This window comes from Lygodium microphyllum, chromosome 8 (assembly GCF_053477565.2).
Source record: "Lygodium microphyllum isolate KBCC chromosome 8, Lygodium_microphyllum_v1.1.10, whole genome shotgun sequence".
NCBI lineage: Eukaryota > Viridiplantae > Streptophyta > Polypodiopsida > Schizaeales > Lygodiaceae > Lygodium > Lygodium microphyllum.
Window position 1 is genome coordinate 68,765,642 of NC_141142.1, and position 144,179 is coordinate 68,909,820.

At 42.1% G+C, this 144,179-nt stretch overlaps 2 protein-coding genes across 2 annotated transcripts in view; both read right to left on the reverse strand.

Moving 5' to 3' along the window:
* LOC148032423 (uncharacterized) overlaps nt 1-506 on the reverse strand; it is a 2,983-nt gene extending 2,477 nt beyond the window's left edge. Inside the window, exon 1 of the mRNA XM_087683080.1 lies at nt 214-506. Coding sequence (XP_087539206.1) covers nt 214-296 — 83 coding nt within the window. The 5' untranslated portion in view covers nt 297-506. The remainder of the gene's footprint in view (nt 1-213) is intronic.
* A 33,399-nt stretch (nt 507-33,905) lies between these two features.
* LOC148032424 (uncharacterized) lies at nt 33,906-80,278 on the reverse strand. The gene is made up of 13 exons (XM_087683081.1): nt 79,958-80,278; nt 67,143-67,312; nt 66,346-66,462; nt 65,555-65,647; nt 65,297-65,376; nt 62,790-62,903; nt 36,597-36,670; nt 36,193-36,269; nt 36,024-36,107; nt 35,860-35,952; nt 35,672-35,779; nt 35,515-35,589; nt 33,906-35,436 (listed from the first exon to the last, which is right to left on the reverse strand). Exons 1-13 carry the CDS (start codon nt 80,220-80,222, stop codon nt 34,930-34,932), a joined length of 1,857 nt encoding a protein of 618 aa, XP_087539207.1. The 5' UTR covers nt 80,223-80,278; the 3' UTR covers nt 33,906-34,929.
* Between the last annotated feature and the right edge of the window lie 63,901 nt (nt 80,279-144,179).

Below are 144,179 nucleotides of genomic sequence, written 5' to 3' on the forward strand. Positions count from 1 at the left end.
GAAGTCTCTCCATGAGATGCGTTCGACATCAGAAGGAAGGAAAGGACCGGGAAAACAAAACACGGTTGAAAGGGAGGAAGAAACTCCTAACAGCCAAAGGGAACACTGGACTGTAGGGGAACCAGAGCACAGACGAGGGGTATAGAAAGCAGGAAAAACTTCTAATAGCCAAACAGAAAACTGGAAATGGGAAATGCCGATAAGAGGACTTGCCATTTTGACTTGTCGAAGCTCTGGACACAGCCTAGCAAGGAGGCGAAGCAGAGGAGGCCGCCTGTAGGTTGGCCAGCTGCCATTACGTGCGGTCAGTGCGGCCTGTTGCTGCGCCTGTTGATCCAATGTGGCAGCATTTCCGCCATAGCCAGCACAACGCAGGCAGCGTCAAGAGGATCCCCTCTCTCTCTCTCGCTCGCTGGCTTCTCCGTTTACAAAACCGCTCTTCAAAGCCGGCCCTCCCCCTGGCTTTGTAAAAGTTTGAACATTGTATTTTTTAAATGTGGCCGTTTTACTACTCTTGTCTTTTGTCCTTGTTCATTGAAGAAAGGCATATCCTTCAAAGGTATCCATCCAAAGTTCAAACCATGCACAAGAGAATTCAAAAGGCTTCCTGTCTTCCTTTTTCTTGCGCAATAAACAATTATTAACATAAGCATCATAACGAAGTGATGCATAGGGTGAATATCCCAACATACTCAATGGGAAGCCTTCTTCAACATCCCATGGATAACTTTGTAGTATGTTGTATGTACCCAGTGCACTTCTTCCTTTCTTCTTTGCTTCCCTTGATGTCAAGGTTTCCATGGAGCATGTCCACGTACTCACTCCCACAATAAACCGTATTTATATCTATGTCTGTATATGGCACTCCTTCCTTGCTTCCCTTGATGTTGAGGTTCCTATGCAACATGTCCACATGCTCACTCGGATAACAAATTGTATTATATCTATATCTATATTATGATGGTTGAAGGATCTAACCACATCCTTGCACCAATCTTACATGGCAAACACACACTATTTCCAAATCGAAGCACCACGATGTCATGCGTTTTTCAGAAAACTGAAAACCCCTAGAAAAACATTAGCTTGGTTGGATTTTTGTTAGCTTAGTTGTTTGCGTGATTGTTTGTTTTATTAATTTGTAGTTTGATTTTTTTGTGTTTGTCTAGCTGATGAATTGTTTTTTGTCATTTTATTTGGATATTTTTATTGTTGAAACTTAATAGCTTTGGTCGAGTTTGGAGTTTTTTGGATTGGTTGGAGCTAGAGTTTACTAGTAGCTGCCAAACATCTTGGAAATGTATATTTTCTTGCCTAGACTCTTACACTTCACATGGATTTTGGATTCACAAGCACGTCACATTGCACTTGTCTAATACACTGCACTTGAGGGTTGTCTCTTGATTTTATTAATTATTTCTATGCCATAGGTTGGGTTTATGCATGTTTTACACCATCATTGAGCACTAGCATAGCATGAGGCCCGTTACAACTATATGTGGTAAATCTTAGTTACACGCGTACTTAAGAGAGTGCCTTCCATTGAGCACACTTTGTTTCTCGCACACACGAAAGTTTGAGATATTCATCACTGAGTTAGGAACTGTTGGATGACTAGGAAAGATGGTTGGGTGAGTTTGAGGGTCATGATGACGGATGCCTTTAATTGTTGTGAGAGGGGTTGTTTTCTTGGTCAACATTTTGAGGAGCATTATTTTCTTGAGTGGTTATGAGATTTTGGGTAACTGGAGCGGAGTAGAATTTTTCTTCTTAAGTGATGAGAGGTGAGGTTAAGGATTTAATCTAATCAAAGAATTGTGTTTGTATATTGCATGACACACGGGCACATGCAGATAGGCTAGGCACTCTATTTTCCAATGCATCTATCTTTTAGTGTTGAGCATTTCTTGTTTTATTGCATGTCATGGATCCAATTTTACATTTCTTCTCAAATCATGTTTGATTGAGCATAGCGTATATTCTTCAAATCATGTTCTCTAGGACACATTGCATTGAGTCAAAGCATTTATATCCAAAGAAAACAAAAGGTTTTTGAAGGTTCAAGGGTGAGGAAGTTTCATTTTAATTGGAAACTAGCATGGGAAAAGGGTATCAATAAAGGGAACTGGAGTTTCGATAATAATGTTGGATGATAAAGAGAGTGGAAGGTAAGATACTACATAGTGAAGTTATGGGGTCCTTGATGACTCTAATTTGAGCATTTTGGTCTACATGCTATTCAACTATGGTATAGGCAAAAGAAAACTTCAAGAATTCTATAGAGACATTTAGTTTACATGATTGATATAAGGACAACTATTATGTATCAAAGAAATGTTTGTTGTAGATAAGAAAATTAAACAATTTTGAAGAACCCTTGGATATTATTAGCAAGAAAAACTTACTAAGACTTGGTGGATGTCCCACATTGATTATCATTGGGCCAAAAAGATGTCAATGGAGATAGCATAAATAATCAAGAAGACCGCAATTTAGTTGTCTAGTTGAAAAGAATATCACCTTATAGAGCTCCATCCCCAACTAGCTCTTGAAATTCAACAATTTGACTTCGGAATGTTCACGAATGGGTGCGGTGTGATGGATGTGGAAAGGTACCTATTGTGAGTTGTTGCTATAAAACACAAGTGGAGAATGATTAAGATTTGTGTGCAAACTACTTCTCTAAAATGGGGTAATTAGGAGGCAACTTGGATCATGAAGGCTCTATTGATTAGTGTCACTAATATCAAACCATCATTATGAAGATCACTCTCATCATCATCGGTTCCAACAACTTATGATGTCCAAGTTGGAGTCATATACTACAAATTAGAAGGAGAGACAATAACTGATCTATTTATGGAGGTGATATTGTTCACGGTGCACCCAGTTGGACAGACAAATGAGTTGATGTTGGTCTCTTGAAATAGCGAAGGACTCTTCCAAACAACTCTACTGTCAATTTTCAATCTGCATATTCTTGAGCATATTATGAAGAAGGTGGCTAGTCTTGTTCTGAAGAAGCTAGCTACCTCTATGCTTAAAAGGAAGAAGAAGCTAGCGGTATTTACACTGAAGTTTAATCACAAATGCTTGCTTATTTCTTCTTCTTCCACACACACTATACAATGTACACAAAGTATAGATAAGATACAACATAAAGAAGTCAAACAGTGCATAACAGACTACACTAATCGACTAGCACTATATCTTTGCCAGCTGTAGGTAGGTGTAACAAACTAAATATAATAAGTGATAAGTCAGTGACCATGTGAGTATCATAATGACCATCAACGTGCTAAATATAGACGTGCGGACCCATCTAGCCAGGCGGTCCATCATCAATGTCTGCACGTGTTGAGCTTGCCATCTCAACACTCCCCCTCAAGCTTAACTCTATCTCTGCAACTCCAAGTAAGCTTTGGAACTTTCAAAGCTTCTTTGCACCCAGTGCCTTTGTGAAAATGTCAGCTATCTGATCTTGTGTGCTGACATATACCAAGTCAATCTCTCCTCCAAGTACCTTCTCTCTCACAAAGTGGTAGTGCACCTCAATGTGTTTTGTCCTAGCACGGAACACTGAATTCCTAGCTAACCATATGCTGCTCATGTTGTCACAATGAATGACAACTGGACCATCTCCCTACACATCCAAATCACCTAATAACTTTTGTAGCCGTACCACTTCACATGCTGCCATAACATCACCTCTATACTCAGCCTCCGTACTCGATAAAGCAATTATAGGTTGCTTTTTGCTGCTCCATGTAACTGCTGCACTACAAAGGGAAAACATGAATCCACTAGTAGATCTTTTGTTTGACATGCTACCAGCCGAATCTACATCTGTGTATCCAAAGACTTGTACATCCTTACCTCCCTCATAAAGAAGTCCATAATGTAAAGTCGACTTCACATATCTCAATATATGTCTAAGTGCATCCAAATGACGCTTTCTAGGCATCTGCATAAACTGACTGACAAGGCCAACAACATAGCTCAAGTCTGGCCTTGTGATAGTCATAGTAGGGTCTTCTTGAACATAGTAGGGCCTTGTGATAGTCATAGTAGGGTCTTCTTGAACATAGTAGGGTCTTCTTGAACAAGACTTGTTCAACAACATAGCTCAACTCCCTACTATCCTCTTGAACATAGTAGGGTCTTCTATCTCATCCCCAACGTCGACAGTCAACTTCACATTTTGCTCCAATGGTACTGAAAGAGGCTTACATGATGTCATACCATATTTGGATAACATATCCAAGCCATACTACCTTTGGGATAGCCATATACCATCATCACATCTGATCACCTTAATACCAAGAAAGTATCTCAGCTCACCCGAATCCTTCATCTCAAACTTCTTCTTCAAGAAGTCCTTAACTTCAGCAATCCCATTATCACTATCACCTGCAATAATCAAGTCATCCACATAAATGACTATGATGACCAAACATGCATCTTCCCTTCTTACATAAAGTGAGTGATCAGTATTGGAAATACAAAATCCAATATTGACAAGATACTCTCCAATCTTGTCAAACCACACTCTAGGTGCTTGCTTCAACCCATAGAGCACCTTCTTTAACCTGCACACATATGTGGGATGCTCTAAATCCTCATTACCTGTTGGATGCTCCATATACACTTCTTCTTGCAATTCACCATGCAAGAAGGCATTCTTAACATCCAATTGGCTCAAACTCCAACCTGTGGCTGCTGCCAAGGCAATCACACACTTAACAGTTGCCATCCTAGCAACTGGACTGAATGTCTCTTCATAATCTATGCCACATGTTTGAGCATAGCCTTTTACAACCAGCCTAGCCTTATACCTGCTAACTGAACCATCTGGATTATGCTTGACTTTGTAAACCCACTTACAACTAATAGCTTTCTTACCTTTAAGCAAGGGTATCAAATCCCAAGTCTTATTGGCTTCTAATGCAGCCATCTCCTCATCCATTGCCGCATCCCAATGAGCATGACCAACATCATCCCCAAAACAAGTGGGCTCAACATTCTCAACTAGTTTCACCATATACGCATAATGGTGAGCTGCATAACCTTCAAAGCCAAATCTTTTAATAGGGTATCTGACCCTACTAGACCTGCATACCGCTGGATCACTCAATGAAGCCTTTATATTACTATGAGCTCTCTGTACACTTGGTGTTTGTTCTAACTGAAGGAATACCAAGCTCATCATCCAAACTCTCAGAACCACTAGAATCTCCATAAAATCCCAAATGACTAGTAGATGCATCATTACCATCCAATACTTTCTTCTTTCCTTTGTCTTTGGCTGCAACACTTATAGATACACCTAAAGATGTGGGGCTCCTCCTTAGTCTCCCAGACTAAGGGCTCACTGTAGGTGTAGTACCAGATGATGTTTCTAGTCCACTAAGACTCTGTGATTCTTGCTTCTCTTTTTGCACATAGCTATCATGATCATTATCATCATCTAATACATCATTAGCAGGTGCATACCAAATGTTCATCTCATAAAAAATAACATCCCTGCTCACTTTGAACTCACCTGTGACAAGGTTATAACAACGATACCCTTTCTGCTCTGAAGAGTATCCAATAAAAATACATTTTTCAGCCTTTGGATCAAGCTTCTTCCGTAGCTCATCTAGCATATGAACATATGCAACACATCCAAATACCTTCAAGTGTGATGCGTCAAGCTTCTTACTAGTAAAACATTCTTTAGGAGTCATCCCATGAACTGCAGCTATGGGGGTTCTATTAATAATATAGACAACAGTATGGACAGCTTCAGATCAAAAAAGTTTTGGCATATTCTTTTCAGCCATTAATGCCCATGCAACTTCTGCAATATGTCTATTTTTTCTTTCTACAACCCCATTTTGCTATGGGGTATACCTGCAAGTAAATTGCCTTTTTATGCCATGAGTCCTCAAGAAGCCACTAAACTCGTTAGAAAGGTACTCTTCTCCTCCATCTGATCTCAAGCACTTCACTTTCAAGCCTGTTTTTGTTTCAACAATTGCCTTGAAACATTTGAAGTGCTCAAATATATCACTCTTTTCCTTCATAAAATATACCCATAGCTTCCTTGAACAGTCATCAATAAATGTGACAAAGTATTTGCTACCACCAAGAGATACATTCTATGTATGCCCCCAAACATCTGTATGCACTACATCAAGTATATTTCTACTCACTTTTTTGTCATGCGAGAAGGGTTGTCTCACTTACCAAATTGGCATGCTTCACAGACTTTATGAAATTATGCAACTCTAAAAGAAGGCAAACCTGTAACCAATCGTTTGGACTTCATTAATTTCAGCCTTTGCATGTCCAATACGTTTATGCCATATTTCAATGTCTGCAAAATCACTCCTTTTCCTTTAGCATACATAACAACATCCATTGCAGGAATTCCAATATCTAATGTGAACATGCGGCCAACTCTACTTCCTTTTGCAACCAACCTACAATTATCATTAAAATCTTCTACAAAACAACCTTTTGCATTGAATCGAACCTGCAACCCTTACTCTACCATTTGGCCAACAGACACTAGATTCTTTGTGATTGATGGCACATGTAATACATCTGTCAGAATCTTTGTCTGGCCATCATACAAGGACAAGGGAACCTTTTCAATGTGTGAAATTGGGTGGTATGAATCATCACCCATTTGCGCATAACCTGGAGTAATTCATGTATCTCTCCAAACCATTCAACATGACTGGTTATATGATTAGATGCACCTGAATCGACATACCATACATCATCATGTGTCCCCTTTCTTGTAACTACATTCATCCTATGCTGCATAACAAATAGATGCTCATTTTTGTCTTCATTCTATCGTGAAGACGATGCATAGTTTTCTTGTTGCAATTTACCACTACGAATATCATCCTTCTTAGCATAACAATGGGCTGCAATATGACCTATCTTGCCACAATAATAGAAAACAATAGCAGAATTTCCAGATCCTCTATTTTGCCATCCACCTCTTCCTCTAGAGCTCCCCCTGCCTCTAAAGTTTCCTTGGCCTCCTGAAAACTACATTTCACCAAATTGCTGATTGAACTTGTCTTGCTGGTTATTGCCAGCACGTCCCATATCATGGCTTCTCGAAGAGAATCTACCACGTCCCCTTCCTGAACTTGAGTAAAATGCTTGGACCTGTTCACCATTTTTTTTCAGATGAGTTGCCCTCCATATTGATCTCTTCGGTAATCATGAGAGAGATCAGCTCATCAAAATCTGAAAATGGCTTCTGTACGTCTACTAAAGTAACAAATGATTTCCATGCCTTCTTATTATTAAGGCCACTCAAAGTGGATGAAACCAAATCATCATCATCAGGCATTGCATCAATTGCTGCTAAAGCATTTGCAATGCTTCTCACCTTTAAAACATACTCATTGATAGACATTTTCTCTTTCTTCAAGGTATTCAACTCTTGCTTGAGTTGAATCTTCCTTGCCTTTGTATTTATTGAAAACATGTTCTTAAAAATTGTCCAAGCTGCATGTGAAGTTTTTGCATTCTTGATATATCCCAACATCGTATTATCAATGATTGCAGATAGCCAATACATCACCTTTTTGTCTTTTGCATTCCATTATTTCCATGCTTTTAATTCATTTGTAGTCGGGGAGGGATACCCATCTCTGGCTCCTTTTCTTCACTTGAAACAAACTCATAAAGGCCCTTTCCAATGAGAAAGTTCGTCACACGGAACTTCCATGAAGGGTAATTATTCTTGTCGAGCTTCTCAATAATGGGATTTCCACTGTTCTCTGCCATTAGCACAAAAAAGGATACAACATGGCAAGCTAGTCTTCTGTAGCCTTTCACAACAAGTGCACAGCAATACACCAAGCAACCTTTTTCACTGATTGCTCAATAGTACATGTAATCTCTAACCTGTTTGCAGATGAACCTTATGTTTTCTTCATGGCAAACACCTCAAAAATTACAGATTCAAAATCTGTAACTTGTACACCCACTTTCAGTCAATACAACTGAAATAAGAGTGTATCCTGAAATTGTTGTCCGCAACTTTGTGGCTCTAAAATGGGGCCTAAAACGGTCTCTGATGTCAACAAGAACTGTAGGAAATCCCTAAAGTGTCAATTTGTAGAATATACAGTGTTCTGCTCGCACACCAAATCTCATAGCAATCTGAGATTTTCATTCTACCCTACTTCCGATGCCTCCACATGCACTATCCAAGAGAGAGAGAGTGGAAGAATGGGAGAGCTTCTTACCCATTGCTTGCTTGCTCAAACCTTGCTTCTTCTCATTCACTTTAGCCTTCAAAATCAGCCTCTCTCAGTGGTGTGGCTCTGATACCATGTCACGAATCGTGTGGTGGGGGGACTTGCTCGAGCTGCCGCGCCAAACACACACTATATATACAAGAGGAAGCTCACTCAAGAACACAAGAAGAGGGATGGAGGCCAAAACGTTTTCTTGCTTATTTCTTCTTCTTCTTCCACATACTATACGATGTACACAAAGTATAGATATGATACAACATAAAAGAAAGTGGCCTACTAAGTCAAACAGTGCATAACAGACTACACTAATCGACTGGCGCTATATCTTTGCCAGCTGTAGGTAGGTGTAACAAACTAAATATAATAAGTGATAAGTCAGTGGCCATATGAGTATTATAATTACCACCAATGTGCTAAGTGTAGACATGCGGACCCATCTAGCCAAGCGGTCCATCATCAATGTCCGCATGTGTTGAGCTTGCCATCTCAACAATTAAGCATAACCTTCACAAGCTAAAATCGGCACACAAAACATATGTGAAAATGAGTATAACATCTTAGGTCTTTGTAATTAGAGCTTATGGCCTCGGCTCTCTCTTCAGCTACTCAAAAGGTCTACCACTCAAAATGCAAGGTTGACATGAAGGTTATGATTTCCATTTTGAGAAGTAACATTGCAGTTGAACATGAGAAAGAACATGGATTGCATCCTCAACGGTGTTTCATTGTTCTAAGGTGGGCAAGAGTGATTAATTACTTTTGACAAAGAGAGCACATAAGATGGTAAAAGAATGAAAAGCTTTAAACAAAAGATTTATATTTAATCTTTTAAGGCTATTCAATTTCAAACGATTTACAGCTTTTAAGCTTTATGCAAAGCATGAAACTTTTAAAGCTTTCTCTTTTCAAAAGCACACCACAATGTGTGTTATGTGAGGAGAAAAACTATATAAAGGGGTGATGAGAAGACTAAGGGACCCTACCCTTCTCTTGCTATTCAAAATTGTTCTCTTGTGAGTGAAGAGAGAGGAGGGTCCCATACTAGTGTATGGGCATTTGTGTATAGTGGTCAAACCTTGCAACAATTTGGATGCTGAGAAGTCAAAGTTTTGTGTTTCAAACCCCAAAGAGGTATGAAGTGATTGTTATTCCGGACTCAAGTTTAAATGTTTTGATGTTGTCAAAGCTCTTCCTTGAGGTTGATTTTAGGAGTACTTGAGGCTACAAGAGGCATATTTTGCCCCTTTGTTTCATGTCTTGGTTGTGTAGTGTTTGTGAGACATTGAAAATTTTCATTTAGTATTGAACATTGACAAAGTCAATTCCCTAACCAGCACTCCTTTTATCATCTCGTTGTTGGGTTGTGAGAGAGGCTTGACTTCGATCATTACTTGCTAAACAATGAGTACAAAATTTTGCAAATAAAGAATTATGGGCATCCTACTTGAAAACACTAAGAAGAGACTTCTATTTTGAGAGTTTTCAACTAAATAGGTAGGGAAAAAGAGGAGAGAGAAACAAAGATGACTAGCTAAGTAGGTAAGGGAGTGGTGTGCACTTTAATTTTGGGCTATGCTCAATGAAGGCATAGCTTCTCTCTTGCTCTCACTCCCCTATCTCAAATTGAACATGAATCGAAAACTCTCCTCTTTTTGCTTTCTCACACCAATCCTTGCTAAGACTAAGCAAAACTAGGCATAGTTGTAACAATTCCTCTTCTTATACTGTTGAAGGTCTCTCTTCTCTTATTTTTCCCTTTTCACACTATTGTTCTATGATCCTTGGAGCACAGTAATTGCCTATTGTGATCATATCACAAACACAAAATGAACTTCACTAGGTCTAGTTAACAACCAACATTAATGTATCAATTAAACCAAGAAAACCAATAACACACACATGAAGGATGGTACAATTGTCAAGAGCATCTAGTTTTTGGTGAGCCGCACTTGAGAAAAGAGATAGCCTGAAACCACTTTAGCCCTCTTTCTTTTTTAAAACTTGCGAGATCTCTTTAATTATAGCCACAAAAACACTCTAAGTCCTCACCTATAGGAGTAAATAAAGGTATCTTCAGATCTATCCAAAAATAACCTCATACAAGTAGGCTTTTTGGGTAAAGGCACTTGTAAAGAGGTAAAATCACTTGTCTTTTACTTCAACCTTGTTAATCACAACTATAAATCACTTATTTATCTACCCACACATATTGCAATGGCCTAAATATCTATTTATAACAATTTATAGCAATTCAGGCCTACTTCTTATTGTTGGTTTTCATGCTTTTTGCCTTCTAAACTCTTACTATTTGCTTTAGTGTTTTTCTTGAATTCACTTTCTTATGTGCCTAGCTAAAACTTGTTTTGATCGTAACTTTCTCATAAGAACTCAGAATAGGGTCACATCTAGGTACTCAAATCGAAGCAAACAGACATAATTGAGAAGCCTTTTAGGGTAGAATTGTGAAAATCCCTTTAAAATAACAAAAATGCCATTTTTTGTGAATGTGTCACTTTTTGATATTCTTCAGCTTGGAGGACTTGTATCACTCAAAATAAGTCATGATACACTAGTAATGGTCTCTAAAACTTAATTTTGGTCACTTACATCTCCAACATATGAATTGGTAAACCATAAATCATTGAATAGCTCACCTCATAGGCATAAACTGAAATCCCATAACATTGAAGAACCTATTTGTTTTTACATTTTCACACTTAGAAACATGTAGTGTCTCGAGAGCATATTGTGTTCTTCATAATATTCTTGTATAGAATGCACATGAGGAGCATCAAGAAGAGGAGTTTGATCCTCGTCTCAATGATGGTGATATTGTATGCAATATTACCAAGTTTGAGCATATCGAGGGTCACACACTTTGTTAAGTAGTGTTTGAGGAATGGTCTCACTATATCCTAATACATACCTAATTAGTATTTTCTTTGGGATTCTCAGTGACATAGCTATAAGTCAAATCACTCTCAATATTTATAGTTTACTTGATCATTTTATATTACATACAAGTGAAATTTGAGTTGACTACTTCGATCAATTATATGTACACCTACCTTTTACAAAGCTTTGCCTATTACATTTATTGTTTTACTTTGCGACATTTCAGTATGTATTTGATGCATGAAATCATTCACAAACACTCATACAAATCATGCAATCACTGAATTGTTAACTTACGATATGCATTGTTTTGCTTGCACCTTTAGTATTCAACTATTGAGTGGACTTGCATTTGCAAAAATTCATGTTCAAGTATATATCGATTAGTATGTTAAAGTAGGCATAAGAGCAAACCAATATCAAATAAACTAGTGCATTGTGAAAACTCCAACAACACAAACAACATGATAACAAAAAGGAACCATAGGCATTTCAAGGGACATTGACTCCTACATCCTACAAATTTAAGCTCCAGGAGGATGCGAGACCTTAAAAATTGCATCTTTTATTAGTATGAATCAAAATCCTCTACTCCTCTTGAGTATCTACTACATTAGTCTTGTAGCGAGCAAGGAGCTATGTTATTAGTATTTAGACCTTCAGACATTCTCCTCTAGCTCCATGTGGCATAACTCCCCTTGCTTGAACGCCTTCACAAAGAAACCTGCACCACACTCTAGGGATGCTCCCAACCCCTTTCGGTGCCCATGATGTCTTCATTTCTTCATCTTGTAGCCTTATATGACATGTACAATTGTAGACCCTAGCACTCCATCCTCATTGTTGATTTCAATAGCCTTTGATAGAGTGGAGTTACTATTGATGTATTAGCCTCCTCATCTACACCCTTCAATAGGGGTGAAGCAATAACCTTGTCCCCAACTTCGAATAGTATATCATCATCCTTTGCCAAGGAGACCACATCCAGATCCTTAAAATCCTCCCATGTGATTTCATCATTTAATTTGCTAACCTTGGGTGTCCCTTGAAGCAAGTGTGACATCCTAGGAAAGTACTCCCATCTAAATGGCTTAGCACTAGCAAGGTTATTTTTTGTTTCTACTTCATAAAAGATTCCTTTATGGACTCCCACTTGTACTTGCATTGGTTATTCAAAAATCTTGGTCCCAAACATGATTCAAATCATGGGGATGTCATTGTCCTTGAAGTTTCCTTTGTTCAAAGGCATCCACTTATATTCATAAAAATCAAAGAGAGCACTAATTTGTGAAAGAGATCTTCCAACCAACTGGTTGCTCACTTGATGATGCCTACACCATGGGTAAAGATGGAGTAGAAGATGGCATTCTTTAAGGTTCAATAACTCTTGCTAAGATGGTAGCCCCTATAGCCCCACATGAAGGAAGAGAGAGGATAGCACACACTGACTATTGATTCCAAGAGATGGTGCTACTACAACAAAGGACAGAGATGGTGCTACTACAACAAAGGACAGAGGTGGCTCCAAGTGCACTTCATGCATCAAAGGCTAAAAACAAGAAAATAGAGGAAATAATTGGATTGTGAAAGATTGATTGTTTTCTATAAATTCCTCCTAAATTATCAAGGTAGAGAACTAGACTTAAGGCCATTGTTTTTCACCACAAGTGAAGAACCAATAGGTGATAAAGAGGATAGAGGTGGTGACAAATGCAAAGGTGCAAAAGCACTTGGATGAAACTGTAAAGGATTTTGGCATTCCATTGTTGTAAACCCTAGTATGTTCAGTGGAACTTTAGAAATACATTCAATAAGAAGGATAAGAGTACTTCATTCTTCTTAGCCCATGGCTTATTAATGAGAAATGATTAAATGACAAAAAAGAAGGTGCTTGTGATGGTCCATAGATTTATGTGTAGTCATAATGACCCATAAAACCTAGCATGAGAGAAATGTTTTGACTGTTAGTCTCCCTTTTTATGTTACTTCTTAACCAACCCATCGAAGGGAAATTATGAGGAAGTTATTCTAATGGCATAACATTTGAGCTACAAGTACCAAAGTATAACATTAAATATCTTTTAACTATCAAAGAATCTTAGATTTTGATCATATATACATAGTGTAGTTTAACATTGACTATTTAGACTCTTACACATGTTATTTGGAGGGAAAGAAAAATAAAATCAAAGTCATGGAGAAGCTAGAAATAATGTTTATGACCTCAATCCTATGGCATTTTAGAATATCTTCCATTTAAGAATATCCTTGAGAGCAACACATAACTCTCAAATGTGAAGAACTTATAGTAAGAAGCTACCTTGGCTTCACATTATTGTCCTCCAATCTTTCAATGTGAAATCACTAGAATGCTATTACAATGATATAATATCTAAGCCATATGTATCAACATATTACAATTGCGCATTGTGTATCTAACATGTGGGGCTTTCTTATGACACTTAGAAGAATGTGAGAATATCAAATGATATTTCATGAACCTTGTTTGGTATTATGTGGCCAACATCTCTATGGTGCTAGGATACAAGAACTTCATATGAACTCAATCTTTTAGCTATCGAAGAATCTTAGATTTTGATTCTCTATACATGTTGTAGCTTAGCTTTGAAAAGGTAGTACTACTATTCCATTTGTTGATGTAAAAGTAAAAATAATATCATGCATCAAAGTATAATGACTATGGCATTATGCATCTAACATGTGAGGCTTTCTTACAACTTTTATAAAAGAACATGAGATCGTGAAATGATATTGTACACCATGTTTATGAATCTTACATTATATGGCAAGCATTGTCATGATGTTAGGATACACGAACTTCATAAGAGTTTAGATTATGCAAACATGCAACATTATGTGGCAAGGATTTTCATGATGTTAGGATACACAAACTTCATAGGAACTCAATCTTTTAACTATAAAAAAATATTAGATTTAGATTATGCAATCTACATGTTTCTATTATCATCTACTCACTTTGATCATTGTGCATGTGAGGTTTCTATTATCATGTACTCAATTTGATCGTCATATTGTTCTACAAGTGCTACTACAATCTCAAACAGAGGTAATGTACACCATCTTCATCATTTATGCTTCTAATGTACATCAATTTGATTAATTCATGTTCATGTAACATTCATTAATTCATGCAATGAACATCACTTATTTATTAGTTCACATTCGTGTAGTGTACAGATCACCAAGTTTATATTATCAAATTCTATGATTCTTTGATAGCTAAATGTTTATGTTCTTATGAGCTTCTTACCATAGTTGTAACATTTTGAAATCATATACAACATAGAGAAAAGACAAGAGAACATGCATTGCTAGAGTTTCCCAAAAACCAACTTGCAAAGATAGTAAGTGAGCATGAAGATGCTTCCTTACTAGGGAATTGCAACCACCTTTTTCCATTGTTTAGGAGCCTTTTGAACACTGGAAGCCTTTTTAACCTTCAACCTAGTTGTAGACATGCATTGGAGTATCATGTGACCTCCACTTATATTTTGAAAATTTAAACAAAGGGTTCTAGCTTATTGTACATATGTGGATATGTACACATGCCCATGGAAATATATTTTAAGATGTCCAATTTTCACATAGTCTAAGATGCTTTCAGAACTTCTTCTCATTGTATCATGTTTGATTATGATGATAATTGAGAATATTACCTTGAGAAGACAATAATGTGAAGGCAAGGAAGGTTGTTCCTATGAGTTATCCACACTTTGGAGTTAGATGTTGCTCTTAAGGATATTCTTAAATGGAATATTTAAAAATGCCTTTGGATGGAGGAAGTAAATATCATTTTTGGCTAAGTGTGGCTTACTCCAACTAATTAAGGGAGGTATAGGAGTTATCTTAATGATGCACAAATACATGAGGTGATGATTTGACAATGATAGTGAGAAAATGATTATGAACTTATTCAAGTGGAAAAGATTTTGGCACATTACTTAATGATGATGAGAAACTAATTTTTATTTATATGATCATATTAATAAAAAATATAATTTATATGTTTAATATCCTTGAATAATATATATAATAACCTAATCATCATATAATGCTAATATTTCATACTTTCATACAAAAGATATATTTCCCTATGTAAGTTGCATCCCATAGTTCTAAAACTTGTACCAAAGAAAATTTTAAAATAAAATAATTTGAGCTTCCAACACTATAGCGTTCAATAATACCAAGAAACCTATATTTACATAATTTTTAAAAAATATTTATGATTATCTTAATAAAATAGTTAAATAATTATAATTAAATTATTAGTTTTAAAAAAGTGAGTTTGCATGCATCATGCATCAATGTGTTTAGGGTTAGGAACAAATATACATTAGATAGGGACAAAGAAGCTCTAGATTAATAGTCAACTTTTTTTAAAAAAAACCTAATTTTCAAAACAACATTAGAAATTAGTAATACCTTAGTGCTAGCTTACATGCGTCTTGCACCAATGTGTTTAGGGTTAGGAACAAATATACATTAGACACAGACAAATAAAATTTAGACTTTAGCAACACTTTGGTGCTAGTTTTTCCATCTTGTGCTAGCATGTTTAGGATAAGGATCAAACAAACATTATGGTAGGAACACCTTGGTACTAGGTTGCATGCACTCTCTATCAATGTATTTAGAATTACAAAAAATGATGTCTTGAGGTGATAGGAAACATTGGTGCAATGCACTAATTGCATCTTGTACCATGTCTAGAAGAAAGGGAGTTTTCCTATAAACTCATAGCAATCGTTAGCTTTGTGTAGCATGTGTGTAAAAATGCCAATAGTGGTTGTATAACATGTCTATGTTGCATACCAATGTCTTCGTGTCATAGTAGCCATAGTGTAGCATGCTTATGTCAAACACTAGTGTGCGCTCCAATGTCTTTGTGTCATACTAACCATAGTGTAGTATGCTTATGTCAAACACTAGTGTGCATACCAATGTCTTTATGCCATACTAGCCGTAGTGTAGTATGCTTATGTCAAACACTAGTGTGCGCTCAAGCTAGAAATATCCTAGGATTCATTGCTTAGCATATAGCATAAATGTATGAACAATTTGCTTATGAGATCAAGAAGGATTAAAATAACTAGACGTTATGTCCAGATTTTAGGTCTCTATGGTACATGTTGGTGAAAAGCAGAGAGAGAGAGAGAGAGAGAGTCACAAAAAAGAGCGTAAAGCTTTCAATAACAATATTATCTAGAGAATGACTAAGATGTATAAAGAAGATTTTGTAGGCCACTTCAAGAGTGTTGATGTGTATAAGACCTTCATACAGTATCTGCCCAACTAAGGATACCATAAATGTGATATCACATCAACTATGCTAGAATGACCCATGGTCCAACCTCAAAGGTAATCATCTTTGTGGTTTGTTAGGAAATATCACAAAGGAGAAAACATCACAAATATTCAATCTTCTATTCCAACTATAAAGGAGAAGTTGTAGCTATCGCGAAGCTATGGGGAACCTGTAAAGAGAGTGGCTCTATCTAGGTCCCACTAGCTACAAAATAGCTTTCAAAACCCATAAGTCAAAGAAGTCCTGCTAGCTTGCATGGATTATTTATTTATTAGGGACACCTACAAAAAGGAGGATATAGTGCCATGCAAATAAAGCATTGGCATGGAAAGAGTAGACAAACAACCACATTTTCAACTAAAGTAGTAGGACTCAACCCACAAGCAACACAATCAGCCTTACATAACCAGTGAGATTTTGTATCCAAATTGAATCAATCATACTATCATTTTTCACTTAGTGATGGTGGCTTGGGTATGGCTCAAGAAGTGAGAATTGTGAAGGAGGGATTTCTAGAAGAACCATTAGAAGAATATGTTGTGTTAGAGAGCATATATGTAAATTTTCATCATCCAAGTGTCATTCATTGCTCCAGAATTTCTATGCATAGTCATTAGGGACCTTTGGTGCTTATATTTCATCATTGGTATGGCTCACATTTGCAACATTGGTTAGATGTTGGGTCATTTCAAGATAGATGCAAATACCATGCTCATGAAACACTTTGTTAGCCTGGACCAAGGATGATCATTGGTATATATGAATCGAAGAGAACACTGTTTTCTTGGTGGTTGGCTTTGGAACATGATGAATGTGTTGGGTTAAAAAGAGTTACTTCCTTATAATTTTTGCATAACAAACATCATACTCGTCCACATATGAAATGAGATGCAATTACAATATTCATAGCCATGTGGCACTAGATTCCATTGCATACATTGTAAGCTTCTATTACTAGGCTAATCCACATGCAATTAGTAGTGGTAGTTTTTTATAGAGTAATTAGATGGAATCATCAAAATAATGAGCCTCACAAGCATCTAAGCATTGAGAGATTTATCAATCACATAACACAATAGCTCATGTAGTTCATCTCAATGAATATAGTGGCCTTTGCGTTGGACAATGATCTATAAATAATTCTCATTAATACAAATAGTACAATTTAATATTTTTAATATTTAATAATAGTTTGTATGGATCATGGTAATCATGATTAATGAGTATTAATATTAATTGTGGTTTAAGTTTCATTTCAATCATAATTTTAGTGTTCAGAACCATAAATTTTCGATTGTATGCAAGTTAACATATTAAAGCTAGATGAGGCACAAATTTTAAAGCCCTAGAAAATGGAACATGTTAGTATTACACTTCTAAATGGAGCTTTACAACATGCAAGGGATTTGTCATCCCACATCATCTCACCCAAGAATGATTTGTGGTGAATAGGTGTAGTATAAGTACCAAATGAGAGTAACGAAACTTTGAAATGGCTCTTTAATCACATAGACACCCCACTCATTATTAAATCACAAGAGAAAGGAGAGCAGCTTGAGGTAGAAGGCATTGGATCATTCAAAGAGAAATGACATCTAATTTGCTAACTTGAAGGCCTTAAAATGGGTGTTTAGACTATCAATTGGAGAAAAGACTACACATCCATACTTGTATTATATGGATGGAATAAATTCCTTATGTTGGTCTAACACAAGGAGCTTAGGAGATGCACCATCAAGAGACAAAGTGAATAGTAGAGTTATAACCCTAAAGAATGTAGGAAATCAAACACAGAAAGGTGCATTGCAAAGATTGCAAGATCCAAATTGGGATGTAATTATGCAAATTCCCTTGAAAGGAGTATATATTTATACATTACATGCAATGATTAGAATTCTTGATAAACTCTTAAGTTTTCACTTGGATTATGTACACTCTACCAAGTGTGCATCCCTTTTAGACACTTATAATAAGAAATGTAAATGACTTATTTCAAGAATGGGCTTTCATGGGGTCATGTACAACTTCAAAAGGAGAAAAAAATCAAAGTTTTTCTGACAAGATCTTCCCTTATCATCTATCTAGATCACTATCTGATATGCTAAATGTGGTGCTGGTAATGTAGTTTTGGATGAATTTCATAGAAGTGGTTAGGTGAGTAGGCCAACTAAAAAACTTGATGTAAGGTTCAAGACACAATTTCTCCACTAGTTCCTTGGCCATGTTGTTCCTATCAATGACTTCTCCAAAAATAATTTAGCAACAAAAAATTCAAGGTTGACACCCCACATCGATGGTTGTAGATCATGGTCTTTGCATTCCTTGAATGTGAAAAAAGTTTTGTCATTGTTCTTAGGATCATTGATGAGAATGGGTGCTTGATAGCCTTTACCTACACAATCCATCTGCACAATCAAAAAATTAAATCATGAGAATTTTCATAGTGAAGGGAATTAACAACATAGAGGTTACCCAAATATTTTACCCTTTATTAACATGGTCCATACAAATTTTACCCTTCATTACCATGATCCCTATTAGTTTCTCCCTACAAAAAAATTTGCAATGCTTCCTACATTGTGTGGGAGTTAGTGTGGGGTTTACAATAATAATAAAATTTTTGCAAGCTTTGGAAAAAAATATTTATCATGGTTATACAGAGAAAATGGTGAGTTTAGTTATGTAATTCATTTGGGTTTAGTTTTTAGGAATTCACTAGCAATCATAAAATTATGAGTGGTATTGAAATTCAACCATAGAGTCCAAGTCAAAATTTTTGAGTACCTAGCATGCAAAGATATGTAACAATATTAATTTGATAAACAAGTTAGGTCTATCAAGGCAACTAACAATGTGTAACTCTTCCTCTAATAGGAATTTGTCTAATAGAGGATGATGTTCTAGTTTTGGAAGGTAGGCCGAGTTCCATAAAACAATGATAGTTCGAAGAGAAATGTCATTGTAGTAAGTTGAGTCATGTTGAAGTGTTTTGATGGCCCATCGCTCTTCAACATTTCTCATGAGTCGATTGCCATTTTTAGCAATGTCAACTTAGTATTCGTACAATTTCTTTAGGAATTGGCTTTGGATTATTCTGCTTGAGCCTAGCTACCTTTGATTGATCTTGAATTCTTGTAACAAGATCTCAATTATGTATTAGCTTTAGCACTATAGTGCCTTTTCTTATAGCATTGTCAAATAAGATCTTGTTAGATTGACATGGTTTTATCAAATATATAGTCATGGTAGTCATGGTCTTCCCATGTGGTATTCAACTAGGAGATAATCTCAAGCATTTGGTCATTTGCAATTCCCAAATCAATCATTTCATAAGCTCTAGTGAGTATCTTGAATGTTGTATCTAACTGAGCAAAGCAATTAGTGGTGGTGGCAAATTAGTTGTCTCAACTAACTCCCATTTGAGCGACTGATCATTTGTTAGTATTGGGCTTCAAACTAGCTAGTGGATACGGCTTTTGTGTACTTGTTTGACATTGATTGCTACTTGAGCTATTTTCTTCCTCAAGAGGAAAATGTTATCATAACTCAATACAATGCCATTATTGTTCAAAATATGGACATTTAGCAAGTTGATTGGAAGGGAAAATCAACTAGCTTTGTTGATGGAGAAGGAGGCTCTCAATGCTTCTCTCAAGTTAATTCTCTACTCTCTATTGAGAAGATAGTACAAGCCAATAATGCAAATTTTGGAATCAAAGAAGAAACATCGTGGACTAATAGTGGACCAAGTTTCCACATGACTTCTTATGCTAAATCTCTAAATTGGATTCTACTCACAATGGTAACATTTATACTTTATGTAGTACTCCTAAAGCTATTGTAGGAAAAGGAGACATACCTATCCATCTCAATACAAGGTTGAAAAAGACACTTGGAGATGTTCTCTTGGTACCCCCCTCAACTAAGAACCTGCTCTCAAATGGAGCTATGACTGAAAAAGGATTCAAAGTGGAATTTGAAGGCCAACAATGCCTCATTAAAGACACAAAGAATCACTACAAAGTAGTGGCCAAAGGAAAGAAGCATGGGAAACTCTTCAAACTTGATGGATTACCTTCAACATTTGCAACCATATAAGATGAAAGAACAACCCCTCTTTCTCCTACTAAACCATGGCATAAAAGGTATAAACACTTGAACTTCAGAAGCATATGTATATTGAAGTCTCAAGGTATGGTTTTGGGCATGTCATCACTACAAAGGATTAGCAAAGTTTGTGAAGCAAGTTGCATTGGGAAGCAATCAAGAACTAGATTCTCAAGAAGCACAAATAGATCAAACACAAGAAGGCTATGTTGTAGCAAGTAAAGAGCATTTGGTATGCAAGCTAAAAAAGAGCTTGTATGGATTGAAGCAAGCTCCAAGAGCTTGGTATGAAAGAATCGATGATCATCCCAAACGTAAAGGATTTCAAAAGAGTAATGATAGCCATACTATTTATTATAAGATTAAAGAAAATGATATTGTACTTAGTTTACTTTATGTAGATGATCTATGTAACAATGGTAATATGATGTGAAACTATGTGCCAAAGGTCATACATTTGACCTATGAGTGCACTTTTGATGGTACACAAGACATGGGATTGGGTGGTTGGTGTGCAAATCGGATGCCGTATGTGTACGTAGCGAGCGCTGGAAGGTCCCCAAGAACAAAGAACTCTACTTTTTGCTCAAAATCCAAGAGAATAGACTTGCAGGACATGAAGCAAGAAGACCAATTGGGTATAATCTCCCCCCATGCCTTATGTGAGCGCTCCACAGAGCATGTATTTAATATATTATTCATCTCTAAGCTCAAAAATAGCCCAAATTTACAACTAGCATGCTTTAGCTTTTGTGTTTTCTTTTGTCCAAATAAAGAATAAAGCGATTGGGCACCCTAAGAGTCAGGTTGTGCCCAAATACAATGACCAATAATGAATATTTAAATTGTGCGCCCATGCGTATACAAAATAATAAATATATGTCAATTGCTTCAATAAATAAGCACATCAAAATAAATATTGGCGCCACGCCTAAGACACGCGCCTATGAAAAATGATAATTTCTTCTAAATAACTTGAATACACGCTATCGCCTAGTGCTTCCCAATGCCACCGTCGCCTACTCTACACATCAATTGAAGCATTCACAATTGTTAGAAAATAATAAAATTAAACCGACAAAAGTAAATACCTAACAGTCTTCAGCTACAAAATAAATAAATAGGTTGGAACTCTGTCCTAACCTTAATTTAGTATGAGTGCGCACTCTAAACTCATAAACGTCCATTACTTTAAATATGTATTTTGCAGAATCACCCGCTATGAAATCACCCACTTGCACATTAAATTAGCGTGACGCCCGAAAAGGACATACGTCCCCATCGACTTTTCGCACAAGGAATCCACCTTGTGTACGATCCCCGGCAAATAAATATAATTTTACGGAATCCACTGCAAAACCTCACAGAATCCACCATGGAATATGCCTCTTGGCATCAGTGGTGGAAAGTCTCCTTCAATCAAGGAGCAGATTTCTAGTTACTATGTTTGTTGCAAGCATTTTTGCAAAGTCAATCATTAACTTTTGGAGGAGTAAAAATATGGAAATTTCATATTGTGTACTACAATTTGATTGTTGGGGTCTTCTAGATCTAATATGTAGATCATTCTATACAGCCATGAAGTTGATTGGTTACCTACTCCCAAGAATTTGGAATGCACCTACCTACCTAACTATTACTTCCTCTACATAGTTTTTATTAGTAGTATTGTTGCAATACTGCTAGTTACAATCTTGTCTCTTTTTCTCTTTCTTGTCCAAATTTCACAAGGAAGAGAAATTCTTAAGGAATATCTAGGGAAATCTAAGAGGTAGGGTGGACAAAATGTTTAAGTCTAATCCAAGTAGTTCTTTAAAGGATGAGGTCTCCAATGGATTAATTGTAAGTAGAAGTTGATGTGATTGGGTCCTTCTTATTGAAGTGCATTTTCCACCTTGCTTTCGTGATCAATTTGTTGGCATTAAGATGAGTAAGGTAAAGAGGAAAAGATTGCAAGTGGTTTAGAGATATGTCTACCTAGAGGTGAGTCAAGACTCCCTAGCTAAGTCCTATCCTTGATGGGCCCTGAGTGAATGTGGGAAAAGTTAGAAAAAGGGGACCATGAGGTTAGAGATGAAGCCAGATAACCAAGGCTACTAGATGTATCTAACTTGAGAACCCCTAGATGTGATCCCATACTTATGAGTGAACATTTCTTTTCTTTACAATTAAATAAAGTGCTATACTATTAGGCTTTCAACCTCACATGGATTGAAAAGGAAATGTCAAAGATAGAAAGGTCAATGTAAGAAAGTAGACGTGGCTCTTAAAAGTGGTTTGTGCACTCTAGTTTGTACAATGAAGATTGAACCAAGACAATTGAAGTACAAGCCTTAATGTTGATGAAGGTGTTACTTATGAAGAACTTTGATGTTGATGATCACTTGAGTTGTTGATAAAGCAAATTGTAGCTTCTCTTGGGGAAGTCAATGTCCATTGAAGTAACAGTTAAGGTATATCTTCTTGACGAAGTTGGGGCCTCATCATTGATGGTTTTGACATCTCTTTGATGACCCTTGAGGCTTTATGGTGATCTGTCACCTTCGATATATGTGTTCCCTCCTTAGAAACTCATTTGTACACAATTACAATGGTTATTTATTTATATATATGTAAAGGTGTGGAATTATTGTACATTATCATTTCACTTTGGAACAAGTCATTCATAAAGTTTGAAGTGTATTCACATACAAAAATGTGTCCAATAGTATTTTTCTCACAACACGCAACTCTTTCTTCATGGTGAGGAGTTTGTCAAGAAAATAGTGATGTAGGAGTTGTTCAAGTAGCTTGAAGTTGTGTACAATTGTGAGCACTCATAATAAAGTTTGAGCTACATAGATTGGATCATTCATGGAATCCCATATAACTCATATCTGATTAGTAGTTGCCATTAGTGTGTTTCCCAATTTAGAACTTGTTTGAATGGTGTACCATTTCATTTCAAATGCAATTTGTCCTTCTACTCACCTTTCCAATTCTAGAATCTTCTTTAGGCTATTCTAGGAGTGCTTACTATAGGAAGAGGAAATTAGGCAAAGCTTCTCAACTAAATTTTTGGGAATGCACTCTATAACTATTGGGTTATATGTGTAGATTCTTGCACTTGTAAACCAAAATTCTAATATTGGGCTGAGTGTATACTCGATCATGTCAACATTTCAAGTTCTTTGCAAAACTCACTATGGAACCATTTGCCTTTTGGGCTTGCTCTTTTGCCATTTCCTTAAGAGGTTAGACAATTAGTTTTTGTTTTAAAGCAATTGAAGGGTTTTCTCAAATGAAATTTTATAGTCCCTATTGATTGTGCCTTTAAATTTGGAGTTCTCTTCTACCTTACTTGTGGAATTAAGGTCTTATTCATTTGCTAAATTGATTGATCAAATGATTGTTATGATAGTGTGGGTTCCATTTTGGATTTGGAAGTAGTATCTATAGACTCTTTTGATTTGGCACCGCTGGGCAATCAACCATAACTCCTACTCAAGTCTCTGGTTTAATTGAAAGTAGTCTTGAGTGTAGAGGCCTTGAATGTGATTATGATAGCACTTTTAGATGGTGGTCATCGATCCTTTGGTTTTTCCTTTTCTTTCCCTTTAAGGCCTATTTTCTTGGCTTGAGCAATGACATGGGATTATTACTATTGCTATTGTATTTCTTATTTCTATTTTGTTTTTGGGTATGATGATTCCTTGCATTTGGCAAACTTTGGACCTTGGCATAGACTAACAAACTACCTTGTCTCTTCACTAGATGGTCGTATCATTTCCTTTCTAGATTTTCTCTTTGAGATTAACATCATGGAATGTAGTTGGTTTGTTCCCTCCTTTTGAATTGTTGGTTTCTCAGAAACCATGGATTTCTCTTATGATTGCCAATTGCATCATGTTGTTGCACTTCTACAATTGTAGGCCCTATTGTCCTTTTTTCATAAATGAGGATTGATTTGTCTTGTTTTGGCTTCTTAGTTGGCTCACATTGTGGCATTTGTTTACAATTGAGTTTAGTTCTCTTGTTCCTCTCTATGGGTGGAGCTTTGGCCATGACTAGTGAAAATGCTTGTGCAAGTGGCTTGGGCAACCATGTCCATTGATTTTCCATGTAATATCCTTCAGCCTATAGTAAGGATTTAGGAAACCATTATGGCTTCAAGTTAATTCTTCATTGTTGATACCTACAATAGTAAGCTCTTGGTCTCCTATTTCTACCTTGTGGAGCTATCTAAGGTCTAGTCGTGATGCCCTTGAACAATTGCATTGTGCTTAGCACCATTGGCTCTCCTTTCCTCTTTTCCAAGAGAAGTGATACTAATTGGCTTCTATTTCTTCACTTGAGTTTTGAGCAATTCATTAATTACTTCTTGCCACCCTTGTTAGGATTCAAGGATAACTCCAAGGATACTTTCTTGCATTTTCCTTGAGAATAAGCTAGATTGCTTATATCGAAAGTTGTAACAAGGACCTACCATTCTAAGTGTTAGAAGATAGGCATAGGAACCCACTGTAAGCAAGGGTGTATGAGGGAAGATGGGTGTGAATAGCCTTAGGGATAGGGGAAACCCTACTAGCTTGGTAGAGGCTATATAAAGAGCCTATGGGTCACTATCATGTGTGGGAGAGTGTACCCAAGTTGTACTTGTAAGCAACTTAGTAAACAAGATATAGTTCTTGTACTTTGAGCTCTCTTCTCCCTCTTGTGCACACATTCCAATGCTACAACTCTACTTCTCCACATGGTATCAGAGCCTCCTCTGATCCCTTCAGCTTCCTCAAACCTTAGCTCCACTAAGTGCACAAAAAGAACTCCATCTTTCATCCATCTTCTTCACCTCCATAGCCTGTTTTTTGAACCCCCTGACCTTGGTGGACTTGCTATATGCAAAGGAGGACATTTCAGCCCTTGCCATCTTCTACAAACCTTCTCTCCACCTCAGGGCGCAGCTGCATGGCACTTCAAAATGCGACATTGGGCAGCAATGAGCACAGCATTGGGTTCTATGTTAGAACGGCGCAATTCTAGACATGCGGGTACTTCGTACAGTAGCGCGGGCTGTGGGTGGCGCAATGATGGCAACCACCATAGGGCTTTTATAGCCCCCTTAGCAAGCCATCTCCCCGTAAGAGGGCTCTAGGAAATTTGACCTCTATTGGTTGCTAGAAGCCAAACCTTAACTGACAGTTTTCTAACAGCCCTAGCCAGGAAGCTTCAAGCTTCTTCAACTTTCAAATTTCTCAATATGTGGTCATGAACAGTGATTTTAATCACTGAGTTAACTCCTTCTGAGTCAGTTACTAATCTGGGAACCTAATCTCAGAGGTTAATGCACTTGAAAAGTCGTCATCAAGCTTATCAAGACTGACATTTACCATCTCTAGCAACATGAGCTACAGATGAGTGCTTGTAAGCACTAAGGCACATTGCTTAATCATCATTACTACTAATACTTACACAATCTGAATGTTTTCATCAGGAAATTAAAACAACTAAGTACCTTGCTTCAAGTTGTAAGGCTATGTGTACGATTATAAACACATAGACCATCATACACTAGAATTGTATTGCATATCTTGAAGTGATTTTTCCTTAAGTACATTGGTCAATGAAATTAGAGGGATGAGTATCATTATACTCTCCTCGGAATCATCAGCCACAAGCATTGAAATCATAGACCACCCTTGTCCAACACAAGGGTCATCCACTGAGCCATACCACAAGGAGGAGCCCGAAGTCCAGTTTAGATTCATATCATTGAAGCCTAAAAAGACCATTAAGCCTCGGAAGAAGATTTCTCATAAGAAAGGACCACCAAAGTCATATTTTGAAATATTACATATGTATGATTTTTAGCATTTCTCCTCATTACAACTTTGATATCAAGTGTTTGATTTACTTCTGCATTTAGTGGCAAGCTTATAAGGGACTAGACACTGCCCTTGTTCTAGCAAGTGGTAAGACCTTCCCAATGGCCACAACATATGCTGATGTCCATCCTCAAATTTGAAAATTTGATGGCAAAGATTTCCACCCATGGCAGGTACTTATCAAGTACAAGAGGATGGAGAGAGGGTATTGGCCTCTCATTCAAGGCATTAGAGCTATAAACTCTACAAATCTGGTTGATATAGAGGATGACCAATGTGCCCAGGCAATCATCATGTTACACTTAGATGAGTCATTAATTCATCATGTTGATCACTAATATTGCTAAAGAAAAATGGGATGAGCTTGAAAAGCTCTATGGAGCCACTGGTAAAAATACTAAAATCTTCCTTAAAATTGAATTCTTTAGCTTGGAATATAGATCAAGAGAAGACTTGGGAAAATTCAACTCTCACATGAAGGGACTTATGGCATAGCTTGCCTCAGTACAAGCTTCAATACATGAAGAAGATGCTATTGCTATTCTCCTAAAAGCTGTAAAAAAGGTATTTCCTACCCTTGTTACCACTCTTACCAACATTCCAGATCCTACATTGGCAAGTACCATCCAATCCTATTTGGATGAAGAAAAGAGGAACCACAAAGAAGACAGCACCAGTCAGGGCATCTTCAACTTCCCGTGATCAAGTATTGGTACATACAGTTCTCACTAGATGTTCTTTCTGTAAGAAAAAAGGACATCTTGTAAACAATTGTTGGAAGAAGTATCCCAAGAAAATGAAATGTAACAAATGCAAGAAAACATGGCATATCACTAGTAAATGCCCCAACACTCCTGATGTACCCAAAGAAGTGGTGGCCAATTATGCCTCCGATCCATTTGAAGATCGACTTTTTTGAGTCTTTAAACCATCTACCTAAAAACACTCTTGTAGCCTGATTTATAAAGGCATCCCAGTTGTTTAAGCGCGGGGGGGGGGGGGGGGGGGGGGGGGGGGAATCTTACATGCTTTCTAATCCAATGCCACCCTGGCATTGAGGGGGGGTGTTAGAAAATAGGCATAGGAACCCACTGTAAGCAAGGGTGTATGAGGGCAGATGGGTGTGAATAGCCTTAGGGACAGGGGAAACCCCTAACCCTAGCTTGGCAGAGGCTATATAAACAGCTTATGGGTCACTATCATGTGTGGGAGAGTGTACCCAAGTTGTACTTGTAAGCAACTTAGTAAACAAGATATTGTTCTTGTACTTTGAGCTCTCTTCTCCCTCTTGTGCACACATTCCAATGCTGCAACTCTGCTTCTCCACACTAAGGGCCAAGATCAATCCTTCCAAAATACTAAGACCCCTAGGGTCAATCACAATGTATCCTCCTATCAATGCCCCTTCTACACCTTGTTGAAGAACCATACAAAGAGGAGTATGTTACTTAAGATGAAGAGATGAATGCAGTCCTCATTCACTACCATTGATTCAAGTCATGTCGCTAGGATACAAAATATGAAGAGGCACAAACCACCCAAGGGAAATGGGTGTGTTGGTATTGCAATCAACTTGGGCATGATCCAAAATTTTTTGAAAAGGAAAGAATATCTATCAAAAGAGAATGTTGACCCAAGATATAATGAGCGTGGTATTACTTATATGTATCGAGGCTATCCAAAACATCAGACACCTAGTAGCACCCCACTTGGGTCTGTAATGTGCCTACCTGATTTGAATGTGGATAGTACAAACTTTTAGTAGCCCATCGAGTAGTAATCAACATTATTATTGTCCAGAACTTGTGAGAATGACTGGACATTCGTACTCTTGCTACTTGAGTCTACCCCAGATGGATTGACCTCGAGAACCTAACTTTTAATGCTAAAAGACTCCTATTAGCCATCTAGTGTCGGCTCTAAGGCGATAGCTTCGATAGTATCCCTCAAACTAAAGCATAACATTGCCATAGTTAGTTCAAAGAGAGTGAGAAATGAAGGGGAAGGGATGCACATCAACCTCTCTACCCGTAGGGTAAAGTCTTTGCTCCGACCCCCTAAAATGGTATTGGTTAGGTTCTATTGATGACACACTAGGACAAACAATGTTTGGCTCTTCCTAGACTACCTAAACAAATGCTTCAATTGTGATCGAAACCTCTCAATGAACCTCACGTGAGACCACCCTACCTTTCACAAGCCTTGTCACGGGAATCTAGCCACCTACTTCCCTCTAGGGTATTCTTTATTTAGTTTACTAATTATTCCTAGCATGATTTAATTTGACACATGGCAACTAGCATCCTTAATTAACCTCTTAATATGATGTTCCTTTATGTAAATTAAGCAGGGATAAGAAAACAATATTTCCAAAAAGGAATGTATATTTTAATAATTATTCCAATCTATGTCTAGACTCCATTTGAAGGCCAAAAATAAAACTACCAAGTCCATCCACAACTAGCTTTCAAGAGATTCTCTTAGGCTCGCAAGGGGTAGGCCTGTCCTAGAGAACCCAAAGACTTACAACCATAGCCCCTCCGGCCCCTTCGTGCCTCCTAGCCTATGATGGTCCCTAAGAAGAGACCTCTGATATTTGATGCCGATCCTAGCAATCTAGAGAAGAGAAATATGGCTCCCTTGGTTTAGAGCCCATGCAACTATCATTGGGCGAGGCATAGTGCATTAATTGTGGTTTTATCTTGTATTTAAGTCATTTTTCTTATTAGAAAGACCACATATATTTGTCTAGATAGTTATTTTATTGCAACTAGCAAAAATTATGTTGTACATACATGCTTGATAGGTCCAAAGATTACAAACATATGTTCCAAAGTTATGGCAATGAATTTTGATTCTTTTTGTTGAGTTAGTCCCACCTACGAATAACGGTGTCTTGTTTTTTGTTATCAAGGTTTATTAATTCTATTTGAGGTTCAACCCTAAGCCTTTGGTCCTAAGAAGAGCCTATTAATATTGTTTCTTAAATATTTTTGTCTTAACTAGATCTTTGTAATTTATCATTATTAATGAGGCAGTTTCATGATTCCCTTCTAAACATAAAAATAATTGAAATATTTAAGTCTAAGCATGTGGATGAAGGTGCCATCACCTGAGGTTAATTTCATTCAAATTTTCCTCCTAAGCATCCAAGGTTTGTTTTCCTACTCGATGCCCTAGGTATCCACAAGGATCTTGGACCATCTATCGAGCTAATTGTTTGACCATAAATATAAATATATAAATATTCTTTTAAGAAACGAGATTATTACAAAAAGGGTAACTTGAAATTGGGATTGCGAGACAAAGGCATCATTGGCGTGTGCTATCTCACGTCCAGTTCCCGAACTTCTACGTTTAGCAATGCTGCAAGTTGTTAACATTCGACATTTGGCTCCACTTTTGATCAGTTCCTACCTCAAATCTTCCTCCATGAGATGACGCAATAGGGAGTCCTCCAAGGGACACATTGATCTTCCTCGTGTCGTATTGTAGACATTATGACATACCCCACCAACGTTTTAATGCCAGAATTTCCCGAACTTCATCTATTTTTCTAATAAGAAAAATAGAATGTCGAATGCCAGAATCAGGTGAAATCTGAAAACAACTTGCAGCATTGCTAGATGACTAAAATGAGCCACATAAGCCATGGCCCATAGTATAGACTTGGTGTGGCCCATAACACATGGCATCATATCATTGGTTAGAGTTTACTACGACTATCCATGTGGCAAGGCACCCTAGTGGTGTATAAATACAAGTGGCAAGACCTTTGTACACTTGTTTACCCGATCTTGCACCTTGATTATCCTATGCTTTTAGAGCTATTTTCGAGTCTTCTTTCTCATTTTTCGTAATGTTTCCTTTCACCTGTTATTTAAAAGACAATACCAAGTGAGGAGAGTCGTTCCTCAATCACGCAAGTTTGTTTTCGCATTGTATTGACATTGCACGCTACAAAGTTAGGATGCATTTTTTGGTGTGGTCAAGTTTCTCTCTTTGCACTATATCATGGACCCTCAATATCTTATGCAAAAGATTTCAAGGCTCTCTAGTGGGCACACTAAAGAGGAAAAGAAGAAGGTTGTCTTCAGAGTCAAGGGGTTCACTTTGTGCTGCCTTCTCTCTCGAAATTCCCTATACTTCTTCTCCATGCTCAACAGACAACATGTGTGAGAATGCCCAAGAAATCTCCAAGCAAAGGTAAGTCACCATGGAGGATTCTTAAATGATCTCAAATCATAGAGGTTTCTCCCTCAAAAAGGCTCCTAGACTTTCTTCTTCAAAAAGGAATGGAGTTATCTTACTATGCAATTGAAAATGATATTTTCAACCTTGATTGGGATATTGACCATGTGGCGAACTCTTGCAAAAAGTTTTGTGTGGATGACTTTGCTGAGTTTGAAAGTCTAGCATTGTATGTGGTTGAAAAGGATACAAGGAAATATGTTCATCTACGTTTTGGAACCTCACCTTTAGAGAATTCATTTTTCATAAGGAAGTGTGGAGCTCATTCTCTTGACACATTTATAAATGTGTTTTTTTCTACTCATTTTAGGAAATGCAAGCTTAGGTCAAAAGCAGCTACATTCATTGTATATACTCTTGTTAAATAACCTATTAAATTTGATGAACAACAATTGGAGGCAACAAAATCTTCTAGCTTCTGCCTTTTGGATAAGGTGGCAAATGAGAAGGATGCAGAGGAATGTTTAGACCCTCAACAAGAAGCATATATTGGTCACAAATTAGATGTCACCCAATTCAAAGTTGAGACCATTATTAAAGAAAGCCATGCAAATGTAGATATTGTGTCAAACTCCCCTTCTTTATATATTATTTAGTTCTCTTCTAACTTTTCCTATTAAGGATAAGGAATACATACTACTATCAGACATCCAAAGGCTCTTTAACCTCAAGGAGAATTATTGTTTAACAATCATTGCAAAGGCTTTTGATGTTGCAAATGGCATAGTTGATGTTGAAAATGAATCTAACGAAGAGTTACTTAAACTAGAAACTAAAATTGCATATGACAAATTTATTGATACAGGGGATGCCATTTCTCTTTGTTTCAACAAGGCAAAGATGGTACTTGACCCCTACCATTGCTGTAGTCCAATACCCTATTCATGATGCAAATATTGACTCTATCTTTTGTCCTTTTTGAATCTCTACTTCATCTAACTTCAAGACAAACTTCAAAATACCATGGCATTTCTCTATTGTGAGTTTATACATATTGACCATTGCAATTTACCCTCTTCTTAGATCAACCCATATATTGTTAAATGCATTGTATTTAATAATAGATTTTTATTTTTACTTTTTGTACGGCATAGACATTTCAATATGAATATATTCTCTAAAAGTATTGTGAAATATTATGATTCATATTAGTCCTTACAACCGATACTGCAAGGATCCAAGGCAACCCAAATGCACTTATTCTATTACATTTAAGATTTTTAAACCATGATCTAGAGATAGCACGATAACCTTTTCGACTAATACCCATAGTATCATATGTCTCTACAATTTTATTTGATTTTACTATATCATGTAAGTCTTTTATAAATTCTTTGAGAGTTGGATCTCTCAAATCCACATTTTGAGGTAACTTAAGAACCCTTAAAATATCTTTATTATTCATAATCTCTTTTAAAAGATTGATTCTTTTCTCACTCTCGAATATTAATGGTCGATATATTAAAGACATATTTCTTTGTAAGATTTAGTCGTTTTTTCTTTACTCTCTTACACAAGCTAGTTATATTTTTTAATTGTCTCTTTCTCACTTTGAATCCTATTGGAGTTTCCTTCAAGCGTGTTAGCTTGTCTTGTAATGACTTAGTAATATTTTTCAAAATGTCAATCTTATCCGTTAGCTCGAAAATACTTACTGCTGCAATTAATAATGTTTTTTTTATTTCATACATTTTAGCCATGTATGTGCAAGATGCAGAGCACAACCTTGCGCAATAGCCAAGCATCACATTGTAATCTTCTCCAATATATCTTATGTAGTCATGCATATTGAAAAAATAAAAATGTTTACCTATAAAAAAATCATTGGGATAAATATTTCTATCCATCCACAAATCTATTTCTTTCCTTGTATTTGCAATCTATTAGCCTCCATCTCATACATCAATACTCCATGATGCATACTTCTCCAAGATATATAAATCGAATCTAGTTGAAAAGTAAGTTTATACTTACATGTGCTTGCATATGTGTTATTAGAAGAGGTATTGCTTATCATTTTAACAAATCAACTACAAATGACTCACAATGATAAATTAAAAAACGCAAAGAAAAAATGATGTTAAAAAAAAAACACGAGAACAAATGAACATGATTTTAGTACAAATATCTCGAAAATACAAAATCTCTCAAGTTTTAAAACAAAAATGACAAAAAAAGTAACCTTGACATAAATTAAAATATCAGAGTAATTAATAACTAACCCCTTCAATAAACCAAATACTCTTATGAATCACATCTGAGCAACCAAATTTGACAATTTCATTCTATCAAAATCTCAACTAATTAGCAACTTAATCATTTTTTTACAAGTGCCTTTTTTGAAGCATTTTTTATCCTAATGCATATATTCACACTAGCATGTGATTGTTATCCATTCATTTTCAACAAAAAAAAAAAGATCACATGTACCTCAATGCCTTCGATCATGTTTAAATGGATATATCTCTTATTTCTTTTCTCACATGTGATTCATAAAAACACAATCAAAGCCATTAAAATGTATGTATGTTGTGCACAGACCCTCAATATCTATAAAAGAAATATTGCTTGTAATTAGAGGACTTTATTGCCAACATAAAAATACACCTCCCTTTACATTGTCTTGTAATTGATAGCCTTTCTTACCTTGAACAAAGGTGCAAGAAGTCTAGCCCACTTCTACAATGAAGTGTTTACTGCACTAGATTACAAAACAAGGCATTTATTCAGTATTACCATTGTCCATAATTAGGACTAGTCATAGCATATAGTCTCACTTCTACAATGGAGTGCTTCTTACACTAGATTACAACATAAGGTACTTATTGAGCACTTCCATCATCCATATTTGGGACCAGTGATACCAAGTAGTTGCATGTCACAAGGGATGTGTGAAGCTGGACTTCTGATCCTACTCACGATTACTCATCATTTGCAGTCACAAACTGCGTAACAGTAACAGTAATAAGCATTGTAGAAATGGCATCTAATGCACGCTGACTACATTCTATGTCATCCTAAAAATAACAAGGCAACCATGGAAAACCACATTGCACACATTCTAGTGACACGCGAAACAACAATTCCAATTGGAATGGAGAGCCTGTTCATTTCGTTTCATTGACCATAGCTCTGGCAACTTCTAACATTAATTATATGCACAAACATAAAAATGTGGCCGGGAAATGCATTGGTTGCAACCAAGTCCTTTGGTACAGTCAAGGACCACATACATAGCAAACAGCACTGTGCAAACACAGAGGTATATATCCATGCTTATTAGAGCAGTCAGTCCCCACCACCACTTTGGGACAACCCTTACAGAGCTTCAGGGTGATACAAAATAGGACACAGTAAGGCGACGAACAAGCGTAGCAGCCTGAAGATAATAAACCCAATCTGATCAATAGCATGGTTCGAAGACGGACTCATGCTGCATTAAACCTAGCGCAGACTGGCAGTGAGGAAGGTAGTTGGTCTACCATAGCCGAAATAAGACTCCGTTAAAATCATAAGGGTCAAAAATGCTGATATGTCTTCGCACAGGTGAATTTGGAAACGCAGTGATGGATTGGACCCAATTTTAAGGGGAAAGAAGTACAATGTGTTGCCTCTTGTCTCCGGCCAACTAGAACTCAAATCGCATAAAACAAGACCCTTCACATACACAAGAAGCAAAACAAATAAAACATGTAGCTCATAAGACATGTAGCTAATACAGCACTTGAGATTTGAGTGTCTTTGTACTTGCAAGCCTGGGAGGATAGGCTATGTAGACCATAGCATATGACAGATAGAAAAGCTGAATTTCTTGTAAAACTGGAAGAAGCTAAAGCTGTCATTGCGCTCTGGTTGCATATGCACTCTGTTGAAAGACAATGCTCTCCATTAGATGCAGATGGAAATCCTACTGAGGCTGCAATGCTTACACCATTCAGTATGATCTGTAAGAAGACCACATGCTGCGAAGTGTTCTTCCCCTTCCGAATAGAGAACACAAGATTTGTCATGCTGGAGAGATTTTCTTGACCGGCTTTAAGTTTGGAACATCTTCCCCTCCAAATCCAACAAAGAAGCTCAACATACTCAAGTATTTTCTCAACCAGCTTCAAGGCACAAATTGTATTTAGCTTCAGGAAGAATACACCTGTACTTTGAGGCAGCTACCATCATGCCCCCTCAAAATGACTCACCTCTTTTTCTCCCTTGATACCTTCTTCTTTCTCTTCTTGACTGTCTTCGGAACTTTCGATTTTCTAGCTTCCCTTCTCTCTTCCTTTACCTTTTTCTTATGTGCCTTGCGATCATTCTTTATCTGTTGCGGATCTGATTTTTGGATTTCAGTATTCTTTTCTGCCATATTACTCACATCAGAATCACCGCTGCTTAAACTGTCACAGTCACTGTTGGTTTCATCATCAATGGCATTTATCACATTGTCTCCCATACAAGAGTCGCCATCGTTTTTGCTCTGTGTCTGATTTTCAGATGATAACAGCAACCTGGCATTCATACTGTCATCTGGCTCAGGCTTTTCACTTTCTAGAAGAGTTGGCACCAGTCGAACGCCTGACAAATCATCCTTAAGTCCAATTATTGTCTGATAGTAAATGCCTTCAGTGTCTTTTCCATTTGCTATGCGCTGCATGTCTCTTTCATAATCCTTGACTTGGTCCAGGGTCCTTGGTATGAAAGACTGCAAAAATATAAAAACGGTTGTGTACACTTTGATAACAGAAGTACAAGAAAAGATGGAGAAATTTTCATAAAGTACCTGCACGAATACAGCTTCTGCCACCTTGTCCTCGGTTGCTGATGCTTCATCTCGTGAAAGGACCTTTATTTGCATCTGTGATAAATTCAAGGCTCGGTCACAAATCAACGAACTTGATGCAAGCTGACAGGAGTGAAGATCATTAGCAAAAAGGTACCTTGTCAAGATAACTGTCGACATCCATGTCTGATATAGACGGGTCTACAATAAAATCAAATAATTCGCGAACCATCATCACTGGCACACCATTTTTCTTGAAAAAATCCTGTAGCAACCGCAAGAAATAAATGTTAGTGTACACCATAAGACCTCCCAAAGCTTGAGCAAGCAGAATACTATACTGACCGTCACATGCAAGCAATCCTCCCTCAGAAAATCTAGAGCTCGAGGATGATCCAGATCAACCGATTGTGACACATCAATAATGTACAAATGATCCTGCAATAACCAAAATCATTCTTACCAGACTGTTTTAAGTCCAAGAATTATCATGAGAGATTCTTGCAAACCTCAAAATATAGAATGTTGTATTCACTCAAATCTCCATGAACAAGTTTGCACTTTTGAAACATTGTTCGCATAGTCACAACCATCTGCAAAAGAAGAATCAAATAATTTTCAAAATACAGAAGTCGTACATGGTATTAAGGACTGTTGACTGAAGAGTTTTCAAGATACCTCTAAATAGCACTCCCTCAATTTTGACTCTGGGAGAGCAGCATCTTTGAGACGTGGAGCAGGCCAACCGTTATTGCCTGATCAATAGCAGAAAGCAACCATGAATATTGGGACTTAGCCATGATACAAACAAAATTTTGCATCTAATTTAGGTGATATACACCTTCAATCCTTTTGCTGTGGGCAGCCAAGTGATGCTGTTTATAGCTAGGAGATGGTAATGTAAGTAAACTCCCCCGGCCCCCCAACCAAAAAAAAAAAAAAGAAAGAAAGAAAAGATCCGTACTTCTCATGACTTCAGATAAAACCTCTACGGGAATAAACTTCAACCATACACATATTTTGCAGCCCCTATAACAGACCTTCCACCAAAGAGAGGTTGTGTGGCTCCTCAATCCACTTACCTATAAATGACATCACAAGGACATGCATTCGCAGCAACAATGGTACTGGACAAGATATGCCTGCACTTCTCAACCTGAAGCCAAAAGAAAACGACTAAAGATTCATTAATAAATTAGATATACATGAATGTATACAATCTCTATAAAAGTTGAATCAGCAGTGCAGCTTAGAAATAAAGCATGACACCTTAAAATATTTAAGCTTTAAAACATTAGCATGTGCATGCACACGTACCACTTTTTATGATGGCAAAAACCATTGTTGCATAAGACTAATTAAACTGGCGCAGGGCTCAATTTTGAGGCCAAGAAAAATAAATTACATGAGAGCCAATACACCATAGCAGAAGGTAACACAAATGCAAGCACAAGAGAGAGAATAGATGAGGATAAAAATCCTAATTATATCAAACCAAAGATTCAACTGAGATCTGATTACTCTATCCACCCATGCATGCCTATGATCTTCCACGGTGATCTACACAAAATGGCTACAGGATTTTAAGTACAAAAGGTGTGAGTGATCAATAGTTCTATTGGAGGATGGTGTGAAGATATGTTAGGGTTTGCACTAAGAAAACACAAAATGTATGAGCGTGACTAAAACCAAAGAACGTAGACAAAAACACCAAAACAGAAAAATAGGAAAGAAATAGAATCCGATGAATGAAGAAAAGCTGAATATGCACGAGTGAAGAAGATGATATTGATGTGATGCTCAAGGAGCGGAGATGTCAGAAAAGGTTATCTTTCTCAAATGACAATAAAGATGCTCGGCACCAGTCACATCACATGCTCCCCCCGCTCCGTTGGATCGCGCCCACCCCCCAGATTGTTCACACCCCCTCACTCCATCTGATCGCTCCCTCCCGCCCCGTTTGATTGCTCCCTCCCGCCCCGTCTGATCGCCCTCCAAATCGCTGGCTGTCTCCCCCATCTGTCCGCCCCGCCTGACCACTTCCCCCCCCAGGCCTGGCCATTTCCTCCCCACCTGCCCACCCAAACGTGACTGTCTCCCCCCCCCCCCCCCGGGGGCCCCGCCTGGCCGTTTCACCCCCACCTATCTGCCCTGGATAGACTGTCCCCCCCGCCCCGACAGCCCGCTGCCCCCCCCCCCCCCCGCGCGCTGCCTCCGTAACCTCAAATCTGTCCATGGTGTGTCAAAACAGCAACGGTCTCCCCCCCCCCCCCCACTTTGGTCGGCTCTTCGGCACTGTCCTTCCCGCGTCTTTCGCGGATGCAGTGACAGCAGTAGGAGTCCCAAAGGTACGAGTGGCAGTGAAAGAGGTCAAGAATATCCCACAGTTCCTAGAAATTGAGGCAGGAGGGCACTCCTTTAGGCAGCAGGTCATTGTGACTGGGCAACCAGGGCAATGCCTGCGTTGCCACGACTTTGGGCATCAGGCAGCAGTTTGTACGTGTTTCGGAGCCAAGGCGGCTCCGCCGACGGGCCTACAGGTGGATGCTGACAGCTTCACATGGGTCCAAAGACGACAAAGAGGGCAACGGCAGGGGGGTGGGGGGGGCGCAACCAACTCCTCAGACCCAACCTCGTCAGCAAGGAGCGGGGGGGGGAGCCACACCCCCTCGACAAAACACTCCACAACCCACCCCCTGCCCGTCCCGCCTGGCAAGACCGCAGCCCCCCACATCCACCACCCGCACCACAAACTACCTCGCCTGAGTTTCCACAACCCCCACACCCCCCCCCCCCCCCACATCCCATTTCCCCCCCTACTAACCCTGGCCCACAGCCCCCCCCTTCCAGGGCCACCAGTCCCCCACACCCACTGTCCATCCCACCATCCCTCAATCCTCTTCCCCTCCACCACCGCCCCTACCGAGCACACACCCCCCCCCCATCCGCACCCAGTTCAAGTGGTCCCCCCCACACCCCATCCTCCCACACGAGTTGATGAGCCACACACACCCGCTTCCTCCTCGCACCAGCAGTCCTCCCCCTCCCATACAGCCACCAGCTCATCCGCCCCTACCGCCCGTCACACCTTCCCGAGACGGGGACAGTTGTTGCCACAGGAGTTCTTCCGCAGTGGCCCATGGTCCTACCTGAGAGTTGCGGAGCGCGGAGAATTCCCACTACCTCTAGAGGTGGGGATCTTCGTGGTTTGTAAGTCAAGGAGGGTCAACGTCCATCTACTAGCACCACCGGATGGACCAAACTATGCCTTTTTTCTTCAGTTCTCTCACTCAGGGGAGTGGACGACTACACAAATAGAGGAGGAGTTGAAGAGTCAGGTGGCGGATCAAATCTCCCAATGGGAGATGAAGGATTAGCACTGTTTGCACAGCAGTGGCTTGGGTGCATGACGGACATCTAGTGGGCTGGTACCGAGGTCCCACACTTGAGCATTATCTTTCGAGCCCCTCCACAGAGGAGAGCTCCGAGGGACATGATCAAGGGGCCCCTGGCACAAGCGGCCCGTTTCTACCAGTGTACCGAGTCACGACTCTCAGCATGCCTGATAGATGCATTGATAGTACCACCTGGAGCATCTATCATCCCTATGGTCCGGCCGAGAGCCACCATGGGGGACTGGAGCTCGCCATCCAGACCGGCGGCAAAGCGTACTTGCATGCCTCACAGTTTCTCCTCCTCATTAGCAGCCTCCAGACTGAACAGATGCCTATTCGGTCAATCACAAGTTTCCTCATGAGCTTACACCTAGCATCCTGGAATGTGAATAGCCTCCACTACAGTGGGGAACGTGGTTCCAAGAAGTTGATTGTTCGGCAGGCGCTACAACTTGCCTTGGTCGGACGGATCGACATCTTACTTCAGGAGCACAAGCTCACCCCCACCCAGGCCCAATGGGTAGGGAAGGTCCTTCTGAGCAGCTCGCACACTTACTAGGAGCACACCATAGGTGCCCACGGCAGGAGTGGAGACGTTTGCACCTCTACTGGCTCGAGTCTCACCGCATGTGTACGAGACTACGAGACGATAGTGGCAGGGAGGGTTCTATGGGTTAGATTGGATATTGGGGACTCGTGCTTGGAGTCCTCAATGTCTATGCCCCTACGGAGGTTAGGGCACGCAGCAGGTTCTGGGTAGAGATCGCGGATGGACTCCCAGAGGTGAACTCCTGGATCGTTAGAGGAGACTTCAACAATCTGGAGGCTTTGGAGGACCAACAGGGCAGAGGCAGAAACTACTAGGGCATGGCTAGGAAGGAGCAGGAGGCATGGGAGGTCTTTTTGCTAGCAGTTGGAGCACACGATGCCCGGAGAGACCCTACCTTCCACAAGAGGGAGAGGTTGGACTTCACCTGGAGATATAGGCGGCTAGGTGAAGTCCTTGGACAGGTTTTATGTGGGAGAGTGGAAAGGCTCTTGTGGAGGCCAAATTGAGCAATTGGTAGGCACCACGTTGTCCGATCATTGTCCGGTTCTCCTGACACTTGACCCCCCAACATCCGCCCTAGACACATGATCTTGTCGGATCCCTGACTCGATCTATAGGAGGGAGAAGGTGACGAGACAGAGAGCAGATTTGGACCAGAGAGTGAGGCAAGAGGGACCGGATAGTAGAGGAGGTTGCAGAGGTCCTATTAGAGTCGAGCAAAATCTGCCAAGAGGTAGCCATACAGGCCATGCAGCAGAGCTGGAAGGAGGAGAGAGCTCTCTTTATCATCGATGATGTCATAAAAAATGCTAAAAAGCAAGAATCCTCTCTTTATCCCCCTCCCCCCCTTACTATATAAATAGGGATACAGCGTCACATCAAGGATGCACAACGACCCATGTAGAAGCTGTTAGAGATCACAGCCTGATCAGGGGCAGCAGGGCAGGTACGGTGGCAGCAGTGCAGTCGGACTGCACAGTCGGACTGCCACGTGGCAGTCCGACCAGTGCAGTCAGTCGGCTGCATTTAATGCAGCCGACAGGCTATTTTCTGGCGCCCTGTTTTGTCCAGATTTTGGCCATAAATACCCGACATCCCCAGCAGTCTCCCACACTTCTCTGCTCGCAGATTACAGACCGGTGACACGCGCAGATTCCGTCTCTGTTCGCAGATTTCAGACAGGAGACAGTGCAGACTGCAGTGGACTTCGAGGTGAACAGCAGGTTGCATCGTTGAGGTGGAGACACGCAGTCCAACGCACTGCGCCCGTGTATATATCTGCATATCTTTGTATTCAGCACACTTTATACAGCAGATCTTCATCTTCCACTGTCTCTTTCTCTCTCTTCTCTCTCTACGTTCTCTCTCTCTCAGTCCTACGCTTCCGCACCGCTGCACTCTGACTTGGTATCAGAGCAGTGTTAGAGGGCTGACTGAGCGCAGAATCAACCTGAAGAGGAGTTTCCATCGCGACACAAATTTGCGTTTTTTGCGTTTGAGGGCAGACAAGAGGGCTGCGCCTTGAAACAAGGCTGAAGCAAGGGTGGGCGCACAGGAAAGGAGTCCAGGTGGTGGATTTGCTGCTGTTTACTGCTGTTTGACGCGGAGGAAGTTTGAGTTTTCAGCCTACAAGTGCAGGTTTTGCTTTTTCATCGCCTCCGGCGGGTGAAGAAGGTTCAGGACGCGGAAAAGCCTTAGCAGGCTGAGTTTTCCCAGTCAGAGGGGGCTGCTTTTGCGTTTGTGAAGGCATTACAGGTGAAGATGTCTACAGAGATTGACTTGGAGTTCCAGTCGATTATGGACCGGAAGGTGCCTGTCTTACCGGCTCTTCCTGCAGATCAGAAGCTCGACGGCGACAACTACCGCATTTGGCGCATCATGATGTTGGCCATCCTTGAGTCCTATGATTTGGCGGAGTTGATACAGGAGGAGATCGACCGGCCCTCGGTAAGAGATGAGTCCAAACTCTCTTCCGATGCTCGTGCGGAGTTGGCCAAGGCTCAGTCTCATTGGGACAAACTGAATGCCAGGATTCGTTCCTTTCTCTTTCTATCATGTACTACAGCCGTGATCGCTCACATCGAGCACTTGACGGTGGCTCGGGAGATATGGCTGGAGCTTGATCATATGTACAATCGGATGACCCTTATGAAGCGGGTTTCTTTGGAGGTACAGATGCGGACCTTGTCCGTAAACAAGTCTTCTTCGCTGCGGGAGCACATTAACAAGCTAAGGCAGCTTCAGATGCAGGTTCAGAATGCGGGGAAGCCGATTTCCTCCGAAGACATGGCGATCACACTTTTGTCCCAGTTGCCGCCACGATTCGGTACATTTTACTCTGCCCTTATTGCTTCGGGGCGAGAGTCTACTCTTCGGTGGGAAGAGTTGGTTCCTATGGTCTTGGACCAAGAGGAACAGTTAAAGGGACAGAATGCTTCCAAGTCGAAGGCGCTGACAAGTCAAGCCTCTCAGAAGAAGGGGAAGGACCAAAAGAAGAAGAAGGGGGATAACAAGTCCAAGAAGGACAAGGAGAAGGACAAGGACAAAGACTCCACATGCCATATTTGTGGAAAGACTGGCCATTGGAAGAAGGATTGCCCTGACAAAGACAAGAAGGACACCAAGGATTCTAGAGCGGTGGCTGCACCCTCATCAGCTGCATTTCTTCATCTAGCTGTCATTGAGGACGCTTCACCGAATGCTTCTGATGCTGCGATGACGGCTCCCCAGGCTCGAGAGTGGATCGTTGATAGTGGTGCCTCATGGCACATGACTCCTTCCTCAGATGGTGTTGCCCAATTGCGACCCTCGCGTGGGCAGATTCTCATTGGAGACAGCTCTTCAGTATCTATTGCAGGTCGGGGTAAGATGCAGCTTATTCCCGATGGACGAGGTGGTACCCATACCTCAGAGGTTTTGCATGTACCAGGCTTAGGGTACCATCTCCTGTCAGTTCATAAGATTTGCTCCCTTGGCCTTTTGGTGGAGTTTGACACTACTACGGTGCGAGTCCTTGATCGTGGATCGAGGAAGGTTCTATCATCCGGGTATGAGGAGAACGGCATTTATAAACTGAAGTCTTCCACCACCCTCTCTACTCTTCTTCTTACCTCTCAGTCACACTCAGAGTTATGGCATGCTCGGTTTGGTCACCTAAACTATGATTATCTTCGAAGGGCGTCACGTGGACAGCTTGTTCGAGGGTTGCCGGATATAGTGGTGAGCCAGCAGCCATGTGTCTCCTGCATTCGGGGGAAGCAGCATAGGAATGCCATTTCCCACACAACTTCGCTGCGGTCTACTTCACCGATGGAGCTTGTATCTACGGATCTATGTGGCCCTATGAGGAATGAGTCCTTGCATGGGAGCTCTACTTCATGCTGATCGTGGATGACTACAACAGGATGACATGGGCCTACTTTTTGGCATTAAAGTCAAAAGCTTTCTCACACTTCAAGGATTGGCTTCTCTTTGAGGAGAACCGATCGGGCCGGAAATTGAAGACCTTGCGATCCGACAAGGGCGGTGAATTTGTTTCTAATGAGTTTGCTCGGTTTTGTGCAAATAAAGGAATTCACCAGGAGTTTGCCAATACCAACACTTCTCAAGAAAATGGCATTCTTGAACGGAAGAACCGCAGTGTGATCGAGATGGCGCGCACCATGAAGGAGCACTGACAGACCCCTCAGGTTCTGTGGGCCGAGGCTGTGGCTACTGCAGTCCACATCCTTAATCGATCCCCTACTTCGGCCGTGGAAGGGATGACCCCGTTTGAGGCTTATTTTGGGACGAAGCCAGATGTTTCTTACTTCCGGGTCTTTGGGTGTGATGCCTATGTTCACATTCCCAAAGCTCACCGTGATAAATTTGAAGCAGCTTCCCGAAGACAGGTATTTGTTGGCTACAGCTCCCAGTCCCAAGGCTACCGACTGTATGATCCCGTCAAGCGAGATGTGTACACTGGCCGCGATGTGCGGTTTGTGGAGGTTCCGGCTATATCAACGAGTGAGGAGCATCCCGTTCTTGGAGATCCAGGGGAGAGTTGGGCTCCTTCTACAATTCCATTGGAGCCCGTGCCTTTTGATTATGATTCTGTTTCTGACACAGAGTCTACTGCACCACCGGTCACCTCAGAGGAGTTACCACCGGTGGATATTCCAGAGTCTTCTGCTGATGGAGAGAGACGAGGGGAGATTCGGCCTCCTCCTCGCTGGGCCCGTGACACACTCCGTGATTCAGGGATCGAGGGGGTTCCTGAGGAGTGGGGACCGCAGGATGGTCCGCGGCGGTCACGGCAGCACCAGGCACATTCTACGGAGCTTGTTTGCTCTAACTATTGTTTGATGACCCGTGTTATGCAAGATCGAGAGCCCACCTCCGTGAAGGAGGCTTAACAGTCCGCACCATGGAAGAAAGCTATGGAAGCCGAGTTGGAGGCTATTGAGAGGAATGGCACTTGGTCACTTGTGCCCCGCCCCCCGAATAAGAAGGTGATTGGCGTCAAGTGGGTCTTCAAGACCAAATACCTTAGCGACGGTTCTTTGGATAAGCACAAGGCTCGCCTTGTTGCTAAAGGTTTTGCACAGCGCCCAGGGATTGACTGTCATGACACTTTTGCCCCCACAGCTCGTATGGCGACCATTAGAGCTGTTCTTGCTTTGGCTGGCCATAGGAGATGGCCTGTTTACCAGTTGGATGTGAAGTCGGCCTTCCTCAATGGTGATTTGAAGGAGGAGATCTATGTTGAGCAGCCTCCTGGCTTTGGATCTTCAGATGGGAAAGTCTACAGGTTGAAGAAGGCCTTGTATGGCCTCAAGCAGGCTCCGCGTGCATGGAACGAGAAGATTGATTCGTTCCTCCAGTCTCAGTTGGGATATCAGCGTTCCAAGGCCGATCCGTAGCTTTATGTTCACACTTCCGAGGATGGTTGTGTGCTTTTTGTCTTATATGTTGATGATTTGATTGTCACAGGTGATGATGCACAGCAGGTCCAAGAGACGAAGTCAACTTTACATCGGACGTTCGAGATGACGGACTTGGGTCTACTCCATTTCTTTTTGGGCCATGAGATTTATCAGTCTCAAAGGGGGATCTTCATCTCTCAACAGAGATATGTACAGGAGCTCTTGGTGTCTTTTGAGATGGAGGATTGTCGGGCCCTTTCTACTCCTATGGATCCGAACTGGAAGGCCACTTCCCATTCAGCTTCTCCTTTGGCGGATGCTTCCCGCTATCGTCAGTTGATTGGGTCCTTGATTTGGCTTCTCAACACTAGGGTTGATCTATGTTTTGCTGTTGGGCTCTTGGCAGGGTTCATGAGTGAACCTAAGACGGTGCATTGGCAGGCTGCTCAGAGGATACTTCGGTATTTGAGGGGGACGTCTGATTTAGGGATTCATTACCCCGCAGGGACAGATGGTTCAGATCTTGTACTTGTAGGTTGGAGCGACTCGGATTGGGCCGGTGATGTGGACCACAGGCGGTCTACTACAGGTTACTGTTTTACCTTGGGTGCAAGTGTTATCTCATGGAGTAGCAAGAAGCAGCCCACGGTAGCCCTTTCGTCTACTGAGGCGGAGTATCGGGCCGCGTCTTCCACTACATGTGAGGCTGTGTGGCTTCGGAGATTATTGGAGGAGCTTGGGTGCCCCCAGATTTGTCCTACTTTGCTGCAATGTGACAATGAGAGTTGCATTGCCTTGGCACGGAACCCTGTTTTTCATGCCCGGACGAAGCACATAGAGATCCAGTACCACTTCATCAGACAAAAGCTTCTGGATGAGACCATCACTGTGGAGTACTGCAAGACGGAGGACAATCTTGCGGATTTGTTTACGAAGGCACTTCCCCAGGCTCTACTTCGGAGACATTCCAGATCCCTCAGGCTTCTGCCCTGCCCAGGCTCTGAGAGGGGGTGTTAGAGATCACAGCCTGATCAGGGGCAGCAGGGCAGGTACGGTGGCAGCAGTGCAGTCGGACAGGTGTGCAGTCGGACTGCCACGTGGCAGTCCGACCAGTGCAGTCAGTCGGCTGCATTTAATACAGCCGACAGGCTATTTTCTGGCGCCCTGTTTTGTCCAGATTTTGGCCATAAACAGCCGACATCCCCAGCAATCTCCCACACTTCTCTGCTCGCAGATTACAGACCGGTGACACGCGCAGATTCCGTCTCTGTTCGCAGATTTCAGACAGGAGACAGTGCAGACTGCAGCGGACTTCGAGGTGAACAGCAGGTTGCATCGTCGAGGTGGAGACACGCAGTCCAGCGCACTGCGCCCGTGTATATATCTGCATATCTTTGTATTCAGCACACTTTATACAGCAGATCTTCATCTTCCACTGTCTCTTTCTCTCTCTTCTCTCTTTGCGTTCTCTCTCTCTCAGTCCTACGCTTCCGCACCACTGCACTCTGACAGAAGCCTCTCTCCTGTTGACACAACAAAGCTCTATTGAAATCAGTCTCTCTCTCTCTCTCTCTCTCTCTCTCTCTCTCTCTCTCTCTCTCTCTCTCTCTCCACACCTACACAGAAGCATTGCTCGAATCCCTCAAGCTTCTTCCATGGCTCCCAAGAGACGTCGAGATATTGAGCAAGGTCACGCTCAGAGAGCTCCCCAACGCGAGGAAGTACTGCTAAAGCACAAGACCTTGCAGCCACGCAAAGATTATTACAGGAGACATTAGGGGATCCCACCTTCCACGCTCAGGAGGTGCACGCGCGAGCAGCCATTGCTGGCCTAGAGGACAGGCGCTCGGAGTTTTCTTTCCAAACCTCAACAGCCTTCTGGGCGTAGAGGGGAGACATGATGTGCAGGGAGTTTTTCCAAGTGTACCAGCCTCACACTGCAGGAGAGCAAATACGCAGCCTTCAAGATCATTATGGGAGGACTTGTTTCAACCCAGACGAGGTGATGGAGATTGCCACCGACTATTACACGCGCCTTTTCCAACAAGAGACAACTTCAACTAGAGGACAAAGATGTAGACAGTAGGTATGGGATCACATCCCGTCCCTCGTCACAGAGGAGATGGGATGCTCCCTCCTAGCCCCCTTCACAAAGAAGGAACTAGAGAAGGCTTTCCATACACAGGATGGGCAAAAATGCTCGGGGGAGGATGGGACTCTCTAAGGCCTTTTTCACTACCTACTAGGAAGTGGTGAAGGACCCCCTACTAATGGCCTTCCAGGAGATTTTCACTTTAGGACAGATGCTAGGAAGTCTCTCAGCAAGCCTTATCAGTCTTCTCTCCAAAGGGGGAGACCGGTTGGAGCTTTCCCAGTGGAGACCGATCACCTTATTGTCAGTGGCCTATAAGGCACTAGCAAAGATGATTGGTAGGCGACTACGCCCCGTGCTTCCAGATATCATCCATGACACACAGACAGGCTTTGTCTAGATAGGAGCATCCTAGACAATGTATTTACCTTCTTTGAGACGACAAAATGGGCTCAGCACAGTGGACAGAGACTAGCCGTACTATTCTTGGATTTTGAGAAAGCTTATGACAAGGTGGACTAGGATTTCCTAGAGGGCACCATGGTGAGGTTGGGATTCCCTCAGGTTTGGATTTGTAGGGTCTCTGCCCTTTACAGATTGGCCACCAGTAGGGTTCTCATAGGCCGAAGGCGAGGGGAGGAGTTTCGACTGGAGAGATCGGTTCGACAGGGCTGCCCCCGAGCCCCATACATGTTTCTTCTCTTCGCAGAGGCGATGTCTCACTTCCTCAGGTCACATGTGAGCGGATTACGCGGCCTCCAACTTCCAGTGAGAGAGGAGACTGAGTTGTTAGACTCAGAGTATGCAGATGATACAGCCCTCTACATAGAGGACGATGAGTTGATGCTGGAGAGAGTGAGGCTGGCTCTTAACGTGTTCTATTCTGCAGCGGGAGCGAAAATCAACTGGTAAAAGTCGGTTGGTTTCCTCACAGACCCCAACTCTAGCACGGAGTGGAGCGTCCACCTGGGATTTAGATGGGTGAGCAGAGGGCAAACCATCCGGTACATAGGATTCCAGGTGGGACTCAACATCACTCCTGCCCAACAGTTTCTTCTTGTCCTTGATTCTATTCGAAGAAAACTAACCTACTGGAGCACGGCTTGCCTCTCACTAGTCGGACGAGCCCTAGTGGTTAACTAGGTCCTCCTAGCGACGGCATGGTACAACGCCTTGTATTGGAGCTTCTCCTCATCTTGCGTAGTGCAGTTTTGCCGCCTAGTGCGGAATCTCCTTTGGTAAGGGTCTGATGGTTCCACGGATTCCAAGGCCAAGGTGGCATGGATAACCATCATACGATATAGGTCAGAGGGAGGGCTTGGGATCATAGACCCAAAGTATCAAAGTATGGCCCTCTTGGGCAAGCTAGTTATCTACGATCTCACACCAATTGGGCAAACCAGGTAGGTCTTATTGCAAGAGGGCCTTCAAGACTGTAGACCGAGGCTTGGCGGTGAGTGGAGGCCGTCCCTGATATGGATCTTCATGTTAGCCCACATACCCCCCCCCCCCCCAGATCACCTTTCCTTCGCAGCTTACTCCGTGTGTGGCAAGGTCTCCGTAAGGCCCTAATCCAGAGCATCCCAAGCTGCCAAGAGGAGATAGACCGTCAGTCGATGATCTGGAACCCCCAAGTCAAAGATCGGAAAGGGACACAGATAGGTGAGTGCCCCCACATCCACTGGGATGGGTGGGAGGCCAGCCCGGCTCGTATCGTTAGGACATGGCACAGGAGGTGTACAAAATGGTGGACGAGGAGTTGTTGCAGCAAGTATCATGCTGCTAAAGAAGAGTGGAGTTGAGGAGAAGAGAGATAGACCGTCAGTCGGTCTATCTCTCCTCTGGAGTGGCTTGCTCCCCCGATACGAGAGCTGATAGAGCCCGAGGAGATAGACCGTCAGTCGATGATCTGGAACCCCCAAGTCAAAGATCGGAAAGGGACACAGATAGGTGAGTGCCCCCACATCCACTAGGATGGGTGGGAGGCCAGCCCGGCTCGTACCGTTAGGACATGGCACAGGAGACGAGGAGTTGTTGCAACGAGTATCAGACTGCTAAAGAAGAGTGGAGTTGAGGAGAAGAGAGATAGACGCAACAATACCTCTGGAGTGGCTTGCTCCCCCGATACGAGAGCTGATAGAACCCGAGGAGATATGGGTAGCTAGGTTTTCACCAGCAGGCATCCCCCTTCTTCAGGTAGCAAGTAAAGTGGGCGGCGCCCCCCAGGAGACTTTCTTTGCCATTCAGGAGGGGGGACGTTTGACCCTTGACAGAGGGCAGCAGGATGAGGGGATTGCAGCCCTTTCGTGGAGGAGGATTCGCATGGTGAACCTTTCAAGAAAAGACATGGCGACTGTACCCCTATGTTTTCTGGAAGGAGCTCAGGGAGTGACGCCTTTGGATCTGGGAGGGCAGACCACTTGATGAGCTGGAGTGGGATCTAGGAGAGTGGCTATGGCTGGCCTCTGCGGTCGCCAAGAAGCCACCCAAGTTCCTAGAGTACACTGTCAGGATTGGCAAGCATGTACTGATGCAGGAGGATATGGACTGGGCATCGTCACATAGCACGCACTGGACGGAGCATAGCATCACAGAGCCCTTCCGATGGACCTTCTGGCGCCGCTTATGGGATAGCTGGAGGCCGAGGAGGGTGTCGTATTTCTTATGGCTGGTGGCACATGGAGGCTTGGTGGTGGGAAGTTGGCTTGCCCAGATGCAGGAGGGAGGTTGTAAGCGTTGTACACAACAGCCTATGGAAACCCCAAAGCACTGCCTTTGGTCATGTGAGGAGGCGTAGCTCGTGTGGAGAGGAGCATGCCGAATCCTTCACCGTATAGCACTCAACCTTGGATGTATCTCATGGGGAGCTTTCTATTGGCAGGCAGTCAGCCAGGGCCGTCACCTTCTGTATGAGGCCAGGATACAGGACACAATATTCATTATCGAGGCAGGGTCGTGTGCAGTGGTCGGTTTGGAGGCTCTACCCATCCACCAGGTACTAGAGCCCACAAGAGACCGCTTGGAGATATGGGAGATCATAGGGAGTCTTACTAGATGGCATATCTAGAAGGCCCAGTGTCAAGAGGCTTTCGGCGGAGATAGTCTTTCAGCACATGCAATCTTAGCAAAGCTCTGGACCTCCATCATCCACTCCCTCCGTGGCCAATGGGATTAGGTGCAAGGCGAGTCCAAGGCTCATCAGGAGCTCCGAGGTCACTTCATGCGCACTTGGGGCGGCCAAGGTCTGTTTTTCGTGATGCACGCAGACAGCCCCAATTGGAGATACACCCCCCTCCCCCCCCAATGGTTTCTTGCCCCCATCCCCCCCAGACCTCCTTAAGAGGCTTGTATACATGATGTATTGATGACTTTGCATCAACTCCAGCTAGTCTGTTAAGCATGAGCACTCCGTTGTAATCAGTTTTTTTCAGTAATATAATCAGCCACATTTTACTTGGAGAAAAGGAGCAGAGATGGCCAACAACCATTGACTCTCATTGGAGCAAGCTAAGGGAGAGTGCCCAAAAGCATTGTCCTCCTCATACATATCCAAAGTGCAGCAATACCACCAAATCTGATGAAGATGTTGCCGACTAGAGCTAAGGGTGATGTCAGGGAGCAAACAAGGTCAGAATGCCAATCAATTTGGAGTATATGAGTGAAAATACAACTGTCCTTGACCAAAATGCAGGGCTGGATGGAATCACCTCACTCTAGAGTCTAGAAAGGTAGCAGCTAGGAAGAATGACCAAAAAGGCACATCACGATGGAATCACAAGGCTGGAAGCAGGTCGCATCTGCTGCAAAACGGGTCAATTGGCTGTGTGAAACAAGCCTTCTTTCTCAAATAGAGTGGTAGATAACCTGATTCGATATTGATTACAACAAGCAAATACATTTGAAACAGATACTTTCCCACATTAATCTTCAACAACCAATGTAACCAGCCTTCCTCCTCAAATATGGTGGTAAATAATCTGATTAAGCATTAATTACAGCAATTAACAAATTCACAAAACTGAAATGCACACTTTACCATACAATCTTGGACATTGGACACCCTATTGGCCCCAAAATTGACACCCCTTGCAGTATTTCTTTATCTTAAATTGCAAATGGAAGGAGTACAACTGAGATCCTCTGATCTCCTCCACTAATCCAAGTGCCTCTTGTTGTCAAAATTGGCCAACAAGCCTCCAAACCAATTTGCCACTTGGTTTGCTTGGGGATTGGCCTTCACTCTACTCCTTGAAAAACAAATTCCGCCCCAAATCTGATATTGGCTTACTGGCGTCTTGAATCTCCCTGAAATTCCTCGATTTCAGCTATTGGAATTCAAGTCCTAAGACCTCAATTTTGAGCACGCATCCCAAGGCGATAGTCAAAACCCCTAGTTTTTGCTGTAAATTAGGGTTTAGAATAAAGATTGACTAAAATCTCTTCCTCTAATGGCTCAAGCTATAGGAAAATGCTGAGATAACTTGAGATATGACTGAGGAATGAGAGAGAATGTTGTAGAGAGAAATTTCAAAGTTTCATCGCGAAAAACGTTGAAAAACTACTGCTACCCTACACAAACAACCATGGAAGCTATCACCTACAGCTTAGGACCACCACAAAGCTCTTGGAGGGTTGCAAACTGCTCTCAGGTGCTGTATGACTGATCCTTGGTAGCCACAAATCATATCAGCACCCTCTCCTTGCTCTCTAACAGCCTCCTCCTCTCTCACAATGGCTGGAATAAACTCCACCATCCCCCTTAAAACGTTTTTTTCACTTGCATGGGCAAGTTTTGCCAAGTGGCAACCTTCTAGTCCCATTATTCGGCATTATCCAGCTTATTAATTCTGAAAATTAATTTAATAATTATTCTAGTGCTCAAAAATTAATTTCACCAACCAATAATTAAATTGGCTAAGCCCATTTGTCTTCCAAGTATCCTTGAGCAATTATTGATCCTTAGAAATTAATTAATGAATGTCCGGTCTATGATGTCACCACTAACAATAGTGACCAATAAATTAGTCTAGGCCCAAATCTGACACTAGGTACCACCTAGTACTTGTCAGACATAACTTTTTACAACTTTTACCTTTGACACGCACTGCATCCTCAGGGTCCTTGGCCTGTTACCATAAAATAACTACTATGTGCATCACATGTGCTGAACAACCTTGCACATTTAATTAATAACTTAATCAAATGTTATCAGCAAGATTAAAGCATCTCAAAATTTCACATCTCCATGACAGGCGACCCCAATTAACACCAAAATTGACACCACTTGCAATATTTCTTCAACTTATATTGCTTGAATTCATAGTAAACTAAGATATAGACAGATCTATCTACAAATTCCAATACATTTGGCTTTCTTCGATGGCCAACTACATCAAGCACACAATTTGGACACAAATTGCATCTAGTACACTTGAATACATATAAGATTCAATGTGGATGTCCAATCTTCACCAAATGTGTTGTAAATACTTCATTTTCAACAGCTGCTCTGATATTTGGGCTTCTATTTAATGGGCACACACTTTGAGGTAGTCAAGAAACCCTAAGTTCTACTGTAAAATAGGGCCTTGAAAATAAATGCATTGTTGTCCACCCTCAATCTGCTAGGAATGGCTAAGAATGGCTAAGGCTTTATTAGAGAAAGGGACAAATGGCTAAAGAGAGAGAAAATTCTACAATTCACCTTCAAATAGTGACCACAACAAAATTCCCAAATTTGCCCCTTGATTTGAAGCATATAGGGGCACTAATTGAGTCATCTACACTTGCATCCAAGTCACCTTGGATGTAGATGGGAAATCCTTCTTGGATCTATTGTATTTTCTCAAATATCCAACAAATCCCCTTGTTGCATGGCTGAGATTTGATGCCACACTTCTTGCGATAACTAAGAAATCTTGATTTCTGCAGAAATTCAAAGCTATACCAGCAAATTAGAGCTGAGAAATATCTGATTTGCTGAGGAGAAAAGATTAGTAACAAATTAGAGAAAAGCCTGCATGACTGGAATGGGGCCGCTCCACCTAGGGGAGTCTTAGCTCCATGAAGTGCAGAGCCAAATCCCCCACAAGTAAGAAAGGGAGAAAATTAAGCAAAGAAATGATAAAAGAAAGAGAGATGAGGATGAGACAAGTTCATCCTCATCTCAAGACTTCAAGTCATGCTTATCCTCTTTGAATTGCTTAAAAGTATAAAATTCCATCTTCTTTTCCATATTGTAATAAGGAGAACAATACCTCTATTTTTGCATTGTTTGGAAAAATACAATTGGTTTTGTTGGTTGATCAAACAACATCCTAAATGCTTTTACATTCAACTGATTATTGGATTGTCACTTCACATGAAAGAAACTCTGAAAGAAAAAAGAGGAGTAAAAATAAGGTGTGGAAGAGCATGACTAAGTAACAGAAGGCTGCAGTCCATGCTGCCATAAAAGAATCAAGAAGAGAAGGGACGTAATGGCTACAAGCTACACTCAAGAAAGAGAAGAAAGATTATGATACAACCCCCCAATTATCTATGAAGAGGAGATGCACCTATCGCTCAAAAGGGAGAAAACATGTTAACTCGAATTATTTTGTTAGGGATTTTTTTTATAGAGATGGGGACCAAATAAAGAGAACCGTTGGTTTCCTTATAGACACTTGTCCAAAAAGGGATGCTCCATTAAAAGAAAAAAAATCAAGGCATTTGGTGAATGAATGTATTATTTATTTTCTTTTGGGGCTTTGAAAGATCAAGCATTTGCCTTATTTCCGAGGTAAATAGGTTGGGGTAAGGGCCGGAGGTTTAAGGGACTCATATTTAATGTCTTTCCATTGCACATACTAGTTGCCCTTAGATCTGCCCCAAATAGCCTAGAATGGGAGAAAATGAGCCCAACATGGAAGATACACTTGCATGCAGTCCAAATCTAATCCAACCTTCACATTTGGCAAAATTTCCATTTTCACTAAGATCTCCATGTGCAAAAACGAACTTCTTTGAGCTAAAAGTGTTGAAACTTTTCACGAACCTTAATTTAGGACCATAACAGCCAAAAATGCTAGAAACGTTTAGAAATGAAACGTTAGAAACATGTTTCGTAAGCTTCTTTCAAGAGGGGGTAAAACAAGAAATGCGGGTTTTTTAATATATGAATTTTTTAATAGTTTTAACTAGGGAAAGAGGCTTTAAACCTCTATGGAGCTCTCTCTTAAACAAAGAAAGGCCAACTTCAGTGATAATACATGAGAGTCAATTGAGAATAATATGTTACATATCCATGATCTATTATTGACTTATGTCAAAGTTAGTCTTTAGACAAGCTATAATATGGTTCAGACCTCAAACATTATGATTCATACATATCACACAAAGAAAATTGAAACAAACATGTATATAGCTCATGTACAATATTAGACTGAGTCAAGTTGCAACACCATGATTCTCATTCCAAAAAAAACTAACAAAATGTCAGAATCCAAAATAAATCATAATATATCATAAATAACTCGTAAATGAGACTAAAGTCGTATAATAATCAACTCTCAAGACAAGAATAGAATCTAGATACTAGATTGGCAAAGTCCAATAGCTAAACAAAATCTCATAAAAGTAAGTTTGTCATCCAAAATCTTGAGTCGAGTCATTACTCATCATCATGATCATGTTTAACATTGCCTAACAGTTTTTATCAAAAAACCCATGTTTTTGGGTCCCCACTCCACAAAAAACAACACAAAAAAAACAAAAAAAAACCATGTTTTTATTGTCAGAAACATTTTGTAAGTTTCACGCTCAAAGAAACATGTTTCTTCTCTGCTATGTTTAGGACATTAAATCATTTAAATCTCTAACCCCCATGACAATAAAAGTCATTTTCAAATGGAAATTCAATGTCCTTGACCAAAATTTGACACCAAGCACCCACTAGCATACTTATCCACAACAACTTGTACCAATGTCCTCCACTACCCAAAGCTAAGATTATCTATCACGAAACACACATTTAGCTTAATCACATTGTATCTCACATGTGCGTAACTTCAGTGTCCAACGAGCATTAAGATAAAAATTCATGTCCTGGTGACATTGTGGATGAGGTCGTGCCAACAGCAAGACAAGTCACCTGAGGTAGACAACTAATGAAGATGTAGGAAACCAAGTCATGGCAGCTGAAAAAAGGTGAATCCTCCGTACAACAGCAAATTGATAGATGATGTGGATAATGATAATGCAGCAACTATGGAACTAGGGATAAAGACGGATGGAGAGCGGTGTGCACACCTAGTCCCATTTATTAAACAGTTAAAGCTAGAACATGTCTAATGTATCGCACAACTATGTTGTACAAAATGGCTAAAATGCCTTTTTGGGACTGTTTTAATTAAGAAAAATAAGGTAATTTAGAGGCAAGTTTTGGTAGCTCAACATGTGGCATTGCATATCTATATGTAGTGGTGTATGTCAGCCAATCAAAGATGTGTGTGCAGTTAAACTGGGTCCACATAGTCCAACTAACTTGCCCACCTATATGCCTGCATATCATATGGAATATTCTACACACTTGTTTGGTTGACAACTCACACTCCAAATACTTGCCAAGAGGGTAGTAAACCCACAATCCATCTTGTCCAAAGGGCCCAATCAATGTTCAATGCAAGAAAGGCACAATTCAACAAAGAGCGATGGAGCTGCCCAAAGAATCAAAACTGCATTTGGAAGTAATCACTCCAAAATCAGACTTAGGAGAGGTACCTAACGAAAGCTTGAGCAGCAAAGCAAATGACAAATAGTCTCATAACAAGCTGAGCATGAGGACTAGAGGGAAGTAATTGTCCTACTCAGAGAGCACCAACTAGAGAACACCACAAAGAAACCTTGCATCTTGGTTTTCAGCCCGTATTTCCTATTGATCTACTTGCGTTTTGCCTGGGCAGCTGATGTTTTGTCATCTACAACTGATGATTTACTGATTTTGCAGTCATTTTCAACTTTTTTTTCACAAATCTGACAATCTGTGTTTTCATTCAAGTTTGTATTTCCAGCCTGATCTAGACATACTCAGAGGATGAATCACACATGTCAGTTGTCATGCTTCTGTCATACGCTCTCCACATTTGTTCCTCTCTATGCTTTGAACTATCTTGCTTAAAAAATTGAACATGTGGTATTGGGCTGTGTCTCTGCAAGTGCCTCTCCCCCTCAAGCCCCTTGCCTTCTTTCATCTTCTCTGCACAATACCTAAATGGCACCTTCAGGTTGCTCTACTGATGGCAAGCTTAAGGGACCTAACTATCTTACTTGGAGTGTTGCCATGGTAACTTGGTTTGTGCAGAAACTTCTGGGATATGTCGTTTCAGAAGCTACCTCACATCCCCAGATGTCCTCACCTATTCCAAATGGCACAAAGACAACTATGAGGAAGTAGTCCTTACTTAGGATATAGACAACTCCTGAGCAAACTCTGCTCTTCTTGATGCATCTCTAAAAAAGTTATTCTCACAATTACCTCTTGCAGAACATATCATCAGAAGTGTGGGAGAAGTTATAGCTTATGCATGAGGCTCCATCAACCATGCGAGCCATGACCCCCTATGATCATCTTCAGACTATCAAGTTCCAAGCAACCGATACGATTCAATCATTCCTTCTTCGAGTGACACAAATATAAGATCAGCTTTGACGTATGCAATCTGCGCTTCCAGAAGCACAACTTGTGGGGGCTGTCCTCTACAAGCTACTTCTAGAGTTTCATGGTGTGGCTAATGCTTTACAATCCCAGACATCAAAAACACCTATTATATTTGTTCATGTGACCTCCATGCTACCTGAGCAAGAGGCTTCTTTGCATACAGGGAAGGCTACCATCTCGATATGGCAGCAAGCAAGATGCTTTTGCAGCTTAAAAGAGAGGTGACAAGTAGAAAAAGACAAAAGCTCAGTGTTACCATTGTGGCGAGAAGAGCCATTTCCAAAAGGATTGCAAGGAACCAATAGCCCAGCAAAAGGAGGAGACGAAGAAGAAGAAGGTTAGGACTCCTCCAATGAGCCAGCATTGTTGGGGGTAAAGGCGCCTCTGCCTAGCCGCCCGTGTATTACTACACTGACAGTACCTGCCACTACACACTCCAAGTGACGGGCGCCCATCACCATCACTTTATTCTTTATTCTTTTAGTGACATTTTGAATAAAGGAAGGCCCAGTCACACATTGTGACTGTTGGAGTTCCCACATTTTGTCTCTCTCTCTTTCTTGCTCTTGCTCTTGCTCTCCCGCCATAGCTCTTCTAAGCAACCTTCGATCCTTCTCACCTTTCAAATGGTATCAAAGCATGGTTGCTCGAGCATTCTGACTTGGTTCGTGACTCCTTCAACTTCCTATCGATTACCTACACTCATTGGGTCTCCTTTCCGACAGCCATAGCCGACTCTCTCCCGAGCTCCCGTCACTCCCTGGCTTCCCGACCACCTACCCCGCCCATTTGGGCACCCTCAGGACATTCCTTCAGAGGTACAAGTTTTGTGAAGCAAGGTAGACATGTCCTCTTGCTTCTTGTGATGCCTACTCTCTACTGATGACTTTACCCTTCAAGAGGGAGCTCCTGGGGGTCCTTAACTACTCCCCCAATCTTGCCTTGACCTTGCCTAGCCCTTCCACAAGCCCCAGATCAGTTTGGGCAAACTTGAAGACCTGCAAAAAATTCGTTTTTTACTTCAGCCCTCCCTTGGCACTCATTGGCAGCTTGAAAACACTTCATTTGGCAGTTGGAAACACCCTCTTAATGCACAACATTGGTGGTTATCATTGGCATTGATTTGTGGACTGATTTACCTTAGTCCAAGACTATTTTCCACAGTCCACAGGCAGCCACAAACAGTGTTACATCAGCATTTTATGTTTATGCTTGGTTGGCATTGACATTGGTTGCTCAGTTGGTCCCGAATGCGCCTCGAATGCTAGGGGAATGTATGCCTATGATGTGAGATACTTTTGGGGCTGAATTTACTTAGTCATTGACTATTTTACACAGTCCACAAGCAGCCCAAAACAGGGCAACCCTCTTGTCATTACACTTTATGCTCATGCTGCATAGTCATTTGATGCCCGATTGGTGCCTATACATATGGGAAAGTATGCCTATGGTTTGTCTATGGTTTTGAGCTGGATTGAGCCACTGTTTGCTCAGTTTTGGACGTTTATTTGCTGCTGGAATATTCAAGGCTGAAGCTTATTTGCTTATGTTTGGATATGCCTATTGCATTCGGGCTATGTCTTGGATGTATACATTGATGTAGTGACTCTTGGGGATCGACATAGAGCTTGGATTTGCTCTCGAATCATTGGTTGAGCTTGAGCTTGCTTCGCATAGCATTTGGATCTTCATCTCTAATGTACTTATGGCATGTACTTTGCTTATGTCTAACCAGTCTTGACATGCTTGGCCTATGCCATGCCCGTTACATTGTTTCAAGTTGGATGCTACTAAGCCTTGCTTTGGCTTGACATTTGATTGCTCGGAGCTTACTTTGGCTATTTCTCGGCTTGCTAAAGTTACAATTTGGATGTACTTGATGTCTATGGATGCTATGTATGGATACTACACGGCCTACATGCTCATGAGGTCTTATTGATGCTTGATCTTGGACCTTCTGGCATTGGTGCTATCATATGCCCTTGTAGAGCTTCTTTGCTTGATATTTACGGCTTTTGTGCCAGTGGGAGCGTCTTGACACGCTTGATAGACATTGAGTAAGCGATTTCTGCTACTTGAGCATTCAGATACTTGAGACTGGGATCTTCACTTGGATGTTGCATGATTGATATGCCGTGATCCTCACAGATATACTTGGGCTGATTTGGGCCTTGCACTCCCTGAGCATACACCTCTTTGTGTCAAATCTTGCCAGTGTTGTGTACACTTTGCCCTATTACACAGGGGGTGTATCGGCTTACTAACGGATTCATTTGACATGCTTGGGTGTTTGCTCGATGTTCGTATGACTGTCACATGTTGATTTATGCCTGCTTGATGCTAGTTATGCTTTGACAGTTAGTAGTTGACTTGGTGCATTCATTTTGCCTACAGTTTGCTCTCATTATACCTAGCTGTAATTTATTACAGCAAGCACTTATGCATGGACTGACGTGGAATTTTCATGCTTTATTATCCTGATTTTTTGTACTTTTGATGATACTTGGTAGACAGCATCATTAGCTATCAGTTCATGGTCATTTTGCCTTGGTTTTGGTGGTATTTTAGGCTGTTTACAGCAAAAAACAGCAAGCAGTTTTGAACTGTCCGCACCATTTTGGACTGCAGTATGGCATCTTCTTCCATTGACAGTGCTATCTTTAACATCACTAAGTTTGATGGTACGAATTATGCCTATTGGAAAAGCCAAGTTTAACAGGTATTGGTGCAGAAATCGCAAATAAAGCCACTAAGGATGCATGGTGAGCAGCCTGAAACTATGACCGACGTCAAATGGGATGAGCTTGATGAGTTATACAAGTCCACCCTCATCTTGTCTCTCACTGAACAGGTGCATTACGATGTGGTTGAAGAAGCACAGAGTGCTTGGTAGCTTTGGGATAAAATTAAGAACCTCTATGACAAGAAAAGTCTTACAAGTCAAATGTATTGGCTAAAGCAGCTTATGGACCTGCGTATGAAGGAGAATATGACAATGTCTGCTCATTTGAGCCAATTCCATGCTATTCTCAAAAACTTGACTTCGCAAGGCATTACCTTTAATGATGAGGTTACTTCATTGTTTTTGCTTGGGACTCTAAGTGAGTCATAGGATGTATTCCGCACTGCCTTATGTGATCTTGCTACTATTTTGAACTTGCCTGATGTAAAGAGTGCTCTTCTGCAGGAAGAGATCAACCATAAGAACTTGGATCTCTCTCGTGTGTCGCATGCTTTGACTGTTAGAGACGGAGATAGTAATGAAAAGAATGATTGTGGGTATGGACATGGCAGAGACTCGCTGAAGTCTAGGTCTAAGTCACGTGGTAAGTCACGCAGCAAGTCTCATGGAAGAAATGCTAATGTGACATGTCATCATTGCGGCAAGAAGGGTCACATACGCCCATAGTGTCATGAGTTGCGCAATGAGAAGCGTAAAGAGAAGGGAAAAGACAAAGTACAAGAAAAGTCCTTTGATCGCAGCATTATGCCTGTGAAATCCAGTGTAAAAATCGAGGAGATAAATGTCATGCAGACTGATAACTCCAATGGGGAGTACATACTTACAGCTAATTCTTATGATGCTACGCCGTTGACCGAGGTTCACTCTATGTATGCGCAGTGCTGGCTTTTGGATTCTGGTGCTTCATTTCATGTTACACCATACCATGAATAGTGTCACTCCTACCGCACAGTCTCTGGTTCAGTTCGCTTGGGTGATGACAGATCACTTGCTATTGTTACCATTGGGGATGTACGACTACAGTTTTCTACTGATAGTACTTTTCTATTACAGGATGTACGTCATGTACCTGCGCTTACACGCAATCTTATGTTTGCAGGGGCAGCTTAATAATGCTGGATTTCATGTTTCATTTGGGGATTCTACCTGGAAGATCACCCGTGGCAGACTTGTGCTTGCTAGAGGTGCCAAGGCTGGCAACCTCTATCCTCTTGTAGTTGATGGGTCGTCTGTTGACCATGTTTTGTCAGTCAGTTCCACCCACATGTATCTCTTTGGCATGCCCGTTTGGGCCATATGTCTTTGAAGGGGGCAAGCTTCGATCCTTTTCACCTTTCAATCATCATCTTTAGGTTCGAACTCTAACTCAAATCCTCCAACAAAGACAAAGGCCAAGGCTACGAAGGCATCCTCTCCTACAATGAAGGCAAAGGCCACTAAGGCCTCCTCTTCCACCTTCTAGCCATAGTAGCGTTGGTATCCATCAACTATCTATAACGATAGGTCCAACAACCAAATCCGCAAAAGACACCTAACCAAACATACTCAACCGTAGATATGAAAGCTACCCTGTACTTAATTTCACACCTAGAAGTGGCTACAGTAGGTTGGTTCTTGCTCAACCACAATAGGCATGATTTACCAAGCACGAAGCAAAAACCATATCGTAACAACCAGCCTAATTAGAACTTGAAAAAGCATATAAATCTTAGCAAGATAATACATCTTGAGATAAAACAGCCCAAGGTGCCAAGTACCATTCAAATAGCAAAAGGTACGCTTCATTACCTACCAATATTTGGCACTTAGGCTATATATGAACACCCTTACAAATGGCAACTTGGTGGATGTAGATCATCCATTCCACTCCAACTAGGCCCACTTTATGATTTGCTTTGATTTTCCTAGTAGCCTTGTGGCAACATATGTAGTTTTCTACTTCTCTTTGGTAGTGTCTAGGTGGCCAAAAGGCCCTTTGTATATATTACTATTCTTTAATTCAAAATCCTTTAAGCGAGAGAGAGAGAGAGAGAGAGAGAGCATAGAAAAAAATTGACTTCCAGCATATTCTTGGTAAGGGAGTGCAACTTATGTAAGTGGAGGATTAGGAGAGTAATACTACTATAAGTGCACAACAGTATCATATCATCTCAAATGACTGAGATGTCTTACCATATAGATGATGAGATTTTACTTAAAAATTGAAATGTGAATTCACATGTGAGAACATATACACACATGCACACACAAACCCCACACTTTTTGAGTGTTCAAACACACAAGGAGAGGAATATCCAACAAGCTTTTCAAACAAGGCCGCAAAACTGAAGAAACCTTGAATTACTGTTGTGGAGAAGAATCAAAAAACTTGGAATCCTCTAAACTTCCAGCTTACCAAGAGTTTTTAACGTTGTGCTAAAGCTAGGGAATGGAGATGGAAACCCCTTGACTGAATGTGTGATAAAATTTGGGTAGGTGTGGTTAAAGAGTCCTTGTTGTCACCATAGTCCTGTTGTGGGTCCTTGCAAGATCGCAAATCTTGTATAACAGCCTTACCCTTCTTGTCCATCTTGGACTCTTTGCTTCTTTGCACAGTCAACGAGTTGACTTTGTTACCCTTTGTAAGACACTGGTCTCCAAAAAATGCAACTCAGAAGAGAAGATAATTCAAAGCAGGAAAGCCTGCCCAACAACAGACCCTCACTATGCTCCAGCCTGCATGCAATCTTGCACACTCCTGCACTCCATATCCTGGAAATACACCTAATGACCTGTCCACGACAGGAACACCTTCAATAGTCTTGAACCATGGAAACTCCAAAGCTTCTAGTCAAAAAGTATGATTTCATCACCATCTCACACTAATATATTTGGAGGCCCATTAAGAATGACAATACGACAACAACAAAGATTGACAATGAAGATGAGATGAGGTTTCCTTAAATATGTTGCCAGAACAATCTGACAACTCCTGCTGAATAATGGTATTTCCATGCTTTATGCTTCCTGTATGTGTTTTGTGGTGTAACATCCTTGATTGCATTACCTCTTGTACGTTATCTTAATCAAACCATTGGTTCCAATTAAAAAATGTGTACTGCTATAATGAAGAGACAGTGGTTTCACAAAGAAGAAAAAGTGTGCACACGTGCACACTCAGTGCTCACCCACAGATAACATCAGCTAAAGAAATCCTGTCTTTCAGGAAAACTTACACTACACTTAAAAGCACCTCCCCCACTCCAGAAGTAACTGATTATGCTTTTTAATGTCTCATAATGGTCATACAAAATGTTGGTATGCTGCTGTCATGCAACAGCAGATCTATGGTTTAATGGTGAGTGGCCAGTAAGAACCACCAGTTGTGTGATGAACATGGCATCATCATACAATTGTCGTGCCTTTTCATAGCTACAGTACCCTTTCGTTGGCATTGCGATTCCCACAACTGCCCAGTCAGAGAATCCACAGCATAAAAGATAACAAACTTGAAATCACACCGACAGAGACTGAAACTGTATTTATAATAATTGAATTTGCTCATTACAACCTTGACTCTCCACTCTTTAGTGAACTGTGACTTGCCTCTTTAACTGAATTGCAATTCCATCCAATGGTTTCTTACAACACCTAGCCCACAATTGTGCAGCGAAAGTATTGTGCGAAATGCACATGAGCCAGTTAATCAAGGGCAAAAAACATTGGATTTTTGAAACCACCAGCCCCACCCCATGAATAGCCAGTAATCAGAATGATGAAGGGCTCCCTTGTAAAGCAAAAGTAGGCCATAACAACAAATAGAAAAGGTAAAGCAGAAGTTAATTCCTTCTCCACAAGAAATTAGAATGACAGGGCTGATAATTGCTACAAATGTGATGAACATGAGAAAACTACCTTGCCAGATTTCGCATCTCCTTTTCTGCCCACGTTTTAACCATCTTCCGAGGATTGTGTTTACAATACCCATGCCGAAAACGATAATCACCTTGGACGTATCTTTCACGATCCCTGGTCCAAAAGCAAAGACAAAACAAAACACAACAAAATATAGAGTTAACATCTGATATGTTTCCAGAAAAGTGCCAAGAAGTAGAACATTATGACAGCTAATCATGTACAAGATGCCACCAAACAGGCATGTAAAAAGCTGCTTTTATTTTCCAGGCAATGTAGCTAAATTTCTTGGGACACAGGAAGTGAGTGTGTTTGTCCTCTGCACCTGTAAATGAAACGTCGTGCAGAAAGTACATACATACTTAAAAAGTAATCTGGAAGCACAACTCTAACATCAAACTGATTGCTGCTGCTACTTTAATGAATTAAAGACTGACTGTCACACAAGTGAATTAGGTTCCAAGATTGAGACAGACTCATAAACACAATCTTGTGTGTTGACAATGAGAATTTATCCCTCATTGTTGATTGTGCCATAGTATCTATCCCGATAAGTACGGATCTAATGCATCTCTATTGACATCTTCTTCTACATCAGAAAGTTGGAGGCTGTAAAGCCTGTGTCAGAATACCGATGCCATGCCGCATGGTATTTCAGCATGTGTTATATAAAGCTGACTATGCATATGGCAGATATTTGAAGGTGGAGTTGTACTGGCCTTGTGTTTGAGACCACATAAACCAGTTTTCCAAACAAAATTCACAATTTAAGACAGATGGTTGATTTACTGAAAGACAAGCTTGGTTTATGGAAGGATTCGTTCAATTAATCTTAAGGCCAGAGGAACACACTTGCCCTTTTGCAAGTCTCGCAATGGCCTGGTATAATAGATACTACCAACACTTCAAAGCCTCAACCATTCAGTCAGCAGGACAGCAGAGCAAGGGCATGCATGTGATGACTCAACAACAAGGACCCAAGCAGCTCCATCCACCAAGGCTGATACTGAATTAACCAGCATGGGACTTTGCAGCTCATACAGCTCCCATTAATTAGGTTATATCAGTCAGTTAGAACTGGAAAAGTGTCTCCCTGGTTGGGGATGAACTCTAGTCCAAGGAACACCATTCCCAATCCTAATGGCATGGGAATGGTTTACTAACACCAAAAGGAAAAGGAAGCAAAGGAAGAAACCCACTGCAGACAAAGATTAAATGAAAGCATTCCTTGTGTCACACAAGTCGCACACTCAGTTAGATCATTGAGTTCACCCCCTGCATTAGTCATTCATTCCCTATTCTTAATTTGTGTATTTTGAGTTCATGTGTAGCCATGTTCGTACACTATGTTTTCTCCACAAACCCTAGTGTATCCTCTTAATTTGTATTAGAAAAGGAAAGATAATCAAGCTTCAGCACCTCTCACCACTAAGGGCCTTGTGGGGCAGGCCAATAATGGATCATAGTATGTCTCTGATGTCTACAAATGAAGTGGGCTTCCTCAGAAATGTCTATGATGATAAGAAATTATGGCTTGGATCCTCATGTGGTGTTTGGGGATCCCTTGTCAGCACAAGTAGATGGAGATGGAGATGGGCAAATGGTGACAGATGCAACAAGGGCAGACCCAAGACAATGCACCCATGTTAGCCTGGTCATTCAGATAGCCTACCGCCCATGCTAATCCAACAAAACCAACAACCAACCAGAAGTAGCAGCCTTCTAGTCAGATGGTAAAATTGCTTGCAGCTTTTCATTTGGTTTGTGAAGATGGCCATGATGCAAGAATAGAAGTCAGCTTGGAGATCTTACTTAAGATAAGCCTTTGCATTTTGGCAATCAGCTGTATGTTCTCCAAAAAAGGCAAACTTTAATAAGAACCTAAAAAACCAGCATAAAATTCCAAGCAAATATGCTGAACAAAAGAGTGAAATCTCACAAAGCTGTGCTTGCCTACTTGAAGAGCTGGGGCCAATTCAACTTTGTATCCACATATTAAGCTAAATTTTACATAACAAACTAAAACTTCAATTGCTGGGAGCAAAAGTTTGCCAAAAAAATGAACAATATAAAAGCCAGTATCCTTGAAGAGTATCAGTATCAGAAACTCTGTGATAGTTAAGATAAGGTCAAAGGCAACTGTAATTGAAGAGGCAATAGTGAATTAAAAATCAACTCCAATCGGGCCATGTGAGATGGAATGCCCTACAGAAAAATGAATCGCGTGGCTATGTAAGAATGAAACACCCATATACGAGTTACTGATCATATTTCAATGAATGTCATAACAGACGTAACATTTAATGCTCACAGATAACATGTTGCAATACTTTGCATTTTTTAACTTTCCTTAGACTGCAACAAATAGTTTCAGAACTTCAGACATTCTGTATCTTGACCTAAAATCGGTCAATTATTAACTAGAGGAAACTAGATTGAATAAGAATACTAGAAGATCAGTAAACTGCATGAATTTTCACTGTGCAAAAGAAGTTGACTCAGCTCACTTGAAAACTAGGATAGAAGTTTTGTAGATCTTAATGGCCAGCTCTTCATCAGTGTTTGTAGTTGCATGATAGACATTTGCCTGCAGCAAAAGATTGACAGTGAGTCGTGACACATGGTGCCCCTAAATTACTATTGATCAGAAAACCACTTAGCTAGCTAGTTGCATTTATTGAGATACCACAGGAGTTTGTATGATTAGACTGTGCTCATCAGCATAAAATAACTCTCTTTTCTTGTCTAAGGAGAAAGGCACTTGCCTCTTTGCCTGTCGAAATGCACCCGTTAATATCTTTGAAAACACCCCGATTCAGCATCTTGAAAAGTATCATCCTTGTCCTTGGATCAATTGCCTGCAAATCAGGCAAACAAACTACTATAGTTTTACTGTCAAACAAAATGATAAGCTGACAAAGAAGCATTGACATTCCATTTCTTAATTAGCTGTTCTTGTAATCTAATCTGTGGCAACAATCCTTCCACACATCTAGGTGGTTGATCTTGAATAGCATTTATAGCAACATATCATTATCCATCCTTGAACACTACAATCTAGAGACATCTACTAAAAATAATTTGACATACATTAGCACCTAAACACGCATTTTCCATCACCATGTTCAATATCCAGATATAAGCACAGGAACACCATGGAAATCAAGATGTCTCTATCCACAGCACGATGGACCACAACATTATAGTTGTGATCCAGTCCTGATCACTAGGCCTACCACTTTTAAGGACTGCATGTAACACCACAATCATGCATCCTATCAAACTGTCTAGTCTGCCTCACATGAAGTATCAAGAAATTCAACTAAAACAGAAACTCCCCCTGAACCCAATATACCCCAATCTAATCACACCAAAACACAAACATGAAACACAAAATACAAACTGATTCAGACACACTAAAACAATGTCAATCAAAACAGAAACTCATTCCGCACATACTAAAGCATTAAAAATGTTGACAGAGACTTTGTAATAGGAGGTATATTTGTATTCCACATAAACCAGTTGCGTTAACTTCAGATTTAGTCGCTCATACCTGCTCAACAGTTGCTCGATCTGCCTTCTCTGTTACTCGATTCTTATTCTCTGATATTCGTCGCACACTTTCACGGATGGCTGTACTAACAGAATTTGACATGCCCGCTGAATGGTCCTGACAAAGGCCAATTTTCATTCTACATCTCAGTTTAAATAACAAAACATGATGAACGTTTCAAGCAGAAAGTTGGATTTTTAGGTGCATATGATTTTGCCACACAACAAACACCAAAAGTGCAGCAGGAAAAAAAAGACAGAACTGTACCACCCCCACAAGCACAAAAGTTTACTCATTACTTGTAATAATGTGCAACAATATACCACTTATCTCTATCTGAGAGATAACTATGCACTCACGTATGGACATAAAAATATGCCATTTTTTGATCATGCAATTAGTCAATGCACCAGCCAACATAGTAGTTGACCATAGCTTTAGATGCAAGTTGTAACCCTTTGTGTATAAAGGTCACTACTTGAATTTTCAAACAGCAATAGCAAGTCCCACAATTCATTTTGATTATGACAGAAACAGCAACTGCGGGTCCCACACTTCATTTTGATTATGACAGATGGAACTCCCCATGCTAATAAGATTTGTCAATACCCAATTCATAGTGCTAAAAAGAGAAAAGGTTCCAACAAATGCAGGTCATTGAATAAACACACAAAATCCTGCATCCAGGACATAGTCCAATTTAAAGCCATCTCTATGCACCATGCAATCATCTGAGCTAAAGTAACACAAACATGCACTTTCAAAAGTTAATGCATATTCATGACTGCATTGATGACCTGTAGAGGGGCCACATTAATGTGGCCAAAGAATCTCTGACTTTGATTAATGCGTGTTTGCATTGAACTTTGAGAAGTAAGTGGGATGCCATGAGCATTAGGACGATTCTGCAGAGAAAAGGATGGTCGATAAGCAGTTGACACCTGACTTGCTCCTCTTGACTGGAAATCTGCAAGGACAAAAGTAGATTGAAATGGATGTGGAGAGAGATTAAATAAGAATTTTTTGAAGTTGACCTTGGGAATCTTACTTACATTTCTTGTTTCATGTTCCTTAGAATGCTTACTTGAACCAGATAATTCTTCTTAACTCTTACTTCCAAAACAGAGAAGAAACGTTCATGATTTTTTTTAAATGATGATTTTCAGAATGTAGTCCAAAGAATAGAGTTCTCACAATGAAAGAGGCTCACAAAGCCTAAGCAAGAAACAACTCTCATCACTGAAATGAAAGAGCTGAAATGGATGAAGCAAGCAAGTAATCCAAGACTAGGCAATGAGATATGGACACATATATACTAATACTCTAAATCACAGCCCATAAGCTGCTAACCTTATTGGAGTATTCTGCAAACACAGGTGATGGCCTTTAAGAGAACACACTAACAAGAGAGATCGCTTGTTAAGCACATAAAATTTAAGGCCTAAATTAACTACATTTTTCTAGGCTAATTTAACTCAAAAACAGCCCCAAAAAGAAAGTTAGAAAAAACAGACATTTGAGATTGTTTGGTAGGACAAATGGCTAAAAAAGTCCTATTAAAGGAGGCCGTGGGCTAGTCACTCCCCAATCCCACACTCCAAAACCTGCTGTATTTCAGTCTCAGCCAATATGAGCAACATCTTGTCATCATCCCCATTGTCCTCGTCGTGATTCATCACAAAGAGACAACTACTGTCCATGTTGTTGCTGATCCAATGCTGCTGTTTTGGACACCCTGCTGCTGGTCAAGGCCTAAAAGACCTGTGTTTTGCTGGACTACTACCTCTGGCTAATTTCCACATTCACATGTTGCTGGTGTGAGAGTGCACAACAGAAGAACACAAACACAGAGAGAAGGGACGAGAAAAACTGCAATGAAAGAAGAGAATGGAAGAGAAAAATCTGCACTGAATGCCAAAAGAATGTTGAATACAATGAGGACTGATCAGTCCCTGCATGCAGCCCAAAGCACCAACAAGGGCATCAGATCAGGCTGATGACAAATGGCAGCAGCGGAAGACAGAGAGGAGAGTCCCGAAAGTGGAGTGTGCTGAACCTACAAAGATGAATGATGACCGGCCAATGACTGATGGCTATATATAGCCAAATATAGCAAAAAAACTGGATGATTGCTGATCAAACATGCAGTCAAACTGGTCAACTGCACAACTAACGATAAAATAATAATGCAGCTGCCTCCATAAAATGCTGATCGCCTCATTTGAGGTGTGAATACACCCCCTCCAGCCACTGAAAAAGAAATGCAGGCTGGAAATAAACCTCAGCTACTGTGAACACTTAAAAGACTGACTAAAAAAGAAATGCATTGTAATGCAAGCTCTAGAAAGAGCTGCCTCCTCCATCAAAACACATGACATGACTGACTGGCTGAATGCTCCTAATGTCCTCGTCTGACTCAAACTGTGAGCCTGCAAGTCACAAATGACTGCTTACAGCTGATTCATTGCTCCTACAGGTTGTTACATGTGCATTTTTCATCCTGGAGGACTGTTGCAGTCATCACTACCCTTCACAAGCTGCCATTTCATCTTCATGCATGGTCTCAGCTGTGTTTGGTTGTTCACACATTACACAACTGAGTGGTGTTGAGCTAAAACATGCATTACATGTTGAGTAGCCTCTTAAACAGCCCCAAAACACACCTAATTAATGAAAAACCCTAAAAAGGGGAGCGGTCCGAGAGAGTTTTAGTGGCCTGCCAAAAACCCTAATTTTTGGGGCACCCTTCTACATCTATAAATAGACAGGCTGCCCCCATTCAGCCGATTATCCTTGTTTGCAAGTTACACCAGCCCACAAACCCTACTGCTGTTGGCGCCCAGTTTCCAACCTGCAGCCCGCCTCCATCTACTGTCCAGCCATCATCGACTGCAGCCACATTATCTTCAGCCTGTCCATTGCTGTAGGCGACAGCTCTCAACTGCTGGCGACTGCTCCAAACTGTCCCAGACTACTATTCTAGGGAACAAATCTGAAACCGGCTTGAAAAGAGACAAAAATAGCCAAGAAAGGGCTCAAAAACATTGGCACAACGTAGGGAATTAATAGCTGCTAATAAATGCTTTATTTGTGAACAGGAGGGTCACATTGCAAGGACTGTCCCAATAGGCAACAAGCTGGAAAATCAAAAAATCAGGGAGATCCTAAGGGAAAGAAGCCCAAAACATCAATGAGATTGGTATGCGATGTTGTTAATGATTAGCCCAATCATGATACTACTAAGTTGTACAAAGCATGGGGCAAAATTAAGAATCAGCATGCATTGATATTCTTTGATAATGATGCACAAGGCAACTTCATCTCTGTAGACATAGTACCCTGTCTAGGCACCAGAGAGGATGAGATGGGACCCATAGGGGAAGTTGGGATGGCATGTAAAGGCCATGCAAAGCCGGTCACACTGCTCATTGGAAAGCTTTGGTTGCATATACATGGATATGTGGACAACAAAGAGTTATTCATTGCTCAACTTGAGGATTGTAATGAGTTGCCTAGTATACCATGGTGTCATCATATGCATGCAATGATTGATTCATGTGCAAAAGAAATCATCATTTAGTATAAGGGAAAGACACTCACACTTGATGTAAAGTTAACACGGAAATAAAGTTAACAAGGAAATTTGTCCTTGTTAAAGCAGCTGCTATTTCTAAAATAATTAAAAATAATATTTCAACATACCTAGCTTCTACCAAGGATAAGGATGATAGTGAGAATGTTGGGAATATGTCTACGTTAGAGAAAGATAACATGTCATTTTGAAAATAAATGCTCACTGCTTCTCTTAATCACTTCTAGGACAGCTACCACCTAAAGGACTTGAAGATCATGGCATAGATCTTATTCCTAGGAGTAATCTGCCTAATAAGCCACCCTACAAAGTCAATGCAGCCCAGCCCAGCAAGAGGAGATTATGAGTCAGGTGAATGAGCTATTAGAAAAAGGGCTGATTCAGCCCAACTCATATCCTTTTTATTCTCCAGTGCTTTTGGTGGAAAAAAAGGATGGTTCGTGGCGTATGTGCATTGACTATCGTGCTTTGAATAAGATCACGATATAGAACCGACTCCCAATCCCTCAGATTAATGACATTATGGATAGATTGCAAAGGGCAACCATATTTAGCCGTATAGATTTGAAAAATGGATATCATCAAATACGTATTAGATCAGAGAATGTGCCTAAGATAGCTTTCAGGACATCTTTTTGGTTGTATGAGTTTCTTGTCATGCCTTTTGGACTTACAAATGCTTCTGCCCCCCTTTTAATCGGATGATAGATCACATCTTTAGACCACATGGGGCATTTGTGGGTACTTTCTTTGATGACATGATTGTCTATTCAAAGAATGAGGCAAAGCATAGAAGCACTATTGGGTGTGAAGCCCCTTTGGATGTAAACTCCCATTTATCCCACGTATATAAACTTACGGGTGTGAACACATTCTTTACTTGTACCCTAACAGATAAATACATTTTTATTCTTTGTGTACTGTGCAACACACTGGTACACTCTTACTAGATGCTCTCAGCTCTCTGCTCTACCTCTGCTCATTCCAAGCTCTCATTCTATCAATCACTCCAACTCAACAAACTGGTATCAGAGCCATTACGGTCCAAGGAGGCAGCTGACAAACAGGTGCAACAACGCTGACAATCACAAGCACTAGTTGCAAGCGGCAATGCAGGCCCAAACGAGAGGCGCTGGCGGCATGCGAGCAATGCAAGCCCAAGCGAGAGGTATTGGCGACAGCGCAAGGCCGACACACTGTCGACAGGACCAGTGCCAAGCAGCTAACAAGCTACGAAGCTGGGGCAGACTAACGCATGCCAGGTGGCAGACCAAACTTGGCAGACCAGACACAACCACTCGACAAGCGACTGGTCAGACAAGCGGGCTCCAAGTCAGCCCAATAGTCACAGGCGGACTGCTCGCGACGTGACACAAGCGCCGTGGGGCTCCAGGTCAACATGACAGTTGCAGGCGAACTGCTCACGACAAGCGACATGCGCCTAGTTTCATCAGACGAACACGTCAATGGTCCCCCTTTTTTATTTAATCAGAAATTTTCAGTTTGTTCTATTTCTTCTCTTCCAGGTGTTCATGCGAGCAAGGACAGAACACAAATATGTGTAAATCTGTTCCTCGAAATTTGGGGGCTTTTCCCAGATTTGGCACCGGACACATGTTTCAGTGAATCCTGATCCATAAATTGGGGATTTTCAAATGCAAGTGAAATTTTTGCTTGATTGACCCAATTTCTTGGAAATTTGTGCAGATGCCTGTCAAAATCGGACGTCCGATTCCAGAAATCGGACATGACCAAAATCGGACCACTGGGCCGATCGGACTCCTAGACCCTAAAATTTGGGGCTTTGCACAATTCGTGAAATTTCTCCAACATTTGCCCGCACTTGATGCTCGGGAAGATGTACTGATGCAATCGGTTCGGATTTGTCCGTAAAATTTTGGGGGTTCTACCGAAATTTGAGAATTTTGGCAAAAATTATATCTGAAATGTACATTGGAAACATTGTTGATGCAATCTTGGTGCTATAAGCAGTGAGATTCATTCCCCGCTTGTGAAATATTGAAGAAATTGCAGAGAATATTGGTTTCTTTTGTGTATCAGAAGTACTTGGTCACACACACAACAGTACATATGTTGGGCAGCTTCCATTGAGTTGAGTGTCAATTGTTGCATTACGCACGGTTGTTCGATCAATTTCATATGAACTCTTCCTCAGAGGGGACTCTTGTTGCTCATTCTCAGAAGGGGTAACAAGGGAAGGGCAAACAAAATCCAACCTCCACTCAAAATCAAAAACAAAATCCATCCGAGGAATCACAAGGAAACTCCCAGTCACAGCTCAAACAAGGGTTGTAGAATGTACCTAAAAAGAATAGATATTGTCAACATTGTCAAAAGGCTGGTCATTTTGATGACGATTGTCGCTCAAAGGCCAGAGGCACAGCACCCAAATCTAAGTCTCAGACCCCCGCCCCTCAATCGGGCAACCCCCAAGAGGGGAGGCAAGGTGCTGGCAAAGGGCAATTTAAAGATCAGACTCATATTGCCACCGCTCAGCCATCTCAGTCACGATAACATTCTCAATTACCGCTCAGCCATCTCAGTCGCGATAACATTCTCAACTCCAGAGGGATTGTCTGACTGGTCTGTAAAGGCCCACATCGTCTCCATAGAGACATCAGATACGAGTCTCGTCCACATCTGTGAGTTGCCTCCCAAGACGAGGTCACCGCAGGAACCAATCGTCACAATTGAGCACTTTAGCTCCTGTTTGGATTGTGGACAGTGGAGCTACACATCATATGACTCCTATAGCAAACATTTTCTGTTTCCAAGCCCCTGCAGCCGGACGGATTCGTGTAGGAAACAACTCCTCGGTCAAGATTTAGGCTCAAGGCAGCGTTAGTTTTGCCACTGACAAGGTCCCGATCTTGCTTCACTGGACAATGTATACCATGTCCCCCAGCTTGGGATGAACTTGTTATCTGTTCAGCAACTTTCCCAGTTGGGACGAGCAATTTTCTTTACAGCGACCACAATCAAGATCCTTGACTCTCAGATTGGTTTAATTATTGCTCACGGTGAGACACAGCCTAATGGCCTTTACCACAAGACACTTTCTAGCCGAGGGCTCCGTGTTCCATAGCTTCCAGGCATTCGTCACATCTCACAAGCCTACGAACAATGAGCATCTTTGGCACTGCGTCTTTGGGACTTTCACTTAGGGCAGATTGGTTATGACTCTCTGTATGAGTTATCCCGCCATCAACTGCTTGAGGGCCTTCCCCGCCTAAAACTAGCTCGCGATGTCTATAAAGCTTGTCAACTCAAAAAGCAGCACCATACCCCATTCCCTTAGCAGTCCACACATCGTGCGGAGCAACCTCTTAGATTGATTCATGTTGATCTTTGTGGGCCGATATCCACTGCACTGCCGCCTTGAATGGCGCGCTATACTTTTTTATAGTGGATGATCATTCTCAATACATGTGGATATACTTCCTCAAGCATAAGTCCGATGTTTTTCTGCTTAGGTGTTGCTAGTTCATAACCAGATTGGTCGTCATATTGGTTGCATGAGGAGTGATAGTGGTGGCGAGTTTATCTCCCACGAGTTTTCTAAGTTTCTACTAAAGCATGGCATCTCTCGCCAACTCACCTCTACTAACTCCCCCTCTCAGAATGGAGTCGTAGAGCGTAGGAACCGAACAGTCATGGAAATGGCACACTCTATGCTATTTGCGGCAGAGCTTTCTGAGCGCCTTTGGATCAGGCTGTTAACACTTCGGTGTATATCCTCAACCGATACCCGACTGCGGCTCTTCTTCAGAAGACCCTATATGATGCATTTTTTGGCTCTCGACCTATCATTTCCCACTTCAGAGTCTACGCCTATTGTGCCTACACACACACACACCCCTAATGATAAGAGAGGAAAGCTTACTCCCCGAGCTGATCTCCTTATTTTTGTTGGATATTTCTCTAAAGTGAAAGCCTATCGTTTGTTCGGTCCTCAGACAAACAAGGTGATCGTTAGGAGGGACGTCGTTTTTTATGAGAAGGATATCGTGCACTCTTTTGCACAGGATGCCGATCCTATTCCTCCTTCCACATCATCAGAGATCGTACCTACTAAGTTGTTATCTTATTTTTTGGGAATGGAGGTAGTTCGTTCTGGGGGGATGCATTTTTGTGTCACAGCAAAAGTACGCACTTCAGCTAGTGGAAATACACACTTCGGATCAAACACAGCTAGTGGCTACGCCTCTTGATCCTACTATCCACTTGCCGAAGGATACCCTATGACAGCCCTTCGATGCACATACGCTCTGTCGTAGGAAAACTTCTTTGGTTAATTCACACTAGGTCAGATTTAGCTTACTCAGTTAGCATACTCAATCAGTATTTCACAGCACCTAGGATGTCACATTGGAATACATGTCTTCGTATGTTGCATTATTTACGGTGTACTTATTCTTATGGCCTGACTTATGGTTTTGGTTTATGTTTGAGATCCCGACACTCAGCGTTCTCATGGAGGCTACCTCTTTACCTTGGGCACGGCTCCCATTTCTTGGTCAAGCTGTAAGCAGGAGACCATGGCGGCTTTCACGGCCGAGACCGAGTACCGGCCGAGTACCGGGCTCTCTTCGATGGCACCACCGAGGACATCTACCTGAGGAGTTTACTAGCGGCACTTCATTTCCCATGCGACTCTCCCACCGTTGTCTACTACGATAACCAGAGTGCCATTATCCTTGTGGACAATCCGATCATTACACCATAGACGCAGTATGTGGGAGTCCACTTCCATTTTTCCAAAGAGCAAGTTAAGCTAGACATTATCCGCCTAGAGTTTGTGTCTATATCCAACAATTTTGCAGATATTTTGACCAAAGCGGTCAACCAGCCGATTCTTCAGTACCCGTTACCCAGGATCGGTTTGGGTACACCCTCCCCTGCTTCTTCAAATTGACGGGGAGAGGGTGCTTTCCTCTTGCTTTCACTTCCAGTTTAAGAGGGGGCGGCTACTTTTCTTGATAGTGACAGTGATGATGCTTACAGTTTTTTAGAAATTTGTTCATTTATTCTTTTGTATTGTATTATGTACATTTGTAACTTCATCTGCACTGTCAGGATGACCTGATTGTAAAAGGGCACTTGGGCAAGTGAACAATTCCCCTGCAAGGACTGTCCAAGTAGCACCGTTGCATTGCATTTTGTGTGGGCATGACATCTTGCATCGCCCTTTGATTACCCCATGCATTGGCATTTCGTTCATGTAAACATGCATCTGTGCGCATTTATCCCTTTTCGATCTTTTGGTGTGGTCAACTCTGGATCCACCAAATTCGTGGCATTACCCATGGTAGTCTCCAAGGCAGTTTTTCCTTAGCTTGTCTTGCTTGCTTTACATATTTGCTATATCTCCAACATAGCCTTATTCTTCTTCATCAACACCGAATAATGGTAGGCATAGTATACTTGTTTTGTGAAGGCCAAAAAAAAAAACAAAACGAGCAATCCATAGCTGATTCCATCCGCCTTTGTAGTGCTCGGTAGGCCATTGGGCAGCCGATGTGCACCTTTTGTCCAATACCATGTCCTCTCTGAGTGATCACTTGGGCTCCCTTGGTAAGATAGCCATCGCCTCTGTAGTCTTAGTAGGCCACTGGGAAGCCGACGCACACCCTTTGTCCGATGCTTTGGTTGCTTTGGGGTGGGATGCCTTGGGGTGATTTTTCTCATGGCACAGTTGTTGGGCCTAAGAGGGGGGGTTGAGCTAAAAATGCATTAGTTTTACTTAAACAAACCCAAAACTTGCTTAATTAATGAAGAAACCTTGTTTATTTTAAAAGAAACGCAATCCTAAAGAGTTTTTGTGTCCCATAAGCACAAACCCACTTGGGAGGGCCCAAACTTTCTATAAATACGTATGCTGCCCTCCATTCAGCCTACAATCTCGTTTGCAGATTTCAAGTGTTTCAACTTGCTGCCCACACCCCACTCACGAAGGATATCTCAGTCGAAGCTGTCCATTGCTATCTACAATGGTTGGCGCCTGATTTCCAGCCCTCTTCTTGTAGTTTGGAGCTGATCCCAGCCAGGCAACTGCTGTTCCTGCACAGACCTGCTGCCGTACTGCCTACCACGTCATCTGCAGGCTGCGTTTGAAAGTTTTCTCTCCTCCAACTGTCGCCCAGCTTCTACAAGCTGTCGCCAGGCTGTCCAGCCTGCGTTTGGAAGTTTTCTCTCTCCTACAAGCTGTCCTGCCTACGTTTTTAATATCTCTCTCCTGCAAGCTGTCTTGCCTACGTTTTTAGTCTTTCTCTCTCCTCGCTACTGTCTGCATCAGATCCAGCTTCTCACTGCTGTGTTTGCTAGTGTTCGACATTCGGAGATTACCTTGCTGCGATTCAGGATCCATTCAGAGTACGACACACTCTCCAGCTCATTACCCCTGCCCTGATCCTTGAGATACAGGAGTTCAAGGTTCAGTATTCATTCACTGCATAGTGTGTTTGTTGCATGAGTATTCACTGCATAGTGTGTTTGTTTGTCTCTGAGTTACCCCAGCCCTAACTGAGTTCTTTTATCAGTCTATGCTTTGTCATACGATTGTTATTTGTGTTTCTATGTCAAAGCATTTCTTTACACCCTACTTCTTCAGATTGACGGGAATAGTGTGCTTCCCTCTCACTTTCCCTTCCAGTTAAAGAAGAGGGGGGGCTTTCTGCTCTTGATGGTGACAAAGTCTTTTTACAATTTTGTTTCAAACATTGTGTATGATACTGTGTACCTTCATCTGCATCATGGGATGACCATGATTGTAAAAGGGCACTTGAGCAAGTGAAAATTTCCCCTGGGAAGGCATTGTCCAAGTGGCACCATTGTATAGCATTTTACATGAGTATGATTATATCTACATTGCCTCTTGCATTACTCTAGTGTATCAACATTCTGTTCTTGTAACATGCATCTGTGCGCATTTATCTCTTTTCCAGTATTTGGAGTGGTCGACTTTGGATCCACCATATTCTTGGCATTGCACAGGGCAGTCTCCCTCACTTACTGAGCTTGCCTAGCTTGCTTTCCATATTTCTTTTTTGCCTTTCCACGTACCCACCATACTTGCTTCCCACACTTAGCCCATTTCCTTCATCATCACCATCCACTAGTGGTAGAGTTAGCCTTGTTTGTTTTATGAAGATCTTGGGATGAACCATCCCTTTCAAGCACTATTACTTAATAGGCCAAAAACTTTTGGAAAAGCCTTATATACTGCTAAATCTTTTGAAACACCAAGCAAAAGCCCTCCAAAAAAAAAAGGGTCAATTGTGTTTCCATCAATCTTTTTAGGGCTTAGTAGGCTACTACGTAGCCGACATGAACTCTTTGTCTAATGGTTTATCCTCTCTCGAGTGAACACTTGGACTCACTTAGGTAAGATAACCATTGTCTATGTAATCTTGGTAGGTCACTCGGCAACCAACATGCACCCTTGCTCGATGCTTTGGTTGCTTTGGAGTGGGACGCCTCAGGAAAAAGAAATGAAAAAGGACTTGGGCTTGTTTACAATCCCTTTTCTGGTTCCAATTTTGGCCCTAAGAGGGGTGTTGAGCTAAAAAATCATTAGCCTTAATTAAATAGTCCCAAAACTCAAGTTAATTAATGAATTTAAACCTTTTCTTTAAAATATACATGGCCCTAGAGAGTTTCAGTGTCCCACATGCATATCCTAATTTGAGAGGCCCTAAACTTTCTATAAATAGACAAGCTGCCCTCCCACTCAATGTAATCTCGTTTTTACAGTTTGAAAGTGCCAGAACTTTGCTGCCCACACCCCATTCACAAAGGACATCTCAACCAAGGCTAATCACACTGTCTACTACCTACTAGTGCCTATTTTCAGCCATATTCTTGCTGATCTCTGCCCCTACAGCCTGTCGCCAGCTGATCCAAGAGGCCCACATCCTATGTTTGCTGCCTAGTGACCCTCTACTAGCTGCATTTGCTGACATACAGCTGTCATCTACATCAAATGATCTTCCCTAGGCTGCATTTGGCCTGACCAGCTGCTGCCTAGCACTTTACCACTCCTTGGAGGCTGCATTATGCCTCTCCAGCTGCCACCCAAGCTGTCAACTTACTCTAGACTCTACATTTGCTATCTCTCTCTCTCCTCAGCCTCTCTAACATTGATTCAAATGCCACACTGTTGCGTTTGCTATTGCCAAACATCCTCGGAGACTACCTTACTGTATTTCGACATCCGTCAAAGCGTGACACTCTCCAACTCCTTTGAGGCACAAGTTCAAAGTTTAGTATTCATTCACTACATAGTGTGTTTATTGCATTGAGCATTGTATATTCCACAATCATTCACTTCAGATTATTCACTGTATTCATTGTCTCTGAGTTACCCTAACCCTAACTGTGTTTTGTAATCAATTTGTGCTCTATCATATGATTGTATGTGTTTCTGTGTTAGGACATTTCTTTACACTCTTGCCTATAAGCCTTAATCTAAGTTAGAGGAGGATATTGTGAACTCCAACATTGTGATTATTTGTCGTTTTGTGTATTTTAGATACTTCCAGTGGAGATGTACCAATGCATTTCGTTTTTGATATAGTGACCATTTTGGTCAATTGGGCTGGCCCAATTGAACACTCACATTTTGGGCTTGGCCAATTTGTATGCCAGTGGTCTCAATTTGCCTGCTTATAGGCAGCCTACCCACTCACTCCATCCATCATTTAGGGTCGCCCTTCTCATTCTTCTCTCATCCCCCTGCTTTCGTCTAGCACTCACACTAACACTCAATGTTGCATGTTGGGGCTGACCTTCGCATCCTTATATTATTTAGTCTTCTTGTTAGTTAGTTCATTCTTTCTCTTGCATTTCTCTCAAATCTCCTCCTCCTCTATTTGCTTCGTGTTCACTTTCCTTTCCATTGCACATTCTTACAAAATCAACCTCTAGCTTCATGAAACTAGACGTTCCAAGGAGAATCAAATGCTTTTCTTGTCATCTAGTTGTGCTAGAATCCAACCAATGCACAACTTCCAAGTTGCCACAAGGAACCCCAATGATCCACTCATTACTCTTTGAAGGCCAATGAGTGATGGCTTTCCAGCCAACAATTTCATGAGACCAAGCACTACTTCAACAAAGGTATGTTGGTCTCCATGCAATACCTATAGAATATGCAATGACCACAAAAAGTTCTCACCTTCTTCAACCAATCACCAATACTAATCATTTTTGAGTTATGAGGTTCCCCAACTCCATATGGGGTTATTGCCTTTTTCTTGGGCCCCTTTATGGTCACTTTCTATTCATTTTCTGGGCACTTTTTGACAGTTGGCAACATTTATGCCCTCCCGAATCAGGTCAGCCAGTTTTGGCATTTAGGCCTATTTATAGGCACTCACACAATTGTAGGTTCAGTACTTAGCATCAGCATTTTGGCTTGGGAACTAGCCTCCTGATACTATCAACAAGTTGCGTACTAGTGCATGCTAGAGCACCACCTTTTTGTTTCCAAGAAAAGCTCTCAACACTACTTTGATTCCCAAAAGCAAGGGCTGACTTTCCTCTCTCAAGATTTTGCTTTAAAAAGAAAGATGAAGTAGAGGCAAAAAATTGATCTTAAACTGAGATAAATCAGATGTTAACTCAATCAAACTAGCACTTATTTTTGAATGAAGATTCACCGTCCCCAACATTGTAAAACATACATTGTAGAAGCATATGCCCTAACCGAAAAAATGAGCGGTGAACCTACATTATATTCTTATATGTTATATAAGACTTGCCAAAATCTGATTGCCTGAATTTTCGTGTTGTAATTGACGGCCAAAGTATTTGTAAGAAAACAAGGGTGCCTTGAAAATCAGGGGCACGCAAAAAAGAAAGATTAGGCACTTGAGCAGCGATGCCTATATAGCAGTCAGGTCATCATTGATCTTTCATTGTGCATTAGTGCCAGACAGAGCTCGGACTACGCCTGCCATGCGAAATTGCATAGACAATGAGAAGTGGCGAGAAACGTACCATCACGGAGGTCAAGCCAATCGAGAGCACCGAGAAGTTGCCCTTCATCATCGTCTTCGTCTAGTTCTTCATCGTTGTCGTCATCTTCTTCTTCCTCCTCTTCTTCGCAGAAGCCTTCTGCTTCCGCTTCTTTCTCTGCTTCTTCCTTGTGTGCTTCTTCCTTCTTGAACTCTGCTGATTCAGTGCTAGCAGCCGCTGAGTGTGCGCTGCAAGTATCAGCAGAGCTGAGAAGTGTGTCCGCGCGCATGTCCTCCACATCCACCATGTCTGAAAGAGATTCAACACAGTTTAACAGCTCTGGCAACGATCAAACTGCTTGCAGGGACGATCTTATAAGACTGAGACCGACATTTTAAACATTTATAATTTGTTATTGCTGGTAAATTGTAATATAAATAGCTACCAATATTTAAGATATTCCGCATTATAAACCTAGTCCACTATTTCACACAAAACCGAGGTTTAATGTGACATCGATTGTAAAAGTTTTGAAAAGGCTTTTACATCTTTTTTCAAAGGCCTTTAATTTTTTTTTTAAAAGAAGGTTAAAAACCTTGTAAAAGCTTTAGCTATAGACATGGCAAATATATGTATTTGGGTCAAGAATCCCTTCAAAGTTTAGAATTAAAGGTTTTGGTATCTTATGCCAAAAGTTTTTCAATTTTTTTTAAAAAAGAGAGAGAATGGATGAGCGATAATTGTCCTAGGGAAAATTATACAGTCTAGATCACATATAATTTTCTTATTCTTGAGAAATTGGAAGGGAGGGTTGGGCGAGGTGGTTTTGACTTTATTGGACCACCAAGTGGCAAGCCCATTATCCCTCCTTTCCTCTCCCACATGCAACAAGCAATGCACAAATGAGCTCCTTATGTTCAAGATGAACTCAATCATAGCAAGCTCCCAAGGAAAGAGAAGAATGCATTTGTGCAAAGATTTGCTCTCACATAATAATGCTCAATGCATTAAGTTTAATGATAGTAGGGAGCGGTCCTTTTGGGCTCTTGTAACCTTCTTACTTTCAAAACTCAAACAATGATATATGAATTTCATAATTAGACTATACTTCTTCTTTATGGGGAAACCCCCCTCAAAAGAGGAGTTTTCAAAATGGTTAGTGTAAACTTACCATGCAAGAGCTGTCCTCTTAAAGTTTTGTTTTGTTAGGTGAGTTTTCTTTCTTACATTAGTTAACTCTCAACAAGAGGGCAGCTAGATACTAGCTTCTTGTGTCGTTACAAAGTTGATATTGTGAATGTTCTCCCTTGGAGCTCTAGCTTAGATATTGGTGTCATATGCATGCATGATTATTTTGTAATGTGTTGCATTCTCCTTAGCTTTCCTGAATGGATGGACAATGAAATCAGTGTGCTCACAAAGGCGCTTGGAGGAGTTCTCTATGTTCATTCAATAGCCAATGGAAATGGTGTCCTCAAAGCGGAGAGAAAAGCATGCAACCTTTGGGATAAGAGGAATGAGCTGCCAGATGGTCTTCAACTATTTGATGCTATTGGCTTGCATGTTTTTGTCAACATTAGGTATTCCTATTCCTCCAATACATGCTTCTTCTATAGGGAGAGCAAGCACTATCTATACTTGAAAATAAAAATTGTAAGAGGAGAACCTTCTAAGGAGAAACGGATGGTTGGTGACAAGACATTGAGACCCAAGGAAGCCCATGGGGTTATCTCAAGTGAAAACTAGCTAACATTAGAAGTCTAAAGCCCATGGTTTGTGTTGAGAAATAGAATGTAGATTAAGTCATATCCTTTGGTTGTATGAAAAAGGAAAGGAGACTATATGTAAAGTGTCGTAAAGCCAAAAGTATCTATCCACTTTGGGAGATACTCATTATGTGTGTAGGGAGAGAAGAGAATAATGAAGATGAAGATGAAGAAGATGGATTGAGCCTCCATATCTTGTGCCATCTCCCTTTTGTTGTGCATCTAAATTGAATCCTTTCAGTTGGTATCAAAGTGGGAATGCAAGAGTTAAGAATCTAATTGTGATGCATGACAAATTGAGGTCTACATTGGATTTAAAGATTGTTCTCTACCATTAAATCAAGTACAAATCCTCATCTAATCAACTCAAAACAAGTACATGGATTTGAAGAGCCATTGTAGCTCAAATTCAAGGCATATATTGCTCGCTTTGAATGCATGCAAGAAGCCATTGAAGGTTGCAAACAATGGATTATAACAATGGTTTGGTTGCTTTGGGTTTCAAATCAATTCATCTATTGGATGTTGAAAGTTCAAGGGCTACTTAAGCTCATGGCTTGCGTGAACAAGGGACCTACTTGTGCCTGGAAGTGCTAGGGTAGCTTAGAAACTAAGCATAAGGTGTGCTTATCAATGGAAGTAGGGTGTTTGTTGCTCTCTATAAACAGAGAAGAAAATATAAGAATATTATAATTCTCCTTAGTTTTTAGAGAAGAGCTTAAAGCTCTAGAATTCAGGGAGAAGGAAAAGAAGATGTTTTGCTCCATTGTTTAAGGTTATTATTAACCTTAATTAAAATACCCCCCTCCTTTCACACTAATAGCAAGCTTAACTAGTTTGATCTCTAGAGTTCACACTAGAATATAATGGAACTAGTTCTTTTCAAAAATAATTTCACGTTGGAGAACCATGGAACTAGTTATTTTGCCGAACTAGTTCACACTTTATGTGTTCACACTGCAATAGGAAAAAACTAGTTGTTTCAAGGACTAAAAGGTTGGTTTCTATGTAACTTTCGTGTACCAATTTGGAGGGGTAATTTTATCAAAAATATTATCATGGTTTGATCTTGGACTGGACTTTACTCTTAGCATTAAAAATGCAAAAAATAAGCATGGAAATTTGTCAAATGTTGGCTTGTATTTTGATGCATTTTGGACCACACAAGCATCATTTGAGCCTTGTTTTCAGTGTTTTTATTGGAAGTTGATGTATGACAGATGTATGGATATATTTAATAGTAGTTGGACACATGCACAATAATCATATCATTGGAACTCATTTTACATGTATTTTCTGGGGCATTTCTAATGCTTTTTTGTCTCGAATTTGAGTAACTTGAATAGTACTTTGATACACTACATATTGCTAGTTTTTTTGAAATTCTAGTAGTCACAATGTCAGAAACAACATAGATTACTCAACTCGTTGGTGACAAGTAAATTAAGGAAAATTACATTGCATGGTCCTAACGTATGAAAAAATTTTGATGGGGGGAGAGGTCAAGGGGACCGCATAGCATGCAAGGATGCATGCTATGAACTTCTTGAAGAGCCCATGGAGGAACAAAAGAAGGCCTACAAAGACTGGACATGTGAAAATAGGAAAGTTTACATTGGACTTCTATATGCATTTTAGAGACTTTGATCCTGCATATTAAGAAGGCTAGCACATGTAGATATGCTTTGAAGATCATTGAGAAAAGGTATGACACTTGCATAGAGTCAAGAAAGATATCTAAAGCAGAGATTGCATAGTGCATGCTGTGGGAATTGAAGCATTAATAATTATATTGCAAAGATAAAGCAAATTATGGAGGACCTTGCTTTGATAAATACACTTGTGGATGATAATGATTTGATTTCTATTACTTTCAATGGACTTGGACCTACATATAAGTCTCTTAGCACTTCTATTTCTATGAGAGACAATTCTATGCTTAACTTTGAGGAGTTGGTTGCCTTTTTGCTACTAAAGAAATAAAGTGGACCTTAATGCATCTAGTAGTGGAAAAATTCCTAGTCAGGATAGTGTATTCTACCATCAGAGAGCTTTGGTAGCTTATCCAAAGTTGAAGGATCTTCGTGTGGTTATAGGAATAGCTTTATTAGTGGTCGTAGCTCTTTTGGTTGTGGAGGATTTATACTTAGAGATATAGGAATATCTTTTTCTCGAGGTAGAGAATGATCTAGTCCTCGTAGAGATTATGGGAAGATATTTTTCTCGAGGTAGAGAATGATGTAGTCCTCATAAAGATTATAGTTGTCATTTTACTATGGACGGCTTGGCCATTTTAAGAAAGAATGATATCATAAGCAAAATGCTATGTCTAGAGGTTGTAGAAGGGCACATTATGGTGATTATGCAAGTGAATATGGAGGCACAAGCTATGGTTCTAGAGGTGGTTCATCACTTAGAGGTATATTTTTACTATGGAGTATGTACTTAGCAGCATGGCACATCCCCCTAGATGACTGGTTTTTGGATTCGTGAGCTACAAACCATATGACACATGTAAAATTGTTTGATAGGAAGCAACAAATGCAAACTAAAGAGTATGTGGCTATGGGAGATAATACCTTGCATAAGATAACTGACAATGACAACATTTCTTTGGTGACTAGAGATGGGATGGATGATAAGCTTATAGATGTCTTATATGTGCCCACCATCAATAAGAATTTGGCTTCAATTAGACAATGGTTGATCAAGGGGCTGCAAGTAAGGATCAACAAATATGGTTGCTTCATTGAAGAGTTTAGAAATGGAAAACCCAATAGGTTGAATACTCATGGTGATGGGTGCTTTTCACAATCTTTTATTTTTTCATGTGAATCTCCTCTTAGAATCACATAAGGTGTACATAGCTTTTGGGTGCGTAGCTTAAGCCTTATATGGGGATCAATGTTTATAAAGGCTTGCATATTTTTACCAAATAAGAGTGATATACTTTTCCCTTTAAAAAATCTTTTCTAGAAGTATTCCTCTCTGGGAATATTTATCTACAATAATTTTAGCATTGGGCTTGAATGGATTCAAAGGTGAGTCACGTGACGTTAAAAAACCTTGGAGTGGTGCATACGAGTCTCCTCACATTTCAAGAAATGGTGCAAAACGTACAAGAAAGTCAACATGAGGACAAGGGGATATAAACATACCTTCTACAAAAAATTTAAAGCTCTCAGTTACTTGGAGCCAAAATCTTTGAAAATTAAAGGAGAAAATGGAACCAAGCTTGGACATGCATGCCTTTGAGTATTTTAGGAAATACTCCAATAATTCTCCCATGTGGTGCATATATCCGATTCCCTTTTTATTCTCTCTTATATTTTTCTCATTTCATATATCTCACATTTCCTAGCTTATTAACTATGATATTCTCTATTTTAATATTTAGAGCTTCATAAATGGTACATGCATGAAAAAAGCTTTGGCCACTAAAAGAAGAAAATGTAATAATATATTGGTGCATGAACCGATTAGTAACAAAGGCTACATCTACAATGGTGGAGGTTTGAGTCTCTTCTCAATTATTATTCAAAGTCTTTTTCTTCATCAATCTCTATTCAAAGCAAGCTTCATCTCCTTTTGGAGGATGGAACATATTGTAAGAAGTGTATATACATTTTCACATTCTTTCTACTCATAACCTTGTAAAACTATCCATCCCATATTGTAAATCATCACATTATATTAGTAATGCACATGTACCACTCTTCCTCACATTTTCCAACCTTTGTAGGTTACCTTCCATTTTCTTATTATTTTGGGAAGCTTGACTATGAAGACTTATGCACATAAGACAATAAAATGTATTATGCATTGCCTTACATCACCTAGTACATTATCCAATTTGGAACTCTAATCAATAAAGATTATACTTGATTAATTAGGATTAACATATAATATGATTCAACCAAGTGCCTATAAAATGAGACTCCTTTGAGCCTTCAAGGGGAGACACATGTATTCCACTCTGCCACCATTCTTACTACCTCTATTATTTTACTCTCCTTCACTACTCCCCTATCCCACTCCACTCCACCACCCTTCTTTCCCACTTCATCACACACACAATCTCTCTCTCCCTCACCCCAATCCATCTTTCAACCTCATCATCCTCCTTATTCTCACTTCATCATATCCTCACCCTCTCTTACTCTTGCCCTCATTCTCCTTCATTCTCCATCTCTCTGTTAGCCATGATGGTTTCACACTTTATGTATTATGCACTTAGCATGGTTTTACCTTAGTCGTGTTAGTTCCTATATGTAAAGTAGCCCTTAGATGCCTTATGAAGTTGTATGCCTCGTGACGTGCAGTTTGCAAGTAGTTGTAAAAACGTGACCTGATGAGGCACATTGTGTCATTCTCGTTTTGGGCTCTTCTCTGATGTTCATGACCTATGTATGATGGATTCTTGTTATAATACAGCAGTTCTGACAGTTGGTGCCATCATTTATTGTGTTTCTGCTATATTCTTAGCATATTCTCTATGTTCCACTTCTCATTCTCTGATTATGAGTGTTGAAGTTTGTGTTCTTATGTCTCTATATGATTATCTTTGAGTTTTTTATATAAGATAATGTATTTTTTTCATGAGGCACATGTATTTTTCCCATGAGGCATTATCTGTCCTATTATGTGTTCTGCATAGATAGGGCAGCAACACTTTGGTGATCCTACCATTGCTTCCCTGTTTCTCTGTGTTAAAACACCATCAACAGTGGCAAAGATTGAGGCCCAAAATTTGAATTTGTGGTATGGAGCAGAATTCATATGTGGAGCACTATTCCTATGTGAAGCAGTAGTCTTTTGCACGAAGCAATGAAGCTGTCTTCAAATTAAGATGACACAACCCTTCTTATGTTGTTCTCTATTTTTGGATTTCATGCATAATTCAAATACTTGTCTTTGATGTCAAAAATCTGAAAATCTTGTTGATTCCTGAAGTAGTGGTGGACTGCTTCAAGCAACATGATGCAGTTTTTTGCATTTTTGCATTTATGTCAGAGCATTACCCATATCCATCAAATGTTATTCTAACCTGAAGCAGATCTAGAGAATTAAGAGAGTTATTGGCAAGATGACAATAAGGGTTATTCTGGAGTGATGGTGGTGAAGCGCGAGGAATTGACACCCTAGATGAAGTGGAGTTTCCATTGGTTGGAGAGGACTTTCAAGATGTTGATACCTCTGTTGGTACCACTATTGTGTATCAATCCAGATGACCTGAAGTTTGGGTAAAATATGACTATATTGGACATGATGTAGCTTATTTACATGCTTCTAGTACAAACTATGGATGTATTGGACATGATGTAGCTTATTGTCAGGCTCCTAGGGGCATACCCTATGAAAACTACAAATTATGGATGTATTGGACATGATGCAACTTATTGTTAGGATCTTAGGGGCTTGCCCTATGAAAACCCCTTTAACGACAACCCATATCCACAATAGAATAAGGCATAATACTATCCTAGGCCACAATAGTTAGCCTACTAGCTTCAACTGAGCAGAAGCCTCAACGAAGAGACCAAATATCAATCCATCTAGAATACCTCGACCCTTATCCTTGATAGTCACTCATCCTTTAAGTGATGCTCCTACTCACTTAAATTGAGGAGTGGACTAAGGAAAAGAAATCTTCAAACCAATACACCATAGATGACAAGGAGATTAATGCAATTCTTATGGACCATAGTCATGGTATTAGGGCGAGGAAAAGGAAGAACCCCAAGTAAATATTGGAATTGCAGACAACTAGAACATGCGTTCTCGAGATGTCCACATAAATTTGAGCTCCCTAAGGACAATTAATTGGACCAACAATGCCCTAAATGTAGGATAACATACATGTACCTTGATTATCCTAGGTAGAAAGCCAACATGAGTAAGGCCATTGTCTCCTGAGTGCCTCTCATACTCTTTGGAGTGGAGATGTTCCATGATGAGGACACAATACCTATATCTATCAATGCCATCAAACTAGTGTTAGTGGAGATGTTCCATGATGAGGACACAATACCTATATCTATCAATGCCATCATAAGGGTTCATAGTGAGAATACCTATATCTATCAATGCCATCATAAGGCCATTGTCTCCTGAGTACCTCTCATACTCTTTGGAGTGGAGATGTTCCATGATGAGGACACAATACCTATATCTATCAATGCCATCATAAGGGTTCATAGTGAGAAAACTAGTGTTAGTATCCCATGATTGTGCATTACTAATGGGTCCATGATATTGGAGAAAAATGCAAGAGGAAAAAGAGAACAATAGAAAAGCTCATGTTGCAAAGTGAAGAAACCACCACTAAACCAACTAACAAAATTGTTTCCATTAATGAGAGCACCATTATCACTCCTCAAACCAAAAAGATTGTAGCTTCAAAAATAAAGGAGCATCCCAATGTGGACGACAAGTACAAATAATTAATAAGGTTAAGAAATGGGTGTAGAAAGCTAAAGAAGTAGTACAAGTGTCAAATTCTGCATTCGATATGAGTGCCATAGTGTTATCAAGCACCACGCCATTGTCTTCTCCAAGATGACCTAAAATTGAAAAGTTAGCCTCTAATCCACTCAAGGTTGGAATTACCCAAAGCCTCACAATCCCCAAGTAAACTAGCAACCGACCAAATCATTGGTTCCAATGTAAAGTCATGGAACTCGGCCTTGTTATCACACTAGCTTTGACAATATCTATTGGGACAGTAATGCATAGTACCCCTAACCTTTGGAAAGTGTTTAAACAATGGATAGAAGATGGGGCAAAATTGCATGAACTACCGCTTCACACAAAACAATGCAAGCGTTGAAGCAATCGACCCTTCTCCAAGAGCTCTTGGAGATAACACCTTTTGGGAATGAGCCAAGCATCATGCCATACTTCCTATAGAAGCTCTAAGTGACTTGCCAAGAAGAGGAATCATTGATATAGGCATAGGGGATAGCATAATCAATCATTCAGTGCTAAAGGCACGAGAAGATCCACCCATTGAGATACTGCATTCCAATTTCAATATGACAATAGTCGATAGCTACAAAGTTCAATAGCTTCATGTACTAAAGGATTGGCTTGTCAAAATTGTGGGGATTACTGCACAATGAAATTTGAGTGGATTATGAATTGCTTTTAGTTCCCCCTTGGATGCGAAAAGATAGAGTCATTGAGGACCGAGGCAATGGATTAGTCTTCCTATGGAACATGTAATATTGAGGAAAACCATGCCTATGCCATATTCAATGTGCTTAGAGGCAATACAAATTGCATTGCCATATCGAAGTCCCTGAAAATATATATTATTTGCCCTAATGACAAGCAAGGTTGGATGCACATTCTTGGCACTCTTGACCTAAGCAAGAAGAAGAGTACAAAAAAGTGAGCGAAACATTGAATCAAGTAAGTGAAGACAAGTTGAGTACACATATAATTGAGCCTAGCACCTCTAAATTAATGATATATGTCCTTACAATGAACCCACGACCATCCCAACCAAACATTGTAAGATTCAATGTCCCAAATGATCACTAGTAGCAATTTGGGAAAAAATATTGCTTAATGGTAGTGGTGTCAACTTATTGATCTTTGAAGAGTTGCTTTAGTAGTGTGAATGGAAGTGGACAAGGTTGCACAAAGAATTATTTTCCCAAATAAGCTAAGACTTTGATGGTAATTAGAAAAGGTCATAGGGTCTCTCAAAAAGATTCACTTGATTTGAGAAGGGCAACAACATAGTCTTTTTGTTGGGAGCAAAATGAGAAGGGAAATCCAACAAATTGATCAAGGGACCTATGAAGGTTAAGGAAGTAATTCTTGCCAGGGAAGAATCGCCTCTCTATTCTACGTATATTATTGAATGACCTTGTGAAAGGGGACAAAGACAAACTCATCACAATTCTTAAAGAATTCTAAGATGTGTTTGCATGGAGTTACACTATTCTTAAAGGGGTACCATCACACATGCTCACCCATGCTATCTTGATAGATCTAAATGTCAAACCCTCAAAACAAAGACCCTACATAATGAACTTGAGATATGTGCATCTCATACAAGAAGAACTGGAGAAGCTTCTCATGGCAAGTTTCCTTTATGAAATAGAGCATCCAAATTGGGTATCTCCCATCATGGTAGTGCTCAAGAAAAATGAAAATATTTGACTATTTGTTAATTACAAAAAGGTGTCAGCATGGACCAAAGGAAGGTAGAGCATCCAAATTGTGTATCTCCCATCATGGTAGTGCTCAAGAAAAATGAAAAGATTTGACTATGTGTTAATCACAAAAAGGTGTCAGCATGGACCAAAGGAAAGTGAATTCATTATTCATGAGAATGTGGTGGTATTATAAAGGCTTTACAATAATTAGTGGTGTTTCATAGTGGTTTTGGTAGGTCTAATCACACCTAAGGTAGATTCCCCTAATTAAGTGGAGTTGGTAGGTGAAAGGTGCGCTCCTTTAGTGTAATGGGTGTAGGGAGACTCTCCTTATTGATGGGAATGAAGCATAGGATTAAATAATTGGAATCTAGCCATTATGTCTCTTGTACATTCCCTTAGTACATATCATGGGTTTCATATTTCAATAACCCCCCTTCAAACTCAAATTATAAAAGAGGATGGACACTTTATAGGAGTCCTTCATCAATTAGAATATTAAAAGGAATCTGTTTAGCTCCCTTTTCCTTGAAAGTCACGAAAAGGGTTTCATGATGCTTTTCTTTTTCTAGTTTTGCCTCCTTTTCTTCTCTCTTTCTTCATCATTATCCTGAAATGTCTCCATAAGAAATCCCTTTTGGGCTCCCTTTCTAGGAAAGAAATCATTCTCATTGAATCTAGATTTGGCATAGAGGGCTTCACACCATGCTTAGGTGTTACATTAACTTCTTCCTTGAACTTTAGTCTTTTCTCTTCATCTAGAACTTGTCTCTCTCTTTCTTAGGTGTTTCATTGACTTCTTGCTTGAATCTTAGTATTTTCTCTTATTGTAGAATAGAGGCTTTAACTTCAACTAGTCCAAGATAGGGCATGTTGAGAAGAATAGTGAACACATCATCATACTCTTCAAGTAGGGATTTAATCGATACCAATAGCAATGTCTTCTTCTACTTTGAGTTCAATTCTTGCAAGTTGGGCTAGTAAGACTTTCATGTGATTTAAATGAGATACAAAAGATGACTTGGATTTCTTTTGGAACTTTAGTCTTTTCTCTTGTTCTAGAAATATACTATTTTCTCTTGCTTAGGTGTTGCATTGACTTCTTTCTTTAATTTTTAGTATTTTCTTTTATTCTAGAATAGAGGCTTCAACTTCAACTAGCTCAAGAGAAGGCATGTTGAGAAGAACAGTGATCACATCATCAGATTCTTTATGTAGGGATTTAATCGATACCAATAACAATGTCTTCTTTTACTAGTTCAATTTCTACAAGTTGGGTTAGCAAGTCTTTCATATAAGTTAAAGGAGATGAAAAAGATGGTATGGATTTCATTTTTAATCTAAAAATTTCAAGGAGAAACTCAAACTTGGAGCTTTTGGATTGAGCTTCCCCTTTACTATGTCACATTCATCTACATGATGGATATAGGTATCACCAATTCCACTTTGATGATGGCTTGAGCTTTGTCATCTTCTTTGACTTCCCATGCAACTACTTGAGCTACTTCTCCTGGACTCTTTACTTGTTCCATAATCCTTTCTTCATAACAAGGATCAAATTTATCCTTCTTTTTCGAGTGTGGAATGCATATCCTTTGAGCTTGGTAGTTTATCCTTCTCCATTACTAGATGACATATTTACATATTTGAATTGATAGTTGGTTAAAGTAGAGAAGCATACTTCTCAATATTAAGAGTGAATTAAGAAGTATGTTGAGAGTAGCAACATTAGAATAGCTCCAATTGACTAAGTAGCATTTGAAAGAAGCATCCATGGCAATTGAATGAGTAGCAATATACATGATTTTCTAAGCATAGATCTAGCATTATAGTTACCAACAAGATTGAATTGAGCCATTCTTCCACCTCAAATGCCATGGTCATTAGGGGCAAATATACGTCCATAGTGAGTAGCCATAGCTCTTACATGTGGTTGCACGACAACATAGGAGTAAGGGTCCATACCTCTAACTTGCTCTAAGAGATGGCAGCCACATCTTTGAAGGGAATGCATTGCATTGGTGGTCCACATTTTTGCATTTTTGACACAAGGAAGAGCACTGTCAATGTGGGTACAATTTAAGAAAGTGTTTGCTTCTAATTGGTTGATGACTACCTTTGGGGATATCATGTCTACTTGGAATAAGTTAGATGCATCATAATGCAAGAAATTGGAACAATATAATAAGAAGTACAACACACAGATTCACCTCATTCACACCCACATACCCCACACATTCATCCATTCACATACAAATCCACAAATGCATAAAGAAATACTCCCTTACACACCTCACACCCATCTATCACACTATACACACATTCCATTGTACACTTGTCTACCACTTGCTCAAAGCTTTAAAAGGTACGAGACGTTAGTGGGTCACAATGGTACTAAAGTTGTTACTTTGTAGCACTTTGATGCACTCTTACTAGCTCAAATATCTATTGTAGTTAAAATATGGTTCTTGGTTATCAAAACATCTACTTTGCTTTCATAATTGTTGTTCCTTGTGTTGTCCCACATTATGACTTGCTTGTTCATCGGTAACTTATTATACTTGTTTACTCTTGCTTAGATTGGTCTTGTCATGCTAATTTTTTTCTTATTCACTTTTAAAAAAAACTTGATCAATGCAATTTGAAGTCCCCCTTTTACCTAAATTTCCTTTGTTTAGATGCTACATTTTCTTTCTTTGATCAAGTCCCTGATTTGAAGTTTAATAACACTTACACTTACTCTTTACTTCTTGGTATGCATGTTGGTTATGTCACCATCTTTGCAAACTAATCAAGCTTCCTATTGGTGACTTGCAAGATTTAATCTTATGTTTGGTTTATGCTTGCCTAATTAGGTTAGTCTCTTTAGTCAAACCTCATCTAATTTATTATGGTCTCCTTGCTTTAAATTATTGTTGTGCTAAGTTTGTCTTAACTTTCTCTCCTATCTAGTAGCCTTGTGACTTGGCTCCTTAAGTCCTTCGTATTTCATATTCCTTAACCTTGGATACCATTTGTAACACTTTTCTTGATGTAAAATCATCGAGTTTTTAGCCCTTTCTATCTGACATTTCTTTTTGTAATATTACCCTCCCTTCTGTCTTTGGTTGTCCCATTTGGGATGATGACCTTGCTTGCATCAAAACCATGCCTACCCCTACTCATGCTTCTATTGAGTCTTGTGCTTTGGTTCAAGTTTTCATTGCTTAGTCCCTACCTATTTTATTGGTGGCTTCCCTATCCTCTGGATTATGGCCCATAGTTTGACGACCTAGCAATTGATGGCCAAACTTCTTAGTGCATTGGCTTGCAATCATCTTTGATGGCCTAGATATTCATAGCCTGTTGTGTGCGAGACCTCTCTTGCTAATATGCTTTAGCTCTTGTCAAATTTTATGTGGTTCTTTGTAGATTCTTAGTGGGTTCTCTCTAACCCCTTTCATCTGGCTATGTCATGCTATTCAAATTTGTTCGTCTTTGCTACTCAGTGGGTTCTCTCTAACCCCCTTCATCCGGCTATGTCATGATATTCAAATTCTTTCGTCTTTTCTACTCTAATGGTAGCCCACCTTTGTCATAAATCGTTGGTAGGTTTATGACCTTGTTGCACACATGGTTTATAAATGTGGTTCTTTTCCCTTATATCAACAATAAATTTGAAAGGTATCCAACCTCTTTTGGGCGTTCTATGAATTCAGCTACTGTTTAATTGTGCCATCATTCAGTGAAGTTTTTTTTGCCACGCCTATATCCTAATTGTATTAATGGTGGGGAAAATGTGAAATTCCCCTACCTATTTCATGGATCTTAGTTATGTTATGGTACCATTTTACTCAATCCCATTCCCCCATGTTTATTATTGGTTTATAATGTAGTGTTTTTCTAGTCATAGTAGTAATGCTGCTACATTTTGATTTAATTCAACTTTGTGTAGATCCTATCTTTTTTAATGGTCCTTGTGACATTTGATGCACTATTAGTTGCAATTTTGCTTTATCTAGTTTGCTCTAATCCCTCTTTCATATATAGGAATACTTAATCTATTTCAATGGTTCCCTTTAGTATTCATAATCCTTACTTTAGGGTTCATAATCCTTCAATGATTAATGGGCAATGACGGTAGATTGTCCACCTTCTTGGTCACTCTACCTAGCCCTTTCTAAGCAAACTATTTGTATACTTTGAAGACTTTATGCATTTACTTGGAATTGGCAGCAATGGTTTAGTCCTTTGACTTGTGTGTAATGTAATAATTAATGAATCTAGTTCATATGTTTTCCGTAAAATTTTTATTCTATGTTTTGAATTTCTTTCCATGTGTCACTTGTTCATAGCTACTTAATCCCTTGACCTAATGCTTCACTACTTAATGGACTTATGTACTTTAAAATTCACTAGTTTATAATGGTATCATGTGGCTTTATTATTTGATAATGAATGATCCTATTGCTACTACCCCCCTTGTACCCTAAGTTTGTTTCCTTTACCCTGCATTATTACTTGGTTTTTAAAATAAAACATTTCTTTCTTTTTGTGGCTAAGTTTTAATTGAATTTTCCTCTTCGATTTGTCTCATAACTTGCTCCCAAAATGTACTCCTTGGTTGGAATGATTGTTTCGAAATGTATGGTACTGTTAGCCTATAATCTAATCTCCCTTTGGGACTACCCCCTTTCTTGGATATTGTATAATCAAGTCCCTTTGTATCCTTGTACTTGGAGGCTACTATTGAAGGCAATGAACTGATGCTAGTTCAATTCTAAGCCAATGGCTTATAAAGGCACAAGCCATTTTTGGAAATGTGGTCTATTGGTTTACTTTTTAGTAACTAGTAGTTTAATTTCCCTTTAATAGGACAAAACCCTCTTCTTGGGTTTTTGAGATAGCAAGCCCCTACGGGCTTCTTTAGTTGATATGAGCTATATCTATCTTAGATCTCGACCATGGGCTTATAAGTACACAAGCTTCCTTGGCTAGTGAGCCTTATTCTTGGCTTTGTACCACTTTAAACTGTTCTTTAGCTACTATAGTTGCTATAGTTTTACACTTAAAGCTTTGGAAAAACCCTCTTGGAATAGCTCCATGGACATAAACAAAGTAAACTTGTTTCATGTTGGTGAACAAGGATAGCAACTGTGTACTATTGTAGACACCTGCAATGTAAGTTTGATTATCTAGTCCTTACAAATAATATGCTTACTCAGCTTGCAAGTAAAAGCAGTACTTCTCCTTTGTAAACATGTTTATGTCTTGGCTATTTCTTATAAAGTGGGTTTCAATATTTCTAAAGCTACCCTGTTATACATTGATGTTGGAATTCACCATCTTATGTTCCAAGGTAGTCTTTGCAATTTAGTTGATGCATTAGCTCTTAAGATATGCCCTTTTTAAACACCCACAAACATATGCCTACACAAAAAACACACCCCTCTTTCCCACATAAGCACTTTACACACACACACACACACACACACACACACACACACACACACACACACACACACACACACACACACACACACACACACACACACACACACACACACACACACACACACACACACACACACACACACACACACACACACACACACACACACACACACACACACACACACACACACACACACACACACACACACACACACACACACACACACACACACACACACACACACACACACACACACACACACACACACACACACACACACACACACACACACACACACACACACACACACACACACACACACACACACAGAGGTAAAAGAAATCCTAATATGGTACTCTACTAATTCTCTACTAGTGCAAGCAACCCATGATGGTGGTTTGGTAGGTCTAATCACATCTAAGTGGCTTTGGTAGATTCTTTAAGTGTATTTGGTACTAGGTGAAAGGTTCATTTCCCATGCTATAGGAGGGGGTGTAGGGTGACTCTCTCATTATTGCTAATGATTGGGAACAAAGAATAGGAAAATATAATTAAATTTAGCTAGTGTGTCTCTTGTACATTCCCTTGGTGCATATCATGGTTTTCAATAGGCAGGGACACCTATGTTCACATAGAGTGTTCTTATGGTTAGGGCTCTTGTTCATTGAACACTTGGTTGAACCTCCTCCTTGGTGCGTGGCTCAAGGAGAAGGATCCCAACTGCAATTGAGCTCCATTGTTTGCTTGGCTCACAGATTATCCTTGTTGTCCACCACAAGAGATGCCTATGTTGTTTCCTAGTTAATGTCTAGAGGGGAGGTGCTCCCCGTTGTAGGCATTTTGGTATGCAAGTCTAATGGGAAAAAAAAGAAAGATTTATAAATATTGAGAGAATAACATTTCTTGCAAAAATTTTCTCTCATCCATTAGCATTAATTATTTATCCAAGCTTCACAAAATGTATAGCATGGAATCGCAACAAAAACCAATGTCACAAATATTTTAATGCGGAGTTTACAAATAGGAGACCCCTTGTCTTTGTACATTGAACCCTTTATGGGAATTGAGTGATTTATTGAAAAGACATCGAGCACAATTTTTCTAGTGCCAATTAAACAAGTAAAAAACACTAGAATTTAAAGGGACTTCAACAATACCCAAATTTTGCTATAAGATCTATCAATGAGAAATCAAAATAACACCTAAAAACCATGTAATATTTAAATACGTGTACTAGTAATTTGTAATACCTATTGTGTCTCATTTCATCCATAAATGCATGCTATTGTAAGTAAGAGAGAGTACAAAGATATTGTCAACTTGAGGGTAAGTAGCATAGTGAGACATAAACTTGTGCTAATGACCTAATGAAAATCATCAAGTAACGCAACACAATGTAGTTATTTTAAAATATAAGTGAAATATATATTAAAATACACTAATGATGCTAAAGATGGCAATTGAGTCACAAAAACCTATTTGGCCACACAAGAGTTTTCAAGACCATAATATGAGCAATAATAAAGTTAGTGATCATAAAAAATATAGCCACTAAAGGGTCACATATTCCTCATATTAATGCATGAACTAACTCTAAGAATTGATGTGCACTCTTGGGTGATTAATGAATTTCAATGAGTTAATTAGAGTTCATTATACGAGTGACAAAAGGGGTCTATACTATAGTTCTAAGGTGAAGATTGTGAAAGGAAGCATATGTTATGCTTGTTGCTAGGGGCATTGGGTGTTCCTTAGCAAAGTCCACAATGGATATTAATTAGTATGATATTGTTTCACAAGTAAAATACACTTCTACTTACATGAGTCTTCTTCCTCTCCTTTCGATTTGGTATTTCATTCACAGGTCTTTGTGCACACTTGAATGAGTTCATGCAAATAGAGAGATCATGCTTAGGGTCTTGTTACTTGCTTGCCGCTCCGAAAGCTAGTTAAATTAAGCTATTTCAAGGTAATGTTCATGCACACCCCATGCAATTACTTTTTCTTAAACAAAGATCCAAATGGCCAATGAGGTATCCAAAATGAAGGCATTCAATTCTATCATATTTGACATTGATCCCACCAAAAACACAAAAATGAAGGAGACTCTAATGCTCCTTTTGGAATGCACCTCAAGGATTCCATCTAAATATCCAACCATTGAGCTTTATGAGTTATTGTGTTGTAATGGCTAGGTAAACTATGGAAATACACATCCAAAACTTAGGGGCTACTAAGTGGCTATTGGTGGGCAGGACTTGGATAAATGCACAATAGTCTCCAATAAGTTTTATGAGATACTAGTGGTCATTTTTCTTAGTTGACCTTGAAGTAATAGTCCTCATAGTGTAAGCCTCCATAATAACATTTTCAAGTAAAAAGATATTCTTGAAGTTGAAGCATTCATTAATGACATCTTTTGCCACTATACTTGTTGTTTAACTTCCTAAATGCTATTTGTTTGCTCTATAACCCCATGTTTGTTTTACACTGACAAGTGATAAAAGATAATTGCAAGTGATAAACAAGATGTAGAGAATCCTCAATCACTTAGGCCTCTTACTCATTGAGGGAAGGATCAATCCCAAATGAACATCTACTGAGGCAAGTGGCCCCAAAGTGCTTTATAACCTCTAGGAAACTTGTATCTCTATGAACATATAGATATATCAACAGTGAGCACTTCCACTATTTCAAGCAGAAGTTTGAGATGGGAGAAGCAAGAGTTGTTGATTATCAAAATTTCTCAATGATTTAGAGAATCTTGATTGGTTGGTTTGTAGTCTTTGCAAGGAATGCTACTAGTTGGTTTGTATTGCTTCCGAGGCATCTTTACAATTGAGTGACTATATAAGATTTGGGTTATTGAGTTGCTCACATGGATGTGATCCTTGCGAGCAAAAGAGGTCTAGAACATGGTAATAATTATGTCTAAATCTAGAATAGGTGTCTCCCTATTTATGCTTCTTAATAGTGCACTTTTTTACTTATTGTGTGGTTACAAGCTTGTTCATTAAAGTTCAACTTAGCATCCACAATGTCCAAGCATTTGTGCAAAAGCAAACAATAGGGAAATTGAAACTAGGACACCTTAGGACCTTGAAAATGGTAGTTTTGAGCTCCATTTTGACTTCTTCCAATGTTGTTTATGTCTTTAGGCACTATTAGGGTGTAGTTATATGTTGTTTTGTATTACTAATATTTAATAGGAACATTGCAAGGCATACACTACAATATTCGTGTCAAAGCATAGGTTACAAAATCGTATGCTTGTTGATTTATTAATTATGTGTACATTTGTGTAAATTGGAAAGAAGAAAAGGGTAAATTAGAAATATGCATTATGTGTACATTTGTGTAAATTAGAAATATGCATTTACTTAGATATTTTGCATTAGAACTTTGGATCTGTTATGCAAATTAAGCTTGGTTTACCAAGACAATGGGACTCTTGCCTTATGTACCGACTCTCTTGGGTATTCTTGGATGTAATAGCACTATCATTTAAAGAACCAACCATAATGGCAATATAGAAATGCAAAGTCCAAGAGAATGGGCTACAAGAATCAACCATAATGATAGTATAGAAATGCAAAGTCCAAGAGAATGGGTTGCTATAAATGACTACAAATCAGCCCCAAAACTCAAACCAAACAAAGGCAAAATAGGAGGAAATACCAATAGAGCTATCCATCAACTGCAAGCAATAGACCACCAAAGTATAAGGTATGCTCTCCAAGACAATGCTAAAAATTGTAATTACAACAATGTCGTAATAAATATAGTAGTTTGACAAGACTAGGGTGGTAAGATTAAGGTGGAAAAATAGTCAAAAAATTCAAAGCTCCCACTTCCAGGAATATCTAGGTAATAACTAAAAGGGAGCGATGGATCGAAGGTTGGACTTGAGAGCTATAGCGGGAGAGCAAGAGCAAGAAAGGGAGAGACTAGAAATGGGAACTCCAACAGTCACAATGTGTGACCGGGCCTTCCTTTATTCAAACTGTCACTAAAAGAATAAAGAATAAAGTGACGGTGATGGGCGTCTGCCACTTGCAGTGTGCAGTGGCGGTAATTGTCAGTGTAGTAATACACGGGCGGCTGGGCGGAGGCGCCTTTACCCCCAACAACCTTCCACTTAAAGGGAATCTGCCCCAGTGAGGAATGAAAAGAAAAAGAAAAAAGATAGTACAACATGTACACATGTACAACAGGATGAGGAAAGACGTCATCTCATCCCACGCCCATCAACCTCTTAAGGAAGGCAAAGTGCTCTATAGAGAGGCTTTTCGTGAGTAGATCTGCAGGATTTTGGTCAGTCGAGATCTTGACAAGATCAACAGACTTGTCCTCAACGACCCCACGTATGAAGTGATACCTCACCTCAATGTGTTTCATCTTCGCATGGAAGACCGGATTCTTGGCTAACTGAATAGCACTCATAGAATCCGAATGCAATGTAGGGATAGCATCAATACCAAGGTCAACAACTAAACGACCCAACCAAATGGCCTCCTTGCAAGCCTCAGCGGCTGCAACATACTCGGCCTCTGTAGTAGAAAGGGCCGTGCATTTCTGCACCCTGAACATCCAAGAAACAACACCTCCAGCATAGTTGAATACATAGCCGGAAGTGGACTTCCTACTATCTGCATGTTCTGCATAATCAAAGTCAGTGTACCCCATGACTCCTATATCCTGGCTGCCATAGCATATGCACATATCTGCAGTGCCCTTCAGGTGCCTCATGATACCCTTCACGGCATCCCAATGCTTCTTGCCAGGTGTAGCCATATAGCGTGCCACAACACCAACTGCAAAGGCAATATTTGGACGAGTGGCTATCATGGCATACATAAGACTACCCACTGCAGATGCATAGGGAATCTTGGCCATCTCGGCCCTCTGCTCTTCCGTCTGCGGGGGACAATCAGCTTGTGATACCTTCACATAAGAAGGCAATGGATAGCCAATAGGCTTTACGTCCTACATGTGGAAGTGCTCAAGGACTTTATGAATGTACTCCCTCTGTGACAAGTAGAGGAGTCCTTGATTCCTGTCGCGTCTAATGCGCATACCAAGTATGTGAGCGGCCCGTCCCAGATCTTTCATCTCAAAGCTCTTCTTGAGCTGAGCCTTAAGAGCATCTAGCTCATCATGAGCTTTCCCTGCTATCAGCATATCATCCACATAGAGTACCAAAATCAATAAAGAACCACTACGGGCTTTCTTCGTGTAAAGACACTAATTCATAGCACTCCGGCTGTAGCCCTGCGACTGCATAAAGGCATCAAACTTATGATACCACTCCCTCGGTGCCCGTTTCAAGCCATAAAGACTTTTCTTCAATTTGCACACTAAGTGCTACCTAACAGGTTTGCAAAGCCCTTAGGCTGCTCCATATAAATCTCATCATGCAAGTCCCCATGTAAGAAAGCCATCTTGACATCCATCTGGTATAAATCCAAGTCAAGCTGAGCAACCAAAGCCAAGACTAAGCGCAGGGTGGTCATCTTAACCACAAGAGAAAAGACCTTGTCAAAGTCCACACCATACTCCTGCTTAAAACCCTTTGCTACCAATCTAGCCTTGTATGCCGGCTTGGGATGTCCAGGGGTACTTTTTAGCTTGTACACCTACTTGCATGGCAAAGCCTTTTTACTTGCTAACCCCAAGTCGAGATGGCAAAAAAATGAAGGAGAAAGCAAAAGGAAGATGGAAAAAGAGCAAAGACACACAGGCGGCCTCTAAAGATGAACCGGGGCAAAAAGCGCAACTTTAAATAAAAAGGTGCCTTAAAAAACTCGAAAAACTCTTGTAAAAGAGCGCCACGCTCCCTCCTGTGCCAATTGTAAAATATTAGATGGGTGTAGGCTAGAGGCACAAGGCTAGAAGAGGAAAATGGAAAAAGGACATTGCCACAATGGCCGGTCATGTAAAAAAGGGATGGGTGCCCATGGGGTTTTAGGGTTTGTATATATAAAGTTCAAAAAGTGAATAAGAGATTATTTTTTTAGTGTGTGGCAACAAGATTCTTCTTCTCCTTCTCTCTTTCTCATCTTCTTGCTTGTGTGTGTGCTCTTGAGAGAGGGAGTGTGAGAGTGTGAGGGAGTGAGTGTGTGAGAGTGAGGGATCAAGAGGGTGAAGCTCTTCACCATCTCCTCTTCTCTTCTTCTCTTCTCTTCTCTCTTCTTGTGTGCGCGGCTATGGAGGATGGAGCTTGGAGGTGGAGGAGGCTTGAGGATGCTTGAGCTTGCATCTAGGATCGTGGAGCTACCGGTGTGTATGAGAGAGGAGGCAACTCATATCGGCACTAAGGTAAGCTCACTACACTCGTAGGATCGATGGCGCATTGGCTAGGTGAGAGATAGCCATTAGAGCTCGCTTGGAATGCTTGAAACAATAAGCAGTCCGTGGGTCTTGGCAGTTGAGCGAAAGCTCCCACATTTTGGTTCCGTTGCCGGGACCAACGGATTCAAGCTTGAGCACTTGCGCACCTCATATCGAGCATCGAAGTAAGGGATTCATCCCCGAGACGGAGCTTGAGATAGGTAGGAAGTTTGGGTGTTTTTGATCTTCAAAACAAGTAAGTATTTTGGATTATTTTGTTTGTTTGATGATTTGGAAACATGGAGAAATCATTTTAGTGTTTTGCTTTCGATTCTTGTTGCAATTAGAGTAGGCTAGGATTAGGAAATCGCATCGGAGAAGGGTAGGGTTTACTGTTGCAAAACATGGCAAAAATCGTGTAAAAAATGGCAAAAAGCTCGCTTGTGATGCCTAAGATTAGCAAGTGAGTGATTGGGGGCACCAATACCATACCTAGGAAGGGGTATAAGAGCCAAGAGGCCAAGGGAGAGCTCATTTGCAACCATTTCACAAAGAGAGAGAGAGAGAGAGAGAGAGAGAGAGAGAGAGAGAGAGAGAGAGAGAGCTATTGCCCGATTCGATTCGATCACACCAATGACGAGCCCAACACTCTATCCAGGTATATGAATCCCTTCCCTTACCCCCTTAGGTAGGATTTGGAGGTTTGTGCCTGATACAATTGAGTAAATCACAAGGAACGATCGAAATTAAACTCGCGCTGTTGACGTGTGCCACGCTCGACCCATCCGAACGGTCACTTCTGGGCCGAGTCCCAGAATCGGCCCTCGGCTCCTTACCATTCGGCCCATTCGGCCAAAACCCTAACCGGCCCACTCGGCCCAAACCCACTCGGCCCATCCGAGTCTATCATTCGGAAAGTGGACCAATTCGGCCATCTGCCACGTGTCAAATTCGATCCTCGACCCACTTCCCTCGAACAGATTGTCTTGGCCCGTCCGAGCAACCTCGTCTGAATTGACCACTCGGCCCATCCGAGCCAACTCGTCCGAGTGACTTCGTTCGAGTCTGCTCCTCGGCCCACGGCCCGTCCGAGCCCACCCTGTCCAAACCCCAAATTCGGCCCTCGGCCCGTCCGAGCCCACCCTATTCAAACCCTAAATTCGGCCCTCGGCCCATGCGCCTCGGCCTGTCCGAGTGACCCACTCGGACCTTGCAATTCGGACCAGTTGGACCGAGTGTAGATTTTTACCAAATTTTTAGAAATTTGACCTGACCCGGCTAGAACTCAGCAGCACAAACTGTCGAAGCCCTTAGGATGCTCCGAACTTGATTCTGGCACACGGAATATGCAAAATCGTAGGGCGCAGCCGCTTAGCAGCTAGAAGTAGGCAGTTGTTGCAAGACCCTAAGACTTAGACGCAAACCGCCGAGTTGTAAAGCCTGATTGGACAAAAAACGAACAAGGCAACAAAAAACCCTGCCAAGACGGCTAGAAAATTGACCAACAAGCCTATTAGGCCCGAAACAATGCGAGAGTGTGTAAGACGTCTAGAAATTGGTTGCTACACTCACCCTGAATTTCTGGACTTGAAGTACACTTAGGGAAACTGAAAGCCCGATTGAGCACAAGTGCACAGGAAAAGACACACACATTGAGTGGCCATAAATTGAGGATTGTATTCAATAATTGAAGGAACTCATCTAGATAAACCACTCAAGGAACCCACCAGTAGAAAAGGACCCAAGACATAGACAAACCATCAACGCGCAAAGTAGGACCAAGCAAAGGGCGCCAACGAAGTAGATTTGACAAGTCTACTAAACTTGATCGATAGCTTGGTGGAGCACAAGAGTTTGACAATGGCAAAAGAAAGTTCAGACCACAAACCTAACGAGGAATTCCACTTAGGAGTCTTTCTAGATGCTATTCAGCAAACTGGTCAGTAGTTATGACGCTCATGCCCAGTATGAGCACTGCGGTGAGACATCAGACGCTATCATTGCAGATCTAGAAGAGGAGAGAAAGCTAGCCCGCAAAGCATTGCAAAGCATGGCTGAATACAATAGGGATTAGCAGGCTAGGAACCAAAGGCAAGGTATGGAGTTGTGAGAGGTGCAACGGGTACTAAACTTGGCTGGCAGAAATCGAACGGACCACTAGAGAGCGCTAGAAGGAGACTTAACGCTGAGCGAGCTTCTCATGAAGCGGTTGCTCGATAATATGGCTGCAGAGCAAAGTGCCACGGTACTAGTGACAACGCTGCTCGCAGGATTAGGAGCAAACCACAGTTCAAAGAGCCAGTCTAAAATCCCTTTTGTTGCCAAGCAACTCGATAAGTACCAACCCCATGATGATCCATACAACTTTGTTGAGTAGTTTGAGCAAGTCTGCGAAAGCAATGGCCTCAACAACCTAACTCAACGCTCTTAAGCGTTCGGGCTTTGCTTGGGCGACAAGGGTAGGATGTGGTATACGAGCTTAGATGCTGCAGAGCGAGCCAACTTCGATGGCCTCAAGGATCTCTTCATTAAGAGATTTACCGAGCTAGATACTCTGATAATCTACTAGTACGCTTGATGAACGTCAAGGAGAAAGAGAAGGAGGACATTCGCGATTACGTGACCCAGGTGAGAAGTCTCTTTAAGAGAATCCCTATGGGCGAGTGACCAACTGAAAGAGCAGTTTCGACTGTATTCGTTAGCGGAATCCGAGATGAGGATTTGTATAAGGCCTTGGGAAGCAACTCGAGCTTGCGGTGAGACGCGCTAGCTAGGGTCTTTGAGGAAGCCATTTGAGTTGACGATCAGCTGAAGGAGCGGAGCTCTAGAAGCACGAACCTAGAAGAGACCAACTCGCGAAGCTTAGAGAGAGCGTCAGCCTCGAGTGAGCGATCAGTCCCATCATCCTAGGATAAGGGGAAAACCACCGAGACAAACCAAGACTTGGCCGACGTTAAGATGAAACTAGCCAAGTTGCAAGACATGTTGAGACGACCAACGCGCCCACACGTCCAATGCATGTACTATGGTGGAAACCACTTGCCAGTCGAGTGTCAAGACCCTAGGTCAAGACCTTGCGCTAACTGCGGTAGGTTCGGTCATGACGTTGCGCATTGTAGATTTCCAAGAAGACTTCCATACTTACAACCATACGGCCAGCCTTACCTAGGGAACAGGCCGCAGCCATTTTTCAGAAGGGGAGCCCCATTGGCCCTCCCTGCGCCTAATGACGTTAAGCCGGCCGTTCCTAGGATGGAAATAAATCCTATGGGCATTCCTAGACCGCCTGGTCCTTACATAACCCATCCACCAAGTGACACTCCCGTCCACTATGTGGAAGAACTAAACGAGGAAGAAGCTTACACATGCCCTTACGTCTTGCACGACGATGAGGGCCAACGCTGTCCTCATGGATTATCGCCCGTACCGGTGATGGCATTAGGAAGAGGACGAGGTAAAGGCTTAGGAGGGCAAACACAGGATCCAATCACCTATTGGACTTGTGGTCACCCAGGTCATGTCTCATCACGCTGCTCTGAAAGGGAGCAGCAAAACAGAGACAAGACTGACCAAAGATATGCAGAGTGTGGAATCACTCATCTCTTCATTGATTGCCCAAGGCAGAAGCCATCTTCGAGCTCAGCCAATGTGCCATCTGTCCCATTGGGGCTATTTGGTGTCGAGAACCTCGATGGGGAGACCACACCTATCCCATTGCGGGTCATGACCCGTGCCCAAACGAAGCAGGCTGGCATCTCTCTACCAGGACCTAGCAATCTCAATGCAGCCTCGATAGGAAAGAAGAGCCGTAGACGGGGGAGAAAGAGGTTGGAAGCTAAAATCGCACTAAAAACGGAGAGTGCTACAACTCTGCCTGTTGGAAAGAAGGTCTCTGACGTAGAGGCAGAGACGTCAGCCCCTAAGACGGCCGAAAAGGGAAGCGCTAAGGTAGGGGAATACCCACATCCGAAGCGGCAGTTGGAAGCCATAGAAAAGGTGAAGGAATGGGTGAAGGAAGTCCAAGAGCATCTAAAAAATGCTGAGCCCATCATAGAGGACGAGATCGATGATCTCTCCAGCATAAGTATGCCAACCTCACCTCCACAACCAAAGTTGGGAGAAGTAAGTGCACCACAAGCAATGCCGCTGAGGCCAAGCCTCGGTGCTACAGGGCCGTGGTTTAGTCATGGCCACTGGTCAGGACGATTTAGACGAACGCCCAACGATCTCCTAACCACGTTGGTGACTACCCCTGTAACACTTAGCTTGGGAGATTTGGTTGGCGGCACCCCACCCTATGGCAAGATCTTAAGCAGTGGGTTGAAGGGTCACAAGAGCAGGTCATGGTAGACCCTCATGACCATGATACAGAGACACAAATACCGAGTCTGACACTGCACTCTATGCCTAAATCCTTGCATTTCAATGCTTTCCGGGAAGGTTCTGAGATGCATGCCGTCTTACCGGTTTTAGCCCTAGGCGATCGAGAAAGGGAATCATGGACACGAGAGCTAGGGTTAGTGTGCTTAGCCATGCAGTGCTTCAGACTTGGGGAAACCCACGTGTTGAGACTGCTAGGTTTAATGTCACACTAGCAAACGGTATGAGAGTCAAGCCATTCGGGGTGCTTAAGAATTGGCCAGTGCAGATCGCAGGTGTCCAGTTCTCCATTGACTTTATAGTCATGAAGGGGGTGGATTATGACATCCTATTAGGTCGACCCTGGATGTGCAACGCTAGAGTCATCGAAGATTGGGGTAACAGCTTGATCTTCCTTGGCAATAGGACGGCCGCCGTGAGAGTAGAGATGGACACCTAAAAGACCTCACCAATCGACTTGGATGCCATCTCTGCTATGCTCAAGGGTAATACTCAGGTCAAGAAGTCCTATGGGCCCTCACCTAGAAGAGATGGACACCTAGAAGACCTCACTAATCGACTTGGATGCCATCTCTGCTATGCTCAAGGGTAATACTCAGGTCAAGAAGTCCTATGGGCCCTTGACCAGGTATATCCCATGCCCAGAGGACAAGCGAGATTGGATGCATGTCCTTGCTACAATCGACCTGCCGTTCTCTGATCGCGAGGCGTATGAGCAAGCCCTCAAAACCATCGGCAAGGCTAACGACACACTCTTCGTACCAATCTGCATGATGGCAGGAAGCCTTTGTGGGAAACCAAAGCCCATCAACAAACAAAAAGGAACTCTAGGAGATACTGGAATACCTAACGGACAGGCTAGCTGGCAATCCAGCTGCAAATTTCAAACCACTCCAGGATCTCTTAGATGAATCCAAGTGGCAATGGACCAGAGTGCATGACTTAAACCTCATGTATAACTGGGCCCTGGTTCTTGACCAACGACTAAGGATATGCCAAGCCCTAGGAGACGACGAGCAGTCTGATGAAGATAATTCTAACGATGAATACAAAGACTGCCAATCCTTCAGTGATGAAAGCGAGGTGAGGTAGATACTGTGGAATATGACACTGAAGGACAAAAAATAGAGCAAATACGAGCAGACTCCAAGCCGCAGAAAAAGAGTATCTTCAAGATGGAGCGAGGAGTCATGCATATGGAGTGTGATCATGCCTGGTTGGAACATGTAGGAGCCATAGACCTTGAGCAAGCAGGCCTAGCCCAACCAGGAACGACACCAGTACTTAGGAGTGAATCACCATTTGAACTGCGCCCACCAGGGGAGACCACCTCTTCTAGCGAAGACGGAGAATTCGACTCTGAATCGGAAGTTAGTTCGGATAGTGATCCAGAAATCCCTAGGCCGCCCACAACCAGACGCACCAAAGGGGACCTACCTGTCCACCTGAGGTGCAGACGATTAAGGCAGGAAAATGCAAAACAACCCAGGGATACATGAACGGAAGAACAACGAAAACCGCAGGACCTCCCTAAACGATTTACGAAATTCAAAAAAGGGGACAGGGTAGTAGGGCATGGAAACTTTGAAGTAAAGGGCAAAAAGTCAAAGTCTGAAAATGAGAATCTGCATTAGATCTTAATGAATTTATTCAAAAGCATAGAGTTTTTCTTTTTCAGCAAATTATTATGTTGCAAGCACTAATGAAAATTACGGTTTATGACAGGAACAAAAAATGTCGCAGTAAGACCGAGCCCACCGACTCCCATTCAGGAAGAGGAGAGAACGCGGTACAGCATCACCTTGGAGAGCCGTGCCTACAATCATTTGAAATTCCGAACTATTCACAATGTAGAAGGATTAGTGGGCCTACAATCAATTGAAATTCCGAACTATTAGTGGCGGCCACGAGAGTCGTGGAAAGCTACAACTTCAAGAAGTACTTGGAAAGATTCGCACAAGAACCCGACCACACGAGGTGTGTGGAATTTCTCAGGTCCTATGACCCCGACAACGAATGTGGCACCATCACAGTGGAAAGAGGATAGAATGCCAAGCAAGTATTGGTTCGTCTAACCCCGGCCTTGGTGGAAGGCATTGGGGCTGGAACCAAAGGTGAAAAAGAAGAAAAAGAGGGATGTATACGCCATGCTGGGGATGAGAAAGGTGGACGTGCTGACAAACGACGACATCAGTATCCACGACATCCCCAATGCAGCGACCAGGTTACAGGCGAAACTCATACATGCGCTCTTTTCCAGCCAACGCTACAACGCGTTGATGCATCGGATCAGCGTACCGATACTAGAGAATGTGGCGGCCCATACCCTGCATGAAATCGACTGGAACGACCACGTGGGCAAGATCATCGACCAAGCAACTCGAGCGCTAGCCTTAGGAAGCATGGAGAATCCCCAGTGTCGAAGGTCGTAGAAAGAAAGAGGGCCTTCTCCAAAGCCTTGTTTATCGCCTACGGGAGCATCTTAACAGCGCTCATCCAAGAGGCCGTGAAAGAAGCACAGGAGGCAGAAGAGGGGGAGGACCCGACAGATCACCTCCTCATCAACACTAGGAGAGGTCCACTGATAGGACTGAGACTGAGGAAGAAGGGGAGGAACAGAAAAGTAAGAAGCAGGTCAAGAAGACCGAGAAGAAGGCAGCGCAAAGGAAAAAGAAAAAGGATGACGAGGGCCGCAGGAAAGAGAAAGAAGACTTGGAGAAGGCCAAGAGAGAGTCCCTTAGGGAGGCCAAAGAGAGGGAGAAGAAGAAAAAACAGGAAGAAGAAAAGGAAAGGGAGCAATTACAGAAGGCTAAGAAGGCATCGAAGTAGGAGGTAGAGGATAAAAAAGAAAGGAAAAGGAAGAAAAAGAGAAAAAGAAGGAAGAGCAGAGAAAGCAGAAGAGGAAAGGCAAAAAAAGGCTAATGAAAAAGAGGAAGAACTAAGAAGGAAAGAGGAGGAGGACCTGGCTAAAGCTATACGCCGGTCCATAGAACAGCAATGCAGAGCTGATGAATTGGGGAGTTTGAGCCCACATAGAGAAGAAAGGCATGGGTCAAGCTCACAGGTGCCGGATTTTGTGCCGCCCGCCGTCTCTGAGGGTAAGGGCAAGGCCCCAATCCACCCAATCCCTACTCTATTGGTACCTCCCATCGAGCCGACCACCGTCATCCCAGCATCCCCACTAGTGCAGACATATCAAATCTTGTGGCGTGGATGCAATATTTGATTAACAAGGAGATAGCCTAGGGGATGAGCACTGAAACTACGGTTATAGGACAAAAGTGGACGGCCACAGACGCAGAGTCTAGGCAAGATCCTAAGCGACAAAAGGTGGAGGCCTCAACAACACCCATTCAAACAACGATGACGCCGCCGACTAATTACGACAAATACATTGCCGAGCTACTCTCACAGTTGGAGAGAGCTAAGGAGGAGCGAAGGGTAGCGGTGGCTGAGTTGGCAGCTGAGAAGGAATCAATAGCCACCTTCTAGCTTGACAAAACAAGAATGATAGCCATGCAACAAAGGGAGATTGTAGATCTCAAACAGGAAATAAAGGCTAAGGATGACAGAGAGGAGCATTGGAGGCAGCAGCTCGAGAATGAAACACAGGAGTTGGTGAAGATGCAAAGAGAAAATAAGCTCTTGATAATGCAATACCAAGAGCTCATTACAAAAACTGCTAAAGTTGAAGAACTCATGGTTGAGCTCAACGCGAAGGATGAGAAAAGGAAGCAGGACATGGAAGAGCAGCAAGAAGAGATTGAGCATCTAACCGGTCAGTTGAACTCTAAAAGAGAAGAACAGGAGAGGCTGATCAGGGAATTGGAGGACCAAGAGCAAAGGCTCATGATAGTGACCCTGAAGCAAGGGGAGAGCATGGAGGACATGAACAAGAAGTCAGAGGAGTGGGCGGTGCATAATGAAAAGATGGTGAAGACATTGGCACCATGCCTCGCTCTGGTAGAAAAGGAAAAGATCATTGCAGAGAGCAAGGCAGAAGCCGCCCAAGTGGCCTTCAATGCCCAACAAAAAGCCTTCCTCGACACCATCAAGGACACTACTCGCTCAGAGAAAGGAGAGCTGTTGGAGGTGGCACAAAGAAAGCTCAACATTGCACAAAGAGCCCTACACGCAGGACTACAATTGGCACCCCAACCTGCGGAGGTTAGGCTGAGCCTGGACGAGCAACGAAAGTACCTACTACTGGCCAGCCTAACCCCCCAGGAGGTGGATGCCCTAGGATTTGAAGAGAGAGCACCACAGGGAAACTGACAGGGGGAGGAAGCCGAATTCGAAGTCGACGTGAACAGATTCACGGAAGATGTGATCCCACAACCCCTCTCGCCACACAATGAGGAGCAGCAACCACTTGACCCACCCCTGGACAGGGACAAGCCACGCTCAAGGAGTGATGGAAAAGATTGGTGGAAGAAGCCAGGAAAAGGCTGCAGGCCAAGCCAGTCATGCGGCCATCCGCATCCCTCCCACCATACCCCGATGACCTCCCAACGCAATTCCACGCGGAGCTGGTGGTCTGGAAACGGCAGGAAATCGAAAAGGACCCTTTCTCTTTCAGCTTCCTTATGCCTAACAGCCTGAGAAGGGTCCTACCGATCAAAGTAATGGAGGAGGTGATCGTGGCTAGCAGCCTACTAGGCCAAAAATGGCTGGATGACAGGGCAAAGACCCCCACTCTGTGGGGCACAGAGGAAGTAGAATTTTGGCAAGACAAAGTGTACGAAGTGCCACACACCGTAAGGGGCTATGACTGCCAACCCCTTTGGAGAAGGCGAATATGCAATACCAACATGCTCGCCTGGATGGCATTTTGCAACACCCTATCCTACGAGAGGAACGACCCCACATTCATGGCGTATCCTCGTAGGGTAGATGTGGATTTTGTCGCCACCTTCCATGGGAGGCATGACTTCCCTGTCATCTACAATTCCAATGCCACCTCCTTCGAGGATGCTCTACTTTTTGATGTAGGAAGCCTAACCGACTCCATGACGCGCTTCCTTGCGGAATTCTCCTCCTGTCCTGATCCTGCTTTCATAACTACGTGTAATTACCTTAGGCTCCTTAAGCTCCTACTCAAGCAAGATCCGACACCGCAAGAAAACGGCTTGCCTCCCCTCTTTTTTGATCCCAATGCTATTGATAGCTGCGCTATGGCTCACTTAATGATGAGAGCTAGCCTACTACCTTCCTTTTGCCTAGCTCTCCTAGAGGATATGAGTGATAGCTAATTCACTAGGTGTAATCACCCCTTCCTATCCACCACCTCTCTCCACGTCTGCATGAACCTGGAAAGGTACATGCAAAGCCACCAATTTTTACGCAAATCCATCCGCCCTCCTTCCCCCCCTCATTCAGATGATAAGAATTAGACTTGGCTGTCATACTCCTGATGTAATACTATCCCTAAATGTACCAAAAAAAAAAGGAACAGAAGAAAAGAAAAGGACGAATGCCATTTCACACTAAAGGGACGGAAAAACTCACTTACAGAACCACTTAGCACCACAAAAGCACGATCACTGCACCTAGGGGTCCTTAAGTTAGGCGTGATCAGTGGCTTCGGTCGGCTGGCTCCGCTCCTAACCCCCTAGCCCTTTTTTCTCCCCCACTTCACGCTTAGGGCACATCAAGGGTAGGACACACCTAGGGAGGTAACACTCACCTATGGTTAGACCTGTCACCCTAAGCCACTGGCACCGCACCCCCTTGGCACAAATGGGGTTCTCAAGTGTGGGACATCACCCGAGCTCGCCTGCGGTTAGACCCACCTCCCCATTCCACTAGCACGAGCACAATGCACCAACACGCTGACGAAAGCACTCCCCTTAGGTAGAGCACCGCATCTTCTTCTTTAGGCATCCCAAAAGTGCCAAACCACCAACTTTGGAGGCCCTCGTCCACCCATGACATCCAGTGACCTGCTCCGATGAACATCATTCTTGAGCTTCCACAAGCACCTGAGTTTACATGTGGCCCTCACCCTTACACCACCGTCAAAGTGCCATGGGACTAGCACCCGTCTAGGAGGGGGTAATGTTAATCCCAAGTCGAGATGGCGAAAAAATGAAGGAAAAAGCAAAAGGAAGATGGAAAAAGAGCAAAGACACGCAGGCGGCCTCTAAAGATGAACTGGGGCAAAAAGTGCAACTTTAAATAAAAAGGAGCCTCAAAAAACTCGGAAAACTCTTGTAAAAGAGTGCCAAGCTCCTGGTCATGTAAAAAAGGGATGGGTGTCTATGGGATTTTAGGGTTTGTATATATAAAGTTCAAAAAGTGAATAAGAGATCATTCTTTTGGTGTGTGGCAACAAGAGTCTTCTTCTTCTTCTCTCCTTCTCATCTTCTTGCTTGTGTGTGCTCTTGAGAGAGGGAGTGTGAGAGTGTGAGGGAGTGAGTGTGTGAGAGTGAGGGATCAAGAGGGTGAATCTCTTCACTATCTCCTCTTCTCTTCTTCTCTTCTCTTCTCTCTTCTTGTGCGCGCAACTATGGAGGATGGAGCTTGGAGGTGGAGGAGGCTTGAGGATGCTTAAGCTTGTATCTAGGATCGTGGAGCTACCAGTGTGTGTGAGAGAGGAGGCAACTCATATTGGTACTAAGGTAAGCTCACTATACTCGTAGGATCGACGGCGCATTGGCTAGGTGAGAGATAGCCATTAGAGCTTGCTTGGAACGCTTGAAACAATAAGCGGTCCGTGGGTCTTCGCGGTCGAGCGAAAGCTCCCACATTGCCCCCATAGGCAAGGAAACCAAATCCCAAGTGTCATTCTTATGCAGGGAGTTTATCTCAGATTGCATAGCCCTCTCCCAGGAGTGACTATCACCCCTGCGTATAGCTTCATCATAGGTGAAAGGCTCTCCTGCATCTGTAACTAAGACACAATACATCAAGGGCTGAAATCTATCAGGTGGACATTTGTCTTTAGTAGACCGTCTCATGGCAGGCTTTGCTGCCTGCCCAGTTGCCTGTCCAACACCTTGACTATGAGCATCTGCTGCAGCTGTAGGCTGTCCAACTGGCTATGCGAGAGCTCTTGGCTCCTCCTGAAATATAACCCTACGGATCTCAACAACTCTCTCAGGCTACCTATGCATTTTGTCTTCATGGAAGACTATATCATGACTACGGATGACTTTCCACGCCTACTGATCCCAGAGACGATAACCCTTCTCGCTTGCATCCCCATAACCAAGGAAAATGCATTTGACACTCTTGGGATCCAGCTTACTTCTCTTGTCCCTGGGCACATGGCAAAATGCCTCACATCCAAAGACACGGAGATGCGCATAAGAGGGAGGTTTTCCAGTCCATACCTCCTCTGCAACCTGGAAATCCAAACCACTAGAGGGTGATTTGTTTATGACATGCACAGCTTTACTAACTGCCTCAGCCCAAAAGCTCTGTGGTAGGCTTGCATGGCTAAGCATACTGCGTACACGCTCCTGGATGGTTCTATTCATCCGCTCAGCTAAACCATTCTGGGGGGGTGTAGGGGGCTGACGCTTAATACCCCTCTCATCACATAACTGCTCAAAAGCACGTGAGACATACTCACCCCCATTATCTGTTCTTAGGCATTTTAGCCTATACCCAGACTAGTTCTCAACCAATGCAAGCCATCTCTGAAACACAGCCAAGACATCGGGTTTCAGCTTAATGGGATAAGCCCAAACTTTCCATGAAAAATCATCTATGAAGGTAACAAAATACTTTGCACCACCCATAGACTGACAAGGCATGTGCCCACAGACATCCGAATGTACCAATGCCAAGGGCTCACTCATGCATGGCCTACCAGACTTCTTATGTGTAGACCTAGTCTGCCTGCCCCCATAAAGACAATGCTCACATGAATCAAAACATGCATAATCAAGGGGCGATAAGTACTGCAAACCAGAAAGCATTTTCATTCCCTTCAAAGACATATGGCCCAAACAGGCATGCCAAAGAGATACATGTGGGATAGAACCCACAGACAAAACATGATCAAGGGAAGAAGCTGATACAATCAAGGGGTAGAGACTGCCAACCTTGGCACCTCTCGCAATCACAAGTTTGCTACGAGTGATCTTCCATGCAGAGTCTCCAAAACATACATGATATCTTGCGTCATCAAGCTGTCCAGTTGACATGAGATTGCATGTCAAAGCAGGTACATGATGTACATCCTGTATAACAAAACTGCTACCAGAAGGAAACAGTAGCCTAACATCACCAATGCCCACAATATCAAGAGAGTTGTCATCACCCAAGCGCACAGAACCCAAAACAGTACGGTATGAATGAAACCACTCTCGGCAAGGTGTCACATGAAAGGACGCACCTGAGTCCAAGAGCCAACACTGTGCATACATAGAGTGTATCTTTGTCATCTGCGAAGTACTAGAAGAAGCTACTGGGATATAATCATCATCATCAACATTCTCACGCTGCATAACATTGATCTCTTCAATTTTAACACTGGACTTTGCAAGTACTATGTTGCGATCAGAAGACTTATCCTGCACTTTGTCTTTCCCCTTATCTTTGCACCTTTCATTGCGCAATTCATGGCATTGTGGCCTAATATGGCCCTTTTTCCCACAATGGTGACAAGTAATATCTGTATTCCTGCCACGGGATTTGCTACGTGACTTCCCACGAGACCGAGATTTCTGAGAATCCCGCCCACGGCTACTACCACTGCCATGCTTTCCATATCCATCATTCCTGCCTCTAACTGTCATAGCATGAGACACACGAGAGGCATCCAAATTCTTACAGTTAACCTCTTCCTATAGAAGAGCACTCTCAATATTAGATAATTTCAAGGTAGCAGTAGAGGCACATAATGTAGTGTGGAATACATCCCATGACTCATTAAGAGTACCAAGCAAGAAAAGAGGAGTGACATCCTCTGCAAAAGTGATGTCCTGCAAAGTCAAGTTCTTGAGTATAGCATGGAATTGGCTCAAGTGAGCAGACAGTCACATTCTCCTTCATGCGCAGATCCATAAGCTGCTTTAGCCAATACATCTGACTCGCTGGACTTTTCTTGTCATAGAGATTTTTGATCTTTCCCAACAATTGCCATGCACTCTGTTCTTCCTCAAAGACATTATAGTGAACCTGTTCTGTGAGAGAGTACAATAGTGGACTTGCATAACTCATCAAGCTCAAGCCATTCCTCATCTGGCATAGTTGCAGGCGAATGCCCGCTTAACCTCAAATGTTTGATTTGCGATTTTTACACCAACACCTACCAAATCTGGCTCTTCCAAAATAAGAGTAATTCGTATCATCAAGCTTAGTGATGTTGAAAATAGCATCGCCATAATGCAGGCTGGAAGACTGTAGATAGTTCAAAACTGCTTGCTGTTTACTATAGAAAATGACAAAAAAATCACCAAAATCGAGGAAAAATGGCAAAGAAAGTGGAACCAAAGCTATTGTCCACCAAGTACTAGTGAAAGTACATCATTTCAGAGTGTTTCAGCATGAAAAATCATGTCAGTCCATACATATATGCTTGCTATAATAAATTTCAGATTTCAGTACTAGAGAGTTAACAGTGCCAAAATCGGATCCCAAGGCAATCAGATACTACCAAGACCAAAGCCGGCATCATAATGCGGGCATAGCATAAGCATATGATGGTCGATAAGCATGAATCCAACACTCAAGTATATCATACAAACATCTGCCAAGTGAGTAGGCACACCCCCCAGGCAACGGGGCAAAGTGTTCCTAACACTACCAAAACTTGACACAAGTAGGTGTCAGTTCACAAAGATATAGATCCAAAACTGAGACTTAGCTCATAAGCATATAGTGAGCCAAGACATATGATGTATCATCCCAAAAGGTAAGAAGTCCCAAAGTCTCAAGTGTCTATAACTGCTCAATAGCATGTAATGGCTCAATGCATAAAAGTACCACCTGCTCAATGTCTGATAAGCATTCAAGAATGCTCCCACTGGCACAAAAGCCGTATGTACGAGCTCAAGAGCTCAAGCCAAGGCAAGACACAGTGCCAATGACATAAGTCCAAGACAATACATCAATAGTACATCTCGAACATATAGGCAATAGAGCATCCGTATGTAGCATCCATAAGCATGTAAGACATCAAGTACATCCCAAGATACAACTCTGGCAAGCCAATAAATAGCTCAAGTAAGCTCCGATAATCCAAGGTCAAGCCAAGACCGAGCTCTAATAGCAATAGGCTCCAAACAATGTAACTAGCATGTAGTAATGGCATAGGCTAAGCATGTCAAGACCGGTCAGACATAAGCAACATACTTACATCCAAGACGGAGCATCCAAATGCTTTGCAAAGAGATCTCAAGATGTCAAGCCCCAAGTGTCAATACATCACCATATATGCCCGAAACATAGCCCGAAAAGCATAGGCATAAGTATACATGAGTAAAATGACTTCAGCCCAACTGTGTACAACAGTGATTTACTGTTCAAAACTAAGAATTTCAGCACCAAAATCAGCTCCAAATGGTCGCCAAACAATAGGCATACATTCCCCTAACATCCGGGCAGCAAACGGGACCAATCGGGCATCAAATGACAATGCCAAACAAGCTATAGCATCAAATGTCAGTGTAACACTGTCATAAACTACATGTGGACTATTATGATAGTCCCAAAACAATGTTAAATCAGTCCAAATGCTATTGCAACACATCAACCATCAAAACCAAGCATCAAAGCATGTTCATATGCCCGAAATGGAGCCTTTCCAAGTGCCAATGGAGGGGGAGAGCTGCTGTTGTGACTGTCAGTGCTGAAGACACATATGGGAGGGCTGTGTGATTCCGCCAACTATAAATGCTAGTCCTGGGGCTGCAAAAAATGGTGGCCAAGCTTTGGGATCCGGTTAAAGCCAAAGGAAGGCCTCAAATAAGCTCCAGCAAGTCTTGTTCAAAGGAAAGTGAGATATGAAGCAAGGGAGCTTTAATGGTGGCTACCCCAATCTTGTTTACAGCCTGTGAGACTTGAGAACTGAAGTAAACCCTGAAGAAAATGATCAAATACCTTTGATGTAATGCCCTGAAGGGGCCTAACAATGCTGGGAAGGTGCTTGGGAAGCCGTGGAGTGACGGGAGCTCGAAGGAGTTGGATATGGCTGCCGGGAAGGAGACCCAATGCAAGTAGGGAGTCGATGGGATGCTGAGAATGCCATGAACCAAGCTCAAGAGTTGGAAAGCAAAGCTCTAATACCAGTTGAAAGGGAGCGACGGATCGAAGGTTGGACTCGAGAGCTATGGCGGGAGAGCAAGAGTAAGAAAGTGAGAGACTAGAAATGGGAACTCCAACAGCCACAATGTGTGACCGGGCCTTCCTTTATTCAAATTGTCACTAAAAGAATAAAGAATAAAGTGACGGTGATAGGCGCCCGCCACCTGGAGTGTGCAGTGGCGGTGACTATCAATGTAGTAATACACGGGCGGCTAGGCGGAGGTGGCTTTACCCCCAACAATAACTAGGATATATAAGAGCAACTAGTAGTGAATAGGCATACAACCGATACTAAAATCTATCATAAACTCAAGGGAATGAATAAAAATCAACACATCCCACAGGCATAAACATCATATATGTAAGAGATCTCAAAATTAAATACAAAGATCAGTCAAATTTGCAACTAGCTAAGCAAAGGGTAATGAAGCTCGATACATAACCAAGAGGCATATATATATCACTAAATCTTATTGACTGAGGTAAGTGCCAATATCTAAGATGTGCAAATCAAATTAGCTCACTACTAGGTGTATGAAAAACTTGATGGCACAAATTCTACCCATTAGAAGATGCATGTATGGTAGGTACTAGTCCAAAGGAAGTAGGTTAGCTTGTTGAAAACCAAGAGTGTAAATCTTGAAGGCATGGATTGATATGATTGAAATGAGTTGGATGAGCTATATAAATCCACCTATACACTCTCATTGTCTAAACAAGTTTATTTCAATGTTGTGGCATTTGAGGATAATGTCTGGTAGTTATGGGAAAAGATATGTAATCTTTATGACAAGTAAAGTTCTACATCATAGATGTATTCGTTGAAACACCTCATGGACCTTCGCATGTAAAAAGAGACTAGTATTTCTGTGCATTTGAATGAATTTCATTTGATTTTCAACAAGTTGACTTTGTAGGGCATTGAGTTCAAGGATAATCGGCCTTCCTTATTCTTGCTTGTGACACTTCCCAAGTCATGGGGGTGTTAACCCTCAGACCAACAAGGTGGAAAATTTGGAAAATCTAAAGTAGAAGACAAGGCTAAGGAAAAAGTGAAATGGAAGATGAAGGCGTGCTGAGAAAAATCTGAAAACACAAGAAGTGCAAAAAAATCATAAATCAAGGAGAGAGGTGCACAATAAAAAGTGCAAGTCAATACTTTTATAAAAGAGCGCAAAGTGCACCATGATTTATTTTAAGAGTGTTGGGCTCTCACTCATGCAATTTGTAAAGGTAGATGGGCGGTAGAAAGGAATCTAAGAAGATAGGAGGACAATGGGAAAAAGGGTCGGCCATGTAAAAAAGGGGATAAGGGGATGACCACCCAAAAGGGATTTAGGGTTTTGTATATAAAGTTGAAAAGTGAATGAGAAGCTCATTCTTCTGTATGGCCAAAAGTAGCTCTCCTCTTCTTCTTCTTCTTCTTCTTCTTCTTCTTCTTGCTTGCTTGTGCTTGTGCTTGAGAGAGGGAGTGTGAGAGTGTGAGGGAGTGAGTGTGTGAGGGCAAGGGACCGTGGTGGAGAAGCTCTCCATCTTCTCCTTTCTTCTTCTCTTCTCTTCTCTTCTCTTCTCTTCTCTTCTCTTCTCTTGCTCACGGCAATGGAGCTTGGAGCGTGGAGCTTGACGAGCTCGCTTGAAGCTTGCACTTGGATCGTGGAGCTACCGAAGTGCTTGGGAGAGGATGCAACTCAATCGGTCATGAAGATAAGCTCACTACACTTGTAGAGAGAGAGAGAGTGCGTCGGCTATATGAGAGCTAGCCATTAGTGCTCGACTTGAAATGCTTGAAACAATACATGGTTCGTGGGTCTTGGCGGTTGAGCTTGAGCTTGCCTCTACACAGACACTTTTTGTACTACCATTTGTGTTAACCTCTTTATCCATGGGCATTGTAATCAAAATGCAAGTCATAATTTTCTTCTTTTCATTGCTCGCACTCCTATTGGTAGAGAGCTTTTTCTATAATAGATATGTAACTATGCTATTTGCAATTGGGGTGACTTTAGGGGCTTGCAATAGTCATATCATTTCATTAAATTGCATGCTTTAAGTTGCTTGAGACTTTTCAATGTCCAGTTCAAAAGATCAAGCACTTCCGAAACATCATCACATAGGCACTATCATAGTTGTAAAGTCTCTCTTGCAATAGTGAGCGGGTTGGAAAAAAATCCTCAATCTCTTTTGAAATTATGCAATTAACATTCTATGTAGTCTTCTAAGCCACCAACTATAAGGAACTAACTTGGATTTTCTCTAGGGGAGGAAGTTATTCAAAAGGAAAAGAAGATGACCTAGGCACAATCTATGTGATGGGGTATTTTAGTAGAGGTAGTTTCTTCCTAGACCATATCCTCATGCACATTCTAATTTTAGGTACATAGTACCACTACCTCTTACAGTATATCTAGTTTGTGGGGGCAAGAATTTTAGTGCAAGGCACTAGGCTGAAATCTAGAGAAAGTAGTTCAAAACTTGGCTACGAGTAGTCCTTCAAATATTGCATGGTATTTAGCGTACCTTTGCACCTCCCCCAAGTAGGGTGGAGAGAAAACACACATCGTAATAGGTCCTCCAAATTAGATCCTAGTATAGTAATGGCTCTACACAAGCATAGATTCTCACTTGCAAAGCAACAACCAAAATCTCATACCGAACAAATAGAGACCCTAGAACCTCAAAGGGCCAATCTAGCCAACAAGAGCAAAAAGGCCACACCACAAAAACATGTATATGTTGCATTCGGACTGCATCTAGTCAAAGTAGAATGAAACAACATCAAGCTACAACTGCGAGGATGACTAGACATGATAGTCTTGATGATGATAGATGCACCTTGAACATCACTGCATAGATGACCCAAGACATCACTAGAGAATCCACATTGGGTTGTGCAATTGGGGACTCAAAGGCACACATTAGAAGGCTTGAATTTGTTGCCAAGACCAAGAAGATAAAGATATAGTACTGCCTCCTTATCTTAGGGTCAAACTTACCGCAAAAACAAAGCATAGTGTCAATGCTCTCATCGATGAAGGAGTAGATTTTAATATCTTGATCTATAAAGCATGGACTTGACTAGGCAAACCAGAGCTCACACCAACTAATGCAAGTCTTAATCCTTATGGGGGACACCCACAAGCACTTATAGGGAAGTGCAAAATTTTTGTAACTATTGAAACTAAAAGCTTATGTAAAATATGTGAATTTATAGCTAACATGAGCACTCATATGGAATGAGCCATTTAATAGAGTGAAAGATAGAAAGTAGTTTAAGGGTACAATATGGATTTGCCATTCTAGGCACTAAACACATACACTTTAGAAAAAGTCAAGCATTCCCAAGAGTAAGCTCCAAGTCCTTTGCACTATCACATCAAGACCACCAACCTAAACCTCCTAAACCCGAAGCAAACTAACCTTCCCAACAATGAAATGGATAGTCTGGAAGAGGAAGGAAGTAGATAAAATGTATGCAACACCCCCTCTCCCATTGTCCACTCAAATATGTTGCAATTGCAAAAGTTATTAACTCTTGATTTAAAAGGCCCATTTCGCGCCTATATTTTCTCAAATAGACAAATTCTATTAGTACTAGGTGGGCTTGTAAGGTCAAGAGCAAAGCATATGATAATAGTGATTTCTATTATCATGCTTAGCTTGTTGCAAAGTATTATACCACCAAAAGGTATTAATTACATATGACCATTATTCGGTGTCTTATTAAACTCGCTATAAATTATGGGTGTAATTAACCTCAATTGGGCATTAATACTAGGTTTCCTAATAACGACTTGTATCAGGAAGTATATGTTTCCTAAAGGGTGATGAAGTGTGAGGTCGATTATGTAGCACAAAGGATACACGACACTATTGGTGTGAGGATAATCACAACCTTTAGTAAGGGCGACCTCATCAAACCTCGAGGGAAAGACAAGGAACATTTTGGCATACCAGGCAAGCCTAGTAACGAGAGCAAGGACTTGTTGAAAGAGTTGATACAAGCGCATGTTGAATAGAGAGAACTAGTGAGCGAGACCATGCTTGAAACAAGAAGGTTAGGAGACAATGCCAATGATATGCTTTGGACTTATAAATATCGTAGAAGACCACAAAAGAAGCCCAAGCCTTATAGACGAAGGTATCAATGGAGAGCTAGCACAACATCGTGATGGATATCCAAAGTGTTGTTATGTGCTCAAGGGTATTATGCAGGTAACCGATGGATTTGGGTACCAAAACCCCTGACTAAACCACCTCTGTCCGCTGAAGGCTAGACCGCATCAGAGGCAAAGAAGCACAGGAGGAAATCTAAGCGAAAATCCAAGTCTCAGGTCAAAACATTGGAGTGACTGAGCCCCTCGTGATTGAAATCAAGAAACCAAATAATACTATTCGAAAGAGGTAGATCCTCAGCCTAGTGTGCTTAACAAGTGGATATAAGATGTAACTGTCAAGTGTGCACAAAAGCCACGAGTGCCCAAGGAGCCTTTGACTTCCCAAGAGGATAATGAGCACCATAGGTGCAATATTGCTCATGATAAGGCGGATTGCTCAACAAAGCAAATGGAAAAATCGTCTAACAGCAAATGAGCAAATCTTCCAACTAGTGCACATAGGAATTCCAAATCTCCTACACCCTCTTTCCTTAAACAGACACAGGAACCACAACAACAATCATCAAGTATGCAGCTACTCAATCCAATCTCTATCTCCATCTAAGCTTCCAAATGTCCAAGATGCAGGACATGATATCACCCCTAATTCTAAGGATATGCTTGTACAATCCACAGTGACTAGTTCAAGTGATGCTCAATTTGGACAAGTGAATGCACAAAGGGCAATAAAAGACATGACCTCTTCTGATTAGCTCAAGGACTTGACACCGTAGTCTACTAATAGTAGCTAATCCAATAAACTAGCCGCTACTACTTCCAATCATGAATCACAGTAGTCACAACCTTTGGCCATAACCATGCCCCTTGCGGAACGTGTCCTTAGCAATTCACCTATGGAAGAGATGTCGCAACTGGCCACAGCTAGAGAATCACAATTGATACCCTCACTCTATACTGCTCAATGTGAGATAAACAAGGAAATTATTGACGAAGCAATCAAACGAGAAGGGAAAGGACAAGGTAACTTTTTGCAGAAATGGTACTTCAACTAGATTTTGGTGGCCAAATTGGCCACTGACTAATGACACTCGCTGAGCAAAGGAAAGCCCTTTGGAGATCAATACATGATCCCACCTACGTTGCCTTGACCTCATTAAGAGTGTTGGCAGTGGTCCATCAGGTCTAGCTTTCTGCTACACAGTCCAAAAACATTCCTTGTACGATAAACTACTTCTAAAAGAAGATCTACACGTGGCTAACAGGCTAGGAGTAGGGAGCATGGTTCTTGATGTTAGCGCATATGTCTTGTGCCTCACTCATGACCTTGCAATCCTAGATCTCTATGCTTCACATCAATACAACCCCGACTTCTTCAGGTGATTTCATCCAAGCCTATGTGACAGGAACCCTAAACCGTCTCTTGGTTCTACACTAAAGTCACCCGAACCTTTAGAGCAAGAGAAAAACATCTCTAAATACAATTGTAACATGCTTGCCTATCGGCTTTCCAGGAACGTTTTTAGCAGACCATCGAGAGACGAGTCTAAGTGATGCCACCCGACACTCCCATGGAATGTTAAGGGGTTTGTCGCCTAGGGTTTCCTGAGTCCGCCTTGCAACAGAACATCCACGGCTGAACCCACTAGGATCGACTTGAAATCTGGGTTCCTAGTGGTCAACGTCTCTTAACAGCATTCTAGCGTCAGGTCATGGGGACATCCTACTTTACGTAGAGATACCCAAGTTGAAACTGACCCATACCACACTTGGTTCAAAGAGAATGGGAAACGAGAGGGATACGCTGCTCGACCTCTCTGCCCGTAGGGCACATTCTCATTTTGGTCCCCTAAAATGGCATGAATTGGGGTTCTAACTTGACAATATCTAAAGATCGAATGTCAGTAAAGCCTTCTGAGAAGCCTCCTAGTTCTCTGGGACCACCCAACCGTAGGACGAACCCATCGGGAGCTCCACCCACCCACTTCTCTTGATAGCTTTCTTTTTCTAATTAGATCCTATCACATTTATGTGTGACATTCAAAATCAACTTCCTTAGTTAGGCCTTTTAGGGAACGGGGTTCGTTTACGTAATTTATGGCATAGACAAGAATACAGAGCAAGCAATCCTTTTGACAAACAAGTTCCTTAACTTATCTTCAAGTTAATCTTTGTCTCCTGCCCATACATGAGAAATTATATATTCCCTTCTGTCCAACGGAAGTACCTGGTCCAAATCACATGGCACCACAATTTCCATCCATTATCTAGAATAGGATCTTCCAATGCCACAGATGTTGGGCTCACAGCAGTCTCCAGCTCCCATCTCGAACTCGGCAAGGGGTGTCCAGAGCTCCAATGACCCCAAGCGATCTAGGAGTGAGACCCAATTTTCATGGATGGCCTTTTCACCACTTGATCTTCGGCCTGTGAATCGAGTAGTACCCTCTCAGGTTGAAATGCGGCATGACCTTGGAGATGATCCACCCGCATAAGATATCCTTCCTTAATTAATCCAATTAAGAATCAAGCACAATCAAGGCCATCAGCCTAATATCATCTTCCAAGAAAACATTCCTTTATTTTCCATGGCAATTTGTCATCACAGACCCCTGCCATGAATTTACCATCAATCACAAGCACTTGGAGTAATCATCCAAACCACAATTCAATGTACAAGCATTTAGGGAGTTGTTCAATCAACCAACAAAGACCAATTGTATATTTCCCAAACAATACAAGAATAGACGCGATAACAATTCCATCGCATATTCGCTCTCCCCCCTTGGGATCAAAGAGCGATTCTATGCAAAATTTACTTAACACTTGTATGCACAAATTTTAATGTCATTGTTTTAACTATTATGCCATGCATAAACCTTGACCGATTCTTCCTTGTAATTGCTTTATCAAAGAATAAGCCATGTGGAACTAGGTGCAATTAACTTCCCTTGATATATGCACTTTGCAAGCTCCATCTTTTGAATATGTGAGATGAAATTTATCCTTTTCGATGATCTATACTCGTGCATCATAGTATGGGGCCTAACATATCTCATACAAGAATCAAAGTAAGGATCTATCAATTTGAAAATACATTACTTACAACTGATACTATAGTTGGATTGACAGTGATGCCTTTGCCCAAAGCTTCGTTGCTGGTTGTAGGATTGCCATTCACACGCGACATTCTTCGCTCAGGGGCCATTGTCCGCAAGTAGATTTGAGAGATAAGGAAGGAATGGATTTTGAGATGGAAGAGCGTAAGAGAATATGGCTCAATCGAAGATCATGAGATAGGAAAAATTGAGCTAACTCTCTTCTTTGTAGCCTCTCGGGGTAACTCCTCTCTCTTTTCTCTCTCTCTCTCTTTCTCAAGCTCTTTCTCGTAATCTCTTGGAGGAGTATCCTTCTACCTCTCTCTTGTAGCCTCTCGGGGTCTCCTTGTGCTTTCTTGTGCCTCCCCATGCCTCATATTTATTGTGAATTAGAGAAGAGGGCCTATATAGCTGAGAAAAAGAGCTCTTGGTGGAGGGGATCTTGGAAAAAGCAGTGATCTGATGCTCAAATCATAAATCTGATGGTTCCATTGGCTCCAAAAGGGGGGTAAAACCTCAAGATCCTCGGTTAGAAATCTTTCATATTACTCATTCTTTTTCTCCTTGTTTGAAGTGTTGTTTACTGCCTGCAAACTGTGATCACGGTGTGCGCGATTTTGCCAATGTATCTCTTAAAAAAAATAAAATCTCCAAAACTAACTAAAACATCACTTGCCTTTAAAAAAAAAAGACATCCAGTTTTAGAAATCTCTATATCTTTTTAGGATAATATCTAAAATATCTAAAATATGCTATTTTTTGCCCAAAAATCTAATATTTTTGGACCATCCATACTATACACATTAATACTAGTGATTAATATGACTCATAACTCTCGTTCACGTTGTAACTTCCGTGAAGGGTGGCTATGGTCCTTGTCAATTCGAGAAAAATATCGGATTGTAACTTTTACAATTTTTAAATATATATTTTAATTAAATAAAAATAATTAGTTATTAAATGTTAATTAGTTTTTACTTTAGTTAGTCTTTAGTTAGTAATCTTACTAAGTGAAGGGGAGCTATGGAGCTCTATCCCGAGACCTACGGACTGCTTATTGATCAAGCGTTTCAAGCCGAGCGGCCATGGCTACCTCTCACATAGCCGACACGCAATGCTTACCTTATGGGTATAGTGAGCTTACCTTGATGCTCGATCGAGTTCCCTCCTCTCTCTTGCACTCCGGTAGCTCCAAGATCCTTGAGGCAAGCCCAAGCAACCTCAAGCCCTCTCCATCAAGCTCCATCCTCCATAGCTGCGCGAGAAAAGAGAAGAGAAGAGAAGAAGAGAAGATGAAGAGAGAAGATGGAGAGCTTCTTCTCCACGATCCCTCACTCCCTCACACTCCCTCAATCCCTCACTCAAGTACAAGCAAGAAGGCAAAAAACACGAGAAGAAGAAGAAGAAGCTTTGGCCACACACAAGAATGATCTTCTCATTCACTTTTGAACTTTATATACATGCCCTACTTTTTGGGCGGTCATCCCCACTTTTTACATGGCCGGCCATTAGCCTAGGCCCTCTTTTCCTATCTCCCACCGTTCTACCTTATCCCATTCCCAACTAGTGTATACAATTTGCACAAAAGTGAGCCTGGCACTCTTTTACAAGGATTCGGGAGCGCTTTCACAATTAATGGTGCGCTTTTACTCTTTTCTTTTCTTGAGGCAACATTGAGGCCTTTTGGAGCGGTCGTCATTCAAAATTTTCAGGGTCTGACTTCCATCTAGGGCGCATTTTCCTTCCTTTGTCATGTGCCCTTTCGGTTATCTCCTTTTTCCATTTTCCTGCTCCTTTGCTCCATTTTCCTACTCCTCTGTGTTGCAGTAAACATTACCCCCCTCCTAGCTGAGTGCCAGTCCCACGGTGCTGTGGTGGGGAGTAGTGGGGTAGTTGGGGTTGTTGCTAAGTGGAACTAGTGGCACAATCAAAAGGTGCTGTTGTGAATGAGAGGTGATGGAGTTTGATTAATGACTGGGAGAGATTCCAGCGTGCTTTAGACTTCATGAAGATGCTCGGCATTTCTCACACAGTTGTAGCTCCCATTTTGCGACGGCTGATAAAGGTTTTGCATGGGCATCTCTAATCATGTTCATTGCCAGCCGGCTGTTGAGAACCATGTAGCCGTGCATCCCATGCTGATTTGAAAGCACTTTATCAATAAGCAATCCGCAGGTCTAGGGGTTTGAACATACATTTGGAGAATATGAGGTTCCAAAGTCTATGCCAATGTTGGGTCCATCACTGAGTTTTCTTTCTGCTTGATTTGGTTCAGTCATGGTAGCCATCAATAGGCAAATGGTCGGCTACATCAAGCATGTTGGTCCATCCAACCATCGGAGTATGCAAAAGCTCCTGAAGCTGCTGTTGTGGTGTCCTGTCCCCTGACTCAGGGAAAAATTCCTGGTCATTAGCGAATGTTGTGGATGATCTTCTTTAGCTGGGTAGCCATTCACCGAGTCACAATCATAGCCTGCAAGAGAAAGTTGTGCACTCCCTAAGAGGTGTGTCTGTCTCATGGTGTGGTGTAAGTGCATGTGTAGTGGAACTGGGAGATGGGTCTAACCTTGGGTAAGCCCTTGGTAATGTCCCACACTTGAGGACCTAGTTCGTGTGTTGTTGGAGGTGCAGTGCAAAACTTAGGGTGACAGGTCTGGAAGTCCTACCCTTGATGTGCCCTAAGCGTGAAGTGGGGGAGGGGCTAGGTGTAAACCCTAGGTGTAGTGAGTGAAGTGAGCCCTTGTATTATTTTCTTTTCTCTTTTTCTTTTTCTTTTCTCTCTTTTTTTTTTTGGAAGAATTGCATACAAGGAAGATGTCATGGCTAATGCCTATCACCTTCAGCTGGATTACGAGGCGGTCGCAAGCATTGGGATAGGAATGCGCGACTTTGTAGATATTATTTAATATCGACCCGGGCTTGCAGAGACGTGGATGACAAGAAAGGATGATTGCACCTCGTGAAGCGGGTATCACTCATATCCTCTAAGATTTCTAGGCAAAAGGAGGGAAGCATGGTTGCCCTCATCATTAGTCTAGTCATGGCTCTACGATCTATCCCTAGGTTGATGTCAAAAAAGAGTGGAGGGAGGTGGGCTTCCTCTGCTTTGGGTCTCTGCATTAGTAGGAACTTGATAAGCCTAAGATAATTACAGGTAGTTAAGAAGACTAGATTTGGGCAAGAAGAAAAATCTGCGAGGAAGCGGTTGATAGATGGGAGGAGATCCTCTAACCTAAAGACTAGGCATTCCTCGGGGCTCCGGGCATTAACATTATATATCTTAGGAAAGTCAAAATCCCCATGAATATTTCGATCATAGTCAACTCCATGCCTACGGGGGTAGGGCATGTAGATGGGGTTGTTGCGTTCTTCACACGGAGCGAGCCGTAGAAGGCAGTCCAGGAGTCAAAATTGGTATCCCAAATCCTCCTCCACCACTTCGGCTGTGCCTCGTAGCCTTGGACGATTTTGGGAACCCTATTTACCTTGTCTTGCCAGTAGTCTTCAAGCTCTTGTCTCCACCTGGTTATTATGAGGCTTCTTTCCTCTATCCACCTGTTTGCAAGATCATTAGCCAGATCCTTGATCTTGGCTAGAATTCCTAGAGGCAAAGCACGATCCAGAGAGCGTGGATAAGCAAATGAAAGTTCAAACGGCCTTGTCTAGAACTCCTGTTGACGCCATATGACCAATTCCTGAGGCCAATCGATAGGATGGGGATCCCCCTATAGTGGCACAGGCTCTTCAGGGAATTGTCTTGGCAGTGATCGTGCTCTGCGTTGGGCTTCCTCTGCTAGTTCTTGTTTTCTTCTTCTGGCTGCCACAATGCGCTCGGGCATATGGGCATCTTCGGGCTCTTCAAGCGGGAGGTCTGGTAGAGGTGGACTGGGCATTCTTTGTTGCTCTTCTTTAGCACCCTGCTCAAAGTCCAAACCCTCTTCGACATTCTGCTCGACAACTGATGGAACCGCTTGTGGTGGTGGCTGCTCATGCTCTTCAAACCCAAGTTCCTTAAGCTCAACAGTGGAGAGGCTGGCACCACATAGGTAGTGAAATTGCTGCTCTTTTGTGATTCTTGTGCCTGTTGGAAGCTCCCGTTCTTAAAGGCTATACTTTAGTGCTCGGGTGGTCAGTTCTAGCTTCCTTCTTACCTTCTCTAGTGAATCATTGTCCTTCGCTTGGGTGACGTGTAGTACTGTGCTGAGGAAGGCTTGCCTTTGTGTGTTGGCACATACATCAACAGCTTCTGCCCTGGACTCCGCAAGCACTCTCTCGCACTCAGCCACCGCCAAGCGTTCTGTTAAATCCCTAACTCTTTCAAAATTATTTCTTTCCCACTCACTGGCTCTCTCGTCCATCTTCTTTCTTCCCTCCTTCAGCTCACTTGCCAAGGTTGTCACAACCTGCTCTTGCTGCTCATCCGTTAAGAACCAGAGTTGGTTCCTTTCCCTAGATTTTCGAGCCAGCTATTCTTCAGCAATTTCTTTTGCCTGATTTGCAATACCGAATCTTTTTTTTGCCTCAGCAAATAGCTCTGACTTTTCTTGCACAAGCTGCTCGTGACTTTGGATCTCTGCAAAGTGCAGTCTTCTTTGGGTGAAGGCCATGGCCATGAGGGCCTCTATGTCTCCCTTGGTAATCTCCAATGCATCTTGCAGTCGATTCTGCAACCTTTATGCTTCTGTTGCAGGAACTCCCGGCCTTTCCTATTCTAGGAACTCTATTTCCCTCTCCAATCTGTCTTGTTCTTCAAGTTCATACCATAGCCGAAAAGTTATGGCATCTTCTTGTTGCTCACTTGGCTCGCCCTCCTGAGCTTCTATCTGTCTGTACCTTTCCAGTTTGGCAGTTCTCTATTGCAAGTCAGCATACTGCTACACTAGTAACTTCAAGCTTCGCTGTTTTGCCACCAGGTTTTGCTCTTCATATTCCAGCCTTTGTCTTAGGCGACTCTCATTGTCCTGGGCTTCCTTGGTCTTTGCTTCCAGAGCTGATCTTATAGAGTTTTCACTTTCCTTCTTCGATCAGCTTTTTGCTTTGAAACTTCCAACCTTAAGGCTGCCGAAGTTTCCTTTTCTTTCTCTAACTCCACCAGGGCTATCTTCTTTTCTTCTTTTGCCTTGTCCAATTGTGCTAGAAGCTCAGCCACGTAAGTATCATAGTCGGCACCAGATGGCATGGGAGTAGGGGTTGTAGTGGTTGATGCCTCTAGCTTATGTCGTTTTGGATCTTGCCTCGACTTGGCATTTGCGAACAGCGGGCCTTTTTGCTCCGGCTTCTGGTACAATTTCAGCCACTTTATTGACAAGTAGCTGCATCATGTTCATCAATTGGGCCGTGTCTAAAGAGGGCGTGGGTTGCGAGGTGGTTGTGGTTGTGGTGTCAGTTGGTACTGGCACAAAGGAGGAAGGCAAGGGGTACAGTAGGGACTTGCCCTTGCCTACAACTACTGGGGCCATTCCCACACTGCCACTTGCTTCAGCTTCATGGCGGGGACTCAAAGGATTGATCTCTCCTCCCCCATGGGTTTCTTCGATAGATCTATGAGTGGCCTCTTCCAACTCAGCAAGTTCTTTCATTCTTAGTTCTTCGGCTTCCTCCTCTACCCTTCTTTGCCTCTCTTCTTCTGCCCTCTTTGATTCTTCTCTAATTTTTTTGAGTTCTTCCTCTTCTTTTTTCCTTCGTTCCTCCTCCACCCTTCTTGACTCTCTTTGAGCCCTCTTCATCTCGGCTCGCTCTTCTTTGCTCAATCTTTCTTTCTTCTCCTTCTAGCTCTTGTCACTCTTCTTTTGTTCCCGTGGTTTAGCCGTTTGAGTAGGTGGTACCTCCGGCTCTCCTTTGTCGCTTATTGTCCTTTCACTCGAGCCTTCTTCCTCGCGGTGAGGTGAGCTTTGATGCACAGCTTGCTCTTCATCTACACCAGCATCCTTGATAGCCTCATGGATGATTGCCGTCAGGACACTGCCATATCTGATTGTGGAGGCTTTCAAGGCAGGCTTTTTCCTTGTGGATCGTGCAGTAGAAGCAGGAGACTCCCCACTATAGCTGGTGCTAAAGCTGAGGAGCACGACTAAAATCTTGATAGTTTTCTGCACAAAACCGTTCCAATCCACCTCCTTTGGAACTCCTGCAGCGATGCTCTCTAGTAATGGCACCCCGATTCTGTTCATTAAAGCATTGTATCTCTGTCCTGAGAAAAGGATGTGGACCATTTTAGCTTGCATCTTTGTTGCGGGGTCTGGAATATCAGCCAAACTGATTCCATCCACTGTGTGCATGTCATCTTTTTTGACTCTCATCATGGTATATACATCTCTTCTTGGGTGCTTCTCCTTCTTGGACACAAGCCCCAGGGCTTTCTCGACGATAGTTGCATTAAGGGGCACTTGCACCCTTCTTTCTTGGTCACCAGTCCTTACTGTGACCGTGCCACAGCTCCTACCTTCATCAAAGTTCTTTAAAAAGTCAGTGCACATGCTGTAATCTACAACCTATCCCGACCTTTTCCACATACTTTTGGAGGTTGCATTTATCCACCAACTCCTTCACTACTGGCTCTTCCAGGATGGCATCGTCTAAATTCAGGGTATGTTTGAATGTGAATTGGCTAAATCCACGTGTCTCATCACTGATCCCATACTTTGTTAGCTCCTCTTTGGTGAATGGAAGTTTACCCCCCTTTTCTTGTCCTGCCATGGTAGGTGCCTGTCATTACACCATGCCAATATTAGCATTATGAATTGACCCATCACTAACAAAAACCCAAGAAAGAATGCGTGTGACGATTTGCCGTGCTGCTTCAGAGGTATGAAACTTGGAAATAATTCAAAAGAAACATCTATTTCCTCCTTGCATTCTTTCCTATTTAAATTCAATTGATCATTTTCATCCATCACTACACCTTGCTACATCACTTGGCTCTCACTTTGCTCCACTCCCCCCCCCGGCCCCCTTCCTTAAGTTTTAAAGGAATCCTTCCTAGGATTAGCAAGGGAAGAAGGAGGACTCATATGGACTTTGTGGGGCGAGTTACTTGGCCAACAGCCAAGTATAAAGGTTAGGGTTATATTCAAGTTGGGCATGACGATCAAGTTCACATGGTCGTATGGAAGCTTGGGTGATATAGGTCAAGACATCATGAAAGATGTCCCCGGAGTTGAGGCGGCTAGCAACGTGCAGTTCCTCTTCCGTAAGGAATTGGTCAATGCAAGGGTGGACTAACACATGGTCATCTAAGTGTATGTTGCGTGTAATGGCCAAAACCCTAAACGAAAGAGGTGCCACATAAGTAGGGTCGTATTCAATTGTTTTGATTGCCCTTCTTTGCTTAGCATTGGTCATGATGTGGCAACCTTTTTTCTCCCATTGGAGTCGCAAGGCATACCACAGTTGTAAGAACGAAGAATCAGAGCTGGCAAGTTGCATGAGCTCCTCCAATTCTTGTTCAGGTGTGTAGAGCGAGCAGGCTTGCGGTACGAGGTAATTAGTCTTCTGAGAATGGCTTGCTCCTTTGATATTTCTCCATTAGCGATTAATTCGGCGGCAATTTTGGGAAATTTGATAGTCATAAATTCGTAGTCTTTCCAAGTGCATGGCAACGCACGAACATCAGAAGCAAGGGGTTCATCGAGAAGTCCTAGGTCAAGCCTCTCATAGCTCCTAGCGAACGTGGTGAAGGTGTTATCTAACACCTTGATGCATGTCACTACGTCATCTCTCGAGGTCTCAGCAAGATCCTTGGTCACTGAAAGGAAAGATTGTCTTTCATACGAAGGCCTAGGACCTGCTGGTGGTGATGATGCAATTGGGCTGGATAGTGGTGACTCCATTGATGGCATCACAGATGGGACTTTGCACTCAGAAGCATTTTGAGATGCTGCAGGGGGCTCCAGTGGCATAGGAGGTGTGCTGCATTCTATCTGAGCCGGCATGGGGGTGCTCAACTCCTCTGACTTGGATAATTCTGGGGCATCTAGCTTTGGATGATAAATGCGTCGGGATTCATTAATCACAATCGGTGCTTGTCCAGCTTGCTTTGTAGCTTGGGCTCCTTATGTGCAAGCTCTCTAGCTGGAGTGAGGTTGCTTAGAGTTGAGCCTCTTGAATGTCCACTCTTAGGCACCCATATCCAGGGGTTGCCCTTGTAGTATCCTTGTGCTCGCAAGAGATCTTTGGGGATCCATCGCGGCATGGTCGTGCGCTTACGTCAATAGCGTTTGAGCTACCTCTTAGGTTGTGACTGATAGTTTTTGCATTTAGAAGCACATTTTTGCGGTTTACAAGGAGGTGTTGTCGTTTTGGCACCCATATGAGCGTGGACTTCTTGGCCTTGTGAATGGCCTTGGTGGGCTTGGTTCTAGCAGTTTGATTGTGGGGTGATATATCACAGCCCTTCTCCCTGGGCTTGGTCATAGGCGTGGTCGTAGGGGTCTCTATCGGTGACTTTGCAATTGTAGAAGGATCAAGATAACCCTTGCTGAAAGTAGTCACTCTGCGCACATTGCCTATAGCAAGATGGATGCGATCTAGGTTATAATCCACATTGCAGTTCATCTGCTTTTTAAAAGTGCGACCTAGTAATGACTTTCTATCGGCCCCTTTAGTGTTTGGCAACACATAAAAGAAGACTGGTATACTTTCAGACTCGATAGAGACAACCACTTTGGATTTTCTTAAGAGTGAGTAAGTGTTGCCCCCAAATGGGCCGAGTTTAGCATTTGTGGGCTGTAATTTAGGTTGACCAATGCGTGTCCAATGGTCATGCATCAAGATATTATAGTCGGCACCTTCGTCGATCAAGGTATCAAAAGAATACGTCCATTCTGCAGTGACCGTGATTCAAAGGTAGGCGGGTGCCACTGCTTCTTCATCTTGATCTGTCAGTTCGGTAATAGTGTCCATGCAGACATTGACAGGGGCTTCAAGCATAGGTGGCTCTGCAAAACGGATGGGAAGGAGGATAGCACTTTTTCATGCGAATGCCATTGAAAAAACCTATTCCTTCACCGTCGAGCGTCTCCAATTCAACATTGCTTGTTCTACTAATTGTACGTACTCGGAAAGGTCCTAGTCCTCGAAGTTTCATTTTCTGTTTGTGACCCTTCACTGAGTATAGTAGAACGAGGTCCCCCTGATCAAAGTTGCGCTGTTTGACATGTTTGTCAAACCACATATTTCTTCATGCCTTCTCACAAATCAAAGCGTGGGTGGCTAAGAGTCGAGTCTCCGTGAGACGCTCTAACTCCACTAAGTGGTTGGTCCAAGCCTCTCTCCCCTCACAACGCTCTTGGGATGCTATCCTTAAGCTAGGGACAAAGAACTCTAAGGGTAGAATGGCCTCTATTTCATAAGTTAGCCTAAAGGGCGTCTGTCCTACAACCGTCTTATAAGCTCTACGATAGGTCCACAAGGCCGCCATTAATTTGTTATCCCAGTCACTTCGTGATGTGGATACCACCTTTGTAAGCCTGTTGACTAGGATTCATTCGTGGATTCTGCTTGGCCATTTGCTTGAGGGTAGTATGGTGAGGACCTTCTATGAATGATTAGGAAGGTCGAGAGCAGGTGGGATATCACTTCATTAATGAAGTGCATGCCCTGATCACTTACTAGTTCAATTGGACAACCAAAATGTGAAAGGACCTGCTCCCACAAGAACTTCGGAGTGGTTCTAGTGTCGTTCTTCCTAGTGGCTCTTGCCTTTGTCCACTTTGTCAGGTAATCAGGTCGCCACAATGATGTAGTGTGCCTAGGAGTATTGTGCTGCAGGACTGATAGGTCCAATGAAGTCAATGCCCCATTTTTCGAAGGGTTGTCGTGCTATTACGGGGGTCAACTCCATCTTATCCTTGCGCACAGGCACCTTAGTCCTCTGGCACTCATCACAATGTTTTACAAATTTAGCAGCATCACAGAATAGGGTGGGCCACCATAGTTGGGATTGTAGCACCTTACGGGCTGTTGTATCCCCACTAAAGTGTCCTCCAGCTATTCCACCATGCGCTTCTCTCAATACATCGTGCATCTCGTGCTCACACACACATCTACGCAACAAATTGTCTTGTCCTAGCCTATAGAGTTGGCCAGCAATCAGTTGGTATGGATGGATCTTTAAGATAAGTCTCCTTAGCCTGGCTTTCTCAATAGGTCTCTCAAGTAGACCGTTCTCTAGCACTTGAACTACATCATCGGCCCAATATGGCATCAGATTGGCTCTAAACAAGTCTCTTTCGCTAGACAGGCCAAAGAGATGAGCATCCGGTAGGTCGTCAGGTATGCCTTGTCCAGCAGCTTCTCCTGTGGGTATGCGGGACATGTGATCAGCCATATAATGTTGCTTTCCCTTACATACAACCACAGAGAAATCGAATTCCAACAAGAGAAGTAACCATCTAGCTATGCAACATGTAGCGCACGGCTTGTTCATGAGATAAAGCAAGGCTTGATGGTCAACGAAAAAGACGAAGGGGGTGTCCAACAGATAATGCCTAAATTTCTTTACAGCAAACACCATGGCTAACCCTTCTCTTTCTGTAGTGGAATAGTTCATCTCCGTTTCAGTGAGTTGCTTGCTGGCAAAACTCATGGGGTAATCTAGGTTATGCTCACTAGGCTGGCATAGAACAACTCTAATAGCAAACTTAGAGGCATCTATGTGTACATGAAATGTTATGCTCCAGTTTGGGGCTCGTAAGATTGGTGCAGTGGTGAGAGCCTTCTTCAACTCTTCATATGCACGCTGGCATTCCTTAGTCCACTCGAATACGATCAGCAGCTTGTACAATGGTCTAGCGATTAGTGTGTAATTCAGTACAACGTGTCGATAGTATCCCGTATAGCCTAAGAAACACTGAACGCCCTTGTAGTTAATGGGTGGTGGTAGGTCGATAATGACCCTGACTTTTGAGAAGTCAGTGGCAATGCCATTCCTTGACACTACGTGCCCTAGGATACATTCATGCTTCACCCAGAACTGGCACTTTAAGGGGTTCAACGAGAGGTTGTATAACTGACACCATTCAAAGACAACTCTCAACTTTTCTAAGTGTTCGTCCCAACTAGAGGGTATGCATAAGTCGTCTACGAATACCTCTAGCTCACGTCTAAGCATATCCTTGAAGATGGTGCACATTAATCGTTGAAAGGTCACAGGTGCATTCATTAGCCTAAAGGGCATAACGATGTAGGCAAATACACCCCACTCCGTGGCAAAGGCAGACTTGTGCCTGTCGTCAGGGTGCACTTGCACTTGATTATAGCCAGAGAAGCCATCCAAGAAGTTGTAGGATTCTTTGCCTGCTACCCTCTCCAGCTCGGTATATGGTAAGGGATAGTTGCCATTCTTCATAGCGGCATTAACTTTCTTGTAATTCACGCACACTAGAATTTTACCATTCTTTTTCATAACGATCACTATAGGTGATACCCAATCCGTGTGCTCAATCTCATATATAAATCCCGCCTTCAGGAGCTTATCGATTTCCTCCTTCACTGCATAGGCATGTTTGGGATTCACAGGGTAAGGTCGTTGCTTTGTTGGTACCACATCTGGAACCGTTGGGATATTATGGGTCACAACCCTAGGATCAACTCCTTTAAGTTCCTCCAAGGACTAGGCAAACATGTTGACATACTCTCGTAGGAGAGTAACAAGTTTAGCCTCCTCATCCTTGGTCAAGTTGTCAGTAATGAACACAGGTCGAGGCTTCTTGCCTTCCCCTGCCAAGTTGACTTCCTTGACCTTGGCGAGTCCCTCAATTGGCTCACTGGTTTGCCCTTGTCTCTTTGCTCCTAGTAGAATCACCACTCTATCACCCTTTGTAAACTTTGTGAAAGCGTTTGGGGAGATCCTGCGGCTTCTTTTGCCTCTCAACCTCCTCCTTTAGCCATCTGCGCCTTAGGTGGACTAGCAAGTCCCCTTTGGTGCGTTTGACCTTAGAGGGTTGGGGTATTCTGGGATCACTCTTCGTACTGACTTCTGACTCCGAGTTAAACTCACATCCCTCTTTTGAGGAAGGAGTTTTGCCAGGGGGTCGTAATTCAGTAGGTGTATCCGTCTTAAGCATTGGAACTACCAATGGTTGCGCCACTCCTGCCTGCTCGTAATCCATGGCTTCTATGTGCTCCAACTAGGATCTATCGCACTCCATCTGCATGATTCCTCTTTCATTCCAGCCTGCCCTTTCCCTTCTAGGCCTAGAGTCTGCCTTGACCTGTTCGATCGTTCTCCCTTCAGTGTCATATTCTATTATGTCTAACTCCTCTTCACTCTTGTCTCCAATAGAGCGGCAGTCCTCGTACTCCTCATCATCAGAGTCTTGCCCCTCTAATTGCTCATCATCCCCAGGCTTTCCTCTCCAATCTTCTTTTTGTCAGTGACTAAAGCCCAATTGTATAATAGGTTCAGATCGTGAATTTTGATCCATTTCCACTCAAGCTTAGCCAAAAGCTCACTTAGGGGTTTTAGATTGGCAGCCATGTTTCCCTTCAGTTTATCGGTCAGGTACTCTATGATTTCTTGAAGCTCGAGCTTGTTGGTGGGGATATGGAACGAGACTGGTTTCCTTGGGTTACGTGAGCTTCCTGCCATCATGTAGAGTGGCACGATGGGCTCCCTTGCTGGCATGCTTGGGAATTTAGAAGCTTGCCTATATAGCTCTTCCTCATTTGAGAATGGTAGGTCAATGGTTGCCAAGATGTGCATCCAATCCCGCTCATCCTTAGGGCAAGGAATGTACTTGGTCAATGACCCATAGGGTTTGCTTGCCTGTGCATCACCTTTTAGCATGGTTGAGATAGCATCAAGGTTGGCTGGGGTAGTCTTCCAGGTATCCATCTCAACCCTTACTGCTTCTGTTCTATTTCCCAAGAAGATGAGATGGTTACCCCAAACTTCAATAACTCGAGCATTCCTCATCCAGGGTCGGCCTAGAAGTATGTCGTAGTCCACTCCCTTCATGACAATGAAGTTCACAGAAAATTGCACCCCTGCGACCTTCATTGGCCAGCTCTTTAGGACCCTGAATGGTTTGACCTTCATTTTGTTGGCCAATGTGACATTGAACCTAGCCGTTTCCACGGGTGGGTTTCCCTAAGCCTGTAGAACTGCGTGGCTCAAGACATTGGCACCAGCGCCTGTGTCTACGATTCCTTTTCGTGTTACATCCCCCAAGGCTAAGATAGGTGAGACTGCATGCATCTCAGTGCCTTCCCAGAAAGCATTGACATGCAGTGACCTTGGAACTGAGTATAGCGTTAGGCTTGGAATCTGTGTGACTGCGTCCTGCTCTTGCAAGTCAGCGACATTGTGCTCCTCTTTTTCCTCCACTCAGTGCTTTAATTCTTACCTTGAGGAAGGGTGCTGCCGAAGCAGATCTCCTAGGCTCAAGGTTACTAGAGTGGTTACTAAAGTGGTGAGGAGGTTGCTGGGTAGTTGCCTTCCTCCTTGGTCAGCACTCTTTGGCCATATGTCTTGGTTAGCTTGCTGACATGCTTCTTCCTAGTCTTGCCTTTGTGGCATCTCATGTGGCGTGGGTGCGTTCCCTGATTGAGGTCGCGACAGTGAAATGGGTGTACTCACACTAGAGAGGTCTTCAATTTGGTCTTCTAGTATGGGCTCTACGTCCTTAAGGTGTTCTTGGGCATCCTTGACCCACTCCTTGACTTTGGATATAGCCTCGAGTTGCCATTTGGTGGTGGGGGTATTCCCCTACCTTGGCACTCCCTAGTTCTGCTGTCTTAGGAGCTGAGGTCTCTACCTTTGCAATAGTGACCCTCTTTCCTATCACTAGCGTTGTAGCTTCCTCAGTCTTAAGGGTAATCTTTGCGTCTGTTCTCTTTCTCCTTCTCCTCCGACTTTTCTTTCCCAACGAGGCTGCATCTAGGTTACTTGGCCTAGGCAATGAGATGCCTGCCTATTTTGTCTGTGCTCACATCGTGACATGTAGTGGGATGGGAATATCCTCACTGTCAAAGGTCTCCACACTGAACAACCCCAAGGATACTGAGGCACATTGGCAGAACTAGTTGATGGCTTCCATCTAGGACAGTCAGGAAATAGGTGTGTGATTCCACACTCAGTGCATCGAAGGTCAGCTTTGTCCTTGTTTGCCTATTTCCTTTTCGGGTAGTGTGACGAAATATGACCTGGATGACCACAAGTCCAGCATGAGATTGGATCTTGGCTTGGTCCTCCAAAGCCTCTACCTCTTCCTCCACCTAGCGCCATCATCGGTACTGGTCGGTAGTCCATCAAGACTGGATTGCCTTCCTCATCATAGGATATGTATGGGTTCACGTAGGTCTCCTCTTCACTAGGTTCTTCCACATAGTGAACAGGAGCATCACTCGGTGGATGGGTTACATAGGGCCCTGGTGGTCTGGGTATGCCTGTTGGGTTCATCTCCAGCCTAGGAATGGCCGGTCTTGTGTCATTTGTTGCCTAAGTATGGAGGGTTGTATTGTTGTGCATATGGGAATCTCCTTGGTAGTTTGCAATGTAATGCATCATGACCGAACCTACCGCAGTTCGAGTATGGCCTAGATCTAGGATCTTGGCACTCGGCTGGGAGGTGGTTACTGCCACAGTGTATACAGTGCACATGCGACCGCACATGTTTCCTCATTTGGTCTTGGAATCGTGCAAGCTCCATTCTCACCTCAGTCAGCTCCTCGCCTTGGTCAACACTCTTTCCCTTATCCTATATGCTAGAGTTCTCTCTCTCTCCTGAAACTGTTGACCACTTTGGAGCTCTCTGACTTGTACTGTCTCGACTGGTGTTCCTCATGCTTCGCTCTTCCCTAAGCTGATCGTCCACCCTTATTGCCTCTTCAAAGACTCTAGCTAACACATCTTGGTGTAGAGTGGAGTTACTAGCCTAAGCCTTGTAGAGCTCCTCACTTCGAATTCCATTTATAAATATGGTAGACACAGCCTTCTCGTTAGGTCACTCATTTGCAGGGATCCTCTTGAAGAGGCTACGCACATAAGTGACATAGTCCCTTACGTCTTCCTTTTCCCTCTAACTAACATTCATCAACTGGACGATGAGATTGTCAGAGTACCTTGCCTCAGAGAATCTCTTGATAAAGAGGTCCTTAAGACGGGCAAAGTTTCTGTGCTCAGCTGCATCTAGACTAGTGTACCAAATTCTCCCCCTATCACCTAAGCACAGATCGAAAGCTTAAGAGCGTTGTGCAAGGTCCATGAGACCGTTTGCTTCACAAACTTGTTCAAATTGCTCCACAAAGCTATATGGGTCATTGCTAGGTTCATACTTGTCTAGTTGCTTTGCTACAATAGGGATTCTAGATTGCCCCTTTGCCCCTTGCGTGACCCCTAATCCCGAGAGTAATGTGGTGGCTAAAGCTGTTGTGCTCTGCTCAGTGGACGTATTGTCCATGAGCCGCTTGGCTACGAGTTCACTCAATGATAAGTCGGCCTCTGCTGCTTGTTCTCTCTCTGCATTTGGCCCTGCTTTGGCTGCACTAGCCAAGGCTAGCACACGTCGGGCCTCGTACATGTCTACATCTTGTTGGAATTTCCTAGCCTTCTGCTCGTGGTTATAGGCAATTATGCTCTCTAGCACTTTTCTAATTGCCTTTCTTTCCTCTTCTAGGCTTGCTACCACTTCCTCTACTGGTTTGCCCTATACTACCATCCTAGTCAACAAGTCGTACTCATTGACTAACTCTTACACTAAGACTGGGAATTCGCCCAAGTCCAGTTGGTCCTCTCCTTATCCACCTCGTGATCCTGACATTGCTCCCACTTCTAGCTTCACAAGGTTGTCGAACAATTTGAGTAGCTTCGGCAGCATTTGATCCTCTATGTTGTTGCCTTCTGGATCTTCGTGTCCTCTTAAGGTCCTACTGATGGGGTTCTCAGGCACCCAACTATGTTTTGGAATCTTCTCCTAATAGTGGGTTCCTTGATGTTATTATATCTCCTGATGAGTTCCTTATTATTGGAAGTAGTTGTCAATCTTATTCACAAGTTGTGCTTCGTGCTTTCTAGTGCTCAGTGCAAAAACATGCTTTTTCTTTTCTTGTAGTGCACCTTTGGTGATAAAATCAAAAGTGAGGTGCGGATGCAGGAAATGCTCAATGCAAACTCCACTCTTCCCCTCACGTTCGTAGCCTGATATGGCTCTAAGCGTAGGTTCTGGCTAATCTAAGGTCTTACTAAAAGTCCATGCTGTGTTCTCTATTCTGCTTCAGGGTTGGTTGGTTGGTTATCGAAAGTCAAGTCAAGTTCTAAATTCGGTCCGCTCAATGTCTAGTTGTCTGGGGTGAATCCTTGGTTATCTTGTTTGGTCTCTGGCTTCTAAGGGCTAAATTGGGTTTCCAAGGGGGGGTCAGAGATGTGAATAGGGTGGCTAGGACTGTTAGGCACGTTCAAAAATCCTCTATTTTAAGTTCTGGTGAAGTGGTCTGATCGAACCATTCGATTCTGGGAATCGGCCGGGCTAGTCCGATTTTGAGACTCGGATAGGGTGATCCGATTGTGAAAATTGGACAGGATGGTTCGATTTCGAGACTCAGACAGGGTGGTCCGATTGTGGCGCTAGGACCAATGGTCCGATTCTCACACTAGGAAAAATGGTCCGATCCTTGCAGTTGGTTCGATTTTGAGACTAGGACACGTGGTCCGATTTTGGCACTGGGTTCGACTGCTGGAATTGGATCGGACGAGGTGGTCCGATTCTCGCAGTCGGACGGTCCGACTCCAGAAATCGGGTGGTCCGATTCTGGGAATTGGACCCAAACAACTTGGTTCGATTGGGCCGACCAGCCCGCGGGTTGCACGCAATGACTCAAGCTCAACGCCTACTCCATGGAATCATCCAGTGCCTTCCAGATAGGTGCAAAACACTACAAGGAAATGCCAGACATACCTCGAATCACTGTGGTGCTCGAATCGAATGGCACTCCAAGGACCTCCTTGCTTCCAGCAGCAGTAGAACCCTTTCTGTTTTCCTTCTTTTTCCTATCCTAATCTTAACCTAATGCAATAAAAATAAAAAACAGAGATGGAGATGGATGGTCCTACTCTAATATTCAACAACAAATCAAAATACTTACTTACTCCAAGAATTAAAACCTCCTAAATCTCCTAACTATCTCAAGCATTGGTTCGGGCTGCAAACCCTACTTCTATGCTCGATTCGATGAGCTGGCGCTCAAGGCTGGATTCCGTCGGTCCCGACAACGAAACCAAAATGAAGGGGAGCTATGGAACTCTACCCCGAGACCTACGGACCGCTTATTGATCAAGCGTTTCAAGCCAAGCGGCCATGGCTACCTCTCACATAGCCGACGTGCAATGCCTACCTTATAGGTGTAGTGAGCTTACCTTGATGCTCGATTGAGTTCCCTCCTCTCTCTTGCACTCCGGTAGCTCCACGATCCTTGCGGCAAGCTCAAGCAAGCTCAAGCCCTCTCCGTCAAGCTCCATCCTCCATAGCTACGCGAGAAAAGAGAAGAGAAGAGAAGAAGAGAAGATGAAGAGAGAAGATGGGAGCTTTTTCTCCACGATCCCTCACTCCCTCACACTCCCTCAATCCCTCACTCAAGCACAAGCAAGAAGGAAAGAAACAAGAGAAGAAGAAGAAGCTTTGGCCACACACAAGAATGATCTTCTCATTCACTTTTGAACTTTATATACATGGCCTACTTTTTGGGTGGTCATTCCCACTTTTTACATGGCTGGCCATTAGCCTAGGCCCTCTTTTCCTATTTCCCACCATTCTAACTTATCCCATTCCCAACTAGTGCATACAATTTGCACAGGAGTGAGCCTGGCACTCTTTTACAAGGATTCGGGAGCGCTTTCACAATTAATGGTGCGATTTTACTCTTTTCTTTTCTCGAGGCGACGTTGAGGCCTTCTGGAGAGGTCGTCATTCAAAATTTTTAGGGTCTGCCGGGGCGCCTTTTCCTTCCTTTGTCATGTGCCCTTTCGGTTATCTCCTTTTTCCATTTTTCCGCTCCTCTATGCTGCGGTAAACACTAACTTATTAATTGACTAACTAACTTTTAAACTAGCCAACTAACTTTTAATTGCATGGAGGAATGTTCGAATGGGTAAGGACAAGAGTCTAGAGCAAATGGCTGACTAAGAGCAATTGCCAATGCAATCAGATGAGGGGCTAAATAGAGGCGAATTAGCTGAAGAGCTAAAATCCCCAAAAAGAGAGGCAATTGTACCCTCACAACCTAGTGAGGCTGTTCAATAGGCCGCGGCTATGTCCCATGAGGATACACCAGAGAAAGAGAAGGTTGAGACCCAACCAAGCACATCAATGAGACTGACCTGGTTCAGGGTCTTGAGTCTTTAAAGGATACAACTCAATTGCCCAAGAAAAAGAGGAGAAAACAATGGCAGTTGTAAGTGGTTGTAGATGCCAAGAAGATCAAGACCAAGAGTGTTGAAGAGCTAAGGAATAAAGCATCGAGTCCACCATGAATGAACCCATTGCCATCTCTCCTAATAGCGGTGAAACCTCAGACACATCCATGTGTTCTGATAAGTCAAAGCAACCATTACCATCAATAGTTGCTTGCAACACTCAATCCACTGACAGCAGAACTTACATTGACCAATCAAGAGTGGATACAACACTGTCACAATAGGTTGACAAAACTATACCACTCATATCCGAGGAGAACTATGATATAATAGCAACAAAGCCTTAGGAGAAACATGGAAACTGCGAGGACAGGAGCAATCCTAGCAGTGACTAATCTTGCTCATCTAGGCATGAGCCCTGAGCTATGGTAAAGCCTAGGGAAACTCCTAGAACCTTGCATGAGATAGCAACTGAGCAAGCCCTCATTGAACATAGGAGTGTCATAGAGTGCTTGACTGAGTTGGATGCTAAACTCAAACTATTCGCACGTTCCTACGTCCTTGTGGACATGGACACATTCCCTAGGGAACAACTTGAGGAATATTTGTCATATCCAATATCCTAGGAATAGAAAGAATACCTTAACAAGCACTATGATAAGCTCCTACATGAACTCATGCGACTCATCTTTGACAAGGAAGTTGACGAACTACGCTTAACTGTGACATTCAATGAAGTGCTTTGCCAACCAAATCTCTTAGAGATAGAGCAACTAAAGCAACAATCAGAGGGTTGAAGTCAATTTGAAAAATGTTGGTGCTATAATGACCGAACTTGGAGCCCAGTCTTCAAAGGAGCAATTGGCCAAATGGCAGTCTCAAAGAGACTACTATTTGGCCTGCCAACCTATGTGGCACCGACTTCCTTTCGAGTATTGACTACTGTTCGGGATATGGACTTAGCTAGAACTAGCGAAGAGAACTCTCTGATTGATAAAATTCTCATTGAGGAGGAGCTACATGTTGCGAGTAGACTCGGATAAGCTACCATACTACTCGATGTTACAAAATATCTGTTGTTATTGAGCAGACTGCTACGATTACTAGATGCATGTGCCACACTCCAGTAGAATCCTAAGTTCTACAATTGGTTTTTATCCTCACGATGTGACATGGATTCATAAACGTGTACATAAAGAAACAATGTGTTTTGTGACTTTGTATAGATAATACCAAAAAAGCAAAGCTAGCACACACACAAGCAATGGTAATCAAGTGCAAGTGATATGCATCGAAGTCAACACTATGGGATTCATATAAGTGATGTCCTTTTGAGCTGCACCTGTTCATTATGATGGAAGCATATGACTT

Excerpts from the sequence above, each read along its gene's own strand:
- LOC148032424 (XM_087683081.1), bottom strand. The coding sequence starts at position 80,222 with ATGGTGGATGTGGAGGACATGCGCGCGGACACACTTCTCAGCTCTGCT. Across the intron at positions 67,313-79,957 it reads TTGGCTTGACCTCCGTGATG|ATTTCCAGTCAAGAGGAGCA; the intron begins GTACGTTTCTCG and ends TTGTCCTTGCAG. Across the intron at positions 35,590-35,671 it reads TCGACAGTTATCTTGACAAG|ATGCAAATAAAGGTCCTTTC; the intron begins GTACCTTTTTGC and ends AATTTATCACAG.